Source organism: Onychomys torridus, chromosome 1 (genome assembly GCF_903995425.1).
Source record: "Onychomys torridus chromosome 1, mOncTor1.1, whole genome shotgun sequence".
Classification (NCBI taxonomy): Eukaryota; Metazoa; Chordata; class Mammalia; order Rodentia; family Cricetidae; genus Onychomys; species Onychomys torridus.
In genome coordinates this window covers 109,137,943-109,272,247 of record NC_050443.1, presented here as the reverse complement: position 1 = coordinate 109,272,247, position 134,305 = coordinate 109,137,943, and the positions used below count along the sequence as shown (strand labels likewise).

The following is a 134,305-nucleotide window of genomic DNA, read 5'->3' as shown; positions in this document are numbered from 1 at the left end:
AGACATGTCTAACCATTACATTCATTGGCTTGGCAATATCAACAAACTGCTCAGCATCGGGGAAGTATATGATGTTAAGGGTTACGGGGTAGAGCTGCATTTGAACCTCAGCCTCCTAAGTTCAAAGACCTTGCATCTGTGAACCAAGCTGGGCAGTGCTTTTTCCAACAGAGACCGAGATGGAAACAGAGCCACGAAGGAAAATCTGTCTGCCAAACCTCTCTCTGATGGGGGGGGGGTGTCCTTCCCATATATGTGAATTTCTCTCCAAAAGTCTTGATTAGTGGAATAAGTATTGACCTGATTGGTCATCAATTAGTATGTCACTTCAGGCCACTTTTTTTTTCTTACTTTCTTAGCAGAAGATCAAAGGGACAGCTTTGTCCGGTAGTTTATATTAATTCAAAAAGAGAAGAAAGAAAGAAAGAAAAAAAGGTGGGGGCTCTGGCTGGTGTGGCTGCACACTTGCATGCTGAAAGCCCCATGCCCCTTCTCAACTAGAATATATAAGAATGTGGTAAGAATTTTAAGATAAATTATCTCTGATCACATTTCTCTATTGTACACTGGGTAAACATTTACAGTAAATCGTTTGTAAATTTCACCCTTGGAAAAACTACCACGCAATCATGTTCGTTATTTCCCAGCCTCTAATACAGTCTTGGGTGGCAGACTTCTATTTCTCATTTTACCTTGTTCCAAATGTGAGCTGGGGCAGCTGGCTCTTTTTCTTTCCTTACATTTTCATGATTTATATAAATACTTTTGCCGCTGTATTGTATTTTATTTTTATCCTTTGCATTTTATTGGTACCAAACTACTGGTGCATTTCCAGGGCTCCCATGCGAATATTCCTATTTATCCCGTGGTTATTTATTGAAAGCTATCTCATGCTCAGTTACGTTGCCACTTTCTTTGCCTTTAAACATTAAACAGATACAGTATATTTTCAAATAATTTCAAATAGTACTTGACAACTGAATTTTTCCTTTTTGTCCTGGTAAGATTTTTGTTCCTTCTGGTCAAAATTGGAACATTGCTGTCTTTGCAATTAGAGCCTTGCTGTCCGGTTGGATGTAGATCCTTCCTATCTCCCAGCAGACAGATCAAGCTCTGCTTTGACTTATAGAAAAGTTTCTTACATGAAGAGGGTGGCTCGCAGAGGAAGGATCGGCAGCGATCAACAGGATGTTCAGAGGTGGTGGGTTTGCCATGCTTCTGATGCCATGCCCACAGCCATAAGTAACTTGATTTAACTTTAATTACACGTGGCCACATGTGTCCAGTCTGCACAGTATTGGCAGCATAGAGCTAGACCAAGGCTTCTTAAACTTTTTCTGCTTAAAACCTATTTTTTTTTTTTTTTTTGAGACAGGATCTCTCTACATACCTCTGGCTATCTTAGAACTCTCATTATGTAGATGAGGCTGTCCTCAAACACACAGTGATCTGTCTGCCTCTGTCTCCTGAGTGCTGGGATTAAAGGGTGTGCACCACAATACTTGGCCCCAAACCTGTTTTTTTGGCCTAAGAAATTTATACATTACCCTGAGTATATAGGTATGCAAAATAGGTATATGAAATCAAGCATTAACTGAGAATAAGCCACGAAGAAATTTATTTAAAAACAACTCTTTGATATAAATTTAATTTCATTATCAATTAAAGATGAAAGCAAATTTGCATCCTGATGAGATGAATGTGCTTATGTTTTACATAAAGAGTTAAATGTCAGTTGAATATTTGAAACATCCAGACACAGCACTTTCAACATTTTACCAAACTGATGGACATTTTGATTTTATAGTTGTCAGTGCTGGGAATGTGGCTTTGCCAAAATACATGGAACAAAATGGTAGATGTACATTCAGGGCCATATCAGAAATTGTTGGAAATTCTGTTTAGACTCGAGCCAAAATCATTCAATAATTGTTTTTACACACTTATTTATTTATTTGTGTGTGAGTGTTTGTGTGAGTGTGTATGTGTTGGTTTTTTTTTTTTTTTGTTTTTTTGGTTTTTTTTTGTTTTTGTTTTTGTTTTTGTTTTTTTTTTTTTGCTTGATGCCCTCATAGTGCAAAGTCTGGGTGTTGTTTGTTTAGAATCAAGACTTCAGTGAAGTCTCTTGATGCAGCACAGGTAAATGCCGCCTCCAAACCTCAGACTCATCACACATTGAATTCTGAATTAATTTTTGGTTGCTGTCTATTCAGAAACAATTACCTGCTATCCGATATTTTGTCCCCACCTTCAATTCTGTGATTCCATATAGAACCACAACTCATGGTCTAAGAAGCTGTATTCTAGGCAGCCAAACATGGCTTGCCAAGCTCTGGGAGTCGTTTAATTTATCTAATGAAATAGCAACAACGATGGAAGAGCTGAGTTGTTCTGAGAGTGTGGGCAGTGGGGTGAGGGTGGGGGGCTTGGAGCCATCTCCAGCCCCTCTCTGAGCTGCTTGGTGATCACAAGTGAATCAGGGTCCTCACAAAGCACTGATTGCTTGTGAAATCATGGGCTGGAGAGATGATAGTTCAACAGTTAAGTGATTGCTCCACAATCATGAGAACCAGAATTTGGATCCCAGTGTCTATGCAAAAAGTCAGGTGTCCTTAAAAAAGCCTGTAACCCAAGCTCTGAGGAAGATGAAGATAAGAAATCATTGAGGGCTGCTGCCTTTCCTCCTAGTCAAGACTCTAGCCCTGTACAGGGAAGAGACCCTGTCTCAGAAGATAGGCAGAGAATGATGGAAAAGGACATCCATCACCCTCTTCTGGCTTCTGTGTGTACATAGGTACATGTGTACTTGCACTCGCACAGACATACCTATACACACATAAAATAAATAAAAATAAATTTTAAAGGTAAAAAAAATTATGTCTGTATTTGCCTGCATGAGTTTATACACACCATGTGCATGTAGTACCCACAGAGGCCAGAAGAGGGAGTCAGAATCCCCCGGAACTGGAATTACAAGCAGTTGTATGCCTCCTGATGTGGGGCTGGGGAACCTAACCCAGGTCCTCTGAAAGAGCAGTAAGTACTCTTAATCATGTCTTCAACACTAATAAAACTAAAATAATAATAATAATAGTAATAATAATAATAAACAATCAGAACCAAAATAATCTTATAAATATTAATATTGGAATAAAATGTTATTAACACAAGTGGGAGTGCTTCAAAGCAGTGTTGGCAAAGTACCCTGTTCATTTAGTATTTGCTAAGCAATTACCATGAATGATCCCATTCCATCAGCGCAAAGATTCCATGGCATAGTGCTACTGTACCTGCCATTGCTGCTGTTTTCATCTTAGAGACCACACCCAGTCCCTGAAACCACAACAGATTCCCAATCTCCTCCAACCAGGAGGTGGCAGTGCTGTCCCAAGGGCCGTGAGCTCAGCCACTGTGCCAAACACTCTCAGTCGCCAAACCATGAATGTCAGCAATAACTAATGCTAGCAATCACTTCCAGTTGCCATTGTGTCTTCTGTCTTGGGGAAAGTGGGAGCCAAATCTTCTGGTGGGACCTTGTTGGGAGAACGGAGTCTGGGACCAACCAGCATGGGAAACAGGAACTCTACCTGGCCCTCCTCACCTGTCCTGCTGACCTTCCATTGTGGAAGCCACTTCCTGCTATCAGCTCCTAGGCTTCTTTCAAAGGGTCTGGCTGTCTTGTGACAGTCACACTTATGTGAAATCTTTGTCTCTCATTGGACCATGATCTGCATCTCTTCCTGTGTCTAGAGGCCTGGGTGTGGGAGCCCACGGTGACATAAAATCCAGTTTATGCCTTGATTCCACCTTGACTCAAGGTCAGAGAGTTCAAGCTTGTCTTTGCTCTCTTAGGCTGGATAACAGGATGTTTGGCCTGGTTACCAGCTGTCTTGAAAATTAAGGAAGTGTTTACACTTGTTTGTACCTTAAACCATGATGTCCATGAGAGGGGGAGGTCTTTTGCCCCTTTGCTTTGGGTATAAAAAGGCTGTGAGAAATAAACTCAGGGCTGCTGCGGTATTGACTCAGAGCCCTCCTGAAGCTACCCTGTGTGTCTGTCTTTTTCTTTGACATCTAAGTCTCTGTTTTTCCTATCTATTATTTCTCAATCCTCACTCCCCTATTCAGGACTGTTAAACAGGTCAGGCAAGGTCCAGCATCTAGGGCCCTTTTCACTGGCATCTGAAGGGCCTTTGGTAAATTGTGTTACTCTATGAGAGTCATAATTTTTCTCTTCTTTCTTTTTTTGTTTTTGTTTTGTTTTGTTTTTTGAGACAGGGTTTCTCTGTGTAGCTCTGGCTGTCCAGGAACTCGCTCTATAGACCAGGCTGGCCTCAAACTCACAGAGAGCTGCCTGACTCTGCCTCCAGAGTGCTGTTAATAAAGGTGTGCACCATTACCTCCCGACTGAGAGTTACCATTTTTCACTCAAAAGAATTAACAAGCCATAGACACTGCAGGAGGCATGTGATGGGACAAGAGCAGGATCTGTCAGTCGTGACCAGGTGACCCAGCTCTGGGAGGTATGAGATGGACACTCTCTGATGGAACCCGCTAATGTCAAAGACTGCCACAGTGGTCCAGTCATCGTGAACAGGTATGCAAACCAGAAATAGCTCTGCCATGTCAGAGGCCATGAAAATCCATATGGACTGAGGATGATGTATCTAGAACCAGGCTTCCAGCCAGAGTCTCCACCTGCATTCTGGTGGCACACAGCCTAGATGACATTCTGGTGGCACAGTGTAAATGCTGAGATACTACTACCTTCAACAGTCATAGAATCAGTAGATTAAGACGTTCTGGCAAAGCCGGTCACGGTGGCGCATGCCTTTAATCCCAGCACTTGGGAGGCTCTGTGAGTTCAAGGCCAGCCTGGTCTACAGAATGAGTTCCAGGACAGGCTCCAAAGATACACAGAGAAACCCTGTCTCAAAAAACCAAAAAAAAAAAAAAAAAAAAAACCAAAAAAAAAATGTTCTGGCAAATCTTGGTCTTTACTTTCTACTTGTTCTTTTAATTACTATTTTCACTTCTAAAAGTTTCATGTGTGGCCAGGAGGTACTGGCATAGTCCCAGCATTAGAGAGACAGAGGCAGCCAAATCTCTGTGAGTTTGAGGCCAGCCTGGTTTACATAGTGAGTATGTTAAAAAAAAAAATTTCATGTGTATGTGTGCTTTGCCTGCACATATATCTGCACTGCCTGAGTTCAGCCCTCAGAGGCTGAAAAGGGGCATTGGATCCCATGGAACTAGAGCTATGGATGGTAGAGAGCCACAAGGTGGGTGCTGGGAATCAAGCCCAGGTCCTCTGGAAGAGAAGCCATGCTCTTAACTGCGTGACCATCTCTCGAGCCCTGCTTCCTCTTGTTTTGAGATGGGCTCTCTTTGCCATTTGTAGCTGCATACACTGGGCTAGCTGCCTTTGAGCTTCTGGTGATTCTCTTGCTTCTGCCTCTCATCTTCTTGTAAGAGCACTAGGGTTCCAGGTGCACTTACCAGGCCTGACTGGGTTTTAAGTATTTTCCTCGTATATGCACAGCAGATACTTTGCCTACTGAGCCATCCCTCAGTTCCCAAACTGTTTTTTGGTTTTTGGTTTTTTTTTTTAAATGACTCTGCTTCATCATTTTATTCAAGAAACATAAGTGTCTAATTTTGGTGGTTTGAACCAGAATGGCCTTCATAGACATGTATATTTAAATACTCAGGCCTGAGTTGGTGGAACTGTCTGGGAAAGACTAGGGGGTATGACCTTGTTGGAAAAGATGTGTCACTGGGGGTGGCTTTAAGGTTTCAAAATCCCATACCATTCCCAGTTAACTCTCTCACTCTCTCTCTCTCTCCCCCCTCTCCCCCTCCCCCCTCCCCACCCCTCTGGCTTGTGGATCAGGACATAAGCTGTCAGCTCCTGCTCCGGTACCATGCCTACCTGCCTTGTCTGCTTGCTGTCAAGCTCCCTGCCATAATGGTCATGTCCTCTAACCCCCTGAAACTGTGAGCTGTGAGCAAGCCCCTAACAAACTCTTTTGTAAATTGTCTTGGTCCTGGTGACTCTTTATAGCAATAGAAAAGTAACCAAGACTCTAATGATAATCCTAGTATTTAGGAAACAATTTCATTCAACACATTCTTGGGCATTGTACTTTTAAATGAAGTTACACAGAACTGATGCAGGCCATGGTGTAGGTGATCCAGGACCTGGGTATAGAGAAACATTTTGCATGTCTTCCACAGTAGTGAAGAGACTGACAATAGAGATACAAGATCTGCAAGATCCATGGTACAGGCCTGTAAAATAGGCTACTTGGGAAGCTGAGGCAGGAGAATGGAGAGGTCAAGGCCAGCCTAGAGTAAGTTCAAGGCCATAGTAGGCAAGTGAGTGAGACCTCATTTCAAAAAAAAGGCTAAGACGTAGCTCAGTGGTAGAGTGCTTGCCTAACAACCTCAGGGACCTAAGTAGGTTTATCACAGTAACATACACACACACACACACACACACACACACACACACACACACACACACACGATGGGTTAAATAACCTAACTGGAGCTCTAGTATAAGTTTCTCACCTCCAGCCCATTATGTGCAGAAGTCATCAAAAATAAATTCTTGGCTCCATCCTGTAGCTGAAGCTTTCTCCGGTTCTGCCCAGCCCCATGAAACCCACAGCCGCTTATAAAATAATCACTCAAAAGCTTGAATTACTTAAAACTGCTAGGCCATTAGCTCAGGCTAACTACTGGCTAGCTCTTACATTTAAACTCACCCCATTTCTGTTAATCTGTATGTCGCCACATTTTCCATGGCTTTTTCTATGTGCTGTTACTTGCTGCTTCCTGGATGGTGGGCTGGTGTCTACTGACTCAGCTTTCCTCTTCCAGAATTCCTCCTCTCCCAGAAAAACTTTCAGCTATAAATGGCATCCAACAGCTCAAGTTTCCACCTGGAACCTGAGAATATTTAATAAGCAGTTTCTAAAGGGAGCCCAAACCAGGTCCCTCCTTCATGTCTCATGCAATCAGCGAACATGTGGGCTTGAGCTACTCTATGATGGGTTTGTGGCATGCGAGCTTGACCTACGCCACATTACACAGAGATGTCTCCAACCTGTACACTATGTTGTGTGGTGGATATAGCTTTTGCTAATACATTTTTTTAAAAAAAGAGGTTTCTGGGCTACATGCTGCTTTAATAGAGGCATAGACACACTACCTCCCAGAGTCAGCAGACAGCATGGCTCCCAGAACTGGTCACCACCATGTAGAAAAGCTGAACTGGGCATAGTCAGCAGCCAAGGTTTCTACTTCAGAACTAGCCACTGCTGTTTAAAGCAATAGTTACACAAGAAGACAGATTCAGATGGAACAAGACTTTAAGTGGTTTACAATGTGTGTAAAAATGTACATAGGTTTAGATGAGAGAATTGTCTATATAATAGACAATTATATAAAGAAATAGTTTTAAAAAATAAAGTCTTTAAAGAGACAGTAAAGATAGTATAAAAATAAGCCCCATAAAGATGGATATTACACAGAGAATCTGGATTGTGTTGTCTTTGATATTTTTAACTGCAGAGAGACATTTGATTGTAAAAGCTGCTGAGTTAAATCAATATGTATATTTTAAAGGTATCTTGATTTCAAAATTCATGTCTAAGGATACGTTGCTTTGGAAAAGAGGTTTTGCTTTTGTTTTCACAGAAGATGAGAACCTGTGGATTGCTACCAGGCTCAAATGATTTGATCAAGGAATACCCCTGAGAAGTCTCCAGATGCTCCAACATCCAGAATCAGCTTCAAGGCAACTGGCTCAGACAATGCAGCCTCACAGACTATTCCTGTCAGGACTTGACCATAAGTCTTAATTTTCTCAGGATACTCATAAGAATACAGCACCCTCTATGAGCAGGAAGTAACCTAGAAAACTACGCCCACATTCCCAAACAATGGATTATGGATGTTTGTCTTTGTTTAGGTTGTTGGTTACAAATGGTTATTGGTCATAGTCAGTATCTTTCTAAAAGAAGAAAGGGGGATAGGATATAGATATATAGGATATAGATATGATAGAATAAAAGGGTAGATTATTAAACCTACTTTTAAAGAGCAACAACTTGTTTGAAATGTTTCACATTGCTATGGATTTTAGTTTATTAATACAAATTTAAAGTTAATTTTGTTATTATATATATATATATATATATATCTTCTCTTGTTTATTTTGTTTGTGAAACTCATTTGAAATTGTAATGTATAGTTGAGAAATACAGATTAATAATTAGTCTTCTATTATAGTCAAATTTAAAGTCATGTTAAGTTTTCTAGATATAATTCAATTAGTTAGGTAATCTTCAAACACTTAAAGACCTAAAGAATATGGAATTTAAAATGTTTTAAAAACTTAGACTTTCTGGACAGTGAGACATGTCTGCTCCTGGCAACACCGATTTACTTCAAAAAGAAAGATGGGTATCAAAGACACTCTATGGAGTTTATCTTCTTCTTGGAAAAAATAGCCATTTGGGCAAGAAACTGTTCTTGCTTGGACTGCTTGACAAAATGTTGCATCGACTGGATATGCAGGACCCATAGGAAGGTGACCACTGAACTTTGCAAGGTGAGATGGTTCATCAGGTTCCTGCTTCGCAGAAGAAATTGCTGGACATTCTATAGGACACAAAGAAAAGTGACTGAGAGACTAGGTCTATGGGCTGAAGATGGGTAGTTGCCCCAACATTACAGAGGAGCTTTGGATTACTGTCCAGGCAGTTGTCTCTGTCATTCTAGATTTTTGGAAGTTGCTTACAATACTCTTCCTATTTACTTAGGTAATATTATATCTTTCTGGGGTCTTTGATGTAGTTGAAGGCTAGATAGTTATAATTTTCCTTGGTTATGATAAAAGATAAGTTAGATATACAACTTTAGACTCACAAATATAGGATAGATAGAATATTTTATTTAATTTTGCCAAATACAAATAGACTAGATATTGTAATTGTAATTCTTGCTAGATAACTGGTTTTTTATTCTTACTAGATAACTGTTTTGTTATATGTAATTTTACTATGTTGAAGTTAAAACTTTCCTTTTTAGTAGAAAGAAAGGAGGAAATGATGGATGATATGGCTCTGTATGCTGTGAATATGTTGCTCTGATTGGTTGATAAATAAAATGCTGATTGGCCAGTAGCCAGGCAGTAAATATAGGTGGGATAAGCAGAGAAGGAAAATTCTGAGAGAGGAAGGCTGATGCCAGCCCACCATCCAGGGAGCAGCATGTAACAGCACACGGGTAAAGCTGTGGAAAATGTGGCAACATATAGATTAACAGAAATGGGCTGAGTTTAAGTGTAAGAGCTAGTCAGAAGTTAGCCTGAGCTAATGGCTGAGCCGTTTTAATTAATATAAGCCTCCGTGTGTTTACTTGGGTCTGAGCAGCTGTAGAGCAGGTGGGACACAGAAAAACTTTCAGCTACACCATCCTTTCTCTGTTGTTGAATACCTAGGTTAGGCCCACAACATAGCTATCGTGACCGTGCTGCAGTTAGCATTGATGTGTCAGAATTTCTAGAATATGTTGAGTTAGAGTCCTTAGGGTAAAGACCCAGAACTAGTACAATTGGATCACCAGATAGATCTACTTTAAAATCTTTTTTTGTTTGTTTGTTTTGTTTTTGTTTTTTATTATATTTGTGTTTTAATTTTACTACTTTAAAATCTTAAAAAGTTTTTCATGGGTTCGGGATTTAGCTCAGTGGTAGAGTGCTTGCCTAGCAAGCATAGGGCCCTAGCTGGGTTTGGTCCTCGCTCAAAAAAAAAAAAAAAGTATTTTGTATTTATTTATATGTATGTGCATATGTACTATAGTGAGTGCTGGTGCCTGGGGAGACCAGAAGAGGGCGCTGGATCCCCTGAAGCTAGAGTTACAAGTGGTTAGAAGCCAACCTACAGGGGTGTTAAGAAGTGAACTCTGGCCCTCTTGAAAGAGCTCTTAACCACTGAGCTACCTTACCAGCTCCATGACTTTAGTCTTTGAGGAACTCCACTATAACTCCACGGTAGACAGACTGCCCCACCAGCAATGTGAGGTTAACACACAATGGATTTTTTTTTCCACTCATAAAGAAGAATGAAGTTATGTTGTTTTCAGGAAAATGGATGCAACCAGAGGTAATTGTGTTAAGTGACTTACATCACTCTCAGAAAGACAAATGCTGCACATGCTGTGACATAAAACCACATATATACAGAGAACAAGAAAGAAGAAGTGAGACTGTCTGGGGAACAAAGGACTAATGGGAAGGGAAGAGGAGGGGGGAAGACTTGGGGGGAAGGAGGACAGGGGACACAGGGGAATTATATGCTTGTATGAAAACAGCCTTCTGCAACCAATAATGATTTTGGTGGTGATTTTATTTTATTTGTATTATTTTTTTGAGACAGGTTTCTCTGTGTAACCCAGGCTGTCCTAGAACTTGCTTTGTAGACCAGCCTAGCCTTGAACCCCCAGAGATCCATCTGCCTCTACCTCAGTGCTGGGATTAACGGTGTGTGCCACCAGGCCTGGCTGCCATTGCCAATTGTGAGAAGTGAGTGCTTTTGCCCCTTCTTGGGGGATAGCAAAGAGAATCAACTGGTGACAAACACTGGTGGCTCTAGCCGTGCATCGTGTGGCTGTGATTCTGCTGCCTTTCTGAGACATTCGTACCTTCCAGAGCAGTTCTGGTTTGTGCTGCGTTTAATTATTTGTAACACAGTGTTTTCACAGCCCCCGGTGAAAGTCCAAGTAATGGCAGTGTGTAATGATGTAAGAACCCCAGCTTCTCCCTGGTGGAGGTGGAAGTTTCTGCAGGAAACCACTTCTGTATCTTTGCCAAACACCCCCATAATTAGGTCACATTAAGGATGCAATGCCCGTAAAATTGGATTGTTTAAAAATAATGAAACTTTAAACAGGAAAAAAAAGGAATTTTAACAATTAAAGATTTTCTCAGGGTGATTAGGGGAAGATTTCCTCCCAGTTCAAACTGATCAAAATGTCACTGAGGAAATTGTTCCTTTGCCCCTTTGAGATATGTGGGACTGTAGTGAGCTTTGGCTCCAGAAGTGAGGACCATGTGTCTAGCTGTCTTGGAATCTCCAGCTTGTGGGACACTAGGCATCACCAAGTTTAGCAGGGCATGGACTGAAATATGGCTCCCACACTTTGAAAGAAGCCCAAATTCTGCCTTCAGGGATTTGAGCTGAACACTGTGAGGATCGATGAAATCTACCCAGCATCCCCAGCCTTCTCACACAGCTATCCTTTTGACTCTTTCTCACCATCACTGCAAGTCCACATGAGTGGGTGAAGGTATGTGCCACCAAGGCTGTTGACCTAAATTTGGTCCCCAGGAACCACATGGTGGAAAGCAAGAGCCAACCCTTACCAGTTGTCCTCTGACCTACATATAGCACTGTAGTATGTACATGTACACACACACACACACACACACACACACACACACACACACACACAAAGAGAGAGAGAGGGAGAGAGAGAGAGAGAGAGAGACAGACAGACAGACAGACAGAGACAGAGACACACAGAGAGAATAAATAGAAAGCAATAATTAGACCTCAGCTTGCCTTACTGTAGCAGATCTCCTTGACACAGGCTTCAAGCCTAAGATCAGTGAGGGGACCCTAAGAGTTTCAGATCCTCTCTGGAGAGTTGTAGAAACCATCTAACAAAGGACAAATTGGTAAGACAGGGCATCTCTGCAGCCAACACCCTTCCCAGAAAGGGGCATCTCTGCAGCCAACTCCCCTCCCAGGAAGGGGCATCTCTGCAGCCAACCCCAATCCCAGGAAGGGGCATCTCTGCAGCCAACTCCTCTCCCAGAAAGGGGTATCTCTGCAGCCAACTCCTCTCCCAGAAAGGGGCCTACCTTTTCCCATTGCTTCTGAGGCATCATCATCTCTGGAAGGTCCTTCTGAGTCTCATTTTTTTCTTACTCATTTGCCTGTTTATTCTTTGATTCTGTTGATTCTTTTCTCTCAGGCAGATACTGAGCACTGTTGTAACCAACAGTTGACTAATTGTACTAAAGGCTCACTGAATAGGAAGAAATCCATGCCTGGAGAGGTCATAGACCCTGAAAGAGAGCCTACTTCTGCCATTTTAAGAAAAATAGAATGTCTTATTATATTTTAAATACTAATCCTTATACCCACAGATAAATGTAGCTCTCATCCCTCACCAAACAAGTTTATTTTTATGACAGATAGAGGCTATTATAGAAGTCTACAAGTGAACAAAATACAAATAAGTAACTTTCAGGTGCCTGTCTCCAATTGATACATCTATAATGCACCTTCTACCCCAAAGGCTCTGAGAATATCATGAAAGATGGGGTAAAAAGATTATAAGAATCAGAGGACCAGGCCATCTGCTGCTAAGTAGTATCTTCTAGACATGTCAGGGAAACTGCACCCATGAACTCTCAACAATATGGTTGTCTACATAAGCCCCGCATATGACATGTCAACAGTGATGGGGGATATTTCACAAGGCCCCATCCATAGATGAAATGCTTCCAAAAAGCTGGAGAGAGAGAGAGAGAGAGAGAGAGAGAGAGAGAGAGAATGAATCAATCTTTTATTCAGTTTCAGGGGATCAACTCTAAACATATGTACATGAGTAACACTAAATGGACTTAGATTGTGTGTGTGTGTTCATATAACAACAATAATGATAGAAAAAGAGGTCATGAACTTGGGAGGGAGTTTGAAGATACAGGAGGATTGGGGTAGGGATGGAAATGATAGAAATACATACTCATGTATGAAGTTCTCAAACAGTAAATTTTTTTTTTTCAGGACAGGGTTTTTCCTGTATATCTCTGCTATCTTGGAACTTGCTCTGTAGACCAGGCTGGCCTCGAACTCACAGAGATCTGCCTGCCTCTGCCTCCCGAGTGCTGGGATTAAAGGCATGTACCATTAAACTAGGCTTGTAAAAATTTTTTTAAATTTAAATTTAAAAAAAGAAAAGCAGGGTGTGGTGGTACACACCTTTAATCCCAGCACTCGGGAGTCAGAAGCAGGCAGATCTTTATGAGTTCAAGGCCAGTCTGATCTACAGAACAAGTTCCAAGACAGCCAGGGCTACACAGAGAACCCTTTCTCAAAACAAAACAATAGATGGGCTGGAGAGATGGCTCAGAGGTTTAGAGCACTGACTGCTCTTCCAGAGGTCCTGAGTTCAATTCCCAGCACCCACATGGTTGCTCACCATCTGTAATTAGATTTGGTGCCCTCTTCTGGCATGTAGGCATAACACTGTATACATAATAAATAAACAGATCTTACAAAACAAAACAGAAGCAGATTCTGCTATCTAGTATGGTTAGGTCAACAATGTATGAATTTTGAGGGGACACAGTTGAGCCCCCTACCCATTCTGTGGTATATTCCCTCTTGTCTTTCAAAGCATAATAACATCACTGGAATACTTCCTCCAGGAGGCCCTCCTGGACTTCCTTACATCTTATGTCTCACAGCAAATCACAGGCCAGCTTGTGTCCCCTGTGTTAGAATTCCTAGCCATTCCCCCATGACCGCACATGTGCTGGCAAGATGCCTAGTCACCCCTGGGCCTTATGTCCTACCCAATCTGTGCTCTGCATGATCATGTTGTTTGCATGCAACATGACCACATAATCTATGGGCATGCGTGGCGTAGCTATGAAAGCCCATATGCATGTGTGCAGGGAATCTATAAAAGCAAGTTCCACCTATTGTTAATTATTTAGGTGCTTTACCTCACGAGGAACACGTCCCGAACACGACAAGACCACAGAAGAGTTTTTATTAAAGAGGATAGAGGATAGAGGTGGCAGGCCTGTGTGAAGCACACATGTGAGTGAGGAGAGGAGAGACGAGGAGGAGAGAGAGACCTGTGCAACATGGTGCCGGCTTTTTAAAGAGTGAGCCACGCATGCGTACAGGACCGCATGTGACTACTCCACGCATGCGCGTAGATTACATGGCCGCGCGTGCTTTACGAAACCATGTAAAGCCACGGAGTCCTAGTCACGCGAAATGTTCTGACCTGGAAATGGCTATTTTGAACCGGAAATAACTAGGCGGTCCACCGGGCAAGCCTAACCGTGTGGACATGTTGTGATTTCCTATCACCTATCCCTCCTCTTCTTCCTGTATGATATGCCTAAGCACCCCCTTCTATCTCCTTCCTTTAATAAATGGTGGGTTTTGTTGTACCCCGTGGCTTTTCTGGAACAGTAAACAGTGCTGCTCAGTGAATAACATTGTGTCGCTTAATAAATGACACCCTGCACCTCCTCCCTCCCTTCTGCCCCGTGCTCCTGGTCCAAGGGCCAGTTCTCACAAGACCCTTGCCAAACTGGACAGATCTCCCACAGATCCGAGGCTCTTGCCTGTAATTCCCAGTGGAAGCTCATTATGTTCCTGAGGGGTCTGCAAGCCTGAGACCCTCCAGACTGGGTTGGGGTCTTCAGAGATCTGAGGACACATGGGGAGCAGATTGTTCAGGGGAACCTATCAGCCTGACTACTGCCTGCTTCCTTTCTAGACTACTATGACTTACAGAATATTCCATGTGTGAATTAATTACCGCGGGGGAGGGGAGAGGGGAGCTGGGGCAATGCCTCTGCAGGTAAAGTGCTTGCCACAGGACCCGAGTTCAATCCTTAGGACTCACATAACAAGCCAGGCATGGAGGCACATGTTTGAAATCCCAGAGCTAGTGTAGCGGAGACCAGAAGATTCCTGGGGTTCACTGGCCAGCCATCCTACCTGTTGAGTGAGCTCCAGATGAGTGAGAGAACCTGCTTCGAAGAAAACAGGGTAGATAACATCAGAGGGATGAGAGCTAAGGTGGGCTTCTGACCTCCGCACACACGTGTGTGCACATCCCTACATACAAGTGCACCTACACACACACACACACACACACACACACAGAAGCATAATCCTAACTGCTCCAAGGCACTGCTTAGGAGGAGCCACGTGATTGAGAGAGCAGGCACCGGATGGTCTAGACACACAGTCTCTGAGGGGCCTCCTGCCCTCTAAGCCTGGGCACTTGCTTCCAGCTTGGGACTCACCTGGACACTTTGTTCAGGCATCCATCCTGAGACGGCAAGGGCTGGTCAGGCAAACCGGGCACAGCCATGCACTCACAAGCTTGGGCCAGGCTTTTGGGAAAGGCCATCTGCGGGCAAGCCTGAGGACAGACAAGATGTTTAAATTTTACCAGCTCTCAGTGACAGCACTGACTTAGAGAAATGGCTGCAATTCTTTTTCTCAGCTGGGAGAGCAGATTTTAAATAAGAAAATATTGGCCAGTATCCAGATGCCCGAAACCTACGAATCTGGAAATGGCTACTAAAATCTAAACTTGGGACAAGGACCTCAGATAGAGTGGGCTGGGCTCCTAGTTCTGGGCCGTTCTCTGGGGCTTTCCTCCCCTCTTACTGTCTCAGTCAGTCAGTTTATTCATCCGTCTGTTCGTCGGTGTCAACCTATTTTTAAAATTTTTTAATTCTTATTTATAGACTGACCTTAATAAACTCTCAAGTACTGCAGGTTTATCACTGTCACTGATGAAAACATTATTAATGACTGGCTGGCTGACCCGGACCACGGCTGCCCTTTATACTCCCCCGCAGCTGGCTGGACTACGGAGATGGCTGTGGAGGAGAGGGCGGTCGATGAGGTCAGCTGTGGGACCCATCATCAATGCCTTTTTCCATCACAGCAGTCCACCATGCCTGAAGGTGGAACCTTCTGCTTCGTTCTGGCAAACAGCCCCAGCTTGAAAAAGCACCAGAAACCCGTAGCAATGGCTGAACAGAAAGAAACAGGAGGAAGAGGCCAGGAAAGGACACTGTGTCCCGTCTTGTCCAGCAGGGAGTGTGGCTGGGAGGCTGGGGACCAGTTTGGACCAGGTGAGGACTTGAGACACCCTCACTGAAGTGTCTCAGATCTGTCACATATGACCCTCTTAGCCTTAAAACAAAGGAACTCCTGTCAGGGCCCAGCTCAGAGGCAGAGCACAGAAAACTGTTTCCCTGAAGAAGAATCAGAAGCTTGCGTTAAGTGTAGGAGGCAATGCCAAGGGCTCACAGAAGTGCTACAATTATTATAATTTTGTTTTTGTTTTGAGACAGGGTCTCTTTATGTAGCCTGGCTGTCCTGGAACACACTATGTAGATCAGGCTGCCCTCAAACTCAGAGATTCTGCTGCTTCTGCTTCCCAAGTACCGGGATTAAAGGTGTGCACCACTGTATCCAGCTTTTTAATCACCCTTATTTTTTAAAAAATTAGAAAAAAAATGGCTATAATAAATTACTATAAAATAATGAATCCATCCTAGATAGTGTGAGTCTTGGTAACAATCAGTCATAAAAGATAACTTCATAGCTAGGCATGGTGGCACACACCTTTAACCCCAGTACTCAGGAAGCAGGGGCAAGCAGATCTCTAAGCATTTGAAGCCAGCCTGCTCTTCCGCAGTAAGTTTCCTGTCAACCATGACTACATGTGAAACTCTTTCTCAAAGAACAGTTAGTGTAATGATAATAACTTCAATTATTAACGCATTGGGGGGGTTGTTGTGTGCACATGTGTGCGTGTATGTGTGTGTGTGCACATGTGTGTGTAAGCACGAGTGTATAGAACAAGGCCCACAAGTACCAAATCACCCAGGACAAATAAATTCCTAATATGGCTACCAGTCCAGGATCCCAGAGAGGAGTTGTTGTTGTTGTTGTTGTTGTTGTTGTTGTTATTATTATTATTAATTTGGTTTTTCAAGACAGGGTTTTTCTATGAAACAGTCCTGTCTGTCCTAGAACTTACTCTGTATACCAAGCTAGCCTCAAACTCACAGACATCTGCCTGCCTCTGCCTCCTGAGGGCTGAGATTAAAGGCATGCACCACCACCACCCTGCTTTATTATTTTTCATAATCAAGTAAGTAAGTAGGCAATAGGAGGGGTGCATATAAATGCCACAGCACATGCATGGAGGCCAGAGGAAGTCAGTTGCCTCCTGAGTCCTGGAGGTCAAACTCTGGTCTTCAGGCGGGCAGAAGGCACCTTTACCCACTGAGCCATCTCACCGGTCCCAGGCAGTTTAAAACAGCATCCCAACCTCTTCCCAGATGCTAATCTATAACTTCATAAAAGGTACACCCTCCCTGCCTTTGTGGCCTTCTCTTGCTACCCGAGATCATAAACTTTCCAAAGATGCCAGGATGGCAGGTAGAAAACTACTGCATCAGATTGTAAATCAAGGCTGCTCCCGTTAGCCCTAAAATTAAACATTGCTACATTAAGTCCTGGGTACATTCTTAACAGACAGTGGTCACCAGTCTGCCTGGGAAATGATTATAAATCCTTGTGTGTTGGTGGAGAGCCAACCCTTTGGAGAAACATCCCCCGCACCCTGCCCCTATAAGGACCTAAAGAATCTTAACAGTGATTTGGCAGGTGTCTCCAACAGTACTCCTTTTCATCGCCAGGTCTGATTACACAATGTGGACATTAAATGCAGAGTGTGTGTGTGCGTGTGCATGTGCGTGTGCGTGCGCATGTGTGCATGTGCACGTGAGCGTGTGTGTGTGTGTGTGTGTGTGTGTGTGTGTGTGTGTGTGTGTGTGTGTGAGCGCGCGTGCGTGCGTGCGTGCGTGCGTGCGCAGAGGCAGCCTCAGCTTCCCCTGAGCGTGTGGTCACTTCAACAGGGAAATCCTTCCTCACCACCCCATCTAGAGCCTGTGAGGTAAATCACACCACGTCCCTGTTAACGTCTCACGTTGTTGCAGGGTGGTAATTTTGATGGCAAAGTAAGCCAGCCAGCTGCATATGCTATGGGGTGACATGTGATTTTAACTTCATTGAGGAGCCAGACTTTTGAGACATTGTTACCTGCCGGAGCAAGCAATAAAGCAAGGATGTACAAGAATGTGTCAAATAAAGGGCCTTCCTAAATTACGCCGTGAGGCCCAGATTAATACATTTAATATATTCTGGTCATGAGTGAGGTGCTCCGGGCAGAGCAACTGCTCCTTTGTGATATCATTCACACGAATGAGCTACGGTCGCACTGACAGCCTGGAAAAGTGCCTTCACTTTTCAAACTGTACAAATGGTGGTTGGACACAGTAACTCAAAACTGGACACTTCATTTCAAGTTTAAAGCTAGTGGCCCAGCCACAAACTATTACTCCATCTCCTTTATTTGTGGTCCATGGTTTTGTACTCTTTAAGAATCAAATAAATACTGGTGTAATGTTCGCAACTGCCAGTTCAACGAAAAATACTGCTAAATTCACCAATAAGTCTTCTTTCTACACACACAAATTTATGCCCCCAAGAGCAGAGCCTGCTGCCGCCACAGGGGCTGGGTAGTTTTTAATGTAGAGGGAGACTCACTTTAGTGATAAGAGTTTAAAGCTGAACCCTTTTTTCCTTTTTTCTTGCTCATAGATCTGGTGCTGGGAGCAGAGAGGTAAACGATCGATGTATGTTAAGTGTAGAAGCATTAACAGCCATTTGTGGCTTGGCCAGAAGCAGGCTGGGTTCTTCCCCGCCTCCTCACCCTGCTGGGTCCAACTGGACCCTGCTTCTGAACTATCTATCCACATTGGGACTCTGCAAAGCTGGTGGTAGCTAAGGCTTCCTGGGGGAAAACACATTAAGAGGTGGCCTATGTCAGCATATTGTTGATATGTCTGTTCCAGATAAAAGCAGCTCCCAGGATGCGGCTCCATGGTGGAGGGCTTGCCTCCCATGCACAAAGTTCTGAGTTTAATCTTTTGTTGCCTCCATTTTAGACTTATTTTATTTATGGGTGTAAGTGTTTGCCTGCGTCTATGTAGGTGCATGCTTTGAGCCCAGAGTTCAGAAGAGGGCGTCAGATTCCCTTGGAACTGCAGTAAAGAATGATTATGGGCTCAGATCCTACGCAAAAGCAGCAGATGTTCTTAACCTCTGAGTCATTTTTCCAGCCTCTCCACAACTCCACATTTTTTGAGACAGGGTCTCACTATGTAGCTTTGGCTGGCCTGGAACTTACTAATGTCGACCAAGCTTGCCTTGAACTCACAGAGATCTGCCTGCCTCTGCCTCCTGAGTGTTGGGTCTAAAGATATGTACCATTACACCATTTTCTAGGAATTTTAGTGTGTTGGCAGATATGTACAACCATCTAACCCCACAGTCAATTTCAGAATTTTTTTTTAATTTCAGAAAGAAAGCCCAATATTCATTAGGAATCACCCCTCTCTGCTCCCTGTCTCTTACCCAGCCTAAGACAATTGCCAACGCACTTTCTGTGCCTGTAGATTTGCAACAGGAAAAAAACTGTGTGGATCTTTGGGATTGACTTCTTTGGCATAATTAGCATCATGTCTTGTTGTAGCATGAATCTGTGATATCTTAATCACCTATATCACACACATACACACACACACACACACACACACACACACACACCACATATATGCAAACTAATGTACCACTGATTGCATGAGCATGCCAGTTTATTTACCCATCAGCCAGTTGATGGACCAGAGTATCTCCATCCCAAGCCCTGTTCTAGCCTTCAGCAGATCTTCATAGCAGGCTTGCTATGTGCCAAACACTCCTAGATCAATAACCTGTGTACCTATCAAGGGCTTCAAAGTTTTGTTACATGCACTGAACATTTGACCAACTTGTAATATTTAGAAGGGCTTTTTGTCTTGTCTTAAAATATGTTGGTTATTTATTATTGTGTATGTGCACATACATTGTGCAAAGGTGCACACACAGGATGGCATGTTTGTGGAGGTTGGGGATACCTTTCAGGAGACGGTTCTCTCCTACCATGGGTTCCAAGGACTGAACACAGGACATCAGGCTTGAATGGCAAGCACCTTTATCTGCTGAGCCATCTCACTGGTTCAGAAAGATCTTTTTTAGAAATTTAAATCTGTCTACAATACCTGTCACACTGACAAAATAATGATCCCCGATTCCCTTGTTCTTATCTGGAAAATCAGCCCATATTTGATGGAGAAATAAAAAACTCTTTTAAGTGGAACTTTAAAAAAAAAAAAAAAATGGGGGCCAGGCGGTGGTGGCGCACGCCTTTAATCCCAGCACTCGGGAGGCAAAGCCAGGCGGATCTCTGTGAGTTCAAGGCCAACCTGGTATCCAAAGTGAGTTCCAGGAAAGGCGCAAAGCTACACAGGAAAACCCTGTCTCGAAAAACCAAAAAAAAAGGGGGGGGGGGCTTAGTTTTGTTGTCCAGGCTAACCTCAAACTCCTTAAAAATATTTTTTATTGAAAAAATGTCTTCATATGATATATTCGGATCACGCTTTTTTCCTTCCTCCAACACCTCTCAGGTCCTTTCCATCTTCTCACCCACACAACTCCACACCCTTTCTTTCTCTCTCTTTAGAAAGCAAACAGGTAAACAAACAAACAAACACAACTGAAACAAACTGGGAGGTGGTACAAGAAATTCTCTCTCACACATAACACAAAATAAAATCAACAACACACAAAAATCAGAAACAATAATACACAGCAAAAGATCAAGAAGACAAGAATTGCCCAACCAAAGCAATAATTATACAAAAAAAAAAAACAAAAAAAAAACCTCAACAAAAACACCTTGGAACTTGTTTTTTATTGGCCATCTACTGCTGGGCATGGGGCCTACCCGGAAGCGTGATTAGCATACCAGAGACTCCACTAGAGAAAACTAATTTCTCCTTTGTAAGCAAGTGTCAACTGCAGATAGCTTCTTGTTTAGGGGTGGAGGCTCCTGTCTACTCCCTCTTAGTGCTGGGGCTCTGTCAGGCTTGAATCTGTTCAGGCCCTGTGCATTCTGCCTCGGACTCCATAGTTCATATGTGCATCTGTCTTGTGTCTGAAGCACACTGTTTCCTTGCAATCATCCATCTGCTCAGGCTTTTACAATCTTTTGCATCCTCTTCCCATAGATCTTTGAGCCCTGAGGGGTTTGATGGAGGCATCCCATTTAGGACTGAGGGTTCCCAAATCTCTCACTTTCTGCACATTGTCCAGCTGAGGGTCTCTGTGTTCATTCCTTTCTAACCTCTAAGGAGGACTGGGACAGAAACTGAAATTTGGGTATAGCAGAATGCTGTTAGGAGTCATCTTATTGCTATGTTCTTTTAGCAGAATAATAGTGGGTAGCTGGAAGTTTCTCTGGTCCCACCCAGCTCCACAGTCCTGCAGCCACTTATAAAATAATCATTCAGAGGGTTAATATTAATTACAAACTGTATATATGGTCTATGGCTTAAGTTTCTCGCTAGCTAGCTCTATCATCTTAAATTAACTCATTTCTATACATCTATATGTTGCCACATAGCCTTGGCATTACCAGTCTGCTGCATCTTGTTCCTTTGGCGGCGACTGGCGTCTCCTTTCCCTCTGCCTTTCTTCTTTCCTGTCTCTCTCCTTGGATTTCCTGCCTGCCTCTAAGCTGCCTTGCCATAGGCTGAAGCAGCTTCTTTATTAACCAATCAGAGTAACACATATTCACAGCATACAGAAAGACATCCCACAGCAACAGTGTTTGGCTATTGGCTCATGGCCTATCCAGTCTCAGGTTCTTGGCCACCCAAGGGGTGTCAGGGATAGGTTCTGTCTCACGGAATGGCCCTTAAATTCAATCACAGAGTGGTTGCACCAGCATATCTTGTAGGCAGATCACTATTGTAGATGGAGGGGGTTTTAGCTGGGTTAATAGTCACCTTTATCCTCTAGGAGTGTATGGAGTACCTTCCAGCACCATAAACATTAGTTAGTAGGGATTCAACCTCTAGTTAGGCACCAGCTTGACGTCTCTGTGTTCAATAAGATACCTAAGTGTTGTCTTCAGCAGTTAGGCCTTACCATCTATCCGTTTGTGGAGAACGACCAATGCCTTGGCAGAAGCCTGCGGTGTTAGTGGATTTCCATGGGGCTCCGTTGACCAATATCTCAACTAAATATAGCCCATTCCTGGCCCTAGAGGTTTCACATGGTTGTGAGAGATGTCAAGTTGGGGCTTTGTCTTCCCTGCTACTTAGTGACTCTATTTAGAGTTATTTCGTATTTGTATATCTTTTAGGAAGTTTCCACCATAGTCGGTTTCTGTATGGCCCCTCCAATGTTGCTTGGTGCTAGTTGTGCCTCCCCCATATTCCCTCCCTATCCCTATTTTCCATCTCCCTCCCCATGTATCTTACCACTCCAGTCTTCCCCTGTCTTTTTCCACACTATATATTCTATTTCTCCTTTCTTGGGAGATCCTTCTTTCTCCCCTAGTCCCTGATTAAATATCTAAACTCTGTTATTTGGATTGTAGCATGCATATCAAAGAGTTAAAAGATAACATCCCTATACAAGAGAAAGCATACGATATTTCTCTTTTGGGGTCTGGGTTACTTCACTCACTATGATTTTATTCTAGCTCCATCCATTTACCTGCAAATTTCACAATCTCATTTTTTTAACAACTGAATAATATCCCATTGTGTAACTGTACCACATTTTGTTATACATTCATCAGTCAGTGGGCATCTAGGCTGTTTCTAATGTCTGGCTATCATGAATAGCAATGAACATGGATGAGCATGTATCTCTAGGGGAGGATGTACAGTCCTTTGAGTACATGACCAAGAGTGGTAGAGCTGGATCTTGAGGTAGATCTATTCCCAGCTTCCCGAGGAACTGCCACACTGCTTTCAGTAGTGACTGTCTGAGTCTTCACTCCCACCAGCAATGAATGAGTGTTCCTTAACATCAGACTCTTGATCCTCTTGCCTCAGCTACCCGAGTGTGGGAATTACAGGTATGTGCCACCATGCCCAGCTTGAGAGGGCAGCCCTTTCACCCCACTTCCCTTTGTCCCTGAGCTTTTCCAAGTCACAAAGGTAAGAGTGGGTGCTCCAGCAACTATTTTCTGTTTGTGATAAAAGCCAGGAGTAAATATGCCAGGGCAACAGATGAGCTCCCCCTGCCAAAAAACCCAAGTAAACAAAATAGATTTTTAAAAATCCAAAAAGTAAACAAAACACCCCAAATAGAACTTTAGTTAGAATTTAAGATACATAATGAATAATTAGGGGGTTTTTTTGTTTTTTTTTTTTTTTGGTTTTTCGAGACAGGGTTTCCCTGTGTAGCTTTGGGCCTTTCCTGGAACTCAACTTGGTAGCCCAGGCTGGCCTCGAACTCACAGAGATCAGCCTGGCTCTGCCTCCCGAGTGTTGTGATTAAAGGCATGCGCCACCACCGCCGCCGCCGGGCTGAATAATTGTTTTATCCTAGGTATTTTCTGTACAATATTTGGGGCATGCTTATTTAAAAACCAAAGCAAACAAACATGCAAAAAACAAACAAACAAACCCCACTTGTTTCTGCAGCATCGAACTTCAGCTGAGCACTCTGCATTCTGTCAGGGGTCTGGGTCTCCTTGGCTTGTGGGGCTGCTCCAAAACCGTGCTTAGATCCTGAATTTTCTGACTAATCCAGTTTACGGTTGCCTGTTAAGCACCTACTGTGTGCTGGTTTTTGGCGGTGCTTTGCGGACACAGATGGGCTTATTAGATTCACAGTTTGGTGACGACAGCAGATACTAAGGCAAGTACTCAGGTGCCTGTGAGGTAAGCAATAAAAGAGCCCCCCTTCCCCTGAGGGCATGCTGATAAACTCCCTGGTCCTTGAACAATGGGCTGTTATCCTCCACTGGCCCAAATACCTGCTCATCCACTGCTTGCTCTCATTCACTTACTGAGTCAGGCAGCCTTAAGTACGTGCTCGCGTGCTCGCGTGTGCTGTGTTCTGGGAAATAGCCACACTCTGGGGCTTGCAAACTCATTGCCTTTCAATGAAGCTTCCTCAGGGGCTACCATGGAGGTGAAGCCTGTGTGAGGTTGGTGATGCAGGCAGGGAGAGGGTGACTTCATGCTTCTTAAGGTAAAGAAGAAAGGTAGGCCAACAATGGAGTTGAGTCTTGAGGGTCAAAACAGGTGCCCAGTAAACATTGACGTGAATGTAGCCACACATAGGTGTATAGGTCAACAGAGCCAATGAGGCCATTCCCTTCTTGGCCAGCCCCAGTTTTGGCTTCTCCTCTCTTTCCCATGGCAGATCAGATGCAGGGAGCCTGCAGCATTTCTGTAGAGTGGATGGAACACTTTGTGAATAACTGAAGGCTTTTTTCCTGTTTCAGTTGGGGTCTGGTTAAGCCTCTGCTGTCTGTCTTGAGCTCCTGGGCATTTAAATCACACTCACTACGCAGATTCCTTGACCTCAATTCCTTGTCACTCTATGCAATGAGGCAGGAAAGCCCTTGAGTTGGCACAGTCTCCCATCTCCTTCTGCAGTTTTGGAGTCTTCTGGAAGGTCAGGGTAACTACAGTCTGGTCCAACCATGGAGGTAACTAACACAGACTGGTTTCCAGTTTGGGTGTATCCAGCAAAGTGATTGCATTACTTGCTTGCTGCCAGGACCAAATGCCTGACAGAAAATGAAGAAAAATCTTATTTTGGCTCACAGTTTGAGGTGATACCATCTGCCGTGGTGGGGAGACATGAGTGTCAACAGCTCCACCCTCGTGGATACCTCACCTCCTGATACGCAAACAGACAGGAAGCTAGAAACAAAACAATAAGTGCTGTCTATAAACCACGAGTCCTGACCCCAGCGATCCACTTCATCCAGCTAGATCTTACCCTCCCAAAGGTTCCACAGCCTCCCAGAACAGCGCTACCATCTTGGGACCAAGTGTTTAGATGTGAGCCCGTGAGAGGAGAGTTCACGTTCAGACAGTAGCTACGGTTGTAGAATTCTGCCCTTCCTGGCTCACCATATGTATCAATGATGTGTAGTGGGTAGCCATCCCAGCCTTGGCCTGGAAGTTCCAACCCTCGTTGAGGCTTCAGTAATGATCACGCCCACAAGGCGGGACTGAGGGAGGAAGCTGAAGACCCAGGATCCAGAGGAGAGGGCTCTCTTGACTCTGGGACCCTGGACGCTGCAGGTAGACCGAGCAGAGTTCTCCAGAGAACACCGCCGGACTGTGCCACACCTTTCCCAGACCCTACAACCTACCCCTTCATTTGTAAGTACCCCACAAAATAAACCTCCCTTTTAACTACGTGGAGTGGCTTTAATAATTTCACCAATAATGATGGGAGTTGTTATGGCAAGTGTTATATATTATATATCCTAGGCAACTATTTGGGGGCACCCTGGCAGTGGATAAAGCGGTGCAGACCACAATTCCGCCCCAGACATAAGCTCCAAGCAGCTCAGTGTATGTGTCTTCCTCAAACACCACCTTGGGGTACAGAGGCTTGGGCTCTTGAAGCCAACTGATTTTAGAAGCCAACTTAGAACAAAGCCCTACCTTTAACAGATGGCAGGTACATCCTGAGGGGCCCTGCTTCTTTTCAGCTTGTGTGTGTGTGGGTGGGTGTTTTTTTTGTTTGTTTGTTTTTGTTTTTGTTTTTGTTTTGATTTTTTGTTTGTTTGGTTGGTTTTTTTTTTTTTTTTTGAGACAGGGTCTCTCTGTGTAGCTTTGCGCCTTTCCTGGAACTCACTTTGGAGACCAGGCTGGCCTCGAACTCACAGAGATCCACCTGGCTCTGCCTCCCGAGTGCTGGGATTAAAGGCGTGCGCCACCACTGCCTGGCATGTGTGTTGTTTCTTTATCCTGGGAGTTTTGCCATCCACGCCAGCCTGAGACTAGGGTCAGCAATAGAACAAGAAGGAAGTCAGAGCCCATTGCTCCTGCAGAGTGAAGCTGGCCCCTCCTCGTGGGGATTGGGGCTGAGCAAGGAGGGTAAGGAGAGAGTAGGGACTGGTCTTCTGGGCTAACGAGAGAGATGAGGCTGGGGTTAGGAAAGGTTTCCTAGGAAGGCAGAGCTGGAGTTGGGGCTCAGAGGACATCTCGAAAGGCTGCTGGGATGATCCCTGATTTACTAACAAGGTCAGAGAAGACAGCACCATGTCTGGGTGATTGACAAACAGCACTCAGAACTCACAGAAGGTCAAGGGCCCCGTCTCTCCTGACTCCCCAGACTCTGCCTGCTCTCCAAGCTTAGGAAACTCCAACTCCCTTAACCACAGATAGAGCCTGCTAGACCTTCTCAGGGAGCCCCAGAGTGTGGTTCTGTGGCCAATCACATGAATGCATCATCTCAGGGGCATTTGGGTCATTGTCCTTCATGGACTCAAAGGTTAGCTGTAGATTCCACCTTGCAGCTGGCAATGGGGAGTATAGAAAACAGATGGAGCATCTCCCCCCAGCAGTATGCTAATCCCCTGTGCACCCAGTGGACCAGGAAATGGCTGGCCATTTGTGCTGCCATCAACACGCAGTGATGCTGCCTCCAAGTTCACGTGTCTTTAATGCCATCCCCTAGTTAGGACTCCTTAGAGCAATTGGTCCAGGCAATTTCCAGGGTTGCAGGCAGCATGAGGAACGGGACAAGAGATGGATGTGTGGGGCTTTTTAGGGAGGGCTGTAAAGGGCCCTCCTGCATACTCATCCTGCCCTCGCCTCCGACATTGTTTCCATGCCCTTGGGCCTGTCCTCACATTTCCAAACTCTGCTGCTCAAAAAGCGCTGCTGGCCAGTGAGCTGAAGGAAATGGGAACAGAATGTTACAGTGCAAACTGTCCACTTCTGGGATCCCTGCTGAGTCTCAGCCCCACGTCGCTTCTGTCCATTACTCTTGAGGCTGTTGATGACAGGAACCAAGAACAATGCTTGTGTCCATACCGCTTGATCTTCCAAGTCTGTGATGTGTGGAAGGCGGTTTCAGAGCCATCTCCTCAACTTCCTTTCAGCTTATCTTATTCTACCTTCAGCCCAGTGCTACAGGTGTAACCTCAGTCATACAGACCCTTCTCTTCTGGCCATGGCTCCTAGAGATCCAGGTGTCCAATACTATGAGGAGGTTCCAAGATGGGTAAGCCCTCCCTAGAAGGATAACAGAGACCTGTCTGCTCCCACCTGTAACCTGAGAATGGATGTGTGTGTGTGTGTGTGTGTGTGTGTGTGTGTGTGTGTGTGTGTTTTCTGTTCACGCTCCACACCAATGGGGCTCTGTAGCTTCTTGTATGGGAACATTTGCATTGTCTCCCCAGGATCTTGAAGTATCTGGGTACCCCAATCCTTATCATCTTAGAAGGTTATTGCTGGGAATATCCTACTTTATGCAGATATGCTTACCAAGGGACCCTCTTTCCTAGTGAGTGTGAGAACAGCAGAGGACTGATTGTAGGAGATCACTCCTACTTTTTCCTCCCCACAGGGTACTCTTGAGGAGTGAGGGATAAGAGATTTAGATAGAAATACAGAGGAGAGAGAGACAGATAGAAACATAGGATAGCCTCGGGAGAGCCTGAGTCAAAATCCACCAGCCCCTTCTGTCTCTTCTAAAGGGCTGTTTATAGAAATGCCCAGGAGTGGAGCAGAAGACATCACCGTAGCACAGCCAAGTGCAGACCCTTCCAAATACCTGGTAACCGTGCATGTGGTTAATTCATCCCCTTATGCAGCCCTGCTGGGTAAAGCAAGCTCAGATCTCACTAGGAAACCTCTGTGGACACCAACAACTGATAAAGAACTTCTCTCAGAATTTAAGGTTGTCTTAAGTAGAAAAACGAATTATCTCTTTGTCGAGTTAAGGCTACAGTTGCACCTATTATCATAGACTAAACTAAGAATGGAGCGCATGCAGCTTGGGTATGTAGGATTTTCAGCACCAAACTGCACGATAGCTTACTCTGTAGGTCGATCTTCACAGCTGATTATCACAGCATGGTTTTAGGAGTGCCATTTTGGTAAAATTATCCAGGCACCAAAGGCAGAACTTAGTCCACCGCACTCAGAGCACCTCTATGTTGGGCATCTTCTGTATTGCACCCTTCCCGTTCTTTTCTCCTCTCAACTGAAGAATGGCATTTCCTCATCGGCTAAGAGCCTGCACTAGGTCCATCTCGTCTGCCCGAATCACGTTTATGATGCTGTGACATCTGACAGGGGGAACACAATTTGGAGATTCATTTTCTACTCAGCTATCACTGTGCTTTTGCAGTTGCATCTGACAATTAGCGAGACAGAAAATTGTGGTGTGGTATGAGGTGGACTGAGCAAAGGTGACTGGTAGAGTCCGGCAGGAGGGAAGGTCTGTGTGGAGTGACTTTTTGTTTTTATTTATTTGTTTTTATTTAGCTGGCATAGCACTGTGATGACCTTCACTGCGCTAAGGCAATGACCAGAAGGACACAGTGCTAACAAGAAGACGTGTGGTACTTCTTTTTAAGTTTCGGCTCCTCTTCCCTCTGATAGGAAGCCCTGAGGGAAAGCTGCTTTCTTTTCCATGGTTCCTATTGGATCTTCTGGTCAAAGCCCTAGAGACACCCTAATACAAGGCACAAACCCAGAGAGAGAATCAGCCACATGCAGCACAGTGGAGCACTGCCAAGAAAAAAATCGGGACCCTCGGGAACCTCTTTGAGCAGAGTTCTAGCAAACCTCTTCCTGGATAGACATAGGGAGAAAACAGTGCCCCGGGCCTTCTCCCCGGGAATCAGGGTGGTGGTGGGTGATGCTTCAGAATACACACACACACACACACACACACACACACACACACACACACACACACTCCTCATTCAACATCAGCCATCTTCCAGGGTACTAAGTACAATTTGGGATAAGTATTCACCCTATGCCAAGCACTATGCACATTTCATTTTTCAAGTCTTTTTTTTTTCCTCCCTTCCATTACCCTGTTCATGTTATTCTCTCTCTCTCTCTCTCTCTCTCTCTCTCTCTCTCTCTCTCTCTCTCTCTCTCTCTGTGTGTGTGTGTGTGTGTGTGTGTGTGTGTGTTTCGAGACAGGGTTTCTCTGTGTAGCTTTGTGCCTTTCCTGGATCTTGCTTGGTAGACCAGGCTGGCCTTGAACTCACAAAGATCCGCCTGCCTCTGCCTCCTGAGTGCTGGGATTACAGGTGTGTGCCACCACTGCCCGGCCCTTATTCTCATTTTAAAGTTGAAGAAATAAAGACATAGGAGGATTATTTATTCCAGGGCATACACAGTTGTGAGTAGAGATGTGATCCCAGGCCGTCTGACTCTAGACCTTTTGTCACCATGACAAACTCTCAAGAGAAACAAAAGTAGGTGGGTTTCATTCTAGCTCATTGGGAGAATTTAGTCTGTAGTCACTTGGCTACATGTTTCTGGGCCTAAGGTCAGTCAAGACAGCATGGTGAGAAGGCACAGTGACGCTAATCTGGCCCTGAGGCAGACACAGATGCCAGGGATACAATACCCTTCAAAGGCACATCCTCAGTGACCCACTTCCTCCAACCAGATCCCACAGCCCCAAATCCCCAAAATAACATCCATCACTTAGGTCAGAGCCCTCTGCATCCAGTTACCAGTTAGTGACTGGATCCACCACCTGGGGGCCAAGTCTTCGACAGTCACATTCTGATTTTTTTTTGTTTTTTTTGAGACAGGGTTTCTCTGTGTAGCTTTGGAGCCTATCCTGGAACTCACTCTGTACACTAGACTGGTCTCAAACTCAGAGATCTGCCTGCCTCTGCCTCCCAAGTGCTGGGATTAAAGGCGTGCGCCACCACCACCTGGCCAAGGAAGACATTTCTTACCCAAGCCTAAACAGACACTGACTTGGCTTTTTCTCTGGGTTTGGGTAACACCAGGAATCAGCGTTGGGCCGTTGCGCATTCTCACAACTGATAGGTAGGAAAGAGACGTGGAAGAACTTGTCCAGCCTGCCCCACTGTGCACCACATGATTCCGCAAAGGGCAAGTGGAAACCCAGAGTCTCCCAAAACCTTAAGTATACTTTCGATTTCATCATCGGACTGTTTTTGTTTCTTTAAATTCTGCTCAGGAGTCAAGAAGCCGTCTTCTCTCAAAGGCTGACTTGCAGAAGCTACTGACACTCAGTCCCGCTAGGCACAGAGTATTTTCACAAAGATGTTTCTTTTCTTAAAACTAATAAAATAATTGGGTTGAATATGTTCAATGCAGACCTTCCCCTACCAGTGAGCTCTTTTATGGCCACTGAAAAAGTCACTTTGTTGGGGTGGGGGGGCTCATTATCCTTCAAGAGCTTGTGCTGCTCATTTGCATATGAAAGAGGAAGTTCATAAAAGCCCTTTCTTATTTTCTAATGTGGGTTCAAATCTGGGGCCATTATCATCCTATAGAAAGACCCAAATGGCATATGGATCATTCTGGAGAGAGGGGGGTGAGCGCCTTTTAAGAGAATTGTTTTAGTTTTTGCAGGAAATTAATCAGAGGGATGGGCTTTGTGGAGCAGGGAGCAAATCTAATCTGTCCTTTGTTCAAATTCGCCTCGCTCCAATTCCTAGCAATTGTACACAACATGCTCTTTTGTTCGGGAGACACTTGTTACATGCATAATTAGAGACTGCGGTAGCTGTGTTTAAAGAAAAACTGTTTTCCAATGTAATGTGTGATCTTGATAATAGTATTTTCATCAAAGGTAGCAATTACATTCATTAAGCTGGGACTGGCGTGGAGGCGAGGAAATTAAGTGGGAAGTGAAGAAAGAGCTCCCCTCCCCCCCCCTTTTTTTTATCTCCTTCCCTTTATAAGTTGAAATGCACCATGGTGAGCTGTAACTGGGAAATACATAGTGAATATAAAAAATAAAGTCCCTCCTTAACCTCTCTGAATAATGACCCTGCAGATATCCCAGGGACAGCCACTATGGATGCACTTTTCAAATTAAAGGGCTTTATTCTGTCTTAATTTCCAATGCAAGTTTTAAACGAGCCCAACATATGATCCAGATCTTTAACGGCTGCTGAGATCTTCAGGATTAATTCAATGTCCTTTTCACACATAAATTAGTAGTTCTGTATCCTTAAAAAAAATCACAACAAGACATAAATCAACCAGTTTAGGAGAGAAACAAGACCCGGCACCTATTTCTAATTATGCCTTTAACTATTCATTAGGCTTCCTTGTACGTTCATTTTGAAGGTGTTGTAAATGATGTGAGCACATCTGAGATGAAACAACAGTATTGGGGGGGGGGGGGGGGGGTAAGAAAGCCATGAATATCTTTGAATATGTATTGCTTTGAGAAAAGACAAAGTGTGTGTGTGTGTGTGTGTGTGTGTGTGTGTGTGTGTGTCTGTCTGTTTGTCTGCCTCCTCCATGCAGGCATTCTGTGTCCTCACACCCCTAACAACTTGATTAAAAGTCCTGCATTTAAAAAAAAAATGACCTTGCAAGGTCTCAGGGGACAGAGACCAGATTTTATTCAACAGGACATAAAGATAGTGAGACACTCCAGGGGAAAGTAGACAGGCCCAGCCCACTTCTCATCACCCTTGCTCCTGCCCATGTTTACCCTAAGAGGCCTTCTGAGAAAATTAAAGCCATCCACAGAAATCAACTTGAGGATTCCTCTTCTTTCCACGGTGTGTGCACAGCTCTGTGGCAAGGATTGTCCTCTCTGGGTCAACTGAGCCACATGCCATGCCCATCACCTCAGAGTGCAAATAAAGCACTTAGACAACACCCAACACCTCTGGTGGCTGCACAGAGGCCTTGGTGGCCAACCTAGACCCAAGTGGGAGGAGATTTTACTCCCTAAGGGAGTTCTATAATTTGAGGAAGAGTGGAATTTCTGAAGTTATTCAGATTTACCCCCTAACCCACTCACTGGCAGTTGATTTGACCTTAGGGAACAAGAACATTGAATGAGATGAACCTGGTGGTCCAGTCCCAGCTGCTCTTTACTGATGGCTGTGTATGAACCTAGTAATTTATGTTTTGCCATAATCCTTTGAGGTGGGTGTCAGCACTGCCATCACACCCACTTTGCATTGTGGGAAATCAAACTTTACAGAGATCAACCAAGTAGCCACTGCTGCGGTCAGAATATTTTCATCCTTCCAAATCCATAGACTGAAGCCTTGATCCCATGGCATAATGAAATGATGTCACTGGGGAGTGATTAAGTCATGAGGGTCTTACCCTCAAGCATGGGATTATTATCATTAGAAAAGAAGCCTGAGGGAGTTCTCATCTAATGAACCCTCAACCACACAGGTTTTCTCAGTACCTGTTCTTAGCTATTTGGGATTCTGGGATGGACAGGGATTGGAGAAAAGGAGAATTCTTTCTCTTGCACCCCAAACTCAGGATTCTTTTTTTTTTTTTTTTCTTCCTCTTGTTCCTAATTCTATTTTTTTCAGCTAGGAAAAATACGTTTAATCTTATTTTACAATTCTCACAGTCCACCTGACCTTTTTCTCCCCAAATGCCTCATGTTTCTTCTGTGTCCTCCTGAGTTGCTCTGCCCTCCCAGCACACAGTGAACTATGCACAGCAGAGGCAAAGTTCTCCACTACTGTCTGGTGTGTCCTCATTCTGTAGCAGCCTCTCCAGTGAGGGCAACTGGGAATCTTCCCTTTGAATGTCTTTCTTGCTTTCCAGTGTTGCTGGATGTTTCTAAGCTGGATGTTGCAGCTTGTTTTCTAAGGTTGCTCCTTGGTCTTTTCTTAGGATTTTGGGTGCCCTTTTACCCACATTTGAAGCTCCTGGCCTTATTTCATCTTTCCTCTATTAAGGAAAAAAAAAGGAAGTTGGACTATTTTCCTAGGTTCACCTTCATCCCACTCCAGAGGACATCAGGTGTCTTTAGGGACAAGCTGATAAGAAGGAGTGGCACTTCCACATCCTTTCTGGTCTTGAACCTAAACACTAGTGTACTTCTGCCAAACATATATCTATATCTACATCTACATCTATATCTATATGTCTTATCCCTACACTAGAACCAGAACTCACCAGGATGGGTGGTACCCAGTTCCGAAGCTTTCCTTGTGACATGAGTTTCCTCCATCCCCCATACTTTTCCACTAAGAAAGGGTCTTACCATGTAACTCTGGCTGGCCTAGAGCTCACTCTCTAAATAGACCAGGCTGGTCTCAAACTCAGAGATGTGCCTGCCTCTGCCTCCCAAGGTCTGGGAGTGAAGGAGTGTACTACCTTGCCTGATAGAAGCCAATTCTTAAGTCAGGAAATAGCAACCTATATGAAGATTCAGCAACAAAGGCATTTAAGAAATATAGCTTTTTAATTAATTAATCAGATGCTTCATGCATATCAACTAACATTTATGGTACTAGAATATTCTTGGTAACATCACATGCTGCCAGAGAGAAAGTAATCATCAACTTCACCCAGTTACAAATCCTGCAACCTACAACAGAGACCTACCTATATATAAAATGGTGTAATAATAGTGGCACAGATGTTATGGGAGTAACCAACCACTTTTTGATTGGATTTAAGGGCCACTCTATGAGATGGAACTCATACTTTATACTGCTAATGGAGCCAAAATTAAATAGGTCAAGGGCCTAGGGGAAAACCTACTACTATTATTTTACTAAAGGAACATTTGGATCTACTCATATAAATCAATGCCTGCAGGGCTCAGAGAATGCCTTTCATCAGCAGAGAAATTTCCTCTTGCAGTACATCAGAACTAACACAGAAACCCACAACTAGACAATGTAGAGAGAGTGAAAGGCTTTGGAGCATTCATCTCTAAATAGGATGCCTTTATTAACCCCTTCACTCAGGGCTCAGGGATATGTGGAAGAGGATCCAGAAAGACTATAAGAGCTAGAAGTGGTGGATGACACCAAATAAACAGCATCCCTCAGACACAGCGGGACTGACACGCATCTGAACTTACAGAGACTGTGGCAACATGAATGAGACCTGCTTGAGTTTAAACCAGATGAAATCCCAGCACTGAGAAGGCACAGTGGTCCCACTCCTAACCAAGACAAAGTTCCACTCCAAACCAAGAAGCTGTTCGCAATTGATGCCTGATGAGAAAGGGGAAATCAGTTCCCCTCAATGGAGTGTCGCTGTGTGTATCAACCACACCTCAGGGCAGGCCCCATGCCTATGCCCAGGAGCGCTGGCTAATGCAAAGTGGACTCCATGTTTATTTGTGTGTGAACTTTTTGTTTTGTTTTTATGATTTTTTTGTCTTATTAATTTTCTTTTTAGTTTTTCTGCTGATTTTTGTTGTTTTTCTTTTTTTTCTTTCTTTTTGATAGAGAAAGACATAAAGTTGGGTGGATAGGGAGGTGGGTAGGATCTGGAGAAGTTGGATAAGGGAAAGAATATGATCAAAATATATTGTATGAAAATATTTTTAGGGACTAGAGAGATGGCTCAGTGGTTAAGAGCTCTTGCTACTCTTCTAGAGGACCCAGGTTTGATTTCCAGAACCCATGTGGTGGCTCACAATCTTCTGTAACTCCAGTCCCAGGGGGAAACTGACATCCTCTTCTGGCCTTTATGGGAACTGCATGTACATATTGTACAGACATACATTCAGGCAAACACTCATACACATAAAATAAAAAAATACATAGAATCTCAAAAAACATGCTGTGATCTAATTATTTCACTACTGAGTTTTTGCAAGGAGAAATAGCATGTAACTATCCCAGACTCCTTCTTATGCCTAAACAGATTTAGAGAAACTTCTAAATATTTTTTTTTTAATGCTGCAACAAGGGCCTTTAAGAAATATATCTTTTAAGTTAACTATTTAATTTTTAATAGATTTATTTTATGAGTGTTTTGCTTGCATGCATGTCTATGCATCGTGTCCCTGGTGCCTGAGGGGGTCAGAAAATGGCATCGGATCCATTGGAACTGGAGTTACAGACACTTTTAAGCACGTGAACTGAACCTGGGTCCTCTGCAAAAGCAATAAGTGCTTTTAGCCACTGAGCCATCTCTCCATCCCCTAATTAATAAGGTAGTAAGTTAATTAACCTTTTAGAAAAGAAGAAAGTCTGTCTACAAAACAGCAGGAGATGCATTGGTAATGGAAGAGCCACCACCCATGACTTAAAAAAAAAAAAAATAGAAGTTTTAGATGCTACACACACACCATATACGCAGAGTTGTCGCATGAATCCTAATTGGTCTTAATAAAAACCCTGTGCCAGATACTGGGGTAAATGCTGAAAGATCAGAGAGACAAAGGAACAAGCCACAGTCACATCTCATCTCACCAACTCCTCAGCCAAAAGAGAATGGCTCCTGTCTCCTCCTGCCTTATATTCCTTTTCTCCGCTCAGCCATATCACTTCCTGTCTCAACCTCCCTAGTGGTGGGATTAAAGACATGGCTACCACTGCCTGGCCTCTATGGCTAACTAGTGGCTGGCTTTGCTCTCTGATCTTCAGACAAGCTTTATTTGTTAGATCATACACAAAATATCACTACACAGAATCTTCCCCATTACCAGCTCCACCACCTATCAGACTAATGAGCCTCCATGGCTCCATCCTTTACCTCTGAAGTCCATAGGTCACATTAGTGTCAACAGGTGAATGTCCTGTGGGCTTGGACAAATGAATTAGTCATCATTACAGCTATTTCACAAAACAGTTTATTCTGTGTCCCACCAGCTCATCTTTCTCTTCCTTAACTCCCAGAAACCACCTTTAAAATTCTGCCTTTTCCAGAATGTCATTGAGACGAATTCCAATCCTATGCTATCTTTCAATAGCTCCTTCCGGATGGTACTCAGCATTTATTTTGCTTTATTATGTCTTTTCACAGATTGATAGTTCTTTCTTTTTTTTTTCCATTATAAGAATTTATTTTATTCAGCTTGGAAAATGAGTACAAATCCCCGGGCATTTGGGATGGGGTACGACAGCTGAAGGATGGTGGTGAAGGAGAGAGACACGGGGCAAGTATAAACATCACAATGACCACATCAGGTCCCTACAGGGGAAGGAGAGTGGGTGGGTTCAACTGAGAGCTCACATCTAGAGGGACACCATGGTGAGGAGGTCTAAGATGTAAGCTGTCACGAATTTCTGTCCCAGGGACCCATGTAAGACTTGAGGCAGCTGGCTACCAAGTTTGTCCTGTGGTAGCAGTAGTAGCAAGGCCTCAGAGACCATGATGGTTAGCAAGAAGAACAGGAAGGAGCTGGTGGCTAGCTGCCAGGAGCCACTCCTGGAGATGTCTGGCTGGGCTTGGTCCTGTCCTCACCAGAGACCCTGAGTAGAACTCAGAATGTCACTGAAGTTCAAAGGGGTACTCTGGGGCCCAAAGAGCAGAGGTGATGTCTTTTTGTCCAACCCTCCCTCACCCCAGACAACTCAATGAGGAGTTGGTCCTGGACATCATAGTGGCTGGGGGTGGGGGCCACATGTCAAGTCACTATGTCAATGCAAGACTGAGGTGTCACTTCTGCATCCTAATCTGTATATTTGGCTGGTGTACACAGGACTTGGAAGCGAAGCACAGTTTTTGTGGGTTATAGAGGGTCAGCAGCTACTGGGGACCACTCCCTTGGTACATCCTGAGTACCAGACCTGGGGAAAGTTCAGCACCATGACAACAGGTCCTGAGGAAGGAGGGGCATCCTACAGTCCATGCAGGGTCTGGACTGTAGGAAATCGGCGTGAAGAGCTCAGGAGGACAAGAGAGCCTTGGAATCTAGGGCTCATCAGTTTCCTCGAGTGAACCTGTAGCCAGGCCAAGAGTGCCATCATCCTGAGACAATTTCTTTCAAGTGAAGAATGATTCTCCACTCTGGCTAGGTTATTGCTTATTTACCAATCAACTTGCTGACAGGTATCTTGGTTGCTTCCTCCAGATTTGGGCAATTATGAATAGAGCCACTGCAAACATCCACTTGCAGGTGTTCGTGTGGCCAAACTCATGGTTTCGGCTCCATTGGGTAAATATTAGGAAGGGTATTGTCATGTGCTTGGCAACAGCATGTTTTATTTTCTAAGAAACGGCCAATCTGTCTTCCATTGTGGTTGAGCTGCTTCTTATTTTCACAGCAAAGAACAAAAGCTCCAGTGGCTTCCTGTCTGTGACAGTTCCAGACATGCCTAGCATTGGATTTTGACCACTGTGGCAAGTATGTAGTGATGATTTGCATTCTGACAGCATCCAATGTAGAGCAGGATTCCATATGCTTGCTTGCCATCTGTTTTATACACACACACACACACACACACACACACACACACACATATGTTATTTAAGAATGTATGTGGGTGTGTATATGAGTGTGAGCACCCACATGTGTATGCAGGTGTCTAGAGGCAAGAAGAGAGCCTTAGAGCCTATAGAGCTGAGGGTTGTGAGCTGCTCAATGGTGGGTGCTGGGGACTGAACTCAGGTCCTCCATAAGAACATTCACTCTTAACCACTGAGCTATCTTTCCAAGCCCTGGGACTACTTTTTAATTTGGGTCTTATGGTAGTTTGAGTGTAATTGTCCCCCACAATTGATGGGTGATGTCATTCTCTATGCTGTCAAAATGTACACATAATCTCATAGGGAGTGGCACTATTAGGAGGTATGGCTTTGTTGGAGTGGGTATGGCCTTTTTGGAGGAAATGTGTCACTGTGGGGGCAGGCTTTGAGGTTTTCTATGCTCGGGATACTTCCCAGTGTCCCAGTCAACATCCTGTTGACTACAGGATGCAGGAGTCTCAGCTATTACTCCAGTACCATGTCTGCCTGCATACTGACATGCTCCCTGCCATGACGATAATGAACTGAACCTCTGAACTGTAAGAGAGCCACTCCAATTAAATGTTTTCTTTATAAGAGTTGCCATGGTCAATGATGTTTCTTCACAGCAATAAAAACCCTAACTGAGACAGAAGTTGGTACCAGGGACTGGGGTATTGCTGTGATAGGCCTGAACTTGTTTTTGTTTGGAGTAATGTGGTCTCTGGGAGTTTGGGTTAGGAAAGCAGTGAAATGGTTTAAGAACTGCTTAGTGAGCCATATGAGTAGGAGCATAGAAGACAATGGTGCTAAGAATGATTTGAACTGTGAACATCAGAGGAGAAAAATCTTAGTGTGTGGCCTAGAGACTGGCCTTGTGATATTTTGGTGAAGGAAGTGGCTGCCATTTGCCCTTGTCCTAGTCTGCCTGAGGCTAAAGTGAAGAGTTTTGGATTAATTCTGTTGGCAGAAGAAAACTCAAAACAGCCTGGTATAGACTCTGTTGTGTGGTTACTAGTGTTAACTCTGATGAAGATTTATAATGAAAAGGAGCAAGCTGAGCAAGACAAAATATTTGAGGTGAAAAAGAGCACCAGAATGGTGGAATGGAGCTAAATTCTGTATTCAAGGAGATAAACAGATTAAGAAATGGAATAAAGGGAGTGGTGACCTCAGGTCCAGTTCCCATCCAGCTAAGTTTCCAACTTATGGAAAGGAACTAAAGAAAAGCTTAGAGCCAGGTGTGGTGGTACACACCTTTTTTCTTTTTTCTTTTTGGTTTTTTTGAGACAGGGTTTCTCCATGTTGTTTTGGTGCCTGTCCTGGATCTAGCTCTGTAGACCAGACTGGCCTCGAACTCACAGAGATCTTCCTGGTACTGCCTCCTGAGTGCTGGGACAAAAGGCATGTGCCACCACCACCACACCTTTAATCCTCACACTCAGAGGGCCTAGACTGATGGAGCTCTGAATTTGAGGCCAGCTTGATCTATACAGCAAGTTCAAGGACCACCAAACCTAGGCAGTAAAGGTAATAATCAAAACCAGAAAGCTGGTGAAGATGTAATTGAATGAGGGAGCCATGTTCCAGCCCCGGCAGGCAGCAGAACTTGGCAGCTTCAGCCACACGGTTCTGGAGTTAGGGTAGAAGAAAGGGGCTGTAGAATTTGTCCCTAAGGAGAGCCCCTGAGGCAAGGCATGTGTTAGGGGAGTTCCTGAACGGAGGCCTAGTAAAGAGTGAAAGGATAAACGGTGCTGGTGGGTCTGAGGGCGAGGTGGGAAAGTTACGAGCCACAGCTATGACTACCAGAGTTAGAAAGAGCCTAATTAGAAAGAAACCAGGGCTGGAGAGACAGAAAGATGGCGGGAGCAGAACAGAAGGGAACAGAAAGAGGAGCGCAGAGAGCATGCGTGGGGGTCCTGTGTGGATTTCTAAGGCAGGGACGCAGTCGCCGCTATTGACGTAAGGCACCAGACAAGACCCCAAGCTGCGCATGTACAGAATCCTAACAGACAGGCCATTGTGTGAAGCTGTGAAGTTGAAGCCTAGATTGTCTCGGAGATCCCAAAATGTTAAAAATGCCAGAGTTGTGGGATACTGGCAGAGGAGAGCTGCTCATAGGGAGGGGAATCAATTCAAGAGAAAGGAGTGTGTTGCAATCCACAAACTTGAACAGAGCTGGAGATCTGAAGAGTGCTTTGACATTTAGACATAGAGATGCAGAGTTTGGAGTTTGCCCAGCTGGTTTTCAGTCTTGTTTCAAAACCAGTACTTTCTTGCTGTTCCCCCTTCCCTGCGTTTTGGGATGGTAATGTACATCCTGTGCCATTATATATTGGAGGTATGTGATCTGCTTTTTGACTTTGATTTTTACAGGTGATTATAATTAGGAGATTGCATGAATCTCAGAAGAGACTTTGAATTTTGGACTTTAAAACATTGTTGAGACAGTGATAGATTACGGGGACTTTTGAAGTTGGACTAAATGCATTTTGCATTATGATATTATTACAAGCTTATTGGGGCCAGGGAATGGAATGTGGTAGTTTGAATGTAATTGGCCCCCATAATCTCATAGAGAGTGGCACTATTAGGAGGTGTGGCTTTGTTGGAGTGGGTATGGCCTTGCTGGAGGAAGTGTGTCAATGTAGGGTTGGATTTTTGAGGTTTCCTTTGTGGCCAGCATCTCAGTCAACTTCCTGTTGCCTGCAAGATGTAGGACTCTCAGCTAATACTTCAGTACTACATCTGCCTGCATGTCATCATGCTCATAACAAACTGAACCTCTGAAACTGTAAATGAGTCTCTTCACAGCATAAAAACCCAAACTATGACGGTTCTTCTATTGTTGAGTAGTACTTTGTCTATTATGAATGAAGATTCTGGGAAAACATCTCTTAGTTGGTGGTTTGCCTGTTGATTCTCTCAATTATGTCCTCTGCAGAGTTCATTTCAGTGATGTTGAGCTTATCAAGTCTTTCACAGGTCATGTGCTACTCAGCTTTCTATCACTATGACAATACTTGAGATGGTCAATGTTTAGAGATAGTCCATTTGGCTGTTGTTTCAGTGGTTTCAGCCCACTTCTGTTTACCCTGCTGGTTTTAGATTTGGGAAGAAGCAACACATCATAATGGGGGTGGATGGCCGAGGCAAGCTGCTCATCTGATTCCTCATGATGAGCCAGGGGACAGGAAGAAAGAGAAAGGAACTGGAGTGCTGTGGATATTGCTCTGTATAAATAAAATGCTGATTGGCCAGTAGCCAGGCAGGAAGTATAGGCGGGACAAGAGAGAAGAGATTCTGGGAGGTGGAAGGCTGGGGTGGTGAGATACTGCCAGCCGCCACCATGACTAGCGAGATGTAAGGTACTGGTAAGCCATGAACCCTGTGGCAACTTATAGACTAACAGAAATGGGTTAATTTAAGATAGAAGAATTTAAGAATTTAGATAACAAGAAGCCTGCCACAGCCGTACAGTTTGTAAACAATATAAGTTTCTGTGTGTTTACTTGGTTGGGTCTGGCAGGTGAGAGAGATTTGTCCTGACTGTGGGACAGGCAGGAAAACTCTACCTACACTGGAATTCTCCTTTAAGAGGATACCCTTAATGACCCAAAGACCTCCTATTAGGATCTACCTTCATGTTTCCACAAACTCCTAATAGCACTATGTGGAATAAGAATTTAACACATGGACTTTAGGGGACATTGAAGATCTAAAGTCATGTCTTACACATGTCACATTCTCTAGGTCAGTGAAATGGTTTACAGGGTAGAGGTGCTTGACTTCAAACCCAACAGCCTTGGTTCAAGCTCTGGGACCCTTATGGTTGAGGGAGAGCACTCACTCTTGAAAGTTGTCCTTTGACATTCACATGCATTCCATGGCATGTGTGTGTCTCTGTGTACACCACACATACTTAAATAAATAATAAATAAATGAAAAAAGTCATTGGCAAATCCAAGATTATCTAGATTTCCTCCTAGGTATTTCAATTTTGTGTTGTATTATTTAAGTTTTGTGATAGGTATAATCTGTCTCTCTCTCTCTCTTTTTTTTTTTTTTTTAAAGAAATAGGGTTTTTCTGTCCTGTCTGTCCTGGAACTCACTCTGTAGACCCTGCTGGCCTCAAACTAAAAAATCTGCCTGTCTCTGCCTCCTGAGTGTTGGGATTAAAGGCATGTGCCACCATCACCCAGCATATCTTTTTTTTTTTTTTAATGCATGTGAATGTTTGATTGTTCTAGTTCAGTTGATAAGGCTATCCTTGACCTATTTTATTGACTTTTCTCCTTTGTTATTATCAGTTTCCTACACTTATTTGGGTCTGTTTCTGGGCTCTGAATTGTGTTCTGCATGCCTGTTTCTTGACTAATATTGCACTAACCCAATCAATGTAACTTTATAGTTGAGTCCTGAGGTTGGCCAATGTCAACTCTTCGGTGTTAGTCTGTCCCTTCAATACTGTTTTGCTTAGTCTAATTATTTTACCTATCCCACATAAACTGTAGAATTCACTTGTTAATATCTACAAAATAGCTTTCTGAAGAATTGGAAATGAATTGTATTAAATCTATAGTTACAGTAATTTAGGAAGAACCAATATCTTGATGAGACAGAGTTTTCATAAACATACAATATATCTCTGTTGAATTTGTTTCTTTTGTTTATCAGTGTTTTATAATTTTTCTCAACTAGATCTAGTGCATATGTTATTAGATTTACACCTATTTCATTTTGAGGGACATTAGTGTAATAGCATTTTTGTTTTTTTTTTAACTCCAAGTACCACTTGTTCCTTGGTGTTATATAAGAGACTGGCCTTCAAATATTAACTGTGTTTTCTGCAACCTCACTAGCTTCACACCTTACTGAGATTTTGTTATTGATTCCTTTAATCTACATAGGTCATGTGTGACTTTTCCTGGAAAGACATGGACAGATGTCTGTTTGCCCCAGAACACCAGCAACAAAGGACAAGAGTCTACTAAAGCCAAGCTTGATAATCAGTGGGTTTCTTTGGGCTACCTAAGGGAACATGAATGAATGTGTCATCACAAACACCACCCCCAACACAGGCAGTGACTCTCAGAAGCTGTGTCTCTAGAGTTCCCTGGACAGTAGCTCCAACAAAGAGACCTTATCTCCCCTTAATTGTTTGCTGCTTATGTAAGCTTTGAAGGGGATCCTTGTGGATCTCTAGACTTTCTGATCCTCCTGAATCTTAGACTCCTTCCTTCCAAGGAGGAAATGTTTCAATCAGGAAGAAATAGCAACACAATAATATCATCTGTGAACAAAGAGATTTGTTCCTTCATTTCCAGTCAGTATATCTTTCCTTTTTCTTATCCTACTGCATTAGCTGGGATTTCTAGTACAAGGTATAACAGAGCATTTAAGAAGTTATTTTATGTATATGAATGTTTTGCCTGTATGTATGTTTGTGCATCATGTGCATGCTTGGTGCCAGCTGAAGAGTCCCCAAAACAAAACAAAACAAACCACAGCTAGTGCTCTTAACCAAGTCATCTCTCTAGGCCCAATTATTTTCTTTTTGAGATTGTAATTTAATTAAACATTCCTCCCTTCCATTTCCTCCCTCCAAACCCTCCCATACACTCCTCCCCACTCTTAATTCATGGCCTCCTTTAAAAAATTTTGTTGAATGCATATATGTATGCTTTTATACATATTTATTTATTTTGGGGGGGTTTGAGACAGGATTTCTCTGTGTAGCTTTGCACCTTCTTCCTGGAACTCACTTGGTAGCCCAGGCTGGCCTCGAACTCACAAAGATCTGCCTGGCTCTGCCTCCCAAGTGCTGGGATTAAAGGTGTGCACCACTAACGCCTGGCTTACATATATATTCTTTTTTTTTTTTTTGAGCCATATATATTCTTAAATATAACCTGTTCAAAGACCATATGATGCTGTGTTTTCAGGGCTGACTGATACTGAACAACTAATTGATGTGCTCTTCCCTAGTGGAAGTCACCTCTCCCATTCCCAGTTTTCCTCTGTTGCCTATAGTTTTGTGTAGGGTTGAGGCCTTATGGGATATTCTCTGTCCAGCTTGGCCTCTTCACTGGGGTCATCCTTTCTCTCTTACATTGGGCTGTCATGTTGATGAGACTTTATGGGTGTAGCTTTTGATGTTGCTAAGAGACAGCAGAGTCCCTGATCCTCTGGCTCTTACAATCTTTCCTCTCCCTCTTCTACAATGCCCCCTAAGTCTTAGGCATGGAAGTGGTTTGTAGATATATCCACTGGGACTGTGTGACACAACTCTGCATTTTGATCAGTTGTGGTTTTCTGGGGGTGTCTCTGTCTATTGCAAAGTTTTCTTGATGAGGAGTGAAGACCACACTTATCTGTAGGTGTAAGGGCAAATGTTTATAGATTGTTGTTAGGGATAATGGTGGTTTAATAAATTAGTGATCATAGATTATCCTCCAAAATCATGACTTCACTAGCACTGGGTAGTTAGCTAGGCTTCCAGTATGGTCCAGGAATGGTCTCCCCCTTATTGACTGGGTCTTAGTCCAATTGGAGAGCTGTTGGTTACCTCCAAGGCATTTCTGCCACTACTGCACCCTTAGGGTTATCTCACCATGCTGGTTGTCAATGCGGTTCACAGATGTCATAGACTTTGGAAATTTACATGATGCCTTCTTGTCTCCTGAAGCTAGTCCTCAGGGGAGGAAGTGCTGAGATCAGTTCCAGCTTAGGGATCTCTGGACCCTGTTTCTAAAGTGAACGGTGTCTTTAGCAATAGGAACTTACCCTCCACCTCTGCATATTCTGGGAGTCTCTTGGACAGCACTGATCAACAACTCAAAGGAGGCTTCTCATGTCTGATATTGGGATTTTTGTTAGGTGGTCTTTGACTCTTGGAGAGAGCACCATCAGCCCAGGTGAGAAATGTTCATTAAAACTATATTTATATGTATACATGGAGTTATGTATAATATAGTTTTTTGTAACTACTCACAGTATGATTCTGTGTGGTTTTTCAGATGTTCTTGTGACTTGACCCACCTCCCCCCTTCATTTACATTTTCACCCTCCCTAAAGAATCCCTTCTTCCCCCATTTGCCCTTCAGATCACTTGTATTCTGCTAGTCCCTTTGCCCTCCTCCACCTTCTTCAGCTACCTTCCTCCCCCTCCATAAGGAGTCCTCCCTTTTTCTGTTTCCTTGCTCAGATCACTTGTTGCCTGCCATTTGCCTCTCTATTGCTCCCCAACCCCCCTCCCATCCTGACAATGTTCTGATTTCTGTAGTTACTACAGACTATGTATTCACATCTAAAGATTTGGAGCTAGGAGCCTCCAATAAAAGAGAAGATGTGATGTTTGTCTTTCTGGGTTACCTCTCTAGCCCCACTTCCAAAAAAAAAAAATAAATAATGGAAAGGCAGACTGTTAACTTGTTAGTCCCAAGAATTTAGCAATCAGTCTGAGATCTTTTCAGAATGATTCTTACACATTTTTCCAAGTTTAACTCAAATGTTCTCTATGTAATTACTAATCTTAGACCTGTGGAAGAGAGTTAGGTCTTCAGCTGCCTCAGGCCTGCATTCCATTAACAAACACATACCAATTGTATTTACTGGTATTCACTGCTTCATGCCAGCACACCATGACCTGGAGCCTAAATATCATTCTCCCAACTAACACCTTTCAAGTCGCTAGAGCTCCCCCATCTGCCTTGTCCCCAAAGAGTGACACAAAAGGAGGCTGTATTCAAACAGAGAAAACACCAGGAAAAGTCAGCATCGGAGAAAGAGGCTACTCCAGAGGTAAGGAAGGTTTTCTTAGCTAGAAGACAAACTACACACCCGTGAAGCCCTTCCTCTCAGATGTTAAGAGTGTAACCGATTCTTGTGCAATCAGTGATTTTCCCCATGGCACTGAGCTGCTCTTTCTTGGCTTCTCTTTGTGTTTTGATGGGCAGCTCCAGAGGCTTACAGGAATTGGCATGGCTTTGGAGCAGTTTTATATGAGGGCTGAGCAATAGCTTAAAGTATTAGTAGTTTGTTACTACTCTCTCTTGAACTTCAGTTGCTATAGAGGCCTAGTGGTAACACTCACAGAATATGACATGAATTCTTTACATTCATTTATGGACATTGAATGCCAAGTTTGTGAATGGTTTTCCTCTTTCTCTGTCTCTATCTCTTTCATAAAAAGACAATATTTAGTTAAAATTTCAAAAGTGACATTTAAAGAATTAGTTTTGTGTGAATAATTTATAACTTTAAATGCTATAGAAGAAAAATAACTTTTTATGTAAATTTCTATGTGTATCTGTACTTGAGTGTATATACAGTATACTATATGTATGCAGATACCTGAAGAGATCAGAAGAGGACATGGGATTTTCTGGAGCTGGTGTTACAGGGGTTGTTAAGCCCTTCCAATGCACATGTTAGAAACCAGACCCTAGTCCTCTGCTAGGGCAGCAGATGCTCTTAACCACTGAGCCTCCAGCTCTAGCCCCCAACTACATTTTCAATTACATTTAAAAATAATTCCTGGACCATAGGTACATGAAATGATTGTATTACAAATAAAAATTGTAGCAGAACTCTGAATACAAAAGCTAGAAAAGATAAGGCCATCAATGGGACTTACAGACATTTGCTAGCTCTAGGCCAGAGTGCAAAGCCTCAGAGAATAAGTGCAGAGAGTGGAGACCTTTGACGTCCTCTGCTGAAATGGCCAGGTGACCCTAACTGAATTCCTAAGATGGTACAGGAACTGGACACCAACAGTTTTTAGAAGTCAAGTGAATAGGACAATGGCTGAGGAGGAAGAGGTGGATCTCAAGAGAAATTATGTAAAAGCCTCAAACCAAGGAACCAATTAACCCCAAACACAAGTGCACTGCCTGCTCCCACTGAACCCTGCTGGACATGAACAAGGAAGCATGAGGGCTGCCTTTCAAGAGCTATTCAGAATGCCAGCAGGATGTTCTGCCCTTTGCCTAGAACATGCAAGCTTTCCTGAAAGGGAGCAGCAGGATGCTGCAGGGTTTCCTTCACACTTCTTCATTCCCTACACTCCTAGCCAGAGATGCTGGGGCCAGCTTGTTCTGAAATGTTTGTTCTTCTGGAGATTGTCCTGACTGCTGACACCCAGTAGACATTTCATACTAAAAAGAAAAGACAGGAGAAGAAAGATCAGCTGGAACAAGGGAAACATCGTTAACTCAGGATCAACTGGGTTAGGAAGAGTGCTGGCCCAGACAGACTTCTGAGAACACAGATGCTGACAAGCTAAGTCCTTTTAACACGATGTTCAAAACATAAAGCCCATGTCTTTTTTAACACCCCCCCTTTCTTCCTTTTCTTCAGATTTTCTATATGAACTCAGACTGCCTTGGAACTTGCTTTGGAGTCCAGGCTGGCCCCAAACCTATATAATCCTCCCACCTCTGCTTTCCTAGCAAGATTTCAGGCATGCACCAATACATCTGGCTATATCTGGCAACCTTTCACAGTCATACATTTCAACCTGAGCAATTCCCAGGACTTCCTGTCCACTGGGCAAGTGAAAGAATTATAAAACACATTTGAAAATGAGCATTATCCATCAATAAGCATATTTGTAGCTTTTGAGCACTTAGGGGAAGCCATTGGCTGGGAAAGATAAGAGTATTGCTCTGTAAAGGAGTTTGTGTGTGTGTGTGTGTGTGTGTGTGTGTGTGTGTGTGTGTGTATGTGTCTCGCACTAAGGCTGACCACTAGGCTGCATGGACCATCTGACTCCTAGCCCTCCAAGAGTGCAAAACCTTACCATCTGCTGTCATTTTGTTGTTAGTTTGCATCTCCAAAGGGGGGAAAGTCTCTAAGAGAAATGACTGGATTTTAAAACCTGAAGCTTCAGTGACGCATCTTAGCAGCAGCTCCCTCACAGGCTCTCCTGATAAGGGAAATGCCTGGTGAAGCAATCCCCATGCAGCCTCCCAGTTAGGGGTGGGAGTATGGGAGTGGATGACCCTTGACTGGTTATAGTAGGTATATGGCTTCCCAGGAGGCCCTTGGGGCAGAAAAGGGGCATCTATGACGAACCTTGAGAACATATAGAGAAGGTACTGCCTATTCCCCCTTTCTCTTCCTTAGGCAGGCAGTGTTTCAGGGAGCCCTGGGTTTACTGAGCGAGTCTTGCTGGACGGCATTGGGAGAGAAACTGAAAACAGGTCTTTGGGATGAGAGTTGTTTTGAGAAGTCTTCTCAAATTTGAGTCTGGTAAAGTTCCCAGGGAGGCTTCTAAATAGACAGATTCCCAGGCTCTAGGCCCAACCAGAGAACTTATGGCTCTAGAGATGAGCCTTCTAAAAGAATCATTCTTGGCCCTTCCACCCTTACGAAAGGCTTCCCGTGACTCTACACTGTAATGCTGATGGATTACCAGGTCTCCCACCTCAATCCTTCCTTCTGCACTTAAACTCACATTTCTTCCTGGAGGGCCTCCTGCAGGGTAATTAGGAGAGGCCAGGAGTGCCATTCCACAGCCTGCACTTCGCTTCGAAAACACTTGTCCTTGCTCCAAAGCACAGTGCAGGCTGTTATAGAGACAAATTCGGCACAAGGACAGCATCAGGAAAAAAGTGGTCGTTTAAGGGAGGAGAAGGCAGTCAAGAGGAGGAGGTCTCAGGCACAGAGTGAGGCTTCAGGGAAAGCCACCTGAAGCACAGTAGTGGGGATAGATAGAATAGACCACCAATCGAGGGTAAAAGGAAGATCGTGGAGTTTAAATCCACCTATAAAAGCGAAAGCAGACAAACAGGGATTAAGGAACAGGCTATAAGGCTGAGGGGCTCCTGGGGATAAGGTAACCCTGGTCCCCTTCCAGGCCTGCAAAGCAGTGACTTCCAAGAACTTAGTGAGTTAGCTTTGTGAAACAGGGTTGAAAAAAGATTGGATTCAAATTCACAATACTCCTGTCTCAGACTCCTAAGTGCTAGAATTATGGTCAGGTGCCTCCACACCAAGCTGGGAAATTCACTTTTTAAGGATGGGAAGAACATATTTGTAGATTAAAGGCAGGAGCCAGTAGGATTACAAATAAAACCATGAGTGAATACAGTCCAGCCTCCAAGGGCATGGGATTTTTGTTTTGGTATTCTACCCAGACAGTCTGACTGGCCCTTTCAGAGAAATCCAACATAGAGGTAGTCATTCAATAAAAGAGTTGGACAACTTTCCCTAAAGGGCCAAAACATGAATATGTTAGGCTTCATGGCAAAAGGATACACAATGTTGAAGATATTGTATATATTTACATACTGTTTAAAACAGAAACCCATTTTTATTTGCGCATATGTAATGCATTTTAATATCCATTTACAACACAGAAACCCATTAACTTATAGGTTGTGACAAAAACAGGCAGTGTGAACAGGATGTGCACTGGGCTGGGCCAAGTCACATCTCACCCAGTCAATTTAAACCAGGCACCTGGAGTCTTGGACTAGAGACTTTTCGGGAATTGTCTTTTCCTCTGTCCCTCCCCTTGGCTCTTGTACGTAGCTTTGCCTGGTCTCAGACTCGTGGCAATCCTCCTGCTTCAGCCTTTGTAGTGCTGGTATTGCATACCTGCACCCCAGCTCCCAGCCTTGACCTGTTGATTTCTAAGTCATGCCATGATTGCAGCTTTGTGGATTATTCTCATTTATTTCTATTTGTTTTGCTCTGCATAGTTCCCAGTTATGTTTTTAGGGGTAATGAAGTTCATGGCTGTTGGATCTTCTTGGCAAATTCTTCTTTTTTATGAGATACTATTTAAAATTAGCTTTGTCTTGAATTCAATTTTGTTAGATACTAACAGTTATTCTAATTTTTTTTTTTAAAATAGCATTTGCAGTCATTTCCCATATATTCCAACTTTCTTTTCTTGTTTTAGGTATTTCTAGCTTCATGTAGCTAGGATTTAAATTTTTCTTTGACTTCATTTGAATACTGTTAAAAAGATTTATTACTATGTGTGTGAGTTTTGCTTGAGGATATGTAAGTGCCCAATGCCTGTGGAAGGTGCATGTGAGGGTACTGGATCCCTGGAGTTCATGTTACAAATGACTGTGAGTTGACACTTGGATGTTGGGAACCCAGCCTGGATCCTCTGCAAGAGCAACAAATGCTCGTAACCGCTAACCCATCTGTCTGGCCTCCCCATCTGAACACCCCTTTTATTTTCTAAAGACAGGGTTTCTCTGTGTAGCTCTGGTTGTTCTGGAACTCACTCTGTAGATCAGACTGGCCTAGAACTCACAAGAGATCGGCCTGCCTCTACCTCCCAAGTGCTGGGATTAAAGGTGTGTGCCACTACAACAGACTATCTGAACACTTTTTAATAAGCAGGTCCAACCCACTTGCATCTATAAAAAGTATTCTGTGTGCTATTATTCCCATCACTCATGTTATATTTTCCCATTTACCATATTTTCCTCCTCCCTTTTCTCCCTGCAGGCTCTTGCATACACCAAATATTCTACCACTGAGCTACATCCTGAGCCCTACCGAGTTAGGGTTTCTCTGTTTCTCTGCATACCTCTGGCTGTCCTGGAACTCACTCTGTAGACCAGGCTGTCCTGGAACTCACAGAGATCCACCTGCCTCTGCCTCCTTGAGGGCTGGGATTAAAGGCACGCACTACCACTTCCTGGCTAATTTTGTTTTTAAGGAAGTTGTAATAGGACTGTTATTGTGAGCTATCCATACAGATAACTGTAATTCAAACACCCTGTAATTAGCACTTGGATTTCTATCATGCCCTCTGAGCATAGCCTAGGATAGCTCTTGGTGACTGCCTCCTTAAAACGGTCTTTCAGTTCAAGAGTCAAACATGGCGTACAATCTATTTGTGCCAAACCCAGGAGGTAACACTTTGGCGTTCTTTCGTGTCCTTTCCAACCTTTGCTGTTCTAACTGCTGTCTTCCTGTCGTCCTGTTTACCCACACCTTTACTGGAGTGAACCCATGTCTCATATGCTAAGCAAATGCTTCTGCCCAGCCACACGCCCCAAACCCACACTCCCAACCATACTTGCTTACCTAACTTTGCAGGCTTTGTTCTTAGTCTGAAAGGATTTGAACCTCTTCTCTGCAGGATGATTAGATAAGAAGGACCAATCAGCAGTGGCATTTGATTGGGAAGCCCCTGAAGATGATTCCAAGGGATGAAAGCAGGAGAGCCTTCAGCAGCCAGGTTCCCCTGAAATCCTGCTATGGTCATGACCCAATGCACACCCCATTTAAACTCTCTATGCTACAGTCTCCTTATCAGTATAAGATACAAGAGCAGCCACCTCAGGGATTGCTGTTAGCAGGTGTCAAGACTGTAGAATGGAGCCTGGCATGGTGATACGTGCCTTTAATCTCAACACTCAGGAGACAGAGGCAGGCAGAATCTCTGAGTTCCTGAGGCCAGCCTGGTCTACAAAGTGAGTTTCAGGACAGTCAGGGGCACACAGTGTGACCCTCTCTCTTAGCTGTAGAATGACAGCTGGGATGTAGTAAAGGTGTTAAGTGCTTGCTATCATTTCGAAGCACTTGCCCTTCATAGGACCGAAAATGGCACTTTTCTGCTCAATGTTTTTGTGAATATACATTAATGAAAACACAAAAGGGGCACTGAGATGGGCACACCTTTAAATAAGGGACCATTGTCTTTGTAATGGTAGCCCAGAAACCATACCTTCGATGTAGCAACCACAAAAACATTTCTGAGTGAAAAATTTTTTTACCAGTGTCTAGATTTCGAAACTGATGTTGGAATAAGGAACACACAAGCTGAAATCCCCTATGGTTCTGTACTGGGGTGGATCCCTGAGTAAAAAGTGCAGTAATATAAATTTAGAAACGTCCTCCTTTAACACACTGGCATACATATCCACTGGACAATATCTGGGTTGGGAGGATGTACTCAAAAGCAGTGGCCTCTCTACTGGGGAGCTACCATGGGGAAAAAAAGTCCTCTGGGGGACAATTTTTTAGCACCATGAATTTAAACTTAGTTTATATTACAAGACCTCGTTTCTGAAAACAAACAAAACTGGCTTACTTGAGAAGAGAGCTATTGGCATGGTGGACACAGGTGTTGTGTCTGCCTTTCAGGAAGACTACATTCAATCATCATGTGTATATGTGACAATCGTACTTTATTCTAGCGGCAAGATTCTTCAGTTAATTTAGTGCTTTATCTTTTCATTCCCCATAGGACACTGATTTTGTAACAGTGAGCATAATCTGATACATACTGTTAAAATGGAACTTTCACTTTATGACAGGTCAGCACAAATACTTTGCAGGGTATTTCTTTAAAAACCAGTATAACAGTGATGCCAAAAGATTTCACACAGCCATCTTCAAATCTGACATCATTGCTATAGGTCAAGAGCCTTTGGCACGTGACTGATCAATCATAACACTACTGACATGTTCATTCTTTATCAGTTAAACTGGAAATAAATCAACAACAAAATAAAACAAGGACAAAATCCAAGACCTGTTGAGCAATGACTGTGTTTGGTAATGGGAAGAACATGATATTTGAGTCAGTCTATCTGAATTCTTGTCTTTGTCCGTGGATGGAGGATCTGAGAAAGCAACCTTGGTTAAGAGTTCTTCACTTTTAAATTGACAGAGCTACCTTTATGGTTGTCTAGAGTCTTTCTGGGCTTAAACTTCCACAATCATCAAGTTCTTGGCATTGGTTCCTTTACTGATTCTCATGTGATAAAGCGAAATCTCTAAGCAGGCAAACTCGGCAACCAGTTCCACCTGTAAACCTCAGGTCAGTTCCTTATCTCCTGTGCCCCAGGTCATCTCAGTTCCCAAATGAACAAACAGCTTTAGGTTCCCTACAGGAACACAATACAAACTCAAAGTACATAGTTTCATGACAGATTACAAAGTCACAGAAATCAAAAGAAAAACCGCAATGGAAGAAATATGAGTAGACCCCAAAACATCTTCTTTGGTGAAACAATACAGGAACTCACTAACAGAAGAAGGCAAGTTCGTATGTTAATTGTACTAATTACTAATGCATATTAACTATTCTTTGTGAACATGTGCAAGATATATATACAAAATCAGTCTTCTTTGGACACATTTAAAGTCCAGATATGTAACTGAGTGTTTCTGGTGCTGTGAGTTAAGAGGACACGGTTTATCACACACCGTGTGTTTCTCATTCTGGAGAAGGTAGAACTCTGTTTACTCATACTGACTCACTATCTGTAAGTCTACCACTTTCACACAACCACAGAAGTTAAAGGAGTGTGATCCCCATCAGGGCACTGTACCCATCCCTTGCTTTTCTTATCAGACCTATCTGTCTTTCTGTTCTGAAAGGACTGGATAAGGGGCTTTCATCTTTTCCCATTTGAAAGTCAAGTAGACTTTATCTCTTTGGATTCAAGGTCTAAATTTGTCCTGTTTCTTCTTACTGTTTTAATGGAATTCCTATCTCAACTGTATTTACACAACCTTGCATATTTAACTATGATTTGCATTGTGGAAATTAATTTAGCTCAATAAACATGACTGTGCAAAGCAAAAATCACTCAGAAAATGTCAGGTTTTCTTAATAAACATTATCCTTCTGCAAAAGCACTAAAATACTTTCTATTTAGCAGTAATGGTTATTTTCAGCAACTGCATGAGCTTTGGGGCATTTTCCACGTCTAATTTGTGGTGATTCCTCAGGAAACATGAAACTCACTTGTCTAGTGCCCACTTCTCTCTCCAAAGACTCAGGATCTGCAGCTAGAGGGTCTCCGGACTAAAAATCCCTGCTACTGATCAATGGCTTCACCAGCTGGATAACTGATTAGGCTCTGCCTGTTTGTCATTTGCATTGTAAAATATAGATCTCTGTCTTCATAAATATAAAATTATTATATACTTAATATACTATGTAAATGACGACATATACTTACACTGAATGTGCCTTTTCAGATTATCTAGTCTCCTGCTCTCTATTCCTTATGAGATTGTGATGTTATTTCCTTATGGGGGTAAAATATATCTCTTGAGAATCACTAAAACCAAAATAGAATTTCTCAATTAATTACTATTTAGGATAAAGTCCGATAACCAAGTTTGAGGGGAAAAATAATTAAAACACAGAAATAAATCATACTACTGAAAAATAGTGCATGATCTAATGAATACTATACCTGAATGTTTTCAGATGATTAAGCCAAATTATTTAAACTTTTTTGTTTGTTTGTTTGTGTTTTTTTTTTTTTTTTTTTTTTTTTGAGACAGGGTTTCTCTGTGTAGTTTTGGTGCCTGTCCTGGATCTTGCTCTGTAGACTAGGCTGGCCTGGATCTCACAGAGATCTGCCTGGCTCTGCCTCCTGAGTGCTGGGATTAAAGGCGTGTGCCACCACCGCCCAGCTTTATTTAAACTTCGTAGTTGAAAACTAACACAGGGCCATGTTTTCAGCTGTGCTGCTGAAGCCATCATGTACTGCAGCCTTCATTCAGGTCAGTGACAGCAGCCAAACATGCTGCGTTTGTTGGTTAAAATAACATTTTGGGCTTTTGTTGTTGTCAATTATATGGCCTATAAGTTACATCTTTATTTTCTACTATTTCTTTGATATTAGAACTAGGAGTTCTTGATTTCCCAAATAAATGATCGGTTTCTATCTTGTTTAGCAACTTACCACTGAATCCTATAAAGTATTGAATAAAATTGCCCACTGTAACAAATGTTCCTCTGGCTCATACCACAGTACAAAGATTTAGTAGGAATATAAAGTGACTATTTCTGTCAGCAATTCCAATACTTCAAATGTTTTCATCTCCCCGGATGTCGGTACAGTGAAACTTGGGTATACTCAGAAACTAGGATGAGAAATATAAATGTGTACAGAAGCTTAAAATAGTTTTAGAGTAGACTGGAAAGAGAAAGGAACAAAAGCCAGGTCTGAGAACAGGACAGGGGCCATCAAATAGAACCCTGAAATGCTCTGCAGGCTCCACTTAGTAAGGCACAACAGTTGGAAATGGTATGCCGTTGACACCAGAGAGGGCCGGATCCCACAGGCATCAGTATTCTGCATCAATGTGCTTTGCAATGGTGTTCAGCTGGATGTTGGATGTTCCTTCGTATATTGTACCTTAAACAAAAGGGAGAGAAAAGGACAATTAGGAGTTCACCTGCAGCTAAAAAGAGCCATGCAAGAGATGAGTGCTAAAGACATCAGCCCACATTTGCTCTAAGTACAAGATTCAGTGTCCACAGTAATTCTGACTAAGGTAACACTTTTCCATTTGGTCTGTAGAGGACTAGAATCATCTTTGAACAGTTGAGGATTTAGCTCTCAGAGCATCAGTGGCTAAGTCCAGCAGCCACTTCTAAGGACCCGGCAGCTTTTTGAGCAGCTATTTACTCTCCCCACTGCTGGGGAGCACTGGAGCACTGAGGCATGATGGGGCAGCTGCCTTCTGAAATTAGAACCATACTTCAACGAACAGTATTAGACTACGGGAGCAGCAAATACTAACAATTTTAGTAACGGAGAAATGAAGACAGTGGACTTTGTGGCAGATTTCTTAGAAGGTCTACTGGGGCATTTTAAGAGTCAATTTGGGGCGTGGCCGTGGATGAGAGTTCTAGCACAGTTAGGGTGTTTGGCCATCCGATCACCAGCAAGAGAGACAAGGGATTGTATGAGCAAGAATTGTTGAGACAATAATTGGAAAAAGCACAGGGACAAATAGCCAGACTAGTGGAAACACATGAACTAGGAACCAATAGCTGAGGAGCCCCCAACTGGATCAGGCCCTCTGGATAAGCAAGACAGTTGATTAGATTGAAGTGTTTGGGAGGCCCCCAGGCAGTGGGACCGGGACCTGTCCTTAGAGCATGAGCTGGCTGTTTGGAACCTGGGGCCTATGCTGGGACACTATGCTCAGCCTGGGCGAAGGGAGGAGGGCACTGGACCTGCCTCGATGGAATCTACCAGGCTGAGCTGAATCCCCAGGGGAGTCCTTGCCCTGAAGGAGATGGGAATGGGGGGTGGATGGGGTGGACGGGGATGGATGGGGGGGGCACTGGAGGAGGGAGGACAGGGGAATTGTGGCTGATATGTAAAATTAAATTAAATTATAAAATAAATTTTTAAAAAAGTAAAATTTGATGTTTTTAGAAATATAAATTCATTTTTCTGATAGGACGAAGAAAGAAGAAATCCAGCTATGAAGAAACTCAACAAACACACTTTAGAGATTAAAACTGCTTTTACCTAAGTACTAGTAATACAGAATCGACAAATACTCTAGCCCAAACACCTGCAGTGGCAGACAAAACAAATCAAAACAAACCATCCAAAGTCTACTGACCGATCTTGGCGTCTCGGAAGAATTTCTCCACAGGGTAATCTTTGGTGTAGCCGACTCCTCCCATCCACTCAATGCACTTGCTTGTTGTTATTCCAGCAACCTACCAGAGGCAAGAAGTAAGTTAGAGAGAGGAAGTCTGCAAACGTGCGCATGCTGAGCCTGTGAGTGACAGTTTCAGGAGCACGGATGACTGTGAGCAGGTGGAAAGGGTTCCAGGTATTTTTAAGTCTCCACACCATTTCTCTAAAAATACCCTATTAATTCACAGGATGTTTGTTTTTTAAAAGAAATCAGACTTGTTCATATGCACAGGCTTGCCAACAGGGCATCATTTATTAGCAATATCTATTGAGGGTGGGAGAAGACAGACACTGCCCCTTTGGTCCTTGTGTTCATTTAGAGACATACATTAAACCAATTGGCATAGAAATGTATAAGCTGCAGAGAGCAGAAGAGCTGGTCAGAAAAACTGTTGTGATTTAGATGGTGAGCTGAGGAAAGAGCATGGCTGGGCCCCACAACACCAGTTAGGGGGTATTGCAAGTTGAGGAGCCCCATGTACAGGGCTCCAGGGAGAGCAGGGGCCTATTGGTCCCAGGGACCAGAGAGACTGGGGTCAGGGTGAGGGGGAGGAGAGACTAGAAGGGCAGGCAGGCCTTGGAGGAGGGCAAGCAGTCTGGCTTCTGTAATGGCTCCTCAAGGACGTCAGAGAGAGTCTAACCCCTAGAAACCCAACGCACTATCTTACGTGAAAACAGAGGGGCTTTACAGCTGGGACTAAGTAAAGGTCTGGAGATCAAAAATCAACCTGGATTATTGAGATATGGAGCATGTGATCCCAACAGTGCTTCTAAAGGAGGAAGGATGCTGGAGAGCTAGTCACTGAAGGCAATCTGACCACACACAACCAGAGGGAGTCCAAGAGAAAGAGAGAGCTCCGGATATGCTACATTACTGGTCATGAAGATAGAATCAGGGATTCGAGTAGCCCTGGGGAGCTGGAACATTTCCCCCTGGAGCCTCCAGAAAGCCTTTGTGCTAACAGGTTCATTTGATATTTGTTTGTTTTTGGTTTTTTCGAGATAGGGTTTCTCTGTAGCTCTGGAGCCTGTCCTGGACTAGCTCTGTAGACCAAGCTGGCCTCGAACTCACAGAGATCTGCCTGCCTCTGCCTCCCAAGTGCTGGGATTACAGGTGAGCGCCACCACCGCCCGGCTCATTTGATGTCTGTAAGGTCCATCTTACACTTCTGACTTCCCAAAATGGCAGCTGATAAAACTGCCTATTTCAGGACACTAAATTTTTGGGGATTTGCTTGCTATAGCATTGTGAGAAATTAATATGAATATTGTTCTGTTTACTGTGAGAAGTCACTGAAAAGTTCCAAGTGACATCCTGGACATCAAAACAACAGCAAGATTGGGCTTGAGACAGCAATAGGGACCACGAGACCAGCTGGGTGACCCAGGAGTTAGGTTAAGGAATGATGCATCCTGGATAGATAGGTGGAAGAGAGAGAGAGAGAGAGAGAGAGAGAGAGAGAGAGAGAGAGAGAGAGAGAGAGAGAGAGACTGTTAGGCTCTCTCTGGACATCCTTGAGACACCATTAAAGAGACTGTTAGCTTGCCTTTCCAGTTTCTTTCCCCTCTCACCTTGACCCCAGTTCACGGTAGTCTCTCATTTTAGGAGCTGTAAGGGTTGAATGAGCATTTGTCAGCTTATGTCAGCATATCCAACCTGGAGCCCATGAGCTGTATGTACTGCAGGAAAACTATGAAGGCAGTCCAATACATCTAGAGATGAGAACGTCCAAAGGTTGGACATTCTAAATCTTGACTCAGTCTCAAGACTGGGAGAGACCTGCCCCATGATGTAGGTCAACTCTCTTGCCATAGTTCCATGTGTACACAGAGAATGGGTATGTCTGAGTAGAAGGTATTACAAATGTAGATCATCTTTAAATCTCATATGATCCTGTCATGAACACATCTTCCATCGCACCCACTTTACCCCAGCTGAAACCATGGACCTGAGGCCAACACTCAGAGTAGGCCTCTATATACTTGGGGTGGTGTGTTTCAACCTGAACTGACCAATCATGAAAACACTGAGACACCACAGAAGTAATACATCTTTCCACAGCAGCTTTACCATTTCCCATTTCTACAGCAGGAAGTGGAAAGAGAACATTTTTTTCCCTTGGAGGATAACCTAAGAAGCTCAATCAATATTCCCAAGTGAAATACTAATAACTTCATGTATTTAAAAAAAAAAAAAGGAGACTGAATAACTCCTTCTAGCTTACCTCTGATGTATAATACTTGGCCATAGATGCTTCTTTAGTAAATGGCTTTCCGGCTTCTAGGAGCCTAGCAGCGTTGTATGTTAGTAACCGTGCGGCTTCCAGCTGGGTGGCCACCTGAGCCACCTGGTGTTGGAGCCCCTGGAACATTCAGACCCATGTCAGAAAATGACAATTTGCAAAACGCAGCTTACCTCTAACTGCAAGTAAGATACACAATACTCACAGACTCAAAATACAACCCAAAGAAATCCAAATTCCTTTCAAATACCCCAAATCTGCCATCTACAGTTAAATAATACACTGCAGGTATTCTTGAATCTTTTTTGAAAAATTTCAAAACTCATGTAATCCTTCACGATTTGTTATAATTTTAAATAATGTCATCATAAAGTTAGGTTTTAAAACCTTGACTCCCACATTTGATAATTACTTTTAAAAAATTAAAGTATGTCTATGATATAAATTGAGTGTACACTAAGTCTCAATAGAACAAAATTCTCAAATTCTCTTTGCCTGATTGAATTAGGAAGATTTTGATTTTTGAACATGGTTTCAACACATTAAGTTGTTAGCTGTAAAGTAATGAAGAATATTGGAAGCACCAGTTTTCTTCCTTCAACTAATTTTATTGATGTGAGTCTATTCCCATGTTCAAGAAGTTCAAGTAGTGGCAGGTGGTGGTGGTAGCCTACACCTTTAATCCCAGCACTCAGGAGGCAGAAGCAGATGGATCTTTGAGAGTTCAAGGCCAGCCTGATCTAGAGTTCTAGGACAGCCAGGACTACAGAGAAACCCTGTCTCAGAAAAAATATATAATAATAATAATAATAATAATAATAATAATAATAAATAAAATAAAATAAAGAGGATAGCAGTTACTCTACTTTAAAAATCTTTAATTTTAATGTTTGTGTGCGCGTGCATTTGCCCATGTGTGCTTGTGTGGAGTCAGAGGGTGCTATTGTCTTCCTTTAATGCTTTTTTCTATTTTTTGAGACAGGAACCTCACTGAACATGGTGTGCATCCTTCCGGCTGCTGGCTAGTGAGCCTCTGGGATGTGACGCCCTACCTCAGCACTTCCATGTCAGCCTCACTCAGCTTTTATCTGAGCTCAGGTTTCCAAGCTTACCCGGCAAGTCTTTTTTTTTTTTTTGTAAACCAATTAAGCCATATTCCCCAGTCCCCCTATATTCTATTCTTAAAGAATAATTTTTAAAGGCATTATTTAGAAGTTACTATCACCCTGAAATTTTATTCAGTGATGAAGTGCCACTAAGCACCTGGCAATGACCAGAATAACTGAGTGAGAAAATGAACATCAACTGTGGTAGTGATATAAACAGTCCGATAAGCTTGGTTGGGCCATGGAGGGACATACTTGTAACCCCAGTACTTGGGAATGAGAAACAAGAGAGGCTGCTGCAAGATCACGTTCAGCCTGGGCTATACCCAGAGACACTGTCTTAAAACAAAACAAAAACAGAAACAAACCCCAAAGACCCCATTTTCAGAAATGTAGCTTCAGTGTTTACAACAGACTGGAATGATTTTCATATGCAACCCATCTAGCCGTTCAAGCATTTACTGAATGCTGGTTCTGTGTTGAGCAACGGGAAGCACAACATTGAACATCACAGCCAGAATTCCTTGTCTTCATGGTTTGAGTCTAACAAGAATAGTCAACTACATAACTTCAGTAATATGTGATGAAGATTAAGACATTCTCAACTAAAGCAATTACTTAACATTCCCATGAATGAAAAGCCTTCCTAAATGAAAGGAGTGAAAACAGGCAAGGGGTGGCTTATAAATATCTAATAGATTCTTTTCTGTGATATTTGATATTTACACTATTTTGATATGCACAAAGCCTATCATAGACACCTGCAAACCTATGCAAAGAGTATCTCCCTGCTATGACATATCTCTTCACTTATGCCATCTCTTTCTGTGTTATGGGCATTGAACTCAAGGCCTTTTGCTACAAGCTGGGCAGGCACTCTACCAGCAAGCTACACCCCCAGACCACTGTCAGACCACTATGACTTTTTTTTTTTGAGGAAAATTAATTTAGTAATCAAATTTTCTGCTTGCCTTCCTTCCTTCCCTCCCTCCCTCCCTCCCTCCTTCCTCCTTCCTTCCTTCCTTCCTTCCTTCCTTCCTTCCTTCCTTTGAGATAATATTTTGGTATATATCCTGACTGCTGGCTGGCTTCCGACTTGCTGTGTACCCAAGGCTGGTCCTGAACTCATGACAATCTTCCTGCCTTAACCATGTCATGCTAGTGCTATAGGTGTGTGCCACTGTGCTTGGAAAATTTACTAATTCTTTTCCTTTATGACTAATCTTTTTTATGTCTCACTTAAAAAAATCCCTTCTTACCTTAATGTCATAAACATAGTCTCCTACTTCCTTCTAAAAGTTTAAACTTGTTTTTTTACATGATTTCTTTGATGTATCTGAACTCTCTTTACTGTAAGAAGCAAAGATAATTTCATTTTTTTCCACCTGGAGAGAGTAGTCTTACTTTGTGGCCTACAAGGCTGCTTCTACCTTGTATCAGTCTGCACACATGCATGTCTGTTGTTGGCCTTTCTGTCCTTGCCTATTAGTCAATCTTCCTGTTTTATGTGGATGTGATGTCACTGTTCTATAGGTTTTAATGGCTTTTTATGTCAAATTTAGAGATTATAATCATTTTTGCAAAATACATTTGGGTCAATAAACTAGTCACCAAGGTACTGTTTATTCAATGACCACATGAGGTACCATGCAAGGCAGAAAAGTAACAAAGGAATGCCTCCTGCCTTGAAAAACATCCCCCCTACACACAAAAACCCCTTATGATAGCTAGATATGGGTCCCCTGAGTGTACTGTAAACACAGGCATTGCATGGAAGACATGCTCAAATCTATGCTGAATAATCAAGTGAGAGACAGAAGAATGAGGTGACAGGCCTACCCTTAAAGCTCTGGAGGCTAGAGATGCCAAGGATGCCAGCAACACACCCAGGTGAAAAACCAGTCTTTGGTGAGAGGTATTACCCTACTGACTCTCATTAAAGTTTCATATAGTTAATGATCAAATCCCACCCCACCCCCCTTTTGAGGTAGGGTCTTTCTACACGGTCCTGGCTGTCCTGGAACTCACTATGTAGACCAGGCCAGCTTCAAACTCACAGAGATCTACCTGCCTCTGTCTCCCAAGTGCTGGGATTAAAGGCGTGCGCCACCACAGTCCCAGTGATCAAATTTTGAATATCAAATTTCTCCCTTAAAAAAATCATACACCCCAACAATTTCTAAAATGCTACCATGGTTATACTCAGTAGTTTACCAGACCCATATATCTCTATATACACTGATTCCTAGCTAATAGGGAAATTCCAAAGCCCCCTTTAACCTGTCCCACTGTTGGCCCTTCCTGCTGCCATCAGCAATCCATCATCTTCATCTATCCTGAGACAGTGTGCTGCTATACTGAAATGGAAACTAGACTAGAAGCCACCACAGAACATCATAGCAGCTACACAACTTTGGGAACTCATCTTCTGTGTGTCCCAGTTTCTCTTGTGTAGGATGGGGATAATGGTGGGAGCCAGTACAGGGTAAGCAGTCCTACTCTGAAAATCTGAAATTCAAAATGCTCCAAAATCTAAAACTTTTTGAGTATCAAGATGGTGCTACAAGTAGAAAGTTCAACCCATGATATTTTGTTTCATATATAAAATTATTAAAAGCATTGTGTAAAATTACCTCAAAGCTACATATGGGGCATATAGGAAATATAAATGAATTCTGTTTAGATTTATCTCACATCCCCAGGATATCTTACCATGTCAACCAAAATGTCCCAAACTCTGAAAACATCTGAAGCCTGAAACATTTCTAGTGCCAGGCATTTCAGATAAAGTCATATGAACCTACACGGGGCAGAGCCAGGGTGTGAACTCAGGAGATGGCAAACTTCTGAGGTCGTGAGGAGACAGCTCTCCAGGGCCCACCACAGCATCCTGAACACACAACAGCTGCCTCAAGGACTATGGTTCTGCCCTCGGAAAAGATTAAGGTGGCCACATGCCCATTAATCCTCCCCCATTAAACATCCTTGCCAGATTCTCTCCACAGCTTTCAGCACAGGAAGAGGGAAAGCCCAAGGCAACAGAGTTTCATTATATACACCTGAAAATCAAATACTCGTTTGCCAAACTGTATCCTTTCTTTAATGTATGGAATGGTGTAGTCAAAACATCCTTGGGCCAGTCCTAGCATCTGTTAAAAAGAGAGAGAGAAAAAAAAAACCCATAAGATCAGAATGTATTTTGTTACAAGTTTATGCCTTTAGTTACCCAAGTTGCAATTCCTCTCAGGGGCAGCATTTGCGAAGGGAGAAGAGGAAGGAAGAGTCCGGTGTGGTGTGTTCGGTGTTCACTGCATACCTTTACCCCTTGTATCTGACCATCTGGACGCAACGTGGGCTGATTCATATACGGAGGAGTGAGGGTATCTAATTCTAGCACAACAGAACTATGCTGATAGAACCAGGAAACTGCTCCCCAAGTCCTCTCCACTAGGCTCTGATTCTCCAGGCCTAAAGTGAGCCCTAGGAGCTTAGACCAGGCTGACCCAGGACTCCAGACCAAAGACTGTTTCTCCAGTCCTCAGAGTCAAGTGTGGAAAGTCACTTCTCTTTGTTTGGTTTTGCTTTCTTAAGTCCAGAGAGGGGAAAGGGGGAGGGGTGTGGCCAAAGCATCAGCATTTTCAAAAGCTCCTTGGGTGACTTAACTGGGGTTCAGACAGCCCAGGAAAGAATCTGGCGAAAACATTAATTTACACACTTGAAGAACAAGTCAGGATGGGGTAACAATTTTAGCTGAACTGTCTCGTTGCTAACCAATTTCTATATCTATTGAACGATCCAAGCTTAAAAATGGTTTCTAAACTTCACATTAGGTAGCTAGTAAATCACTATCTAATTATGTCAAACTATGTAGGTTTTAAAAAAAGAAAAAAAAAATCAATAGTTAAAGCTTTTGGGGGAAATGCTCACAAACATCAATATTTCATTAGTGTTCATTCACATTTTCTTTTAGCCTTTATTTAGTATTCTCTGGAGAACAGAAGATCATATCTAAAATTAAGGGGACAATGCCCCACAAATCCCAAATTAAAAATGCGGTAGTAAGTTTTTGTGTGTGTGTGAAGATTGATTTTGGTCTTTAAATATTTTTTTCATCATTTTTTAATGCGTATGGGTGTTTTGTCTGCGTGTATGTCTGCACCACGTGTGCATGCAGGACCTTCAGATGCCAGAAGAGATCACTGGATCCCTGGGACTGGAGTTACATACAGCTGGCTGTGAGCCAGCATGTGTGCTGGGAATTGAACCTGGGTTCTCAGAAAGAGCAGCCAGTGCTCTTGACTGCTGAGTTATGCCTCTAGCCCCTGATTTTGTTTTTTTAGATAGGTTCACTATGTACCCAGGCTGCCCTTGAACTTGCCATGTTCATTTTCAAGCCCTCTACCCTTCTGCATCAAGCCTTGTGAGAACTGGGATCACAAGCGTGTGCCAATACCACTGAAATTATCAACTGTGAATGAAAACATGCATTTCTATCTTGGCAAAATGTTTCCATTTTAAATAGTAAAGAAATAAATTCTCTGCCACTGCAGGGTTTTGGGGAACTGTGACTCTGGTTCACTGTGACATGTGCCTTTTCCTCTATAAGCACCCACTGAGACACTACTGCTCTTAACATTTCACTGGGTTATGAGATATTGTAGAGTAATTGGAGTAACGCCCGTGTCACGGACTTCATGGTCAGAACATCTATATTATGTGTATGTCTAGGAACCATGAGGTCTCATACTGGAGCTTTAATGCTGTTTCTGATGGAGTTATATAACAAGAAAACCTTTAAAAGCATGGGTATGCCAGTATTCTTTTTAGCTTTGTTAGAAACCGAAGTTGAATCTTGGTCTAAGAATAGTTTGTTAGGGTGAGGGTATTGCTCAAAGGTAGAGCAGATGGTTAGCACATTTGGGTTCCTGGATTCAATCCTCAGCAACCCCACCCAAAAAAAACCCAGTTTGTTAATGAAGTTATGGACAGCAGAAAAGGGCTGGAGAGATGGTTCAATTCCCAGCAACCACATGGTGGCTCACAACCATCTGTAATGGGATCTGATTCCTCTTCTGGTATGGATGAAAATAAAGCACTCATATACATAAAATAAAATAGGCAAATAAATAAGTATTTTGGCTGGGTGGCACTCCTTTAATCCCAGCACACGGGAGGCAGAGCCAGGCGGATCTCTGTGAGTTCGTGGCCAGCCTAGTCTATAGAGTGAGATCCAGGACAGGTACCAAAACTACACAGAAAAAGTCTGTCTTGAAAAACAAAAACAAAAACAAAAAAATGTGGAGTAATAATAATTCAACATTCAACTATTTCAACAGCTAATATATGTAATTTATATAAAAAAATCTAAAAGCTGTAAGTTAGTAATCTTAGTGAGTGATTAAAAACAAATACGTATCTGACTGTTGTTGAGTCCAGGAAGGACTTGGGGGCTCCAACCCCTCACTGTTGAACTACCTGCTGCTGATAATTTTTGGTGGAGTAAGTTATTGTCTTCAGTTGTGTCCCCACTGGTGACTCCACCAGGCTCCAATGCATAGCCCCACCCAGTGCTCACATAGATGGCCTTGGAAGTGGTCACTAAACAGAACCAGTGGTCACAAACCTGAATCTGGTAGGAGGAAGGGGTTATGGTGCTGCCATACATACATATGGATCCTCACATAACAGAATATGTATCCTTATATAAAAGGATGGTTGTTCTTAATTTTAAAAATTTCTAAAAGAATGAATTTCAGGTTTTAAAAAGTTAACTGGAAAACAATGCCATATTTAATATGTAATATACTTGGAAGTTACTGGTCTAGGTAATAGATAGTATTATAATGTTCTCAAAGCAGAAAACAGCTGTTACTTATCCATTGTTTGATCTTGTAGACACTCACATAATTGACCAAAGTGGAATTCGAGAGAAATAATCTGAACCCATTCCTTTTCTTCACTCAAGGGCAGGGTGCCACCTTGTGGTCATAAGCTTCCAGATACTGCTCTTATTCAATTTTTTTTTTTTTTTAATTTTAATTGGCTCAAAACGTGCACGAGCTAAGACGTGACTTACCTGTGCAGCAATTCCTATTCTACCTTCATTAAGACTTCCTATGGCATACTTATAACCATGTCCAACTTTCCCCAAAACACTGGATTCTGGAACCTGAAAATACAAATATAGACTTACTTCTACATTTAGATTTACACAATTCATTTTGATTCTAGATATACATAACATGTAAATAGACATACATACTTGAATGTGTGTATACCCCCCAACTTGTGTGCTATCACTCTATCACAGTATCAAGCAAGCTTCAATGAGCGAGGCTGCAGATGGCTCAGGGGTTGGGAACACTTGAGTTCAGCTCCTAACACTCAGTATGATGGCTCACAACCATCCATCTCTCCAGTGTCAGGGGATCTGACATCCTTCTCTGACTTCTGAAGGCATCAGGCACCCATGAGCCACTCATGGTGGCTACACATACATGCTCTCAGGCAAAACATTTCTGTGTAGAAAATAAAATAAATAAATCTAACACAATTAAGAAAAAAACAAAAACTCCAGTTTGATTACCTGCTAACATCTGTGTCTCTTCACTATTACATACTCCTGAACCTAAGCACAATCTACTTAGTAATGAATGAGTTTAGAAAAAAAGAACTTCATATAATTTGTCAATAACATAAATGAATAACAATTTACCTCCAATTCTTACTTGTATGTTAATAGTGTTGAGATAACATATTAGAAACTTCAAAAACATGAAGTATTTTCAAAGGCAATTCATTGAGACAATTCATTTCTAGAAAAGTCTACTGTGGTGTGTGCATGTGTGAGTACATGTGTGTGTTTGTGTGTGTGTGTTTCTGTGAGTGCACATGTGTGAGTGTGCACTCTCCTGCTCAGTAGTAAAGGAGTAAGGAAGAAAACAAACTATAATATTTCTTTATAATATAAAAAAGTTAATACTCGAAGTGGAGACATGGGTCACTGATTCAGAGGATTTATCTATAATTCTAGTTCCTACATTCTCTTCTGGCCTCCCAGGGCCAGGCACTCTATCTCTCTCTCTTTCTGGCATGCGAGAAAACGCAAAACAAAATTCATATACATAAAGAAAAATATCCTTGATACTTAATACTAGGAACAATAAAGAATACTTGGCTTTAGTTAGGGGTGAGAGCAGGGAAGAACTGAGGATAAGGGAAAGCAGGAAGAAGGAAGGAGTGAGGCTCAAAGACATCTGTAAAGACATCTCAGTGCCCACAGAAATCCTGGAGCGGTGGAACATCTGTAGCGACCTACCCTCCCCAAAGCAGGCTCCATGGAGCTCTGTTTCAGCAGCCTGAAGATCTTGTTTTGTGGAGTGCTGCCTGGCTGCTTTCCCCTCTCACTGAGCAACATCCCCATCTTGTGGCCATTAGTGTACTGACCTCAGAATTCCTGCTCCCAGCAGTGATTGGTTCACAAGTGCCGATCTTATAAAGTGTAAATGTTTCAGAAGTGTGTAAGTTATAAAGACAATAATAATTGAGGCTAACTTCTGGCATTTGCTCTCTAGGCCAGAGGCTTGATAGAGAAGTTTCCACTCTGGGTCTCAACTCCTGTGAAAACTGCCCTTGGTCAGGGCCTAATTGCTGACCAGTTCTACCAAGGACCATTCTGTGCACACTTAACACCAGTTGCTGTTTTGACATTTCTCTTGTACATTTCCTATGGTCCTATGTAAGGCTTATTTCTCATTAGTCTCTTACTGAATGTTCTAAAGTATTCTAGAATACCTACCTTGACATTTTCAAATGTTAACTGGCAGGTGGAAGAAGCTCTGATTCCCATCTTGTTTTCCGTTTTCCCTATATGAAAACCTTCTGTATCTCGATCTACTAAGAAGCAGGTGATGCCTCTGTATCCCTAAAAAGATTTAAAATGTCATTATCACTTGGGCTTTTAAGATCCCTGCTTATAGAATTCAGAATAAAAAAAACTAAAAGATTGCAGAGATGGCTCAGTAGTTAAGAGTATTGTTGCCCTTCCAGAGTACCAGAGTTTGGTTCCCAGCACCCACATGGTGGCTCACAACTACCTGCAACTCTAGTTTCATGGGATCCAGCTCTTTCTCCTGGCTTCCATGAGCATCAGACATGCATGCAGTTCACAATCGTACATGTAGGCAAAACAATCACACACATTAAAAAAAAGTAAAAATAAAATGAAAATGAAAAACATTAAGAGTTCAAAGTGAATTGAAAGTCACAGGGCTGGAGAGACAGCTCAGCTGGTAAAGTGCTGCTATGCAAACATGAAATGTGTGTTCGATCCTAAGTATCCATGTAAAGAGCTGAGCACGGTGGCATGTGCTTGTAACGGCTGTGCTAGGGAGGCAGAGACAGGTGAATCCCTGGGGCTTGCTGGCCAGCCAGCCAAGCTTTTGCAGCGAGGCCCAGATCCCAATGGACCCAAGTAACCTTGTCTCAAAAAGAGTTGGGGGGCTGGAGAGAGGATTCAGTAGTTAAGAGCACATACTGCTCTTGCAGGGCACTCAAGTTTGGCTCCCCACACTACATGAGGTGGCTCACCACCGCCTGTAATTCCATGGATTTGACATCTTCTGGACTCCATGGGCACCTGTACCCATGTGTACATACAACCACACATAGCTAAAAATTAATTTTAAAAAATCAATCTTTAAAACAAAAGTGGCCGGTTCCTGAGAAATAGTGTCTGAGGTTGACTTTGGTTTCCTCACAGATGTACCCACATCTACACAAATACATACATGTACAAAAAGAAAGGAAAGATAACATGGACTTCAGTAATAGATACTGAAGGACTCTGAATTGCAATATGTGCATTACAAAACCAGAATAGTTGGAGAACATGAGTTACTAAATCAATACCAGGCATGGTGGTGTACCCTTTAAGTGCACCTCAGTACTTGGGAAGCTGAGGCAGGCAGCTCTCCATGAGTTCAGAACTAGCCTGTTCTACATATCAAGTTCTAGGATGGCCAGGGTTACCCCGAGAGGAGCCTTACTACTACTTGTACTTTTCCAGAAACCACAATGGGTGTTAAAATTATTTTTATAATTAAATATGTGATCATGAGACTAACATGTTTTAAATTCAATATTCTTAAACCAGAAGACAAAATAAAGCATACTTACCATTTTTGCTGTATGATTTTCTTCTATCTGAATAAAATACTCTTAAAGTAATATTCTTCAAAGTATAAATGTATTTTACAAGTATTTAAATCCTTCATTATTACACAGAAAAACTGAAGTTCTACCCAATTAAAGATTAGGATATTAGGAGAGAAGTAATAAGTGGTCCTCTACGTAATTAATCATTTTGTCAACAACAGTTTTTTTTTTGTTTTTTTTTTTTGCCAGAGCTGAGGACTGAACCCAGGGCCTTGTACTTGCTAGGAAAGCGCTCTACCACTGAGCTAAATCCCCAACCCAACAACAGTTATTTTAAATGAATAAGAGTGGGGAAAAAATGGTCAATTCAACTCTCAGAGAATAAGGAACTTAAGCTCAGTCCTAAAAAGGGACTGGAAGAAGGGAAAGAACAAAGATAAAAGGTGAGAAGAGGGAGGAAAGATTTTTCTTTAAACTTACCGAGGTGGGGTCCACATTTGCAAAAACCAGGAAGATGTCTGCGTATTCAGCATTGCTGATCCACATCTTGGACCCATTGATGATATAGTCATTTCCATTTTTATCAGCTCTTGTTTTCAAAGCAAAAGAGTCGCTACCAGCTCCAGCTTCAGAAAGACAGAAGCTCCCTAACTATACATGTGGGGGAAAAAAATTAATTGTATTTATTCTTTGCATTTTGTTTTGTTTTGTTGTTTTTGGTTTGGTTTGGTTGGTTTGGTTTGGTTGGGTTTGGTTTGGTTTGGTTTTTCAAGACAGGGTTTCTTTGTGTAGCCCTGGCTATCCTAGGAACTCCAGAGCAGGCTGGCCTGGAACTCAGAGATGGGCCTGCCTCTGTCTCCTGAGTGCTGGGTTTTAAGGTGTGTACTGCCAATGCCCAGCTTTAAAAACGTACATTTGTAAGTCAAACCTGTAGTTACTTTAAAAAAACAAAAAACAAAAAACAAACAAACCTATATTTGGGCTGGGCATGGTGGCTCACGCCTTTAATCCCAGCACTCAGGATGCAAAGGCAGGCAGATCTCTGCGAGTTCAAGGCTAGCCTGGTCTATATAGCAAGTTCCAGACCAGCCAAGGCTACATAGTAAGACCCTGTATTAAAAATAAGTCTATATTTATCAAAATAGAATTGTGGTTATTATTTTTCAAGAGCACCCTTACTATTTAAGATAAACTAAGGATTCAGGAACACATGCTAGCACTTCCTTGTCTGCCCTCATTAAAACTTCCCCTGCACACTTTGAGCCACTAGCCATCTCAGAACTCAGGGAGATGATGCAGGAAGATCACTGGATGTTTGAAGCTGGAAGTTTGAAGCCAGGAAAAACAAAATAACACATGCTTAACTTTATTAAATTCGAGTAGATAGTTGTCCTGGTTATGTTTGTGTGTCAACTTGACACAAGCTAGAGTCATCAGAGAGGAAGGAGCCTCAGCTGAGGAAATACCTCCATGAGATCCAGCTGTAAGGCATTTTCTCATTTAGTGATCAATGGGAGAGGGCCCAGCCCACGGTGTGGGTGGTGCCATCCTTCAGTTGGTGGTCCTGGGTTCCATAAGAAAGTGGGCTGAGGAAGCCTTGGGGAAACAAGCCAGTAAGCAGCACTCCTCTATGGCCTCTCCATTGGCTCCTGCCTCCAGAATCCTGCCTTGTGTGAGTTCCTGTCCTGACTTCCTTCAGTGATGAACAGCAATTTGGAAGGGTAAGCCAGATAGACCCTTTCTTGGCCAGCTTGCATTTCGGTCATGGTGTTTCATCGAAGCAACAGAAACCCTGACTAAGACAGAAGTGACCTCAACAAAGGGGCTGGAAATGAACCGAAACAGAAGTGCTGATGTCTTTTGAGACAGGGTGTCACCACACATCCTAGGCTGTCCTTGAAACTGCTATGCAGCCTAGTCTGGCCTCAAACAAGCAGCCCTCTTGCATTAGCCTTTGAGTACTAGGATTACAAGCATGCACTGCCATGCCTAGCTAAAAGGAACTGTCTGATGATTATTTCCTAAATTTCCACATGACAAATGAGACGCAGAATGTATTTCTCTGGTAGCAGCAATTTATCGAGCATTGCTTGTTGATTGATGGTGCTGCATTGTGGTCTCGAGTAATTAAAGTCAATATTGCAGTCACTTTTCTCCCGAAAATATTGTAAACTCAATCCATCTCAACAAGTCATTTCAACTCACTTTTTCTGTAGCCAGTTTAGGCAAATAGGTAGCCTTCTGTTCCTCTGTACCGAGTTTTTTAAACAGGGTGTTAATTATTGTGTTCTGGATGTCACACAGGAGAGCCACAGATGCATCCACCTTGGCTAGCTCTTCGATCACTATGACGGAGCAGAAAAAGGAAGCGCCTGTTCCTCCATATTCTGTATCAATTCCAATGCCCATCAGCTAAAGCAATGACAGAGAGGGGAGATGAGACAGGTCAGGAAAGCTGTTTAGACTGGGAAACTTCTTGCAAGTAAAAATTCAAAAATAAATTGTAAACACAAAAATGACCTGGGGCCCCTTATGCTAGGCAAGCACTTGACCACCACCCAAGCTACAGTCACAGCCCATCATATATATTCTGAACTTCAAATTTTTATGTATATTTAATTTGATATAGCTATTTTGCTATAAACAACAGTCTATTAAAAAAAAACACTAGGCTTTTTTTGTTTGGTTTTTTTGAGAAGGATGACATTTATGCTAGATGTGTTCCCCTCACCCCCACTTTGGGCCTGGAATAACAAAGAAAGACACAAAATGCCTTGAATAAGGAAATGTAAGCATGATCTGATGGTCTTTCTCATTAAGGACTGCATGGGATGTTTCAGTATTTCAACACAGGCTCCTGTATACTGATTTGATGTAATAAGCAAATGCATGAGGGTAACCAGATCCAGTGGACACGTCTGCAGCTCTAGTTGACACAGTGTCTGCTAAGCAGGCCTTTCTGCTTGACCTTTCCAGTTGAGACAATGACTGCACGACCATCCATCTGGGGCCACTTTGGCAAGTCCAAGATGGTTCGCAGACAACATGTGGTAGTGTTTGAGTGACACACCTAACGAGTCACAAGACTAAGTGTTGGCCAAGGCCTCCCAGCAGGTGGCCATTTGCTCTCAGTGCCTAAGTCTGGGACATGAAATGTCCTTAGTCCTGCTCTATGTGTAGTGGTCATTATTTTAGAAAAGGAACATGACATATACAAATGGCTCAAGACCCACATCTGGGCTCTCCTAGAATAGCACTGCTGAGTTAGGACTATGGCTACGTGTTTCAGGTTGATGATGTAGCTGACAAAAAGGCAGATTACAGGAAGGATGAAAGCTGCGGTGTAAGAGAAAGTGGTTTCCCATCATGAGCAATTGTTAGCAACACTGCTTCTCTAGAAAAGTCCCTAGTGCTCTTTAACTGGAAATATGTGGCAGGCGACTGACGCTGGACTATAGAGTCAGGAGGCAGGTGAGCTACTGTAAGAGCAGTTTATGGAGGTGGACAGTGAGTGCACATGGCCTCCAATACAAGAACTACTACCCCAGGAGGGCAATTTTTCAAGTTGTGAGACCACCAAAGGTCTCCCCACAGAAGCCAGAGAGTCTGTCAATGATGACAGCAGAACTGAGCTGGAAGAGACACCATGGGGCCTTTGTCTTACACACTAGGCTTCTGTGTAGTTCAGTATGTCTCCATACAGGATTCCATTTTCCTAAGTGTTTCCTTGATAACAGAAAGTTAGCAAAATCATCAAAAGCTGATCCCATTAAAGTCACTTTTCAATAAGGTGACAGACAAGACAAGGGAGGTGGTGCTGAAGAGCAGTGACCAATTCTGGTGCATTCTTAGTATTAAAAAAAAAAAAATCTATTTGCACATGGAGAAGGGAGACATGGGAATAAGTATGGTAATTGTTTTGCTTTGGTTTTTTAAGACAGGGTTTCTCTATGTAGCCCTGGCTGTCTTGGAACTCACTCTGTAGATCAGACTGGCCTTGAACTCACAGAGATCCGCCTGCCTCTGTCTCCCGAGTGCTGGGATTAAAAGCATGTGCCACCACTGTCCGGCACAGTATGGTGACTTTTAAGATGTTCTTCCTTAGAGTTTCCACACTGATAACACCCCACTCATAGCCAGATTAATTCTACTATAATCTATTTTATATGTCACATTCTCACGGAAGGGCTATGTGAATTACAAAGCTGGAAATCTGGTTACTGTGGAACTCAGGTAACAGATCTGCTTCAAGACTTACACACACACAAGAAACCACACACAGGGTCTATAATGTAATTGTTGGATGGAGCTAGCCAGTTCTTTGTTGCAGCTGCCCTGGGCACTATAGGATGTTTTATAATTTAAAGTATCAGTTCAGTTAAAAACTTAGTATAAAATCAACTAAGACCTTAACTGAAAAGAAACAGATACTTATGGCTAGGAGTGAGGAATTCCTTTTGCTCATCATAACCTCTCAATTGAAAAGTCTGCACATATTTTAATACATAAAATGCATTTAAAAGTAATTGGCCAACACAAAATGGACTCGGTGTTATTTGTGTGCTTTTTGTTTTGTGTGGGTATCTTTTGTCTTGTTTTTTGAGAGGGAAAGAACATGAAGCTAGGTGGTTGGGGGGGGGAGACCTGGGAGGAGTAGAGGGAGGAGAAAGAATAGGATAAAAATACACTGTATGAACAAATTTAAATAATAAAAAGTTTGAAATGAGAATTATGGAACATTACCCCTTGTTGAAATAATCCTTGTATCACTGACTTCTCCATCTTTGAATTTTCATCCATAGTTGAAACCAGAGGAGCAATTTGTTCCTGTGCAAATTTTTTAACTGTGATGGAAAAAGAACTGCTGGTTAGTCTATGTTTAAGTAGATACAATGCGTATCTTAAGAAAGAATTAGTTCATTAATAGTTTGTTGATAAACTTCTACTTTTAACCAACAAATTAAAATACACATGACTATATTTAGTCTTTCATCTTTCAAAACAGAAATTACAATTTCCTTCTTTAAATACTGAAAAAAAGCAGTCCCCTAATCCCCTTCAGAGCAAAATATATAAATAATATGGAAGGCCCAAAATGAAAAGTGAAAGCCTTATGCTCCTGTCCTGGATTTTCAGTTCATTTCCCCAAAGGTAACCATTTTAAACTTGTATACTCCTGAAAGTTCCCTTTAGTCTTCTGTACAGCTCTGCCTAGACACTCTGCCTATCAGTTTCCTTCTCTTACACAAAACAGCCAGAAGACACAGTCAACCCTCTCCTCGCTTTCCTTCTTCTCCTCTTATCCTTTTATTATGATTTTTTTGAGAGAGAATTTCACTGTGAAGCCCTGGTTGTCCTAGAACTCCCTACGAGACCAGGCTGATCTTGAACTCACATAGATCCGCCTGCTTTTGTCTTTGGAATGCGGGGATTAAAGGCATGCATCACCATGTCAGATATCCATTGTCTCCCTACTTAGACCTTGGTTATCTTTCTCCATCAGCGCATTGCTCATCTAACATCTTTTAATAGCTGCATGGCCACACACAGGAAGGTTTCTCGGTCTAGTACTAAGAATGTTCTGGGGCAGGGCAGGCAGGCAGGCCTTTGTTGTGGTGATGCTTGCCCTGTGCATTGTAGGAAGGTTAGCACCATGCCCTCCCTCCAGGGCTATATAAGAGACCAGCAATGAAGCAGCTTCTGGGAAGAACTAGAGAATCAGGGAACAGAGATGGGGAAGCTTTAACTTGTAACATAGCCTTTATGCTGCTGTTGTTTTTTATATTGGTATATTTACCCCCCCCTCTTTTCAAAAAATTATATGAAAAATCCCACTCCCAGGACTCTAAATCCCAGCTACTTTGGAGGCTGAGATAAGAAGGTTACTTGAGCCCAGGGGTTTGAGACCAGTGTGGACAACACAGCAAGATCCTGTTTCAAAAATAAACAAACTCCCTTCAAGCCCCCCACCCCCAAACATAGCAATGACAACAGAGATCAACATATCTTCCAGGCTGTCTTGGATAGTTTCCCATTGTAGACCCTACTCATAACCAAAGGGGTAACAGGATGAAGTTGAGAAATTTACTGACCTGTTTTCTTCATCATCATTTCCTCATCAGAAAATGTCTGCAGAGGTGCAAAGGGCAGTGCATTATTTGTTATACTGAGTTGAGCTTCTGGTTGCGAAGATTTTAGGACATGAGGAATTTTCCAAGAAGACAAGCAAGTTGGGAAGTTTCTTCGTAGCTTTAGGAACGGCTGTGACAGAAGAAGGGACATGACACACAGGAGGAGGAAGCAATTTGAACATTAGTGTCTTTGGGGATAACTTTATCATGCACTATTTATTTATTTATTTGTTTGTTTGTTTGTTTATTATTTATTTATTTATTGGTTTTTCAGGACAGGGTTTCTCTGTAGCTTTGGAGGTTGTCCTGGAACTCGCTTTGTAGACCAGGCTGGCCTCGAACTCACAGAGATCTACCTGCCTCTGCCTCCCGAGTGCTGGGATTACAGGCGTGTGCCACCACCGCCCGGCTATCATGCATTCTTAAGATGTACTTATATGTTCATGTGTTTGTGTCTGTGTGTGTTTATTTATACCACATCTGTGCCAGTACCAGTGGAAGAGGGCATTGGGTTCCCTGGATCTAAAGATTTCGATGGTTGTGAGCCACATACAGGTGCTAGGAACCAAACCTGGGTCCTCTGCAAGAACAGTAAGCATTCTTAACCACTGAGCCATCTCTCCAGTCCCATCACTGATTCTTATAGCCTACATCTATATTTCAAAATAAGAGAGCAGAATTTAGTACATTTTAAAATTCACTGTCTTTTAAACACAAATGATTTGAATATTGTATGGTATCTCCTTTATCCATCAATGAGCTACTCTAAACTCTCTAATTAAAGACTTATTTTTATTTTTAATTCTGTGTATGTGTGTGTGGTCTGTGTGTAGGTATGCACACATGAGGGCCAGTGCCCACAAAGGCCAGAGGTGTCTGATCCCCCTGGAGCCAGAGTTACAGGCAGTTAGGAGCCAACTGATGTGGGTGCTTGCATTTGAATTGGGGTCCTCTGAAAAAGCAAAGCAGTACCCTCCCTCCCTCTCTTCTCTCCCTCCCTCCCCTCCTCTCCTCAGGGCCTCTATGTATAGCTCCTGCTATGCTGGAACTTGCAATGCGGATCAAGCTGGCCTCAAAACTCACAGAGGGAGCTGGAGAGATGGCTCAAAGGTTAAGAGCACTGGCTGTTCTTCCAGGGGTCCTGAGTTCAATTCCCAGCAACCACATGGTGGATCATAACCATCTATAATGAGATTTGGTGCCGCCTCCTGGTGTGCAGGCATACATGCAGACAGAACATTGTATACATAATAAACAAACAAACAAATAAATAGATAAAGTGGACTTCCCACTTCAAATGATTTAAAACAAAACAAAACAAAACAAAACAAAACACCTCACAGAGATTCCCCGTGTCTCTGCCTCCTGGGATTACAGGTGTTTGCCGCTATACCTGGCTTCCAGCACCTGGTCCCAACACTAAGCCACCTCCCTGGGCCTAGATAACTTTTAACCATCGAGGAAACATGTGTCTAGACTTGTTCTCTGAGTATACTTGTCATTTCACTAACTTCTTAGATACGAATACAATACTCCTGTTGTCTATGACTAACCATTGTCAGCATGGGAGACAAGGAAACAAGGGTTAAGGAAACAGGCTTTGGAGTCTAAAGGAAGTAGGCTTAGATCTTAACATTGGACATGTAATAGATATGCAATTTGGACAAGTGATTTCATTGTTTTTTGGAGGGTATGGTAGTTTGCTTAAGAATGTCTCCCATAGGCTCATATATTTGAGTGCTTAGTCACCAGGAAGTGGAACTGATTGGAAAGATTAGGAGATATGTCCTTGTTGGAGTAAGCATGACCTTGTGAATGGATGTGTGCCACTGGGGATGGGCACTGAGGTTTCAAAAACCCATGTCAGGCCCAGGATCTCTCTTTCTGCTTGCAGAGCAGGATGTAGCTCTCAGGTACTTCTCCAGCATCACACCTTACCTGCCTGCCTTCCTGCCTGCCTGCCACCATCTTCCCTGCCATGATGACAATGGACTAAGCCTCTGAAACTATAATTAAATGCTGTCTTTTATAAGAGTTGTTTTGGTCATAGTGTCTCTTCACAACAATGGAATAATGACCAAGAGGAGTACAAGTGATTTTTTTTTTTAAATGTCTCAGTTAAAATCTCTTACAATCTTAGTTTCTATTCTTGTAAAATGCAGGTAAACTCTTGGAGTCATGGGAGGATTAATAAAACAATCTATGTAAAAGGTTTATCACAGTATCATTTAGTAGGCACTCAATAAATATCATCGTGACTGTTTCTACTACAGCTACTTAGAATACAGTCGTGTGGTGGCAGTGCTATTGGAGACGGTGGTAAGAATACAGACTGTTAGCTGCCATTGCTGGCTGTGGCAGTTTGAATGTAACTGGCCCCCATAATGTCATAGGGAGTGGCATGATTAGGAGGTGTGGCTTTGTTAGAGTGGGCGTGGCCTTGCATGAGGAAGTGTATTATTGTGGGGGTGGACTTGGAGGTTTCCTATGCTCAGGATACTGCTCAGTGTCTCAGTCGCCTTCCTGTTTCCTGCAAGGTATAGTACCCTGAGCTTTTCCTCCAGCACCATGTCTGCCTGCATACCACCATGCTCCCCACCATGATAATGGACTGAACCTCTGAAACTGTAAGTGAGTCACCCCAATTAAATGTTTTCCTTGTATGAGTTGCTGTGGTCAGGGTGTCTCTTCACAGCAATAAAAACACTAATTAAGACACTTGCCATCTTCGGGCTTCTCTGTTGGAGTGGTCCAACCCCTTAACAACTGTAGCATCACTGTAGTGACACGTGTTCTCTCAATGTTTTGTTCATACATTCACTAGCTCAGGAAAAAGAACACAGAACCACTATGTTTGAAACTATCATCATTCTCCATTGCATGTCACTGACTCTTTGCAATTGTATGCTGAAGTACAAACATATTATGCTTACGATCCACCTGGGCAACAGAACCACTGGCCAGGGAAGAAAAACGTGTGTTGCCACTTACTTTTCTAGTTCCATTTTTTGTTTGTTTGTTTTTGTTTTCAGAATTAGAAGACAGTTTAGGGAAAAGTTGCCCAAATAACACCCTTTGTCATTAAAATCAGAATTGTGACAAGAACTTTAGATTGGGAAGAAGGAGGGGGTGAAACACATTATTTTCCTCTTGATGAGACAGACAAGGAGAAAAAACAGGAAATGAGAAGTGCCAAGGGGCTCCAGCTGGGAAGGAAGGCAAGTTGTAGCAGCCGGATCAAGGAAGAAAGGATGGGGAGAAGTGGAAATATGAAAGTGGGAGAGAAATAAATACAGGGCAATTTTGCTCAGTGCTGGTGATGGAGTCTTGGATTGTGCCCTCGATATATAGTCCAAAGAATGAAAGAATGAGCCAACTACCTCCATAAACCGCCCGTGAAACTTGCCTATCCATTTCAAAACCTGCAATACACTGGCCTACATTTCTCATTTCTAGGGGAGGTTATTTACTTCACTGAGGCCACTACAGAATTCTTTCTGTCTCTTAGTCAATATATCACCTTTGTACCTAAGTTGATCTTTAAAAGAAAGCCCACCGCTGAGAAACTTAGGAAGCCAGTGGGTCTTACGGTAATACCTATTTTTCCTGCTGACACAGTCATGAGCCCCTTAGTCTGGATAGTGCTGCTGACACAGCACACACCAGTTCCACCCACTAACAATGACTTCAGATTTCGAGGAGATAGCAGGCAAATGAGCTTTTAAAAAATTCAAAACGGTATCATCATAAAGCACGAAGACTAAGTGTTATGAATAGAATCCATTTCTAGCCAAAGCGTCAAGAGAGAGTACTTTGGGCTCTTGGTCTTGATAAGAAAGGAGAGGAACTTCGTCCTCCTCCTGCCTTTAGCTGCTCAACCAGGATTTCACTGTTGACTTTTCTAATGTCCCCATGCTTTGGCATTGACCATAGTCATTGCAATTTTGGTATCCACTCCATCAAAATGATTTTCTGCAGCTATAACCCATTGTACCACATTATCACATTTCTCTTTTTACAGAGCAGCAATTGTTGCTTGAATGGCATAATGGTTATTTATGCCTTGCCAAATCCTTTCCTTAGCTCCAGCCTAACACGTTTCTACTCAGCTGGCCAGAGTTCTGATGTACAATGGCTAGAACGATCAAGTCCATGAACTTGGGGAAGGGTGAGGAGTGGCATCTGTAGTTCATTAACCGCTGACAAAAATGCAGCATTTAAAAACTTGTGAATATGGGCAACACATTTTGGTAATACTAGCAATAAATGTGACTCTGCCCAAAGAAATCACAGCCATTTTCATATCATACCTATTTAGTACCAATATCTTGAAATATATTTTTGTTCATCACTATGGCAAAATTACAGTGGTTATTAGAACGACCGCTAAGCTGCATTTAAAAAGCACACACTGTTCAGTCACATTAAGACATTTTATAACTGTTTCATTATAATTGATTTCCTTTATAATGCTGTATCTTTTATTTTATGCATTTTTAACATTTTGAGGAAAGGTCTATAAACTTTTACTACATTGCCACATATGCTGCGCTCAAGGTGCTGGAAAGCTAAAAATGCCTGACTGTAGAATGTTCTGGCAAATCTGTTATTATTCATGTTACATTTATCCATTGTGTCAGTTAGGACCCCCTTTCCACTATGCTTGAGCATAAGGAAGTGTTGTTTTAAATGTTCCTAGAGTGCTTCATATCCACCTGCATTTCCAGCCCAGGAGAGGTGAAGAACACATTGCAGAAGCCATGCTGATCCGCAAAGACTCAGACTGGCAAAAGGAGAGATTTCAATACACATAGTTGCATGTTGTCCCAAATCCCTATAGCCGCTGTTTTCCTGCCCTGCATGCCATCCTGGCTCCTACCTCTCTGAGATAGCTCCAGAAGTGTACCTGTGTCTATCCCCTGCTGACACAGGGCATGAGGAAAGGCTGTTTCTCCTGATGCTGAAACCACTTTTTCCCCTTTCCTAGATACACGGTAACTTTGTTTTCCTCATGAAAATGTTCTTTCACAGTCTCTCTTCCTAGAGTAAGGAGGGAGGGTCCCTGAACTTCCCACTAAAACTTGAGAATGTTACAGTGCCATCTTCTTGGGGGAAGGACAAAGAAGGGAGGCCCTTCCTCTTCAGACTCAGGAAAGCTACCAAAGGCACCTTTCTATCATTGACCCTTGTTCTGCCCTCCTGGACAACTGCCCTGATGTGCTGGGTCCATCACAAATATTCTTTCCACCCAACACCTACCAGGAGCTTAGGACATTTCAGTCCAGAGGCCAACTCAAGTGACATTCTGGTCATGACCTCTTCTTATATCCAGTGAATACCCCACTTCCACACAATGTTATTGTGCATCTGCTCTGAGATGTCACTCACTACTGCTGTCTCTTAAGGTCTCTCTATCTGACCATAGCCTCAATACCTGTCCCCTGGCTTTTCTGATAAAATATGGTGCTAAACTTGTTCTAGCATGTCACCAGATATTCAAGCCTACCAACAAATCTATTTTTTCCCCTTCAGCTGAGATCCCAAGTTGACTTTTACAAACATCATTTCACAATACTGGAAACATTCTTACCCATATTTTCTCCTTCTGTAACAACAATCTCTTTATGCTGCTGAGAATTTATCTTCCCTTTCCTAGATCAGGGCAACTTTCCTTTCTTTGCAAAGCTTTGTCTGGAATGACTTACAAATGAGTTGTGAAAGTTCTTTTTCACTACCCCTTACCCAGTTTCCTTAAGTGAGCCCTTTTGAAATGCAAGAGTTAAAACTTACTAAAATGAAAATGTATTAAAACTCAATGGCGATAGGGTGGTATTAAGATGTGAGGCCCCTTAGAGATTGATGAGCCCAAAGGACTCCCCTCTTATGAATGGACTCAAATGCCTTTGTACTAGTTACTTTTCTCATCATTGTTACCAAACACCTTCCAAGAAGCAATAGAAAAGATGTATTTGTTTGGCTCACTGTTTGAAGGTACCTTCCACGATGGCATAGTGCTAAGATGTGCTAGTGGGAGTGGCTAGTGGGTATGGTGATAGAAACATGAAACTTTGCCTACATTTTGACGAATCAGGAAGCGGAGATGGGACAGGAATCAGGCAAGGCTACACGTTTCAAGGCCACCCCCAGAGACCTACTTCTTCCAACTAGTCTCCAACTCCTGAAGGATCTACAACTTTTCAAAACAGCATCACCAGGTGGACACCAAGTGTTCACACACGTAAGCGGGGGGGGGGGGGAGGGGGCACATTTGATATCAAAGCCATACTCCCCTTATAAAAGAGACTTTACCAGTATTCCACTCACTTCCCCCCTGAGTCAGTCAGTCATGTGAGGCCAGTTTTCTCAGCAAGGAAGCCCACACAAGGTAATCTCATCTGTCAGTGTGTTGCTTTTGGACTAACCAGACTTCAGAACTATAAGAGAATAAATGTCTGATCTCTATAAGTCACCCACTCTCCGGCACTCTGTTACAGCATTATAAACAGACTAAGATGCCACATTTATAGTAAGACACAACAATTCTACTTCAGTCATAGGCACAAGTACACACATACAAAGGATACAGTGAAGTCAACAAAAGTAAAAAAATTAAAGAGTCAATTAAATGTTAATGAAGAAGTGGGCTTTTATTGTTTATTTCTTTGAAGAGAAATACTAGCAAAAGTGGGTTTGTGTCAGTTACATCGGTTTCTGCTCTTGCATTAAGAATACTTGACAAAAAAATTAATGTTAAAACGCATTCTCTAAAATTGTATTTATGTGTAGATGTGCAAGCCTGTATGAGTACATTTGCTTACAGGATCCCATGTCAGCCAGATGAGGGAGTCAGATCCCCTGAAGTCACAGGTGGCTGGGCCCTGGGAACAGAACCCAGGCCCTCTGCAAAGGCAGTAAACTTCTGAGTCATCTCTCTAGGATCTGTTGAAACTTCTTAATGTGCATATAAAATGCTAGAAATAAGTTTTAGGTAACACATTCAACATAATATTTAAGGATTATTTCTTGGAAAAATTTTAAAGTTATATATAATTAAACTAGATAAACTAGTTTATTCTGGAACCATTTCCCAATAACTGACTTCCCTCCCTCCATCTGGCTCCTTTCTCCTGATGGGCAGGAGAAAAATGACTTTCCCTGAGGATGCCTTATCTGATTAAGGTAAGTTCCTCTAAAAAGAAGGTGACGTCCTGAACACACCCAAGGCTGTTTCAAACAAGGAAGGTTGACTGTAGGATAGGACCAGTGTGACTCACAGCTCAGAGCTACTTCACCCCGGACTATACTGTCCTTGAATCCACTCCCCTCCCTAGAAATCCTTCTCGGAGGCCTGCCCTCCCCTCACCTGCAGTTTTGATCTCCACACTCTTGCCATCTCTGGTCTGAAAACAGCAAATGGAAAAGTTGCAGAAATAAACCATAGACAGCTTTAAATTGCAAACCACACTGAGTGACAAAGTTTCCCATGATCTTAACTCTGTCCAGCCGGCTCATTAATACTGCTATCAAACAGACTGTCAGCAGTATGGCAGCTGTTACGTACAGTCCAGAGAATGATCTACAGGAGTTGTACTTCTGGTTTTCAATGAATGAGTTTATTAAGTAGCTAGCAAGCAAAAGGTAAAAGAATAAATAGTGAGTAGCAGATAAAGAGACAGATGGCAAAACGTTCTCAAACTGGGCACTCATGAGTACACACTGGAGTAGCCCGATAGAGAAAACAAGCAAAAAGTAATGTCATCAAATCAGGTGGCTTACAAACCCTTGTGCGAAAGAAGTGGGGAACCCCCTTCAAACAGTGAGCTAGAATTCCAGACTGAGAGAGTCTTGGACAAAGCAGAATATCTGCTGGGTAAGGTTTCCAAGTAAAAGACAGAGAGGAGCATCAAATCAAGTGTTTACAAACATCCAGCAGAGAGCAATCCTCTGGAGAGAGAAAGGACCCATCTTCTCTCCACAGATGAGCTAGCTCCAGCACCGCTGCACCTCTGTAGTCTCACTATCAGAGCTCTCATATTAGAGCACACACAACAGGAGCCTGGGTTGGAAACGGCTTATCGTCTAACCGTGTTGAGTTCGGGGCTGTTCTTCCCTCTCCCTGTCATGGAGGTGGGGGAGACAACCTTGCTTCCAGAGCCAGCCTCTCAGTGAGCACAAATGACAGCTTACCAATATAGTGTGCATCACAACAGTGCTTATGTTCAGATGACTTACTTTGTTTAATAATGGCCCTAAAGTTTGAGAGAAGTCAGCCAGGCAGTTTGGAGGGGCCAAAGAAACTAGTATTTCCTTTAAATGAAAGGTTACAGTTCCTACCTTAATAAGGAAAGACAAACAAAACCAAACAAATGTTGAGGTTGCTAGGATCTATAATAAAAACAAATGATCCATGAAACTGTGAAGAAGTAAAAAGAAATTCATCCTTCTTTTACTGTAGCACCTCAGGCTACAAAAGTAATGGGCACAGAGTGATGTGTGTGGCAGGTACTTAAGCTAGGAAGGGCAATATAGACATTGGTACTACCCACAGGTTCAGATGTCTATTGGGCATTTAGGAAAATACACTTTGCAGAGGAGGGGGACTATTGTAGTCTTTTAAAATTTCAAGCATCTCCCACTTCTCCTCTGGGAAGAGGGGATAACTAGAGAACCCAAATAAACCATCTAGTTTTACTTGGTTTTAGTTGACTGTGAGACTATCACTAATTTTGGAGGTCACTCACCTGAGCTTTGCTATAGATGACACCTCTGACCGTGGCTACTCAACAGACTAAAACTGGGGTTTTTGTTGTTGTTGTAGTAAGTAGAACATTTGAACACTTCAGATAAATTCAAAATGTGGACCATCTAACACAAAACATGTCATTTGCTGCTCTATTTAAAAAAAAAAAAAAAAAACTAAAAGCAGACATATAAGAAATATTTGGTTTATAAGTATCCACCTATGGCCCGAGAGCCACATGTAGCCCGAGATAGCTATGAATGCAGACCAATACCAAATCAAATACTTACTTCAAACATTGTGAGATTTTCTATTACACACACACACACACACACACACACACACACACACACACACACAGAGTTTATTTTTATTTTTGAATTTTGTGTACACGGGTGTCTGTATGTAGGCATGTGCAAGTGAGTAAGGGGCCCCATAAAGCAGAGGTATTAGATTCCTGGAGGCAGAGTTTAGGTGGCTATAGGCCACCAACATGGGTGCTAGAGACTGAACCCAGGTCCTCCGTAAAAGCAGAGGTGCTCCCAACCACTGAGCATCTCTCCAGCTCCATTATATGTATTTCTGCAATACATTTTTGAAGCTTCATAGGAGAATTCTTAAACTCTGTAGATGACAACGTCATGCAAAATGAATGTATGCTTTTGCAACTGCTGGCCTTATCTTAGATACCCCTGGATTTAATGTATGCCCAAGACATTCTTTGTCCAGTGTAGCCCACAAGTTTGGCTATAGCTGATCTAAAGAATCACAATATTTAGTAAACAAAGGTTCTCGTTATGATAAGGACATTCTGGCGTGAAAGATGGAGACAAGCTGAGAGATGGAGATAGTACTGAGCCTGGATATATCTCAGCACAGTCTTTCTGCTCACTGTGGTCTCTGCACCTTCTTTCCTTTCCAATGAGTCCTTTCACATACCTGGTTTCCCTAAGACAGGCCTGAAACAACAGTCTGTCTTCTTAAAGTATTGCCCCTGAAACCCGAGTTACTGGAGACTCTCTTTCCTGACTCCCTCTTGTCTGTAATAAACTTGTATGCCTCTTCTGTTCACCTCTTTACTGTCTGTTTCAGAAGGCTCGAGTACCAAACATTCAGAGGGTGCATGTCCATGTCACCTGGGGAGCTTAAAAACAAAAGAGCTACCTGAACCCCACCGTGAGGTTGGGCTTCCTTACATCCAAAAGCCCTCCCAGATAACTAATATGAAACCTGGTCTAAAATTTGCAGGGTTTTGTCTTAGTCTGGCCAAACACCAAAACACTAAATACTTTCTCTTAGAGTCACTAATGTAACTCCTTGTAAAGTCCAGTGTTAGCAAAAGCACCCCACCAAGTCAGTTCAGTCAGAACCCCCACTTGATATTTGATCACTTTTGATACCTGAACAAGATCCTCTTCTCCTCCTTATCAGGGGATGTCTGATCATTCTGGCCTGTGTTTAGCAAAATCATGTAATATCAATTTAGCCGGTATTGCTCCTATGCCTGCTGTTTTCTGTCATTTTCTACCCACAGACCACATTATCAGAATGTTTAAAAAAAATATTAGTGACATCAAATGGCCAGGGTAATGAGAACATGAAACCCACCATTGCTGGTGCGAATATGAACTTGTATAGCTGCCCTGGAAAACAGCTTAGCAATTCTTAGAAGTGTTCACATATCATATGAGCCAGCAGTTGCACCTTTGAAAATACACACACACACACACACACACACACACACACACACACACACACACACGAAGTATATATCAGACATCAGTGCAAGCCTGTGAATCAATCCTTCTCCCTAGGATAAGGGGTCTGTGTGTGTGTGTGTGACTACAATATTCCTAACTTTGATAAAAAGAAGGAAGTAGACAGGGCTTTCATGGAAAACACAGATATTGACCAGTGAGATGCCTCTGTTGGTACAGGCACACAATGCCTAGCCTGATGACATGAGTTTGATCCCTGGGACCTACACCATAGAAGGAATAAACTGACTTCTGAGAACACAGATTTGTCTCTGTAGGAAATTTGAATGGACTTTTAGGGAGGAAATGACCACTTCTAAGAAAGGCTTTGGGCTGGCAAGATGGTTCAGTGGGTAAAGGTGCTTGCTGTACAAGTCCAGCAACCTGAGTTCAATTCCCAGAGCCTACAAAAAGATGAAAGGAGAGACTTCTGCATGCATGTCCAACCACATGGTGGCTCACAACCATATATCATGAGATCTGGTGCCCTCTTCTGGCCTGCAGGGACACATGCAGGCAGAATACTGTATACATAATAAACAAACAAACAAACAAATAAGCAAATAAACCTTTTTATTAGTTTTTAAATTTTGAGACAGGATCTCACTAACTAGCTTTGGCTAGTCTGAAACTTACTGTGTAGACTAGACTGGCCTTGAACTTGCAGCAATCCTCCTGCCTCTGTCTCTCAAGTACTGGATTTATAGGTGTGTACCACCATGCCTGAGTATAAGAAAGTTTTTGTTGATGTTTGCATAAATAAATGTCAGTGGTCTTTACATTTTCTTCATGGCCATAAACCTCCACAGAAGAGGTATTATGGCAGTCACATTTCCAAGAGGTTGCTGGTTCTTCTTGGGCAAGGGAACCTCCTAGAAAGCTAAGATGTCTTCATCTTAAAATAAAAAATAAAAAAAAAAGCCAGGCTGATGGTATATGCATTTAATACCAGCACTTGAAAGCAGGGGCAAGTAGAGTTCTGTGAGTTCAAGGCAGCCTAGTCTACATGGCAAGTCCCAGGACAGCCAGGGCTCTAGAGTGAAACCCTGTCTCAAAGAGGGGGAAAAGTGATTCTACCAATGTTGGGGGTCCAGATAGGTCCTAACCACAGTAGGGGTGTACCACAGGTGACTGTTTAGTTAGGATTTCTATTGCTGTGAAGAGACACCATGACCACGGTAACTCCTATAAAGGAAACATTTAATTGGGGATGGCTTATAGTTTCAGAGGTTCAGTCCATTATCTTCATGGAGGGAAAAATGAGGCAGTGTGCAGGAAGACATGGCATTGGAGAAGGAGCTGAGAGTTCTGCAGTTTGATCTGCAGGTAGCAGAAGAAAACCGGCTGGGACCTCAAAGCCTACTCCCATCGTGACACACTTCCTCCAGCAAGGCCACAACTACTCCAACAAAGCCACACCTCCTAATAGTGCCACTCTCTGTGGGCCAAGCATTCAAACACCAGCATCTAGGGGGCTATTCCTGTTCAAACCACCACAGTAGCCCTTCGCAACTAAGGGCATATGGATTGTTTCCACTTCTGGCTGCTATGACGATTTGTGTGCAAGTTTTTTTTTTCATATTGTACACATGATATTTTTCTTACCTGTTCAGAAGCATTGTCATACAGCACTAAGATCAATCTGTCTTTCCATGTTTTATACCCTACTTCCTCCTTCATATGAATACTCTTATGCTTTAGAGCCATTATTAAGCAAAATATGGGTTTATGCAAACACAGGCCCTACAATGCAAAAGTCAGTTCTAATGAATGGGCAGCATATACTTCATATACACAGGTAGCTGGATAGAGGAGTAACTCATGTTATGGATTGGACAGATTATTATGTTATTCAGAATAACATGCAACTAAAACTGAGTTGTCTATTTCTGAAATTTTCCATTTAATATTTTCAGACCATAGTTAACTGCAGGTAGCTAAAATTATGGAAAGTTAAACCATGAAAACCCTGGTTGGGAAAGCTTATTTAAGCCTTTAAATGTGTTCACTTAACCAGCTACATACTTGCTATTCATACAAAATAAGCTTCTCATTACTATTAATATGTATTTTTAATTTTGATTTGCAAGGCTAGCCACTGAATCTAAAGTGTAGAAGAAAAATATCTTACCCATCTCTTACAACAGAATACTACTCAGCACCAAACTGACTCTGCTACTAAATGATTCCATTTCTCCAACATTGTTGAAATAAAATTATACAGCTAGAAAAGAGATGAGTTGTTGGTAGGAATTAAGGACCAGGGAGGGGAGTAAGGGTACTGTGAGATTATAAGAGGGCAACAAAGACCTTTGTGTTGCTGGGAATTCTCTTTAGCTTGACTGGAGTACTGCAAACACAAATAAGGATATGATGAAACTCTACAGAACTACACATATATACATAAGCAAACTGATTATCTGAGATAAATGTGTCGATCGCACTAATGGCAATTTCCTGAATGTGATATGTACTATAGTTAGTAGTGTGAGGGCAAACTCGTTAAAGAGTATGTGGGGCTCGATATTTCTTTCTTCAGTTAAAATTTGTGTGTTTGTATGTGCGTGTGCATGTGTGCATGTCACCTGCATGCATGTGCCTGCTGAGAGCAGAAAAGAGAACAGGCTCCCTTGGAGCTGGAGTTGCAGACTCTTGTAAACTTCCCGGTGTTGAGTGCTAGGAACCAAGCTCAGAAGAGCAGTGCATGCTCTTAACCATGAGCCATCTCTCTAGACTCATCTCAATTTCTCCTTCTTCCCCTTCCTCTTCTATCTCTTCTTCTTCATCAGTGTCTCTATGTTGGCTGTCTTGGAACTCACTATGTAGACCAGGCTGGCCTCAAACTCAGAGATCTGCCTGCCTCTGCCTCTCAAGTGCTGAGATTAAAGACATGTGAAGCCATGCTTGGCTATATTTCTTTCTAAAACTGCAGGGAGAGCTACATTTATTTGAAAAGAATGTTGAGAAACTGTCATGCCTTCAAAAGAAATTAAGCAAATTATGGCTTTAAAAATTCCAGGAATTAGTGTGGCTTATGAGAATTCAACAATTCAGAAGAACTCAATGGTAAAAATTTAAGACTATATCTATGGCAAGTAATTTGTGCCTGTTATGTGAACACGAATAAGAAGCATTCCAATATGAAGTGCTGATCTTCACAGCTACTGAAACTGAACTTTTCTCTCCCCACAGGTCTCCGACTCTCTGTTCTAGCCTCTAGGAGTTCCTAACAATGCCTTAATTTTCTAGAAGAAGAACAGGAACTGGTCCAAAAGATGACTAAACCAAACTTCTGGGATGCACTGTTAAACTTACTAGACCACTAGCTTCCACCAGCCTGAAAGGAAAGAGCGTTGTAAGGCAGTCTTTGAAAGTGATGGATAGATTTCTCAAGTCTGCTGTAACCCACTTGCCTGATTATCTCCACCAATGTATTTTGTAAATGTATTTATTTAAGACTTTCTTCTGTGACTACAAAAGTTCATGTAATCTCTTCCACAGTGAAATATGTCCTTTAAAGCTGCTTGAATCCATCTTTGAAGGCTATAGTTACCCATATTTGGGTCAGAAGAAACTATCATCTTATTTTCTTTGGACTAAGAACCTGGTCTTACCTTAATACCTACAAGGTTGTGAGGAAAAAGTCACCCTTTCTCACACTTACATCCATTCATTCAGTGGATGAATTTGCCTCCAGGAGACTACTGGCCATCTGGAGATATTTTTATCAGCCCAAATTCATAACCTTGGTATCTTATGATGCCAGAGATCACACTAAGTATTTTACAACACAGAGGACAGTTCCCTACAATAAAGAATGAGCTGGTTATAAATGCTATCAGTGCCAAAGTTGAGAAACCCTGGTCTAGCCCTTAGGAAAGAAATCCATACAATATTGGTCCAAGACAGCTAGTGCACAATGATCCTGAGAGAAGATTATAGTTTCCAGAGAGGATTTTTATGATTAGTGGTCTTGGCATCTGAGAGAAAAAAAAAAAAAAAAGAGTGGGAAACATTTAAATATGCAAAAAATCTGTCATTTCTATACTGATGAAGATAAATGTTTTCTGTAAGTCCATGTACTATGGGTAATCCTTTGGGCAACAGACATATATGAAAGGGCAGAAATCTCTGACTAATTTCTATAATGGAGAAGTTTCTTAGATTTGAGAAGCCAAAGGTCTGTAACATCATACAGATATGCCATTGGAGAACATTATATATCTCTGTAAAATTATCATACCAACTATTCTTATTTTTTTAATCAAGCAGAATATTTCTCTATCTTTATACTTTTATTTATACATCTCCTTCTTACTCTCTACCTGAACCTAAGCCACCTTTTCTTTGGGCAGTCAGGTCAAGATCCATCTCCTATAAGCCGATCTGCCCCATACTACTTCCTCAATGCTAGCAATATTCTGTTTCCTCATGTCCTAATATTCATTTTTTAAAAACACACATGTCCCATCTTCCCAATTAAAAACAGAATTTCACTGGTGTCTGGGACCCTGTTGTCTCCAAGACTTGCCACGTACTGAAGTGGGTAGCTGTTCTGTCTATGACCTTGAAGCACTGCCCCTAGAGATGTAGCAGGTAACTGTCCTACTTACCTATGACCTTGAAGTACCTGCCCCTGGGGCATGGCTCAGGCTACCCATAAGACCTCAGTAGCACACACATAGGCCACTCTCTTCTCTCCCTCGTGGGCTTGGAGGCAGAAGAACAGCGTGGGACTATAACTCAGCCTTCCAGGACCCTAAGCTAAATCTCCCATACTGTAGTGAGTTTTCCTCCCTAATAAATTCCTTCATCCTTTGAGCAAGATTTTGTGGATTTCTTGTAATAACGTACTTTACATAAAGACACCTTCATTTATTCCCTTCATCTTAGTGTTACTGGTCATGGGTTTTACCCGTATCAATAGCTAGTGTTTACTAAGCCTTTGCCATATGCAAGAATCTGTTCTAAGTGTATAATACCTAATATCTAATTTAAGCCACTGCTCTTCTCCTTTGTAAGCACTGGGCGTTGTTTCTGAATTCCTCATTTGCAACTGAAGCCACTAATACAGAATTCAGAGGGTTCACAGGAAGAATGAAGATCATAAAGTATTGTCCCATCTATAGTAAGCTCTTAGCAGATGCCAGGCTTTCTGTTTATCTTTGAGCAGGGACTAAATTTAGCCTAGGCTTACACTTCTCTACCTAGTTTGTTTTGAGATAGTGTCTTACCATGTAAGCCCAGGCTGGCCTAGAACTCTCAACCTTCCTGCTTCTGTCTCTAGAGTGGGAGCTTACAGGTATGTGCCATTGTTGTGACTCATTTCTCTACTCTGTCACTTTCTATCACAGCAATTTTACTTTGATTTAGTGCCTCTGAGGCTCTCAACCTTCAATAGCACTACATAATCCCAAGGGCTAAACTCCCAAATTCTCTAAAATAGTATCATTCCCTCTTTGTTACAGAACCCCTCTTTTCCTTCTAGATTCTAAAACCGGTATCCAAAGAGTCTCTCTACCCCATAATGATGCCCACCATCACTCTCTCCTCTGAACTGAGGGGTACACTGTGAACTCCTCAGGACTTGTTCCACAACTAAATGGCATGTGGTTAGTAGGTAGATGTAGTTGTAAAATCTTGAGAATAAACTTTTTGACCATTCATGTTTTAGTCCATATTACATATGCTATAGCACACAGTGCCTCATGAAGGGCAGCAAGGGCATTTACTGAAAGCTGAGTGGACGATGAGCTCTTCTAAGGGCCTTCCATGAACATATGAATTCATTTCACAACTACCCCATAATTGGCACTATCAGTTATTTCCATTTTATAGATCAGAAACTGAGACTCAAAGAGTAACTGGCTAAAGTTACACCACAGAGCCTGGGCTCTATATCCAAGCAGCTAGTCATCAGAATCTACCTATTAACCACCATGCTAGTCAAAATTTAGCAAAATATGCTAATTTGTGTTAAAAAAAAAACTATTCAGGACTATAAACGCACAAATCCAAACAAAATACCTCTTTGATATCTCCAACGAAGGAGAAACAGCAGTAGCTTTTGTCAAAGCCACCTCCTAATCCTTTGTATGAAATCTCTACATCTCAAGATTAAGCTGCTACTTGTTAAAATGTTTATAAAAATTAAGTAAGATCAGAAGCTGGAAGAGCACCAAGAACAGGTAGGGTTACATAAACAGTGGATCAAATTGAAAAAAAAAAAAAAACCCAGACAATTTTCTTTGCTACATTATTATTAAGCAACAATTACAAAACAGTATTAAATAATAATCATGAGAACCTGCTTCTACTTCTTTGTGACAATACACTAACATAACTTTACTAATTTACTGAAGACCCAAGACTTGTAAAACAATCAAATAACATTAATTATCTATAATGTGAGACAAAGAGGTGCAGAGTGCTGCTGCCTCCAGGCATGAGACTAAAGAAACAGAAGAGCCTTTGATTCCTTGCAGTAAATGCAAAGGAGATATAAAAGGGAAACCATAAAGTCCCAATGAACTATTTATACCGACAACTTGCAAGTGTATCCAAATGTATGAAAGGTCTGTGAAGCATTCTGTAAGAGGCCAAAGGACTATATGACAGAAAAGGAAAGTGTGGCAATGTTGATCCTGACACAAGAACTTCAAACGAGTCAACAGTTTGTGTGGATATATAGACCAAAAATAAACACAAATGTAGAGTTTTGTTTTGTTTTGTTTTTTGTCAAGCTTTACTTTTGTTGAAGATGGACCCTTCCCCTCTTCAATAGCTTGTAAAACCAGGAATGAATACTGCAGGATTTTTATTTCTAGTCCCAAAATATTGGGATCAGAGTCTTATCTGGCTTGAGACTTGACAGCTGCCCAACAAAATAGATTACTATCTAGTTGGAGGTTTTCCAGTTCACCACCACCACCACCATCACCACCACCACCACCACCACCGCAAAGGCATCGGATTTCCTTTCCCTTAAAAGTTAATCCAAACCAATTTGTCAATCACCAGAGCAGAAAAACACCCTCCAGGAAAGCTGTTTTTCAGGCACCTGAAGAAATAGCATAAAGTCTAGCTAAAAATGTAGGCTGGCGCAGTGGTTCTTTGGGTCATTGTCCACTCTGGTCTTCTGTTATTTCGTAATACAGTCTGTCTTCTGCACTGTGCTTTGTGTCTGTCTAATTCCAAGATCAGAAAGTCTAAGGGAGCCACGGGAGGCCAGAGAGATGCAGGTGAAACAAGAGGCTGGCCTCAGTTCAAGTTTGAGGAAGGGGTCTAGAATAGGTTCTTGGGCTCCCCAGAGTCTAAGGTAGGTTCCTCAAAGGAGCCGCTCAGGTCCTAGCAGTTAGATAAAGCCTGAGAAATTCTCTCCCTGAGTAGTAAGCCCCAGAAATTTGAGGCCGTTTCCGGCTTTTTTTTTTTTTTTTCCCCAGCTGGGCAGCTGAAAGGAAGAGGTTGATTCCACGACTAGGCCTAGATTTTTAACCATTTAAAAACAAAATGTAATAATCATCGGGGAAATGTGGCACGAGAGAGGTGACATTTCTGCAAAATGCTTCTGAGGTCCCTTGATTTTGCAGATTGTTGAGACTCAATGGTCTTAGCAAATTGGGGCATCTTGCAGGGGCTGCACTCCGATTCCAGGCGTGTTTGTTTGTTCCCATTAGCTGCCGCACCTGCCCTCCCCAAAAGAAGCTTCAGCAGGCTGGGACCGATCCAAGAAGGAAATCTAGATGGCGGTGTCCTGCCAGTGAAAGGTCTAAGAAGACCGTCCCCAGAGCTCCCCAAGACCATTAGAAGATGACGTCGCCAGGGATCAGTGTCGCCTGGACCTCCCGAGACCGTCGTTTCGAACCCACTCACCAGCCCGCCGGCACGCCACAGCTGGAGCGCAGAGACCGCCATCCTTGTCCTAGGCTGGGCCGCCGGCTTAAAGCTCAATGCCAGACACGCAGGGTAGGGCAAGCTCGGGCCCCGCCCACTCTGCTTATCCTCCCCTCGCACACCCCCTAGAGTCCCCGCCCACTCCCGCCTACGGAACCCCAGGAGAGACACACGCTCTCTCCACTTGCTCCCTACAGCTCGCTCACGCGAGACTTGGGCAAGGCGGGGGGCGGGAAGGGAGAGGAGACACAACAAACATGGCGGCCGCAGCTGCGACGCTGGCGAACGCTGAGGCGGTGGCGGCGGTGGCGGCGGCGGCGAGCAAGGTTGTGGGGATTCCTCGGTGCAGTAGTCAGGAGGTGAGTAACAGGATGTCCGCTTGTACGGCGGCGCCACGGTTAAGCAGGGCTCGTTGACGGAATGGCGGACGGTAAAGTGCCGGGTTCGTCGCGGGCCGGCTACCACCACCGTAGCCTTGGCCACAGCGGAGGGGTCGTGCGCCCCCCGTGGGCTAGCAGCGTGGTGACCGGGACCTTCTTGGGTCGAGCATGTAGGGGACTGGGTCCGCCTCGGGGAGGGAGCAGCTCGCAAGTCGGCGCCGTCGGTCCGGGGCTCGGAGGCTCAGGGTGGGGAGCTGCCTTCTGCTTTGACAGGTGGCGATCGAGGGTGGGGGGTGCTCCCCCTGTGTGGGTTGTTCTCGGGGTGCTAGGGTCAGGAGTCGACCCCAGCCATCCCAGGTACTGGGAATCCCGGGGAGGATGTTACTCCGACGCCGGTCCCGGGCTGTTGGGAAGGAGTTTCTAACCCCTCGAGTTGTCTCTTAGGAACCTTCCCGGACTGGTTTCTACTGCCTGTGCCTTCCAATGTTGGGAACAGATGAGGTTGGGAAAGGTGTTACAGCCAAGAGCTCTTCTGGTTCATTCAGGGCTCGTGGATCCTCAACTCCTCAGCCGAGCATCCAAGTGCCCTGTGTCTAACTGGATCCGAAGTGTAGTCGGTTGTATCTGCCAGTAATCACGTGGCCCATTTTTAATGACTCCTTTATGTGGTGGTCAGAACCGGACAGAGGCGTGACAAGTGAGAGAGGACATGGAGACTTCTTATATTGTGAGATCCAGGGAAATTAGAAGACACAGAATGAAAACCATGGTTTAAAATATCTGGACTACTTTCAGATTGTGTCTTGAGTTTATGTTGTCTTCAGCACAGCGGAGGATGCATGTTTTCTTGGAAGTCCCTTGTAGTGAATTGAGATATTTGATGTTCTTTTTCTGTCATGGTCTGGTGTTTCCCAGGAAACCGTAACTGTTGAAGATGGGGGATCAGATAGGCCCTTGTTGAACTCTGGTGGTGGTTACAAGTATTTCCCTAGTATAAGGCTAATGTACTTTTTTATGCAACTGTACTTACTCAGCAATACTAAGCCTAACATCTCTGGTTGTATACTGTGAATAACTGAAATTACTATATTAAATTACATTTAATTTTTTAAAAAATTTTTGTTAAAAGTAAAATCACCAGTGGCAAAATGATAGTAACAAAAGTGGCTGTTTTAATTGTGGGCCACCATGCTTTTGCTATTGCTTTTTTTTTTTTTTTTTTTTTTTTGTCAGCCTATTTTTTTTTCCAGTTAGTGATAATGATCCACAAGTTTTCTTATTAGTTTATTAAACCTGTAGTTGCTAGAAAAGTTTTGACTTGTGTGCCTTTGTTTTGTTTTTTAGACAGAGTTTCTCTTGTGTAGCTTTGGAGTCTTTCCTGGGACTCACTCTGTAGCCCAGGCTGGCCTCAAACTCATAGAGATCCATCTGCATGTGCCTCCCGGGTGCTGGGATCAAAGGCATGCGCCACCACTGCCTATTTGCATGCTTTCTTTACAGACTTTTTGTGGCTCTTGAAGTTTAGTTGAAATTTCCTCTATGACCTTTTGGAGTCCTTTGGTGTGTGTGTCTCTAGAGTAAATTTCAATTATTAGACATTTTGTCTATGTTATAGTGGAAAGAAAAGGTGGAACTAATTTGGGGTGGAAAGGTTAGATTGTATAATTCTTTCTGATTTCTCTGATGTGGTTTCATTCTGTTTTATTTTTTTATATTATATTTTCTGATTTCTCAGAAGAGCCTTATCACAGTGTTTATGCACTCAGTCTTAAGCAGTTAGGGACTCAGGAATTGTGTTGTAGCCGTTTTTGAAGGTCCATGTTACTCTGTATGAACCAAGTCTTGTTTATCAGCATTCTTTGCTAAAGTATCTTGGAGAGTAAGTCTTTCAGTGACCATAATCAATAGGTTATGGAAGTAAACATGGCTGTGGAACTATAAACAACTTTATAGGCCTCTCTAACCTCTGGGTTAAATTATCAAATAAAAAGTTAGGGCTAAGGATTCCTCTTTACGGTTAGTAACCCTTCAGTTTAAACATTTCTTTTTTAAAAAAATGCTAGATATGTGAAATATACTGAACCATTCTCTAATCAAGCTCTTTCAATTCTCCTTTAGTCAGTAGGGAGGGCATATTAAAGAGATTCTTGGTTTAAATTTATTTATTTTTATTTTATTTCATGCATATGGGTGCTTTTTTTCTACATATATGTCTGTGTATCTTGTGTATGCATGATGCCCACCAAGGCCTGAAGAGGGCATCAGATCCCCTGGAACTCAAGTTAGAGATGATGATAAGCCTCCATGTGGGTGCTGGGAATTGAACTCAGGTCCTTTGCAGGAGCAGCCAGTACTCTTAATTGATTCATCTCTCTAGCCCCTTTGATTTTTTTCTGAAAGGTTTTATATATTTTATTACTGAACAAACCAGTTGGCTCATGTGGAACAGATAAAAGCAAATCAAACTCCAGTTTAAACATGACCAAGTCTCCAGAGGTTAAAAGATGTTCAGGTCCATGTGGTAGGATTGGTAGATGATTGTGGTTCATCATAAACCCTTGGTCATGGCATTGTGTGCAAATCCTTGCAGACCCAGCCTCGTTCTCCTCCATTGTTGTTGGCATTGGACCTGGTTTTGTTACTAGTTCTCATCCAAATCCATTGGGGACTAGAACAATTTTACTTTTGCAAGGAATTGCTTGATTCTGAAAGTCTTGTGAGAAAACATGGTGAGAAACCAGTCAGGCCTATGGCTCCTGATGGCAGAGGAAAGAAGTCCTTTGATTTTTATATTACCTGTTTCATATTTCCCAATTCGAATCTTAACACCTCTTTTAAATAAGTAGCTCCTGATTAAAAGGTGTTTGATTGCATATATGTGTATGCACACATATATGAGATATATGGAATATTAATTCTTAGATTTTTTCCCTCTATTAGCTTGAGCAATCTCTGTCTTATAAGGTCTGGAAGTTGTTCTCTTCTTTAGCTGATGAAGTAGACATACATCTTAGTTCATGCTAGTATAACAAATTGCAAGGACTATGTCTTAAAACCCGATGACTAGCTGGGTGTGGTGGTGCACATTTTTAGTCTCAGCATTAGGGAGGCAGAGGCAGGTGGATCTCTGAGTTTGAGGCCAGCATGGTCTACACAGTGAGTTCCTGGACAGCCAGGGCTGTGTTGGAAAGACCCTGTCTCAAACAAACAGATTAACAAACCATCATGACTAAAAGTAATTCAGGGTTTATTTTATCTCATACTTACATGTAACAGTCCATCACTGAAGAATGTTGGGGCAGAAACTCAAGCACGATAGGAATTGTGGTGCAGAAGCCATGGCTGCTTTTTCCTTATGCTTACTGGCTTGCTTCTCTTGGCTTGTTCAGCCTGCTTTTTATACAACTAGGACCACCTGCCAAGGGATAGCACCTCCCACAGTGAGCTGGGCCCTGTCACATCAATCATTAATCAATCAATAGCCCACAGGTTTGTCTACAAGCAATTTTATGGGAGCATTTTCTCAAATAAGATTCCTCTTCTTCCAGGCGTTGTGGTGGTGCAGGTCTTTAATTCCAGCACTTAGGAGAGACAGAGGCAAGGAGGGGTCTCTACAAGGTGAAGGCCAGCCTAGTCTACATAGTGAGTTCCAGGCCAGCCAGAGCTACCCTAATGAGACCCTGTTTGGATTAAAAAAAAAAAAAAAAAGTCTCTTCTTGGATATTCTTGGTTGTATATCAGATTGACAAAAAGCACCCAGCACAGGGTAGGTGGTTTGAACAAGTATTCATTAAGGCTGGGGTTTGGTAAGTTTGAGTTTGAGGTGCTAGCAGATACAGGATCTGGTTTCTGGTTATATACTCATAGTGCAGAAAACAAAGAGGAAATTAACTATTATTCTTATAATCCCTATTCTGATGACCCTGCCCTCACAATAAATGTCAAATTAGAAGTTAGGATTTCAACACAGAAGTTTTCATTTGGAGCAATATTAGTTACAAAAGAGTAGATCTGGCTTGGAATATAGCATCAGAATCTATAATAATGTTAAGGAATGCTTAAATATGTTTTCTGATGACATTTTACATTGAAAATTTAAGCAATTTCTTGATAAAGAAGTCCAAGGTATTGAATTCATAGCTGGTTACAAAGACCATACTGTTCCAATTCCTAACCTATATACAATTAGCTGTTCCTCTGTACTCCTGGGGGAATTGATGTAGGATCCCTTGCTGATACTAAAATCTCTTACATAAAATGCAATAGGATTTGCATGTGATCTATTACACATCTTTCCATATACGTTGTTTTTTCTTTTTGACATGGGATTTTTATGTGTTGCTCAAACTAGTCTTGAACTCCTTGAATTCCCTTGCCTTGGTCACTGAGTGCTGGAATTAAAGGCACACAATAGCATTCTCTTTAAGTATTCTCCAGATTGTGTATACTGTATACAGCATAAGTCATTCTGATTTGTATTGTTTAGGGGATACTAAGAAAAATGAGTCTAAATTGTTCAAGATGCATTTTAAAAAAATTTTAAATGTTTTCCATTCATAGTTGGTTGAGTCCATGTATATATCATTTATATTGTGTTTATAGAGGTTTTAAAATTTGTCAGTACTGAACAGCATCCTTAGGTATCAGGTTATATAGGGAGTTCTTGTTTTTGACAGGTTGGTTTGGATCACAAACCCATATTTTACTTTTATAGCAGGGAGTTTTGTTTTTTAGCTTCAGAATTATTGTTTTCCCAGATATTGTACTTAGAGGTATTGACTTGAGATGGAAGAAGCTAGGGTTTGAGGATTTAGGCACCTATCATTTACATGAGTATGTTTCATTGCCCACTGCTTGCTTGTTCCTATTGCTCACAGATATATGTGATGTAGATTATACAGTTCAGGGATGAAAGGACACTTAGTTTTTTACTTTTGTTTTGGTTTCGGTTTTTGGAAGCAGGGTTTCTCAGTGTTGCCTTTGCTGCCCTGGAACCGGCTCTGTAGACCAAGCTGGCCTTGAACTCAAGAGATCCGCCTGTCTCTGTCTCCTGAGTGCTGAAATTAAAGATGTGTGCCACACCACCCAGCTGACACTTTTAAGTCTCGGATGGTTGTGTAAATTAAACCGTACAAGAATGTTTGAAACTCTAAATCAGAAGCTGGGCTTCATGTTTGGAACATCTTCAGTTATTTCACTGGTATTTTTTTCTTTAACCCATCATGCACAATTGTGGCAGAGAACACAGTGACATTTGTAATGTGACAATGTGAATAACTAAGACTGTCAAAATATGTCAGCCATGCTCTATAATTGGGCTCATTTCTGTCCTTAAACTAAAGTCGGATGTATAAACGACCATCTTCTTCTGCTTGCTCTGGCAAGTCTTGTGTTTTGTTGCGTTGTCACGCGTTGTACCGCAGCATTGCTAAACTTTCTAATCAAGATTTGATAAAATTTATCTTGTTTATTGAAGCCCATTAAAGTACATTCATTTTTGGGGGGGGACTTTGCATATGAGTTGATTGGCAAGAAGAAATTCTGAATTGTGATGTAAAAATTTGGATTTTTTTCTTATAGCTTTTTTGTGTGTATGTGTTTACATATGTGGGTGTATGCATGTATTATGTGCACATGCACATGTACACGTATGTGGAGACTACAATTTGACATCCGATGTTTTCCGCAATCTCTCTCCACCTTCCCAATGCTAAGGGTTACAGGTGCCTTCTGACATGCCTGTCCTTTTCTGTGGGTGCTAGGGATTTGGGCAGGTCCTAATTTTTGCATGCTACATTACTGACTGGGCCATCTCTCTATCCCTATTTATAACTTTTGTAAGAGGCCCATAGTCCTTGTAATTTAAAAAAAAAAGAAAGAAAGAAAGAAAACAACTATCCTGGACATGAGCCACTTAAAATTAGTATATCTTAATTGTACAAGAGGTCTTAATTATGACATTTCTGTGCATGCATGTGATATGCTTTGATCATTTTTCTCCCTTCTATTACCTTTTCTTGTCTGCTTTGCCTCTCTTTTCTACTTTTGTGTTCCTAATGGTCCCCCTTTACTCTCATGTCTTGTTTTACTTTTTTAATTAAAAATTCAATTTTGGGGGGTTTGTTTTGGGTTTGTTTTTGTTTTGTATTTTTTGAGATCCTCAAACTCTAATGAGTTATGTATTATGTAGTGGAGGCTGGCCTTGCAGTGTTTCTTCTGCTTCCACTTCCTGAGTGCTGAACTACAGGTAAGCAAGGCCTGGATCTTATTAATGAACTGCGATGGCCAACATGGTGTGATATCCCTGTAGATGCAATAGTGGCAGTCATTTCTTGGCAGTACCCAAGAGCTGTCTAATTGGACTCCAGGCCCACTCAACAGGAAGGAAAAGGTGTCTGATACTGGAAACCCGGGGCTGGTGAGGCCATGGACCTTAGAAGAGAGCCTACTACCATCACTGTAGTAAACCAGCACAATTTCCAACAGCATTCTACATCCTTGTCCTTACACCCACATACAAGTGCAGCTCTCACCCTCATCCATTTCCCTTTGCAACTGATGGAGACCGTTACAGAAAGTGGTCCACAAGTGGTCAAAATGCAGACAACAAGTGATCATGGGGTACCCAGCCCTAGTGGATACATCTGCAACACAATTCCTGCACCCAAACCTCAGGGAACATTATCGAAGAGGGGCAGAAAGAGCATAAGAGCCAGTGGACCAGGAAAGGTACTGTGAAATTGTATCTCCTAGAAATGACAGGGAAGCTACTACTCCCATGGTATATCAACAACATGGCTGTCTAAACGAGACCTGAACAATGATAACGTGGGAGGGGAATTATCATGGGACCCATCCCTAGACAAAGAACTGCAGACAACTAAGGACTGCTGAGAAAGGGAGAATTACCCTTCCTTAGGGATGAGCCCCTAATTGGTTAGCTAATACCAAGTTTTGAGCCCTGAAATTATATACATATAAGCAACACTGAATGGACTTGGGGAAATGAGAGGTGTTGGAGAGGAAAGAGGGAATGGGGGAAATGATGTAGCTATATTTTAATTAGAAAAAAAGTAAAATAAAACAGACTTTTGTTCATAAAGATTGGTGGCATGCAGAGGGCATGCACCAATCAAAGCCAGATGGGGTCTCAGCGCTGAGAGAGAAAGTGGATCTCATCCCTAACCCAGAAGCTGTCTGCAATTGATAACTACTCACAAAAGAAAATTTAGTTTTTTCCAACAGAGTCTCACTGGCCATATAAGCCACTCTCAAGGACAGACTCCGTGCCCAGAAGTAGATGCCCGATACAAAATGAACTCAGAGGCATTTTTGGAGGTTCCTTAACTCAATGTTTTGTCTGGGCAATGTTTTTATTTTATTAATTAATTTATTTTTTCCTTACAGGTCTTTTGTGTATATATTATGGTTTCTGGTGTTGTATCTTTATGGGATTTCTGTATGTGTGAACATGTATGTCTCCGCATCTATATGTGTTTCTTGTGCTTTTTCTTTGGCTCTTCTGTTTTTATTTTATCTTACTTGACAATATTTTTAGATGCTTGTTTGTATTCTAGAGTGGGAGAGAGAGAGAGATTTGGGAGAATGTGAAATTGAGTTGGGAGAGGGGAAACTGAAACAGAATATATTGTATAAAAATTCTATTTTCAAATAAAAATACCTTAAAATATTCAACACAAGACTTGGAGACAAAGACTAACACATACATTTCTTGTATTCAAACATCCCAATGATTACATTTTGTAAGTTAATCATTAATTTCAAATGTAGGTGAAAATCTTATCTAAATGAACTCTGATTTGGGCCCAGTCTCATTTTCTTTTGATTATTATTTAGTGTTGGTACTATTGTGATTTACATTAGTTGTACTGTCACTTGCTTTCAGAAAAAAATCTTGAAACCAGGCCATGGTGGCACAGGCCTTTAATCCTAGCACTTGGGACACAGAGGCAGGCTGATCTCTGTGAGTTCAAGGCCAGCCTGGTCTACAAAGTGAGTTCCTGACAGCCAGGATTGTTACACAGAGAAACTCTGTCTTGAAAAACCAAATACACACACACACACACACACACACACACACACACACACGCACGCACACACGTGTGTGTGTGTATATATATAAATTCTTATTTAGAAAAGACATACAATCTGTGGGAAAACTAACAAACATTACACAAAAGAATATGAGTAGCCACTCATACAGCCCCATTAATCATTAATAACTATAAGTCAAAACTGGTGTGATAGTGCCACATACCTTCCAAAGTGACCACAGTGAAAAAGCCAAGTGTTAGTGAGCATGTGAATCAACTACTCTTACCCATTGTTGGTAGAAGAATAAATAAATCAGTATAATGACTAAAAAATTATTTGACATGTTTAAAGCTGAATCTGCATACACTTTCATTTCAATTCCTGTCAATTCCTGTATAGCCAACCCAAATGTGTAGACAGGTTTCTTGGGAATTTTTTTTTTTACTCAAATTACTTAATGAGTAATTTTTCATCTTTAATGGCTAGCAGTATGTATGCAAAGATTACTCAGTTCTCTATTGCTTAGCTTTTTCTTAAAATCTAACATGTATATAGAAAAGCTTATAAATCTTAAAGCTCAGCCTATTGGATTGTCAGAGTGCATAGGTCATGAACTCAGCATCGATATGAAGAAATGGAAGGCAACCAGTAACCCAGAAACTCTTTTTATGCCCCTTCCAGTACTAAATTCTGTCTGCCCTAGCAAGCAAGGGTTACATTCTCCTTACTTCCAGCACTGGATCTTAGTTTTCTCTGGTCTCCTATAGGTCATACACTAATAACCTTTGTCCAGCTTCTGGTGCTCAACATTACGGTTGTGAGATGCATCTGTGTTGCTGCATGCAGCTGAAGTTTGCTTATTTTCACTGCTATAGCCTATTGTGTGATCATGTTACATACAACCAATTTACATGTGGTACTATTGGGGGGCTATTTGGGTAATTGTCAGTATTTGGCTGTTATAAGTAAAGTTATTTTTCTGTCTTGGTAATTCGCTTCCATTTTCTATTACTCAGTTTAATTATTAAATATGTTTCTCACTGTTTTGTATGTCTTGAATTTTCTAGATAGATTATAGAGTATTTAAAGACAGCTTTTATTTTTCTGTTGCTTTGTGTAACAATGTCTTATACAAAATAGTTTTTGTCTATATTGTTTTATTTTGTACTGTATTCTTAAATAGTGTAAATCTAAGGGTTCTTAAATTTTGGTTCTCTATTTAAATAGGGTTCTCTATTTCCTTGTTCCCTAGATATAACAAATTTCAACCTAAAAGAAAGGAAGAAAAAGCACCAAGATGGGTGAAAAGAAACCAGAGCCTTTGGACTTTGTGAAAGATTTCCAGGAATACCTGACCCAGCAGACGCATCATGTGAACATGATTTCGGGATCGGTCAGTGGGGACAAAGAAGCAGAGCCTCTTCAGGGAGGTAGACTTATTTTACTACTACTGAAAAGTTCGTGTTTGTAAATGTGTTGGTGTTCATGCAGAGCTCTCCATTCATGTGCATCACTGTCCACTAACGTGGAGCAATCTCTTCTTTTTCTAGAAAGACATGGGTGTTTTCTCCCTTCTTTAGCATGCAGAGTTTTGCTATGGGACAATGATTTAATGTAGTCTAGAGAACTATTGTAGTCTTGTTGAAAGATTAGGGCTTCTAAATCCCTTTTCCGTCCTTCATGTTCTGTTAGCTGACAGTTGATTCAAAGAACCCAGAGATTTTGTTCACAGAATTTGCCCATCAAGCAATGTAGGTTAGACCTGAGCCCCAACTAGGGATTTTTTTTTTCTCTGTAAGTGAAAGAAGGCTGTCCACATTTACCTGTTCAAGAAGAGAAACTAAATTAGATGAAGCAAAGATTTGGTGAGCCTGCTAGAGGTAAAGTTTCTCTAGTTTGTGGATCACATACACTCTTCTTAACCTACTTCAGGGTCAGCGGAGTACCACCCATGGACCTCCTATAACTGCTTTCCTATGGCTTTGTATCATTAGAAATGACTGGATAAAATACAAAAAGAATAACTCATGAAAATTCTACATGAAATTCTATTTCATTGTTCATAATAAAGTTTTATCGGAACACATACATGCTCACTTCTTGACACATTTCTACCTTGTTTGTGCTGCTGGGGATCAACATCTGCTGCATACATACATTAGGCAGGTGCTATATATACAGTGAGGTACAGTCATCCCCAACTTGCTTATATTTTTATAGCAGCTTTTATGGAACAGCAGGATTGGGTGTTGTGACAAAACCCATCTGGCTTTAAGTATTTGCTGTCCCAGCCCTGGAGAAAACATTTGCTGGCCTCTGACCTAGATCTTATAAGCCATCAAGATGCAGGGACTGGCAGCAGTGATGAGGTGTCACCTCCAGAAATTTTGTTAGAAATGTAAGCACCAGGTCCTACCCTGGGTCTAGTGATTCAAGTTTATTTTATTAAGATCTCTCAAGTAATTGATGCAGACATCAAAATGTGAGCATCAGGGTCTTAAAACTGTGGGAGAATGGGAGACCACAAGCCTGAACTCTTCAGTTGATTCTTTTTGAACTAATTTCTTGGACTTGAAAGGCAGAAGAGAAGGATTAGTGTTTGAACTGAGCATGTGAGGACTATGGCTCCTGGCGTCGAACCAAAGTCCTGTTCCCATGAAGAAGAAAGGAATACAAATTTTGCCTCTTAATACTAATGTGAACAGATTCCAGGAGTGGGATTCAAGAAGCCAGGGTGTAGTATACCCCAACATGTGAGGTTCCTAATTATGTGTTCCTTCCACTTCTTAATACAAAGTTTGTCTGTTCATGTGCAAAGCAAACACCGAAACATTTCAGTTCTGAAATTCTTAAAGTCCTTACATTCAGAGCTGTCAGATACCTTGTTTCCCTTGATGTGCTTAATTAGAAAGTTAAGATCTTAAATGTAACTCAAAATCTCCAACACAAATGACTCTAACAGGGTATCCAATAATAGTTTTTAGACAAAAAGAAATTTAGTAATTTAGAGCTGTAACAACGGCTACTTAAAATTGTTACCATGGCCAGTATCAGACACCTGTATATGACTGTGACCTTAAGGAATCTCTTCATTCCTCTCTGTCTTGTCTGCTTTCTACAAAAGCATGTTAAGAGTTGGTAAAATTTATATGTAAGTAATTTGAGGTCCTCTTTAAAGGTTCTTAGAATATAATTTGTATTTTTGTAGAAAATTTGTCCCAGTTCAAGAAGTCTGAATTGTTTTATGAATTAAACTCTTGGGAAGCAAGCTATCAGTTTGTGGAAGATCTTCAACCCCTTAAGTCTAAAATGCTGAACTGAGTTGATTCTGAGGTGCCTGATTTCTTTTGCTTTTGTTTATAGCTGGAACAGATGGTGATCAGAATGGACTCGATCACCCATCTGTTGAAGTTTCCCTGGATGAAAACTCAGGAATGTTAGTAGACGGGTTTGAAAGGACCTTTGATGGGAAGCTCAAGTGTCGCTACTGCAACTATGCCAGCAAAGGAACGGCCCGGCTCATTGAACACATCAGGATCCACACAGGTAATGGAGAAACAGCTGGAGAGGGAGGGGCCATGCGTGCAAGTCCATGTAGTGCCAATTGTTCAAAACAAGTTTGATGAAGGTTTGTTGGGTACTAACTCCATTTTTTACAAACAGTGGGTTAAAGGCATACAAATACTGGAAACAGGCTCATTGGAGAGCTTGATCCTCCATTTTCCTGCTTGATCTACACAATCTTGCATTGCCTTCCTGTTCTCAGGTGGGAGAGGTTATTTCTAGGGTTAATGTTTTGTCTTTTTCTTCACAAGAATGTTTAAATTCTAGAAAAGAGAAAGGCTTCTGTATAGTTGCAGAGTATACTTGCTAAGCCCCTGTCTCTCTAGCCACCCCTTTGAGAAATCATCCTAACTATGCTCTGTCCTTGTCAATTGACAGTTTCACATTCTAAATGATAGTTTTAAATATTTGAAGAGTTTGGGCTTTAAATAAATCTATTTAAATAAATTTAAATAATATCTTGTTTTAGGTTTTTCTATTGCTGTGATGAAACACCATGACCAAAAAGCAAGTTGAGGAGGAATTTATTTGGCTTACACTTCAGAATTGTTCATTATAGAAGGAAGTCAGGGCAGAAATTCAAACCCGGTAGGAACCTGGAGGCAGGAGCTGATGCCGAGGCCATGAAGTGGTGCTGCTTACTGGCTCGCTTCCCCTGGCTTGCTCAGCCTGCTTTCTTATAGAACCCAGGACCACCAATCCAGGGATGGCACCAACCACCATGGGCTGGGCCCCTCCACAGTGATCACTAATTGAGAAAATATCTTACAGCTGGATGCCATGGAGGCCTTTCCTCAGCTGAGGCTCCTTCCTCTCTGATGACGCTAGCAGAGTCAAGTTGTCACACAGAGCCAGGACAACTAACCCCTTGTCAACTTGATACACAAACACATCATTATTAAGCCACAACCCTTGCTTTCTTACTCATCTCCAAGATCCCACATTAAAATCATAAATATCTTTAAAAGTTCCACAGTCTTTACAAATTCAAACACATTACATTTCCAGCCTCTTTAGAATAGCCAATCTCTTTTAAAAGTTCAAGTCTTTCAGCTGTGGGCTGCTTTAAAAATTAAAATTAGATACCTTCAAGAGGGAAGGACCAGGGCACTGTCACTATCTGAACCAAGCCCAAGCAAAACCAAACTCCAACAGTATAAATAACTCAATGTCCAATTATCTGGGATTCAATCAACAATCTTCTGGACTCCTGCAAAGGGCTTGGGTCGCTTCGCTTCTCTGGCTCTGCTCTCTGCAGCACACGTAGCCTGTCTTCTAGGCTCTGGCTGGTTTCACTCCACTGCTGCTGCTGTTCTTGGTGGTCATCCCATGGTACTGGCATCTCCAAAATGCTGAGGGCTTCTGCTGCATCTGGGCTGCACTTTCATCAACAGCCTCTCATAGGCTCTCCTCAGGGTGCCAAGCCTCAACTCCTTTTTATGACCCCTTCAGTCCTGGGCCTTCAACTGCCACTGAGGCCTCACCAATGATCTCTCCTGGCCTCTCACATTGTCAAGCCTCCGCTGCTCTCCATGACCCCTTCATGCTTCAAAACTAGTGTCACCTGGGTGACTCTTAGACATTACCAAGTCCGGCTGCTACCACGAGGTACAACTTTAGCTGCCTCTGAAACACCGCTTCTCTGTGCTCTCAGGAAACACTTCCAGGTTTCACCTCAGTGATGTTGGTCTCTTCTTAATCACCACTAATTTCTTAGATCTGGCATCAAGTGTCCCAATAATGTAAAGGTTTCACTTCAGTAATTCTGGTCTCTTGTTAATCACAGCTGATTCTTTAGCCTCAGCTAACCAGAACCACAGAATCTTAAACTAGCAAGCAGCCCTGGTAGAGTCGAACCCTCCCTCTGAAGTGTCACAAGCCAGGTTTCCGTCTTCTGCACTCCTCTGAACATTCTTTTTTCCTCACGTGGGAGGTTATTGGGGGAAGTGAGAGCAGAAGGAAAGGGGGGGGGTGAGAAGGGCTGCCTTTTAAATGGGGACATAGCGCGTGTGCATAGGGAGAGTGCTCCACTTAGTGGCTGCAGCAGCTGCAGTGGTACATCTTGCCTGTTGCTGATGACATGTCCTACTAGGTCCCTGAGAGCAGGCCAGTGTAATGCCTGAATGCTAACAGTCCTCTCTTTTGTTTAGTATAAAAAGGTAAGGAAATAGGAAGGGGTAGCTGGTGAGGTGGGAATGGAGGGCACCGGGTTCTCTAGACTGCTTCCTGAAGTCTGGGGGCATTGGCATCTTGAGGGGACCTGAGAAGGATGGGATGCTAGCCAAGTCCTGGCATAGCTGGCTGTTTCACTGCTGTCCAGGCTCAGTGGATGCAGATTTGAGAGGACCTGGCAAGACATTGTCAGAGCAGAAGATACAGTTAAGTTTAGGGAGGACATTTTTTCTTAGGTCCCAGTAATTAAGGGAGTGGAGTCCCAAGACCAGGGGAAGGTGGGGGAGGTCCCACCCTCAGGAATAGGCAGTAGGTGGATAAACTTAGGCTGTTGATTGACAGTACTTATCTGGAGCCCATTTGATGACCTGTCTGAGGTGGATTCAAGTTGACTCCCTGGAGCTTACAAGAATTTTTTGAGTTCACAAAAAGAGGAAAGTTTTAGACACACTAGCATTCCCACTGTTTGTAATCTGTACTGAGATCCACATTGTAGAAAAGGCATAGACTCATGCCTTTGAGACATAGGGGACCCCAAAATGATTCTGGTTCAAAGCATTGACACTCTTTCCTCTATCCATGTATGTAGATGTAATAGATTAGACAGATGTTAGCACAGTGAGAAGCACTTTTCAATCTGTACTTAGAGAACATCCGAAGAGAACTTAAAATCCCGAGCTTGTGTCTCATGATCGTAGTGGTACTCTGCCAGAGCTAGAGTAGTAGCTTATCAGAATCCCCTTGATTCATGTGAAGACTGTTAACTTTGGAGTCTTAATATAACAATAGTATAGTGAAACATTTCATTTTTTATATACCTCAAATCACTTTCTATCACCACTTAAGCTTTTTCATTCTCAGACCTTTATAACTTGGATTTACACACCTTAAAATACCTTCTTAGACCCTAAAATATTTCTTAGATCCTCAACTTAAGCCTTCATATCGTCACAGAAACACTACACCTGAAAACACCTTCTTTCTATCTAATTCACCAGGAGATACAAGTTGTTGATTACTGAGAGCAGTCATTATAAAGCGAGTTCCTTTCAATAAAGGAATGGTAAGAAGTTACACTGAGTTTGTCTCTTTTCTGAGTCTGGTATCAAGGTAAACTGTGTCTAGACCTAGTAGTAGCTCTAGGAGAGAAGGGCCTATGCCCTGAACTTTACACACACAGAAACTGAGAAGGCGGCTGAAGCCTTGGCTGCTGCTGTTCAGTTGACAAAGCTACTAGCCTAGCGGTCAAACACCAGAGTGTGAGAAGGATAATAACTTTTACCTGAGCAAGCAGAAGTGTAAACCAATAGACCAAATCTATGAGAAATGACAGAGACTTACTGGCTGCCTACACATCTACCCCAGGTTCCTCCGTGGTCGTTGGGGGCAGAGGTCTCAGGGTAGCATCAGTCTTCGACTGCCAGATCCAGAAGATCTGATAGACTTTTCTGTGGAGTAGGAACTTTGGGAGGACTAGCCTACCTTGTCTTGGCAAAGTGCGGCAATTGATCCCCCAGTGTCCTGATTATCCATAGTATGGACAGGGTCTTGGCAACAGTTGAGGTGAAAGGCAGTTTTTTTGCCTACTGGCCAGGCATTTGCCACATTTAAAGCAAGCTCCAGGTGGAGGTTCTTCTGTACCTATCCAAGTGGAGGTTCTTCTGTGCCCATCCATCTTCTTTGGAGGAGATAGGGGTGCTGCCAGGAGCTGGCATGTCTCTCTATCGTGAAAAGCTTTTTTAATTAAACATTTTAAATGCCGTATTCTCAGACATCTAGAGCATTTGAGGACTGTCTATCTATTAGGTATATCTGAATAGACAAACTTTGTTTCTGGTTACTTATGTTAAGCTTAACTTTGAAAACACAGGGGACTAAGTAAGGCTTATTCCTGTAATTATATTAGTATTTAGCATGATTATAATTAAAGAATTTGGTCATTTATAAGATGACTATTAACTTATGTTCCTTAACAGTCTACAATTCATTAGCAGCTTTCTTAAGACTAGCACTTTACATTCCATTCCTGTTAAGGTGATTGACCATTAACTTGCATTTGTTAATTATCTTTAACAGTTTACAGTAAGTTAGTAGCTTTTATATGAGTAGAATTTTACATTCCATTTTCCATCCCTGTTAGATTTAGCCTTAAAAATGGCTAATTTTGAATTGGGGCTCTTTTACTATCAAAATAAAACTTTTTAATCATAGATAGTAGGTTCAGTAAAGAAACCAAAATAGCCATTCCATGGAGTTCCAAACTGCTAAGCCTGTCTCCTGAGAAAGCAAGGAAAATTGACAGGATATGATAGATCCCCAGGGCCAAAATGGAACAGGAGATAAGGGGGCCTGTGAGCAGGGACTGAGGGAGCCCAGAGGCCAGGATTGCCCTTGACATGCCATGTGGGCCCCTGCCCAAATGCCCAGCCCTGGGAAAAGGACCTTCTAGGGGGACCAGAAACTCCATTGTAGAAAATATATCTTACTTATCAAATATGTGTTGCCACTTATATAAATTTTCTAGAAGCTTGGTGTTGAACACTTGGCAAAGACATAAGTACTTAGGTGCAAATCTCTAAGTCAGCTTTTGTTAATATGAATAGATCTTTTTTTTTTTTTTTTGGAGTTGAGGATCAAACCCAGGGCCTTGTGCTTGCTAGGCAAGTGCTCTACCACTGAGCTAAATCCTCAACCCCTCTTGAATAGATCTTTATAACCTTAAAATTTTAACACTCTAGAGTATATTTTAAACCAGAGTTGAATCACATATACAGTATGTTGTAACAAATAACTTTATATTTCTATCATCATTCAAAATTCTATACCAATATTTGAGACTTGTTGCTTCCTTAGTCTAAAAGGAGACACAATGAACAGAGAGCTCAGGACTAAGAAGTATCACATGATATGTACTGTTTAACCGTAGTAAAGATGGCTGCCAGCCACATGGCTGCTTATATCATGATGTCACCAGCCAAGATGGAGGACAGCCACATGGTTACTGTTTAAAATATGTTTTCCTCACAGAGAAACCCTGTCTTGAAAAACCAAAAAAAAAAAAAAACACCCAAAAACCAAAAAACATATTTTCCTAAACAGTAGTTACATGCACGTATGTGCAGAGTTGAATCTAAGTAACATACACATACACGTAGAGTTAAATCCAGCTTATATTCACACATATAGAGTTAAATCCAAGTCATGTACGTGTGTGTACACACACACACACACACACATACACACACACACATCTTAAACAGGAGTTGAATCATATACACACACACACACACACACACACATAGAATTTTAATTATAAGCCTTTTGTTGTAAGTTTAAAGCCAAATTTTGTTACAAATTATATATTTTAAACCATACCCAATGAGTAATTTACAAATCCTGAGATAAGAGTTTATAGCATAATCTTAAGATATTATTCTATTGTGTGTGAGAGAGCAGAGTGAAAAGAAATCAGAGATCAAAGATTTTTAGGAGTGGGTAAATAGAGCCTTAGAGGTTAGGGACTTTGGAAGTGTAAGAGCAAGTTTAGGTGTAAGATTTTAGGGATCATTTGTGGCAGTAGCAATTAAGAATTCCTGAGAATTTGGAAATCAAGTTCGCCAATTTTGGTCATTGATTCATACTGAGGCCAAGATGTTGTAATAAAGTCTGAGTCTGTGGAGGAAGAGAGAGAGGGTCGCAAAGTGGAACACTAAGACTGTTCCTGTAAGTTCCAAGGGAAGCCTGAGGGTGAAGTGAGCTGCAGGACTGTGGGAAGAAACAGAGATAGCATAGTGGGTCTGCAGTCTGGCTGCAAGGTGAGAACAGGAAGGAGCAGAAGAGAGGTGTTCGCATAGGTCAGCAGGCTGCCAAAGCCAGAGCCACATGGAGAATACTGCAGGCTAGCGCTTAAACTGTAGGTCTCTCAGGCTACTGGGAGAGGGTAATGAGCAGGAGAGAAGTCCTGAAGGCTACTGAAGCCAGGCAAGCACACATGTCAACATAGGAAGAATAGGACTCTAAACATTTGGAATCATGTTCAGTCACAGACAAATGTAGTACAGTAAGTACATACCTTACTGAAGGTTAGATCAGCAGATACTGCAGGGAAGAACGGGTGTGTACTGAGCAAGACTAAGCTGGCCTCTCTGACTTCCATGTTGCAGCAAACATAGACAGGACATTTATGAAGTTTAGAGAGGGAGAGCAGACAGAAACAAGCAGGTCTTGGAGCAAAGACAAATAAAAAAAAAAAAAGAAGTAGAGATTCCTTGTTCCCTGGCCACTTGGTCCAAGGTATACTGAGGCCAGATTTGATTTGAAAGGAGTGGTCAGTGGGTCTCTAAAAGACATCCCAATTGGTGTGAGGAGGTGTATGACACAGTTCCCAAAGGTGAGGCAGAGAGAAGTTCAAAACCTGAGAGCCAGAGGTGTCCCCAGGACTCAGAGGAGGGCCACACAGAGCAGGCACAGGCTATTCAGCATGGTGTCACACAAGAATGGGGCTAAGAGCTCCAAGCCTGAGAGAGACACAATCACCTAGTACCAGGACTTGGAGAAAAGCCAGAAGGGGAGGAGAGGACTGAAGCCTCACATCCAAGGGAATGGTCAGAGGCGGGTTGCCCCGCTGGAGACTCATTGGCAGTATTGAGTGGAAGCCAAAGGTGTGGGTGAATGAGAAAGCAGGTCTGTTGTAGGTGGAAGAGAGTTGATCTATTGCAGATTGATAGGGTCCCAGCATGGCCATATTAAATGCCAGGAGAGCCTATTGTCCCGGTACCAATGAAAGGATAAATAAAGAAAGTGGGGCGATAGTGGGTACCTTTCAGCAGGCCCTGCCAAGGTATGCCACTAAGCAAACACACCACTCCCAACAGAATTAGTGTAAGAGGCTTATTGGGGGAGGAGGAGAGCATCAGTGTGAAAGGCCAAGTTGGAGTGGGGACTTGACAGAGGCAAACAGACAAGAGGAAGAGAAGCAAGAGAGGAAAGGAGAGACAAGGAGGAGAAAGAGGCAAAAGAAATGGGAGACAAGAGGTAAAAAAGAGAGTAAGCTGTGCCTGGTGGCTTTTAAAGGGTGTGCATGTTGCATAATTGACAGTGGAAAGGCACCTGGTAACAGGTGGCGATGGAACAGCTTTGGCAACAGAGGCAGGCTGCTGCTGATTCTGCTGCAGTGGCAGAAACTAACATTCCTCCCTTTTGTTTATTATAAATAGGATTGGGTGATATATTGGAATTCTTTAATGAAAGAAGCAGAGTTAGACGTACAAGACCCCAGTTTGTTTTTTGTTTGTTTTTCTGTTTGAGAGAGTTCACTTAATGAAAAGGGGACATGTATCTTGACCAGGCCATCCACCCAGGCAACCTCCCACAAAGGGAGAACTGTGCCCAGGTTAGGCTGGGTAGAGAGAGATAAAGGGGGGTCCCACAACAGAGTAAGAGTGAGTAACAGGGGGACTGAAGGTTGCTGGTGGAGTGAAAGTGGGTGCCAGAGTGGGATGGTTAGAGTGGACTGTTGCTGGAGAGGAGGAAGAGGAGACTGAAGGAGCTGGCAGAGGAGGAGTTGTGTGTTGAGGTTGGTAAGGTGGAGGCTCATTAGCAGGGTCAAGAGTAGTGGAAGATTCCTCTATTTCAGGCCTCAGAGCTAGTAGTAGCTGAGTGGGGGAAGAGGAAGAACAGAATGAGGGCTTGGAGCGAGGATGAGAAAGCTTGGACACAGGGTACCCCCTGCCATCTACCTGATTACTGGCAGAAGTTGCCAAGTCTAGGATGCTGGTAGGAGGCCATCTGAATTGATTATCTGAGGGTATTGGGGCCAGATTTGACTGAAAGGCGGATAAGTGTAAAAGCCCTTAAGTCAGGTGCTAGGTGTAGAGGTCTGAGGTTTTCCAAAAGGTATCGCAGGGGGAGCTTGGAGTTATGGTGGAGGACAAAGTTCCCAAGAGTGAGGTAAAGGAAGAAGATCCAAAGCCTGAATGTTCTGGCATCCCAGGGATCCAGGGAGGATTGGATTGAGTAGGCACAAGATGTCCAGTGAGTCATCATGCACTGGGCAGGGGCCAAGGGTTAAGAGTCCAAGTGAGACTGTGGCTAGGGGTTCCTCTGCCTCCAAGAATACCAGAGGGGTGCTAGACACTCAACAACAGTCACTTCCCAGATCCAGGGAAGTGTTTATGCTGACCAGGAGAAGGGGGACTTACCAGTTGTTGCCGGTGTTGGGTGAAGTGCTTAGTGACTGGTTATTTGTAAAGTGTAGATAGACTGGTACACCTCAGACTGCCGGTGGGCAGGAGGAGCCATCAGGAGGACCTGCCAGAGTCACGGCATCAATGGAATAGTTTAATGGCAGAAGGTGACATTGGAGCCAGGGGCACCACAAAGTCACAGCATGTAACAGAGCTCATGTGGGAGTTTTTTTTTGGGGGGGGAGGTGCCAAGGTGGCCTCTGAGTGAGAGCAGAAGGAAAGAGAGAGCTGCTCCCAACATTCTTATCTTCCAAGCTCCTATAGACCATCCCACTGAGGTTTCAACACGCAATGGCTTTTCTAGCCCTAAGTTCTAAAGTCCTTCCATAATCCTTCCCCAAACATGGTCAGGTTTGTCACAGCACTACCCCACTACGCTGGTATGAATTTGTCTTAGTTAGGGTTTCTATTGCTTCAATGAAACACCATGACCAAAAATCAAGTTGGGGAAGAAAGGGTTTATTTGGCTTACCCTTCAGCATTGCTGTTCATCACTGAAGGAAGTCAGGACAGGAACTGCTGAAACAAGGCAGGATCTCAGAAGCAGGAGCTGATGATGCATAAGCCATGGAGGAGTGCTGCTTACTGGCTTGATTCCCCTGGTTTGCTCAGCCTGCTTTCTTATAGAACCCAGGACCACCAGCTAAGGGATTGCACCACCCACCGTGGGCAGGGCCCTCTCCCACTGATCACTAAATGAGAAAATGCCTTATAGCTGGATCTTATGGAGGCATTTCCTCAGCTGAGGCTCCTTCCTCTCTGATGACTCTAGCTTGTGTCAAGTTGACACAAAACTAGCCAGTACAACACTTCTGCCTTAGGGTTTCAATTGCTGTGAAGAGACATCATGACCACGGCAAAACTCTTACAAGGAAAACATTTTATTGAGGTGGCTCACTTACAGTTTCAAAGGTTCAGTCCATTATTATCATGGCAGGGAGCATGGCAGTGTGTGGTGCTGGCTGGCTACATCTTGATCAGAAGGCAACAGGAAGTGGGCTTTGACACTGGGTGGTATCTTGAGCATATATGAGACCTCAGAGCCCACCCCACAATGACACACTTCCTCCAACAAGGCCACACCTACTCCAACAAAGCCACACCTCCTAATAGTGCCACTCCCTATAAGATTGTGGAGGCCAGTTACGTTCAAACTACCACAGTCCTTCTGAACTAGAAGACTAGGAAAGTGGAGTAGGCGTCCTGGCAATTTTAAAGGTATGTCCATAAGTCATGTAAGTTAACATAAAGACTTCTTTTAAAGGAGGGGGGTTGCTTTTTTTTCTCCTTGAGGGAAAAAGGTATGCATAGATCTGTGAACATAAACTTTGAAAAGTTCTGTTGATAAAATCTTTATTATGTGGGGAATATTTCTTTTTTCCCAAGTGCCAGCTGAAACTGTAATGGTTTTCATCCTCAATAGAATCTATGTTGTGACGAGTTGTTGCTAATGAATTCTTAAGCCTTATTTCAGTTCTTAGGTTTCTTTATAGATTTTACTAACCTATTGTACAGTTATGAATTTCTGAGAAGCATTTTATTTTTTGTATCAATTCCCATATCCAGGGGACAAACATAAAATGTCTTATAAATGAGCTACTCTTGCAGTTTTTCCCATTTCTCTCTTGAACAGGTGAGAAACCTCACAGGTGTCATTTATGTCCATTTGCATCTGCTTATGAGCGCCATCTGGAAGCCCACATGCGTTCTCATACTGGGGAAAAACCATACAAATGTGAATTGTGTTCCTTCCGCTGCAGTGACCGAAGTAACCTGTCCCACCATCGAAGGCGCAAACATAAAATGGTACCAATTAAAGGTACCAGGTCTTCCTTAAGCAGTAAGAAAATGTGGGGGGTTTTACAGAAGAAGACAAGCAATCTGGGATATAGCAGAAGAGCACTAATCAACTTAAGTCCACCTTCCATGGTGGTCCAGAAACCAGACTACCTTAATGATTTTACCCACGAAATCCCAAATATTCAGACTGACTCCTATGAAACTTTGGCGAAAACTACACCAACTGGTGGCCTGCCAAGGGACCCCCAAGAACTCATGGTTGACAACCCTTTGAATCAGCTCTCTACTTTAGCAGGACAGTTGTCCAGCTTGCCACCAGAAAACCAAAACCCTGCCTCCCCTGATGTAGTTCCCTGCCCTGATGAAAAGCCTTTCATGATTCAGCAGCCCTCTGCCCAAGCAGTAGCCTCTGCTGTGTCAGCAAGTATTCCTCAGAGCTCCTCCCCCACAAGCCCAGAACCTCGGCCATCGCATAGTCAGAGGAACTACAGTCCAGTGGCAGGGCCGAGCAGTGAACCAAGTGCCCACACCAGTACCCCCAGCATAGGAAACAGCCAGCCAAGCACTCCAGCTCCAACCCTGCCGGTCCAGGATCCTCAGCTTCTACACCACTGCCAGCACTGTGATATGTACTTTGCAGACAATATCCTTTACACTATTCACATGGGATGCCATGGGTATGAAAATCCTTTTCAGTGTAATATATGTGGATGCAAATGTAAAAACAAGTATGATTTTGCCTGTCATTTTGCAAGAGGGCAACATAACCAGCACTGAACACAATCAACATTGTTCTCACTTGGTTTGGCCTTTGGGGGTTTTGTAGTTTGGTCTTTAGTTTTGATCATCCCTAATACGTATCTGTTAATTTAAAATTTATACATTCTATTCATATAATAGTAATTTGATAGTGAAAAGGGGTTTCGTTAACTTTTCATAAAAGTCTGGTTAGGGTTATTTATGTATTAGATAGTTAGATGCATTGTCTTTTTCATTTAGACACGTAAGAGTTGCAGTACATTGGAATCTTACCAGGTCTTCAGTTCCTACACTTGTCCCTAGGACTCCCAGGGTTATCTGTATTCTTGATATGTAGATATATATACTACAGCTACATAGTCTTTCTGCCATATTTCAAAATGGCACAATAAGCTTCTCCATAAAACCTTTTACAGCATTTCAGTGTTTATAGAGAAACTGCCTTTAGATTTGTTATTAATTAAAATGCTATTTTCATTCACTTAAGTTGAATTTGTTTTATTTCAACCAAAAACAGTACAGTTATTTCAGTGTAATAAATCTTTCTCTTCGAGGGGAAATATAAAACAATTCTTTTCAAATTTAAATTATAAAAATGCAAGTCCTTGAAGTTGAAATTTGGGGCTAAGTTGAAAATTGTGTTTGATATTGGAAATATCTGTTCATTTAATGTCTAGTTTAAACATGTTAATTTTTTATTGCTTTTCATATATATATATGTGTATATATATATATATATTTCTAATTATTGTTTTAGAGCCACAGGTAAATATATCAGAGTGCTAGATGCCTTTTCAATCTGAATCTTCCACTTAAATTCTGCATTCAGCTATTATTGGTGTCAGGTAAGACTGACAACCACACTGATAATCTTATTCTTCCTAGTCTTTGATGACCAAAGAGGAAGTTGGGTTCATCCATCTTATTAAGATGCTTCAAAACTATCTCCAAAGTTTTCTTTTCTGCCTTCTGCCCATAATTTCCAAGAAAGGTGGGTATAGAAACCCAGAACAATGTGATAAGGAAGAAATGGCTATGAAAATGAGAACATGCCCAAACAGATCCCACTTTCAAGTCTTTGCAGAGTAGGCCATGTAAGGTTACAGTGGGACCGTCACCACAGTGGGAAAGGATAAAAAAATTAACACAAAGCACATTTAAATGTGACGTTTAATTTGTTGATAATTAGAGGTTCGTTTGACATGGAAGCTGTTGTTTTTGTATTGTGTAATGAGCTTACTCTGAGGAGGGCCTGACAGAACAATAAATATTGTCACTTCCTCTTGGTTTCTGTGCACTTTGCAAGATTTTCATTTTTAATTTGGTTAATATTTTAAAAATATTCCTAATTGGCTTCTTAAAGAAATATCCTGTCAAGTATTTATTATCCAAAAATGCCTCTTACAGTAAATAAGAGGGAAATTGATGGTATCTACCCATTAAGCTCCAAGTGCCCTGTTAATGGATCTGTGCCCTTCCTCCCAGTGCTCGAAAGCCATTCAGAGGGTGCCTGTGCTTGCTTTACCAATGTTGGCTCATCCCGACTGCACTGCTAAAGCATAGCAAAGAAGACACTTTCTCTTGTGACCCTAACTTTCTAGTGAGTTTGGTCTGTTGCTTAAATCACTCACTGGTTAGATTAGTTTTAGTGCAACACTTTCTAAATACATAACTTGACCGTAGTGATTATCAGCTGCCAGGAGACAGGTTGTTGTTTGGAAACTTCGCTATTTTTAAAGTTTGATCCAACTAAAAGCAATACCCCCAAATAGACAATGAAAACTTCCCTGAAAGAGGAAGAAGCCCAGTATGGTGCTGTGTACCTGTAGTCCCAGCTGCTTGGGAAGCCAAGGCAGGAAGATTGCTAGAGCATAGGAGTTCCCTGCGAGGCTGGGCATCCCTGCAAGTCTCAGAAGCCAAATGCTCACCTGAAAGTCAGCTTTATCATCTTTACATTCTGGGCCAAACAGTGAAATATGCATCCTGTTTTTCCTAACAATTAAAGATGAATGTTTTGAAAGTACATTCACTTTAAATATGGAAAAGACTTTTCATAATTACAAGCTAGAAGGAAAAAAATCCTAACTTTCTAATACCATAAAGAGCACAGTTGGTCTTCCAAAGGTGTTGATGTGTAAAGCTACAAATAAATGCACTAAAATTTTGAAGCAAATCTACCTTAGAATCTTTTTTGAAATTGTACTTTTAAAGATTTAGGATTTTGCTTAAATATTCTGAGTTAAATTCTGTATTAGGAAAGATGTTAGATTCTTTCCTTAAATATTAAATAAGTTCCTCATTTTATTTTTAACCAAATGTTTTATAGAAATAAGTTGAGAAAAGTTTAACATGCACTATTTATAGTACTTTGCCATTAACTGGCAATGTTCTGAAACTAAATTTATTTTTGTTCAGTGAACATAAGTTTAGATTTTTAAAGTTGGTAACTTATCTCCACTAATATTTTTTTAAGAAACTGTGAAGAGATTAACAGAATAATTTTATTTCAGATTTTACTAATGTAATGTGTAGCTACAACTTCTTGACATTCAAGTGAAGACTAGACTTTTACTTTGAAAATTTTCCATTGGGTAGTTCTAGTGCTATTTCATTTTAGAAATGTGTTTGCTGTTCATCTGCAGAATTGTTTGACAAAGGGAATATTACTTAAAAAGAGAAACAGAAAATAAACAGAAGTAACTCTGGTAAGTTCTGCAAAAATACTTACCAAATGAAGAATTATTAGAAAAAAAATTAAATTCCCTGCTAAAGATGTTTTCATTAGTCTTAGAGGGTAGCCATATGCTTTCTAGAACTTGTTTTTGTTGATGCCTGGATGTATGGGACATGTTGTCTACACGAGGTGTAAATCTTGCATTATAGTTGTAAGGTACATTATATTATTTAGGGATCAAGAAAGCAGTTTCATGCTGAAGTAACTATATCTAGTATGTAGTTCCTATTGTGAATAATGCCTTGCTTTTGTAATATATGAATAAAAAAATAACTTTCTAATGACTTTGATTTTTTTAAAACTAGAATCAAATTGTTTTTTTTTTTTTTAGTAATTTGTGATACAGAAAATATTAATAAAGGATTTTATGGCTGGCTGGTTTGAATTTCTAGAGTCCATTATGGAAAGAGTTATGAGTTTACAACAAAAGAGCTCTATAGGTCTAAACTCATTTCTAATTATTATGGTTTGAGTGAGAAATGTACCCTGTAGGCTTTTCTGTTGTGCATTGGTTGGCAGTCAGTTTCATTGTTTCAGAAGGTTTTCTAGACCCTTGGGGATGTGGTACTTACTGGTGGAAGTAGTCGATAAGGCAGGCCTTGAAGGTTTTATCTGCCTCGGATTCTGGTCTAGAACTCTGCATCCTTGTCCACAGTGTGAGAGACAACAGCCATAAACTTCTGCCACTGTGCACACAGCCAGTCCGGTGGCCATGCCTTCCCCACCAGATGTCTACCTCGTGATGCTGTGAGCTCAAATAAATCAGTCCTCCTTCAAGTGGTTTTCTGTCATAGTCGTAAGCCAGTAACTAATACATTCCTCACTACTCAAATCAGCTCAACCTGCTGTACCCTACAGTATGGCACATCAGTGAGGAAGGCTGCCTTTTACATCAGGTATCTATGTCACATTTGACAAGCCGCTCTCTGAAGTAATTTCTGGCATGTAAAATTGAACTTTGAAAACCAGGCATTTTTGGTTGTTTTTTATGTTCAGAATGGTCTTTGGCAGTTCACAGTATTGGTCTAGAAAACACCCAGCCATACAAAATTGTTTGCAAAAGTTTACCCAAGTCAGACATTTGATTAGAAATTCAGAAAGTTTAATGTTGCTTTGAAAAATACTTCTGCACAACAGTATCTCTCTCATCACAGAAAGAAGAGATAACATCTGATAAGTCGGTGGTTTGCTGAAAGCACAGATATTTTCTGTTTCCTCGTTTTAGGTCTTCCAAAAACTCTGCTTTGAGCTTGTTAAGTTCTTCTGCTAGACGCTTCAAGTTATTAAGAGGCATTTGCTCATCTAAAATCAAAGATATTCTCAGATTATTCCTGTAAGCCAGTCTGGGCTGCCTATTGCCATCTGATTCTATCAAACAGGCCAGATTCTCCAATAAATAGTCAGGATGCATTGTAATAATTTATGGACAAGAAATAACATTAATGTCATCTGCAGCAAGAGCCACAGGCAGTTTAAGTAATTACTCTGGTATATGAGCAGAAAAAGACAAACCTGAAAGGATATATATTTCCAAGATTTTACTTATTTTTATATTATATATTTGAATGTTTTTCCTGCATGTATATATGTACACCACTACCATGCCTGATGCTCACAGAAGCCAAAAGAGGGCATAAGATCTCTCATTCTTAGAGTTATAGATGGTTGTGAACTACCGTGTCAGTGAACACAGGTCTTCTGCAAAAATAGCAAGTGCTCTTAACTACTGACCCATCTCTCTAGCCCCCCTAAAAGGATGTTTTTGTGCTTTTTGTTTGGTTGCCTATTTTTTTGAGACATCACTGTGTAGCACTGGCTGGTCTGGACTTCACTACATAGATCAAGCTGCCCTTAAACTCACATAGCTGGCATGCTTCTGCCTCTCAAGTGCCAGGATTAAAGGCTTGCAGTGCCACGGTGGACCATTTTTGAGCCAAGATACCTATTTTACCATCTTTGGCTTTGAAAAATAAAATGACAATTTGGTTTTTTAAAGCTGATAAATAATACATTTGAACAGTTGTCCCAAGTAACATTTCCATCATCATAGAGACGTGGTACCGGGCACTGCCATATGGGTAGTGTTACTGAGCATCTGAAATTAGCTTTATTGAGATATAAAAATGTATCAAATGTAATGGTTTAACTTGCATAGTGGCATACTCTTTCAGTCCCAGTACTGGGTAGGCAGAGGCAAGTAGATATATGAGTTCAGGCCAGCCTAGTCTACAAAGAGTTCCAGGACAGCCAGAGCTATCCTGTCTTTTTAAGTTTTTAGAATATTCACATATCTGCAATCATCAGCACAGTTAATTTTAGAACATTTTCATAACATGAACATTTCACAACATTAAAAGCAAAATCTCTGACAATTGCCCTTCTCTATCCACCACTAACCCTTTTGTTGTGGTTTCCAATTCTGGATATTCATATGACCACTTTTAGTTTGGATGTTTTCAAGGTTCCCCATGTTCTATATCCTGATCAGTATTCTAGTCCTATTTATAGCTGCACAACATTCCATTGTATGAGCGACCTCATTGTATTTATCCATTTATCAGGTGCTAGGCAGTTGGGTTGTTTCTACCTTTTGGCTGTTATGAGTAGTTCTGCTATAAACTGGCTTTGTATCAACATTATGTTTTCATTTCTCTCAAACCTACCACCATGGAGCAGAATAGCTGGACCATATGGTAATGACATTAGAAGGACTGCCTGGCTGTTTCCAAAGCAGCAGGATCATTTTATATTTCCACCAGTATGATGGGAGGGTTCTGATTTGTCCACATCCTCAACAAGTCTTGGACCTTCTAGTTCTGGCCATTCTCTGTGAATTGCCATCTCCCAGGGTTTTGATCTGTATTTTGCTGGTTACTAAATTTTAAACACATTTTCATTTGAATATTGGTTTTCTCTCTTGGAAAAAGATGTCTATGTAGATATTTGTCCACTTTAAGATTGGATTGCTGGTGTGTTACTGCATAGTAAAGAGTTCTCTCTATATTTATATATTCAAGTTTCTCATGAAATATTTGCAAGTGTTTCATCCCATGTGTGGGCTGACATCTCACTTTCTTGAGGGCAGAGAAATGGAATTTTCAGTTTATTCAAACACATGTTCAGAAACTAGTACTGACTCCGCTCCCCTCCAGAAAAGTCTCCATTTTCCCAGTGGGTAGGAGTAGTGAGTGATTTGGGCATAAAACAGAACAAAAGGCAAATGGCTGAGAAAACGCTAGAATGGTTTCTGTTCTGTTCTCATTTATACTGGCATTTCTTTTCCAATCCTTTGTTAGAAGTTTTGGATTGTAATTTATTAATGAGTGGCAACAGGTTTTCTAAAATGAGAAAATAAAACATTCCATTAAATATGAAGAGGTGTTTGTGTCCACATGTGCCTGCATTTATACACTGTATCACACACCATTTCTGATGTAAAAATCCTATATATGCTCATGGATAAAGAGAATGTGAAAACTATGGTATGGTTAACATACTTTTCAGTGTCCCCAATTATGAAAGTGACAATAAAGGCAGGGAGCATAACAACAGACTGGAATCAGAATTAACTTTGTCCAGGTTGCCCCCAAACTTAACAGCTGTTCTGCTTTGGGAAAGTTACTTGATTCACCGAGAATCTCCATTGTTCTCATTTATAACATTACATGTTTGTAAAGAGTAGCACATCAGAGGAGTTAAGTAAATGTTAGCTGCTGTTGTCTTTTTTCTTTTTGTTCTTTTGTTTTTTTGTTTTTTGAGAAACAGTTTCTTTGTGTAACAGTCCTGGTTGTCCTGGAACTTGCTTTGTAGACTAGGCTGGCCTTGAACTCACTGAGATCTGCCTGCCTCTGCCTCCCAAATGCTGGGACTAATGGCATGCACTACCACTGGCACACTTGTTTTCTTTTTAAAACAAATTTAAGCATAGCAAGGAGTTAAATATTCAAGACCTAAAGCAACTATTGAAAAAGCTATACTTACCAGATAGCTGAAACATTATTATTTTTAAATCTTATTCATATTTATAATGACCTTGCTCAAATCCCATGCTTGTCTTACCCCTGACCCCAGGCTACCCTTAATCCACCTCTCCAGCACCCTAATTACTCTTAAAAATAAATCTACTACTCTACTTCAAGGGGGTGACATATTCATATAATTAATTACCTTTTTCTTGGCCTCCTCACTAAAATGTTCTGCTTCCTGTTGATTCCCTGGTATCTAAGAAAAAGTCTAATGAAAAAAGGACTGTCTAGCCCTGTAACCAATCAGCAAGTGTTAAACTGAAATGCTGATATAAAGTCTGGTGTCTGATGTCAGCAAGAGAGAGCAGCACAGCATCTAGACAGTACAGACCAGTCAACATACCTTTGGCTTCCTTCATTGTCTGAGAGATGGTTCTTCGGAGTGTCTCATCAGCTTTATGGAAGATGTTAGTAGAACAAATCACTCTGTCTATTTCCTGTGTGACATAGATATTGTTATTGGGAGTAGTTTATAAAGTAAATGACCAAGGTATAGACTCATTTGAAGGGACCAAAAGAAAACTCTCAGTGGCTTTTCTGTTCATTTTCTCTCACAGAAGATCCAAATGAATCCTGACTAGTTGTAAAGTGGGTATGCTGGTGAGTGTGCAATAACTGGCTTTCTAGAAAGAACAACTTCCTCCAACCTATATGTAGTGTTTCTGTGCTTTGATGGTGTAAAAGCTTCCATCATTGCCCACTTTAAGTCACCAATATAAGATTCAGCATTTCTGAACATTCACCATGGGTCTTCGACCGGCTGGCACAGCCCTTAGCAGCTAGCTCAGTGACTGGATGTCAGAAGCCAAAGGCTGGTGCAGGGCCATTCTGCTAACAGACTGTCTTACACTTTTCTCTTGCTGTCAGCTCAAAACATCTCCCTGCAAAAAAAATTATCCCTTCTCATTTGTACCAAGTCTAACTGGAGTATTTACCTTTTGTTCCGCATTGTCCTCAACACATTTTATGGGATTTTCCAAAGCAGTAAGCAACAAATCAGTCACCTCCAGGCTACAGAGAAAGTGAGATGAAGTATAATTAACCTTTCTTATAAAACATTTGCTTTTTAAAGAACCTGCATTAATAATACTAGACTGAATGCAAGAGAGCAAAACTGTCCTTCGTCCTTATTGAAAAGGAATAAAAATAAACTAAGTGATTTGGAAGCCATCTTCCGCTTGTGAAACGTTAAGTGAAGCTCAAAACAAAAATACAAGCCATTCCTACCTCATAAAAGCTAATTTTTAAAGACTTACCAATAAGCAGTCTCTTCCCTTAATACATCCGGGACTGTAGGCTTTTAAAACTTTATTTCCTCTAGGAAGATGGTGTTTACTTCTGGCTTCTGCTCATTTACTAGATAAGGATTAACAAGTTCCTCACTAGCCAATGGTCACTAGAGAACTCAGGTAGAATTGTTTCATTCAGTAAATCTACATTGAGCATTTCATAGGTAAACACTATAAAGCTGCATCTGTGAAACTGCTAATCTGGGGGTATAACAAAGTGCCCAACTACTCCAATCCTGAAAATGGAATGGAGTGAGACAGGTAAACCACTGAGCACAAACATAATACCAGACAGTGGTAAGTGGCTAAATAAAGACAATACAGTGATTGTGCTAAGAGACTGGGTGGCCAGATAACCATTATTTTTGCTCCAGTTAGATGGCCAACCCCCAGTTAGGGCAAATTGGACCACAAACACCAGGGCCTGGAAAAAAGAAGCAGCTCTTTGTGCCCACAGAGCATAGGAGGCTGGTTTGCGATGGTGGTGGGGTGGTTATTAGGTTATCATGGAAGTCAAGAGCAGAAGTTGGATTTTACTTAGAGTACAGGGTTATAAGTTATGAAGTTATAAGCCAGGGAGTGTACAGTGTAACACTTTCACCTTCATATTTCTCATTTGGAGGAGTTCAGGCTGTAGAATGTGACTGCACTCAGTCCCATGGTTATGCCACTTACCTCCTGGGTATGTTACTTGATTTACCTGGGCCTCAGTTAGCCCGGCATAAAATGGATTTTTTATGCATTTTTTTTTTTTTTACCATTAAAAGGTTATGGAGATGGAATGGCACTATAAAGTGTCCAGAAACACAGCCAACTTGTAGTATGTGCCAAGTAGTTATTACTTTAGAGAAGCCAGGGAAAGTTACATTTATTAGATTATTTCTCTGTTTGTAATATGGGACTCTAGACTTGACACTACCCCCTTCAGTAGCCCTGTGGCTATTGCACATGCACAAATAACCTGACCAAGTTCATAAGACCTGGGACAAAAGTGCTGAAAGTGGCTACAGAGGCCCACATTCTGCTGGCCCACATCTCACTGGTGTCAAGGCAGTGAAGATCAACTGGTACCATTCTAATAATACCTCAATCAGCCACTTGCTGCCAAAGGAAAAAATATACGTAAGAGCTCCAGAAAGAACAGCAATCCACTGATGATGTACACACACTTATCTACAATCCCAGGACTTGGGAGGCTAAAGCAGGATCATGAGTTCGGGGCCAGCCTAGGCTACATACTGAGACCCTGTTTTGGAAAACTGGAAACCTCCCCAGTGGCTTATTTCATGAACTGTATAAACAATAGTAATCTAAGTGCTAGTTCTGTTTTGTTTTAGGTATGTGAAATTTATAAACTATATAGAAACTGTACTGTTAAATCTGTTAAAGACATTCAAAGAATGAATTTAGCTTAAATCAGCATGGCATAATATCCCTAAAGGTACAATAGTGGCAGTCATTTCTTGGCAGTACCCAAGAGCTGTCTAATTGGACTTCAGGCCCACTCAACAGGAAGGAAAAGGTGTCTGATACTGGAAACCCGGGGCTGGTGAGGCCATGGACCTTAGAAGAGAGCCTACTACCATCACTGTAGTAAACCAGCACAATTTCCAACAGCATTCTACATCCTTGTCCTTACACCCACATACAAGTGCAGCTCTCACCCTCATCCATTTCCCTTTGCAACTGATGGAGACCGTTACAGAAAGTGGTCCACAAGTGGTCAAAATGCAGACAACAAGTGATCATGGGGTGCCTCAGTGGATACATCTGCAACACAATTCCTGCACCCAAACCTCAGGGAACATTATCGAAGAGGGGCAGAAAGAGCATAAGAGCCAGTGGACCAGAAAATGTGCTGTGAGATTATATCTCCTAGCCATGACAGAGAAGCCATGTCTGTGACCATCTCGACAATTTACCTGCTTAAATAAGACCTGAACTATGACAACACCAATAGACAGGCTAACTTGGAAGGTGGAGTTCTTATGGGACCCATCTCTAGACTAAGAACTAAAGGCAGCTAATGATTGCTGAGAAAGAGGGGGGGGGGGAGCGAGTGAGAGCCCGCCTTCCCTAGGGATGAGCCCCCTAATTGGTTATCCAATACCAAGTTGTGAGTCCTGAAATCACACTCATACAATCAACACTAAACAGACTCAGCAGGTCGCATTTACAGTCTGTGTATAAATATATACATCTATGTATAGGTGACAATAATAAAGAGGCCATAGATTTGAGAAGGAATGGGAGTGGGGAGGAAATTAAAGCTTAAAAATTAAACTAAAGAAATGTGCACAATGTATCTTAAGAGCTACACTGTTCAACAGCACAGTTTGTAGCCATATGAGGCTATATTAAGTTCAGGTATTCAGTTGCATTAAATACATTTAAATGTTCAGTAACACTCGTGGCTAGCTGCTCCCATACTAGACAAAGCAGAGAACATTTCCATCATTCATGAAATTTCTAAGAGAAATATATTGTTCCAAAATTCTCCAGATATATCACCAATGGAAAATGATACCAGAGTCTACAAGCTTCACACACGCATGGGCAGGTAACTATAGAGCGTTCTAGGACAAATCAAAACCCATTATTAGTTTTATTACACACAAAACTTTTGGGGAGTGCTAGGTTTCAAGTTATGGCTTTGCACAAGCTTTGCAGGTACTTAACCACTAAGCTGAACCTCCAGCTCAGAGATCTATACAAAAACACTTCACCACCTATTTAGGCAAATTTAACAAGAATACCAAAAGACAGGGTCTTTTGATCCCACCCAGTGCTGGGATCATAGATGTGAGTAGCTATGCCCAACTTTACATGAGTTCTGGGGATCTGAACTTGGGTCCAATGCAGTGAGCGCTTTACCTACTGAGTTATCTCCCCAGCCTGAGACATTACAATTTGAACAGTTAAAAGCAGACATTTATAAAAACAAACAAACAAGCAAACAAAAAACAAAAACAAACAAACAAAAACAAAAAAACTTGGATTCAAATCTCAGTTATTACAAGTTTGGTGACCTTTCTCAATTTAGTTTGTTGCTCCACACAACTCCCCAAAGCCTGTGGGAGAATGGCCAGTCCCATATGGTTAAGCATGTTTTGCAGGGTACCCACAGGAGGGCACTAAGATGGCTTAGAGCAGGATACCTGGCCTCCAAGGAACAAGCTGAACTCTGAATTGTGAGGCTGTTGTGTTCCCAGGCATTTTTCTCAGGGTCGGGCTTTTCTATCTTTTTCTCCATGAGGTGGATGGTCTCATTAGGCAGTGGCTGGGGTCTCTGGCCATTCCTCAGCAAACACGTTTCCAGGGGACAATCTAAAAAGAGCTGGCAAAAGCCTAGTGAATCTGAAAACAGGTTTAAAATGACCAAATTATCAGTCTGTCTTTCCAGAAAGGGGAAATAAATATATACTAGACCCAGATGAAGCAGAAAAAACTCCATTTGCAATGCTGAACACTCACTTTAAAAATTAAATCCATATAAACCTAATCCAATTAAATGCTCACTAAAGGCAGCTGTGATTTGATATATGTGAATCAATGTTTCCATGTATAAGAAAATAATGTTTTAATTACATTTCCGAGCCAGTTGGTAGACTTCATATCTCATACTTTGGTAGTAAAAGTTGTCATCTAACACCAAAAATAAAGGTGTAGAAACAGCAGTTTTTGCCAAGAGGTGGCAAGGCTGGGGCTCACAAGCCGCAGAAGAGATCAAATACTGGTTCTTTAAACAAGTGATAAAATCTTCCCACATGGCGTCACTCCTGTTGGGTGGGGCAGACATCTGACCCCCACTAATGACCGCCACAAGGAAGCATTCCAGGTGCTTTAACAGTTCTTGTCGCAACATTTTCCACTGGGATGGCTACAAAAAACAACAACAAAGAATTGAAATTTAGTTTAGGCTTTGGACAGCAGGCTGGCCATCTTGTTTTATTGCTATCCTGTCCCCATGTAAAATTTCAGCTCACAATACTGAAACATTTGAAGTTCTCAACAGACACCTTGCTTCTCATACCTTCCTGTCTTCATAGATCCTGCACCCTCTGCCTGGAATATCCCCAATGCCTCCGAGGCTGTGTGAAGCCTTCTCAGATTCAATCATGTAGAAGGCAGTCCAGCCCCACTCCGTACATTGTCCCTACTCTAACAGGGCTTACTTCATCTATCTATGCACACCTTCATATCTCTCCCTACTAGATCACCCAGCCTCCAGCAGTCAGGCTGACAGGTGTTCCAGATATGTATTTTAAGTGAATGAATGAGTGAGTGAATATGAACATGAATACCCTCTCCCTTACAGGAGAACAAAGGAGCCAAAATCAATATCCTGCTGAACTAAAACAACCTAAGATATAACAATGTTGGTTTGTCCTTGAAATGAAAAGGGACACTGATAGCAAGATAGGTCAGTTGGAAGGGACTTTGGTCAAGATGCAAAGACCTCTCAGGCTAAGAACAACTGGACTGTGAGATTGGGAGAGATGGCAGAAACAGATAGGAGAAGGATATAAGGAGCTTGAGAATACAAGTCATCTTGTTTTGGGAGGGGTGGTGGGGAGCACTGTAGTTCTGAAGTCAAGGCTGGAGGAAATACAAAAGGAAAGGAGATGAATTCTTCTCCTGCCTTGTCCATATAAAAGATAAACCCACTGGGAAGGAAATTTGTGCCATGTCCTAAAGGGGGGAGATTTTCTAATTACAGTGACCAAGTGAGATCTGGAGGGGGACAGTATTATTCACAGCAATAAGGCGAAGGAAAAACAATCGGTATCAATAACTTTAACTTTTCTCTTTATCCAAAGTGGTGAGACTACTACTATACAAGCAACTCCCAATTACAATACTGCTTCCCTCCCCCGACAACCCAACTGAAGCAGCAGACAAATTCTGATGGAGAAATTCAGAATGTTTTCACATACCTAATACATGCATCTTTGTATATTTTTATGTTTGTATATACTTACAGAATGAAGTCATCTTATTTGCCTTTAATTCATGTGACTTGTCTACACTCAAGCACTAACCATCAAATGTAACAATTTAAGATTTCAGAAGATCTCAAAAGATACTGCTTTAAAGTAAGTATACAACTGGAGACTGGACTCTACTCCACCATGTGGTCTGCTTCCATGTGCATCTATCGGGTTCACCTCACTGGGATGTAAGTGCAGGAATTAAGAAGTATATACTTGGCACATACAAGTCAAGTATATTACTCCATCTGGCTGTCAACCAAGAAAGCACCACCTTTTCCAATACTAGTGGCAAACCAGCCCCTTCATTTGATAAATTTTCCCTGGAGGGACCTAGCAATTTTGTTATCACTTTTGTTCTTTATGCTCATGGGGAGTTCCAAAATGGTACAGAGCTGAAGTCCCACAAAATCTGGTTTTAACCGGCTATAAGCAGAACCTTTTTTTTTTGGGGGGGGGGGGGTCTTGGGATAAACTACCCAAAGGATTGTTATCAGGAGGTACTGACTAGGACGTTCACCTTGTAAACTAAACTTAAAACTTCACTCTGACATAGGACTTGGAGGTGGCATCTGTAGTCCCAGATACCTGAGAGGCGTGTCAGGATGATCCTTGAGCCCTGGAGTTTGGGACCAACCCCGGCAACATAGCTAGGCCTTATCTTTAAGCTCCACTGCATAGAATATGCAATATGTGAACGTACCAAACTTGCATAAAAACCTCTACAGAGCATGGCCCTTAGCCCTGTAACGTAATATTCGAGACACAGGTCTGGGTCTCCTAGAGCGGAGCTAACCAGCTCCCCTCTTCTCCAGCTCCCGTCAGGCTTCCCCTCCTACACTGGCACTGCTGAATCAGGATCCAGGGCGGCTCTCGGTCAACAACCCACAGCCCCACTGCCTGTGCCGGGTCTGCACACCTGCCCGCCCCACCCACTCGGTGCTGACCCGAAGCTGTGTGCCAGCGCGGTCCGGGAGCGCGGGGGGCAGCAGATCGTCGTAGGAGAGGACCCCCACGGCCCAGCCCCGCTCCTGCCGCAGCCGGAGGGCCAGAGCACGCGCGAAGGTCGACTTTCCGGCCGCCGGCAAGCCGCAGAGGACACACAGTCCCAGCTTAGGCCGCCCATCAACGTGGACCTGCCCAGACCCCGCGGCCGTCTTCATGCCTCCAGTGAGGCCTGCAGACACCTTTGCGCTCGCTGCGCATGCGCAGTGCACTAGCGCCATGATCTCTTCTCCTCCCCCGCCCCGGGCGGCGACACTGGGTGGGAACTAGTGAGGATGCCGGTCCAGAGAGGATGCCTTCCTTGGTCGAGGCTGCTACTCAGGCCGTCTTCTGGACCATGTGAACGACTGGTGTCAGATGTCCCTGACTCCAGTACCTTAGGCTGGGGAGGCATCGGCGCTTCTTTCGTCCTCTGGACACTCTTTTTTTTTTTTTTTTTTTTCGAGGCAGGGTTTCTCTGTGTAGTTTTGCTGCCTTTCCTGGAACTCGCTTTGGAGACCAGGCTGGCCTCGAACTCACAGAGATACGCCTGGCTCTGCCTCCCAAGTGCTGGGATTAAAGGCATGTGCCACCACCGCCCTGCTATCTGGACACTCTTCAAGGGCCCCTGAGTTAGGTTTACTCCCGATAGAATCATCCTTGCTGTCCCACCTTCAAACCATTAGGGCTTTGCATTTTGGTTTGTTTACGGTGAGGTTTCTCTGTCCAGGAAAATCTCAGAAAAGAAGCTTGAAACTTCTTAAGGAAGGCTTTGAAGGTAAAGAGCGGGAAATCAAACAGCAGAAGGCGACGCGAGGACAGCCTATTTTCAGCTGTTCCTGGACTCGATGGGTTCGAGGGGTGAGTATTCGTTATTGAGTCCTGGTGCCGCCAGACGGCAGCAAGTGAGAAGAAATAAGGACAGGAACCGCACCTCCTTAGACCTTATCTCCCACACATGCAGGCAGAAAACATAGGGATTATCGATAGATTAAAAAATAAAGTGGTATCGGGCTGGGATTTGGGACACAAGTTTATAATCCCAGCACTTGAAAGGCAGATGCAGGAGGAACAAGAGTTCGAGGCCCCCTGTGCTACATAAGATCCTGTCTCAAACTCCTTACCCTTCCTAAAAAACACAACAAACAAACTGGGAAGAACTACCAAACAAGGAAAATGTTAGTGTGTGTGGTGTAAGTAATACTGAATTTAGAAATTATTTGAGCTGCTCCCCCAGTTTTGCTGATTTTTTTATAGGGCCATCAACAAAACATCATCTTGATTCCTCATCCTTTCCACTCCATTTACATCCCATCATACACAATTCGTGTAGGTAACCAAGTGAATTTGTGACCAGTGAGGGAAGGTATAACTATGTGGTTCCAGCCAAGAGGGAAATTAGTTTCCTATAACCACCTTGCTGGGATGTATACCTCTGGGTAAAAGACAGGTATATTTATTCACCAAGGTCTCACTTCTGAACAATTATGATGGTCTAAATGGTTGCATTACCAAATGAAGGGTATAGAGAAAATTAGTAATTCTTCTTCTAAAATGTACCTTTCAAGTGTGTGTTGACTCATATGCTGAAGGCAGATTTTTCTTTTTTCTTTTTTTATTTTGAAACAAAGTCTTGCTGTTGCCAAGTTTAGTCTCTAACTTGTAGGCTTAGGGATCCTTCCACCTGTGTCTCAAGCAGCTAGGGGCAACAGGCATGTACTCCATGCCCCACTGAACACAGATTTGAATTATTCTCCTAGAAGGCATAATGAGCTCTTATATCAATAAATTATAACTATTTAAAACAGGCAATCAAAACCTGATCTGTTTAACTTAATATTGGCTATTGGTGGGAGGTTTCTAACATTTTTTTTTTTTTTTTTTAAAGACAGGGTCTTACTGTGTAGACTGGCTGGAACTTACTAGCTCTCCTGGAACTCACTTTGTAGACCAGGCTGGCCTTGACTCAGAGATCCACCTCCCTCTGCCTCTTGAGTCCTGGGACTAAAGGCTTGTGCCACCACCTCCAGCAACTAACAAGCATTCTTAGTTATTTCAAAAGTGAAAACAAAAAGAAAATCCTTTGTAATTCCTTACATATTAAGATTAAGGTCAGCTCTGAACCATAACCACACCGGCTTTAAGAAGAACCCCCAAATGTTCATTTTTTGCTGCTTCATGCTTCTGTGATAAAGTAGCTACTTCTCACCAACTTACCAGTTCCACACTGTAGAACTGTTCTTAACTTTACAAGCACAAAACAATTCCTTATACCAGCAAGCATGCATCTGGAAGGAGAAGTAACTATGGGTACTGGTTAAGTGGGACTGCAAGGGAATTATATGATACTTCAAAGAGCGTAATGTAGCAGAGGAATCAATTCCATTAAAGCTTTGTTGTTTTGTATTTTTATTTTTTAAAACTGTATTCTGGAGAGAGGAGACTGGGCGGAAGGATGGGTCAGAGTTCACTAGGCTTTGTAATGCTAAGGAATAAAAGTGGTTCAGTCAGCAGCAGCAATCATTAGAAGGGACAGAGAGCAGAGGTTGATCAGGCAACGAAGAGACTAGGCTAATGACCTTGGTAAAGAAACTCCAGAATGGGTCAGATTGACAAGCAGAGATGAAGAAAGGTGAGAGCTTTTGAGGAAATGAAGACATGGTGATTCATTGGCAGGAGTCTTCATGACAGGTGTCTTTCGTTTTCTGATTCATTAGCCTTATTTAAGGAAGTAAAAATCCAAATGGTATTATTAATCTTGTGCACAAAACTGCAAGTTAGCATTTCTAGAGTGTACTTCCCTTTGGGATGTCTACAGATACTGACCTAATTCATGACCAGAGGAAGCGGGAATACGGTGTGACAACGGGGCAAGACAGGGCAGGGGTGCCTCCATCTTGTATTCCTGCCGAGGCCGCTTCCATGTATAACTTGAATCTGATCTTGATGGGGAATCTCATGGAAAACTACCCAGCTCTACTCTAGGGACCAAAGGTCAGGGTGTCCTAGTTAACTTATCTTAGCCTTTGTTAAAAGTGCTTGTTTGTCCGGAACCTCCTCCAGCTAACCATTCACCTTAGCTGCCTGTTTGTGCAGAACCTCCTCAGCTAGTTAAAAGTTATCTCAGCTTCTGTTAAAACTGCTTACTCTGCAAGTCTCCTGCAGCTGCTGAGGGAGGTTCCTCAACTTTTAAGATCTCTGTCCTTAAAAACTCGTGTTCTGGACACTTGGGGCTACACCTAGGTCCCAGCTGGCTGGAACAAAGATTTTCAACCCTGTAACATACAGAAGATGAATGAAATACTCACATAGCGGGCCTTTTAAAATTAAAGGTTACTATTTCTGGATTTTGTTTATATTGGGTCTTTGATTTTGCCAAAAGACAAACACATTTTTGGACAGGAATACACATACAGAATAAAGTGATACCCGAGGCCCAGGAGCCTGATCTTAGTCCCGCCATTGGCTCAGCTGTTTAATGCCTTTTGTCACCCAACAGTATTCTGCGGCGCAAAATGCCGATCTCCAAGATCCACTCCACAACCCACTAGGGGTGACGTGCGGAGTGGAATAACACGATCAATCCTGGTCGCATTACCCCAAATGGGACCGAGCAGCATATACTCCACAGGCTGGCTTGGGAAGAGCACTGGCGTCCTCTCCCGAGGTCCTCTGTTAGGGAGCTAGTCTTAAGGTGGCTTGAACTAAGAAGATTGCACCTATCTGCTCTGGGATTACCCTCAGGGTCTCCAACCCGCGCCCCGTCCGCCCCCAGACCATCGCTGGTCGGCTGACTGGGTCACTATAGCCAACGTCGAAAAAAAAACCTCTTCATTTTCGCATGCAGAGTATAGAGCATGCGCACGGCACCTGCAACGGGAGCGAGAAAGTCACAAGCGACAGCCTCAATCGCATCCCGCTAAGATTTCGAACATTTAGAAGTCAGAAGATATGCGCATGCGCATTTATGGTAGGTAGTTTCCCGGGATTTGAAGAAGGGAAAAAAAAAAAAAACCGGAAGTTGTTCTGAACCTTCACCTCCGCTCGGCACTGAAGGAAACGCAAGCTCTGCGAGAGAGGTTCCGGCGCGGCTTGGGCTGGAGGAGACAGAATGGAGACCGCGATCGAAGATCCGGGGCTGGACCGCGGCCCGACGCTGACCTCGTCCTGGGATGCGGCATGCGGGGCGCTGACCCAAAGCCTCCTCCTTACCCGGATTGGGCCAGCTGCCCAAGACTTGAACTTCGAGCCGCTGCTGGCGCCGCCAGCTCCGGGGTGCGCCGGGCCGGGGCCGGGTGACAGCCACGCTGCTGAGGAGCGGGGAGGAGGACGGGAGCCGAGCGAGGCCGCGGGGCCGCTAGGGTGGGCTGAGGCAGCGGTGCCGGGAGGTGGGCGAGGCTGCGGGCAAGTGCTGCCCGCTGGGCCGGAGAGGGCTGGAAACTCGGACTCAGGATCCTAGAGTCAGCGGGAACACCTCCCCAGGCTCCTGTTTAGAATCCTCCTTGCCTCCACCCCGAAACCAGCCAACTTTCTAATCACGGGAACTGGACCGGGACAAGTCCAACCATAAAGAACCACAGCAACTTAGAAAAAGACATATCGTTGTTTTCTCTTTACACACTGTGAACGTTTTTAATTGACTGCGATTTATTAGAGATTTGAGTAGAATGATTTGAGTA

At 42.4% G+C, this 134,305-nt stretch overlaps 4 protein-coding genes and 1 pseudogene across 5 annotated transcripts in view; 2 read left to right on the top strand and 3 right to left on the bottom strand.

Annotated features, from left to right (window-relative positions):
• Positions 1–35,943: 35,943 nt before the first annotated feature.
• On the bottom strand, positions 35,944–36,849 carry LOC118577408 (annotated as a pseudogene).
• Positions 36,850–53,525: 16,676 nt separating this feature from the next.
• On the bottom strand, positions 53,526–92,716 carry Acadsb (acyl-CoA dehydrogenase short/branched chain). Its single transcript, XM_036176431.1, has 11 exons — positions 92,608–92,716; positions 74,200–74,368; positions 72,851–72,951; positions 70,313–70,519; positions 68,588–68,758; positions 66,750–66,875; positions 65,028–65,120; positions 62,011–62,100; positions 57,828–57,965; positions 55,523–55,622; positions 53,526–54,297 (listed from the first exon to the last, which is right to left on the bottom strand). Exons 1-11 carry the CDS (start codon positions 92,647–92,649, stop codon positions 54,227–54,229), a joined length of 1,308 nt encoding a protein of 435 aa, XP_036032324.1. The 5' UTR covers positions 92,650–92,716; the 3' UTR covers positions 53,526–54,226.
• A 148-nt stretch (positions 92,717–92,864) lies between these two features.
• Positions 92,865–118,046, top strand: Ikzf5 (IKAROS family zinc finger 5). Its single transcript, XM_036195607.1, has 4 exons — positions 92,865–92,987; positions 102,316–102,493; positions 104,427–104,609; positions 114,678–118,046. Exons 2-4 carry the CDS (start codon positions 102,361–102,363, stop codon positions 115,619–115,621), a joined length of 1,260 nt encoding a protein of 419 aa, XP_036051500.1. The 5' UTR covers positions 92,865–92,987; positions 102,316–102,360; the 3' UTR covers positions 115,622–118,046.
• Pstk (phosphoseryl-tRNA kinase) lies at positions 106,162–129,903 on the bottom strand. Of its 2 annotated transcripts, none has more exons than XM_036195630.1 (6): positions 129,590–129,903; positions 127,240–127,531; positions 126,810–127,008; positions 123,298–123,373; positions 122,706–122,799; positions 106,162–106,974 (listed from the first exon to the last, which is right to left on the bottom strand). In XM_036195630.1, the coding sequence occupies exons 1-6, from the start codon at positions 129,866–129,868 to the stop codon at positions 106,934–106,936; spliced, it is 981 nt and encodes a 326-aa protein (XP_036051523.1). In that variant the 5' UTR covers positions 129,869–129,903; the 3' UTR covers positions 106,162–106,933. The 2 variants fall into 2 exon arrangements, with proteins under 2 accessions (XP_036051523.1, XP_036051514.1); XM_036195621.1 differs by lacking the exon at positions 106,162–106,974 and adding an exon at positions 119,423–119,639 and having other exon boundaries at positions 129,590–129,902.
• A 3,808-nt stretch (positions 129,904–133,711) lies between these two features.
• Positions 133,712–134,305, top strand: part of C1H10orf88 (chromosome 1 C10orf88 homolog) — a 23,456-nt gene continuing 22,862 nt past the window's right edge. Inside the window, exon 1 of the mRNA XM_036176481.1 lies at positions 133,712–133,901. Within this exon, the coding sequence (XP_036032374.1) occupies positions 133,738–133,901 (164 nt within the window). The 5' untranslated portion in view covers positions 133,712–133,737. The remainder of the gene's footprint in view (positions 133,902–134,305) is intronic.

Excerpts from the sequence above, each read along its gene's own strand:
- Pstk (XM_036195621.1), bottom strand. The coding sequence starts at position 129,868 with ATGGCGCTAGTGCACTGCGCATGCGCAGCGAGCGCAAAGGTGTCTGCA. Across the intron at positions 127,532-129,589 it reads GCGCTGGCACACAGCTTCGG|CCATCCCAGTGGAAAATGTT; the intron begins GTCAGCACCGAG and ends TGTTTTTTGTAG. Across the intron at positions 123,374-126,809 it reads GCTTGTTCCTTGGAGGCCAG|CCTGGAGGTGACTGATTTGT; the intron begins GTATCCTGCTCT and ends CTTTCTCTGTAG.
- Acadsb (XM_036176431.1), bottom strand. The coding sequence starts at position 92,649 with ATGGCGGTCTCTGCGCTCCAGCTGTGGCGTGCCGGCGGGCTG. Across the intron at positions 68,759-70,312 it reads CTAAACTGGCTACAGAAAAA|TTAGGGAGCTTCTGTCTTTC; the intron begins GTGAGTTGAAAT and ends CCACATGTATAG. Across the intron at positions 54,298-55,522 it reads CTTCCGAGACGCCAAGATCG|GTACAATATACGAAGGAACA; the intron begins GTCAGTAGACTT and ends CTTTTGTTTAAG.
- Ikzf5 (XM_036195607.1), top strand. The coding sequence starts at position 102,361 with ATGGGTGAAAAGAAACCAGAGCCTTTGGACTTTGTGAAAGATTTCCAG. Across the intron at positions 102,494-104,426 it reads AGCAGAGCCTCTTCAGGGAG|CTGGAACAGATGGTGATCAG; the intron begins GTAGACTTATTT and ends TTTTGTTTATAG. Across the intron at positions 104,610-114,677 it reads ACACATCAGGATCCACACAG|GTGAGAAACCTCACAGGTGT; the intron begins GTAATGGAGAAA and ends TCTCTTGAACAG.